This window comes from Pinus tabuliformis, chromosome 4_1 (assembly GCF_031772625.1).
Source record: "Pinus tabuliformis cultivar Carrire ecotype Pingquan chromosome 4_1, CPIR1, whole genome shotgun sequence".
In the NCBI taxonomy this organism is placed as follows: Eukaryota; Viridiplantae; Streptophyta; class Pinopsida; order Pinales; family Pinaceae; genus Pinus; species Pinus tabuliformis.
Genome location: NC_142303.1, coordinates 824,364,008 through 824,508,186, shown reverse-complemented (window position 1 = coordinate 824,508,186; position 144,179 = coordinate 824,364,008). Strand labels below are relative to the sequence as shown.

The 144,179-nt window shown below is 38.7% G+C and overlaps 1 protein-coding gene across 1 annotated transcript; it reads right to left on the bottom strand.

The window, feature by feature from the left end:
* Nucleotides 1-28,826: 28,826 nt before the first annotated feature.
* LOC149178773 (small ribosomal subunit protein bS20c-like) lies at nt 28,827-143,342 on the bottom strand. The gene is made up of 3 exons (XM_089420428.1): nt 143,130-143,342; nt 142,756-142,919; nt 28,827-29,204 (listed from the first exon to the last, which is right to left on the bottom strand). Exons 1-3 carry the CDS (start codon nt 143,275-143,277, stop codon nt 28,980-28,982), a joined length of 537 nt encoding a protein of 178 aa, XP_089276554.1. The 5' UTR covers nt 143,278-143,342; the 3' UTR covers nt 28,827-28,979.
* Nucleotides 143,343-144,179: the final 837 nt, after the last annotated feature.

Below are 144,179 nucleotides of genomic sequence, written 5' to 3'. Positions count from 1 at the left end.
TTGTAGGAACCAACCTACTTCACAGAGTCTACTTGTTATTTCTAACTTCAAAAGTTCTACTAGTTGCTTCACCAGGTCTACTTGCTAATTTTGTCTTCACTGAGTGTGCTTCTCACAAAGCTCCTTATTTGTGGTGTCTTCCCAAGAATGAACTTGTACAACATGCCATGTATCCAATTTTGCAAATATGATTCTAAAATTTCTACATGAATCACTTATAAATGTCTCCTCAAATATTTAAAAATTTCACATTTTGAAAAGTATCTAAAAATAAGTTAAAACAAAAATTCCAAGCTAACCTAGTTGAAATTGATTTTAGGATCGTTCAGAAACCCTAACTCCCACAAGGAATTATTTCTACGAAAGTATAGAGAACCAAATTCTGCAAATTTTACCACATGTACGTAGATATATTGTCTTTATATCCTCAAGATTTCATAGTCCAAAACATCTCAAAAAATAAGTTATAGCAAAATTTTCAAACTAACTTGTTTGAAGCTAATTTCATGACTATTGATAAATCTTAACTTCCATAGTGGATATCTCTAAAATTATAGAGAACGAATGCCTTAAATTTTTACCACATGTACATAAATATATTTCATCTATGCTCTTATAATTTGATGATCTGAAATGTCCCAAAACAAAATTTATAGTGAAGCTACCAAGATGACTCGTTCACTCCATAAATCACATTTTTTATCCATCTTTAAACCCCAAGAGTATTCCCCAAATTCTCTTGTGCAGTCAGATCTCTTATTGCTTGGATGTTATTAAAATTCACTTATCTATCCTTTGTTTATAGTTTTTTTGCATTCACTTATGGGGCCAACTTATAAAATTGATGGGGATGACTTATAATTTTTGGTTGGACCTACCTAACAAAATGTTTCATATCTCTTCATTACTATGGAGTTAGAGGGAGTTTCATACCCTATTGGAAAGGTAACAAAATAAAATTTTCAACCATATATAATACGCTCCCATTTGAGCTAGGTATTTAAATCTAAAAGGTATCATAAAGATAGGGTATCCAAACTAGGTATCCAAACAATATTTCCAACATTTTTCATTTTGCAATATTTATCTTGGGCATATGTAGTATCCCCCTCTCTTTTAAATCAATGAAAACAATATTGCCAACAAAAATAACCACATATCACATCAATCAACAACTACTAGTGAAGATGCATTCTCTCATCTCCACCATAGGCATGGTGTTGGTTGGTAAGGAAAACTACAGATAATGGTCTAAAAAGATCAAGCACACTCTCATTTTTAATTATTTGTAGAATGGCATCTACAAAGGAGAAGCTTCCACTAGAAAAGGAGAGGGGGGTGGTGCACCAACCAAGCCTACATTAGATAAAGAGTTATCCATATGGAATAATAAAGACAATAAAAGTTATTATAGTTTCCGATGCTACTTTAAATAAGTAAAAATATATGTATAGCTCACACTCATAAAAGGAACTTGTATAGTTAATGTTCAAACTCTTCAACCTTGAGTTGAAAGATGATGATCCCATGGCTCTAGTTTCTTATATCATATCCTTCATGCATGACATATATGCCACTAAAGTGAATAAATGTGGAGGGGTGTACAGTCTTCCTAGGGTATACATCCAGCTGAATCAAATACTTCTGAATCGGGAAGATGATCAAGCTCCACACCCAACAATCTCCCACTTGGAGACTGATTATAGCAACTCCACCGTTGCTTCACTTGTTGGATAATTATTTCACTTTGGACTTGGTTGTTTCTCACATTCATCATCATACTTGAAGACCAATTGAAACTGAGCAGAATCTATAATACATAGCAGTAATACAATTCCCTCATATAAATTGAGGGTTGCCTTCTAATGAACAACCCATATTGACTACGAAATTACAATATTTTAGAAGGCAATTTTTCATTTATTTTTAGCGTTGGGGGCGCTGCATCCAACTGAAACAAATACCTATGAATCAGGAAGATAATCGAGCTCCACATCCAACAAGGCATTCCTCTCACAACCTTCATCAAGACCCTCTACCTTGCATATTCACCAATATAGAATTCAACATCAAACCACAACTCTATACAATCCTCAATAAAATTATGCAACTAATAGAGTGACAATGACTATCTTAAATATGGTTTGTTCTATGAAGTTTTTCAAAAATGTAAAGTTGATGTTTTGGCCTGATGCAATTTTGTTTGCAATGCATGTGAAAATTTGATGTCCATCTCATGCTCTCATAAATAAGACTCATGAAATGTGGTATGGCTGCATTTATTTGTTAAGGCATCTCAAGGTCTTTGGTTCCACCTACTATATCTTGATTCCCCAGAAGAAAAGAAACAAGCTTGATGCAAGGAGTCAAAAGTGTATCTTCTTGGAGTATTTAGAAACCACTAAGGCATATCATCTTTACCATGAGGTAAGTAAGAAGTTTATTCTTTCTAGAGATGTATTTTTTCTTAAATCTTCTAAGGCTCACAATATTATTAAGCAACAACTTGATTATTTGGAGAGATTCACTCATGTAAATACATATCATGGATTTGATAAAGAGATTACACATATCAAAGGGGGGTCTTTATCTCTTGGAATCTCATTCTGAAGCCATCTCCCCTCCTCCCTGATCTGAAATGGGGCACTAAAGGCTTCTTGTCAATCCTACAAGAACCTCTCCCACTCCAACGCTTATATATTTCCAAGACCTTATGATTAACCAATTTGCAGAATTAAAAAGTGCTTGAAAATAGGTGTATTCTTGTGTTCATTTTTAAATTGTTTATGTGCTTTAAGTTGATTTGCTTACACTGATATAAAAACATATAATAGTGAAACAATGCAGCAAATAAGCATCACACATAACAGCAATATAATATGGAGTTCACCCAAACCTCTTGGGCTATGTCTCCTTGAGCTCTAGTCAACTCAACTAGGCTCTCTGGGATTATGGCTTCAGTTCTTTTACAAGCTCCACACTCAACTCCATTGGTTTACAACTGAACCAATGGGCTTAGAATGCCATCTTACCCCTCGCTGTCCTCACTCTACAGACAGATCTAGGCTTCTCTGGACTTGACTCCTTCAGTCAATGCTCTGAGCTTCTTGAGCTTCTAGCTTCCATGACTCCCTCAGAATTCTCTTAACTGTCTCTGGAACTCCTTCTTCTGTCTCTAGCACACTCTAGGCACCAGCAATAGCTTGATCATTTGATCTCTTTGCTATTCTGCAGCTTCATTACAACTCCATGGCTCTTAGAAGTCTATTGCGAGCTCTCTGGCTCTGGCTCTCAGCTCTAGCCCTAGCTCCTGCTCTCACAAGCTTCTGGGTTCACCCAACCTCCAAGCGACCCTCTGTCAGTTCTGCTCTCTGTGTTATCTCTCAGTCTCTGCGTGCATTCTCAGCAACCTTCAGCCCCTTTGTCAATTGAGCTCCCTGTGCTCTTGTAATACATCAGTTACAGTCATTCATCGAAGAACCTAACTGTTTCATCACAAGAATCCATTTACAAATGGAAAAGAACAGGCGGGCAGGAAACTCGGTCATTTTACCTTCCTCTGGTCGAAATAGCCAAATAACGAAATACACAGGAAAACGCAAGCAAAACACATCATGGGCCTTTAGCCTGAACTTCAAATAATATAGAATCACATCTATAAACCCATCGGGTCCGCCATTCTATCGCAAATCGGAATCGCATGGAGTATTGGCCAAAACCCAAATACATGGGAAATACAAAGAAAATATGAATAAACCGGATTTCAAATATTATGCAGCCGCATTTATAAACCCTTTCGGGTCCGCCTTTTATCGGCATATCGCAATCGCATAGGCGAGAGGTCAAAACCTCAATACACTGGAATACATTGAAAATCCCAAATTCCCGAATTTCAAAACTTATGAAATCAGGTCTATAATTCCATCGGGTCTGCCCCTTATCGGCATATCGCAATCACAAATCGCAATCACATGTAACGGCCCTTTGTATCGGGGATCCGCTGATCACCCCGATCAAATCCTGACCATTGATCATGCTCATCGATCCGACGGTTGTCGTGCGACTGCACATCGGTGCTATCGCATATCGACGAGTCACATGGTCACGGGTCTTGGTCCTTCAGCCTTCTCGATTAGCGATCATCGATTCACTCACAACCATTGATCTATCTTTTAATCCGATGGTTCGCACTGAACCCGAAATGGAAAACAGTCTGCTTAATCTTCGTCGTTGATCCTGTGATCTTCAATCCAATGATTGGCAGCATTTTCGGGTGGCCTACTTGCGCGGAGATTACCCGCCCGAAAAAGTGGTTTTCTCTCTCCTGTGTCGTGCCACATGTCAGCCAATGTATGGAATCGGGCATAGCCCATCCAATACCGCTTACTGCTTAAAGCTTGCCCAAAATACCATTTACTGCCCTCCTTCCAGAACTCAAAAGGTTTAATCCATTTTCTATAAATTCTTTTGGTCCGCCTGGCCGCTACTGCCCACGTGCTTTATCCGAATTTCAATGTAAAATGCGCTTTTATGAAGGTTTAGGGCTTAACAAGGTTTTTAGCGCATAATGCTAATATTAACCCTTTAGGCCAAATTTAATAAGAAATGCCTCATTTTCTAAGAATAAGGGGCAATCTTCTTTCTGCGATAACTTCTGCATCCGAAGTCCATTTCAGCCCATTCAAGTTGCAGTAGATTCAGAATAAAAAGATCTATGCAATGGGACTATTTCCAAGAACAGCCCTTGACTTTCATGTTCCTCTGTGAGGAACACTTTAGACTTAGAAGTCTATTCTAGATCCATTTTGGATCACACCTTCCCACTAAAAGAACTTTTGGTATCCAAAATATTGAAATACTGATCTGAATAGTAAATGAGAGTAATAGCGCCCTCTTCTTTCAGCCTCCATACAATTTCCTTGCATAGTGCCTTTGAACCAAATCCTTTGACCACTTTCCTTCCTGGATGTGCTGGTCCTCCTGGGAAGAACTGTTTTCCTCCTTGACTTCATGCATAACTCCTGTTGAGATGGTCACAGAAGGTAGTTTGAACTTCTCTTCCTTGATCATTGATCCAAGGTGGCCCAAACCAATGTGAAGTTACATCTGCTTCACAAAAACTTTCATTTGTACCTGTTTGACATGCTGTCAACAACAACAGAAATACAGACAACAACTGGATGGCCTAAACTCCTACTTCAACAAAAGAAACAGATTTCACTTCTTGTGAACACCTCCATGTCTTTACATCTACATACAAATGATTTACTAGATAACAAGCCAACAAAACATGCCTTTAAAACAATTGACCCTTCAAGTCAAGCATGTAGAAAAGATCTCAAGGATTCTTTTCAAAAGATGAAACACTTCATCATTATCTCCATCTTGGAGACCAAATCAACTTTTCTCAAGTCAATATTACATGCATGTTTAAAACAAAGCAATCAACCCTTCAAGTTAATTACACACACATGTTCAAATACAAGGAATTCATCAACATCCCTGTGTTCATGCACATCATTATCATGAATGCATTTCATCCTTCAACTTTCACTTAAGCACATTGTACTTTCGAAGCTGAAATGAATATAATGTTGCAGCAATAAAGTGAGTCTTCTACTCAACTTTTCCATTCACCTTCTTGGTAAAATCCTGCAACTTGCATTGCATTAACAAAGAAATGCAAATAGATGCATCAAATCAAAAGACATGCAATCTTTAATTGGATAAGAACTCTAACCATTTCTTACCAATCCATTTCAAAGGTGTTACCTTTGTCTGCACATCAGCATCAACATGTGAATCATCTTGAAACACATCATTTATGGAAACTTCCTTTCCATTCCCCCCATTTTCTCTTTCCACCTTCTTCAACTTTTGTGGAAGCATTGTTGGATTCAAAGTCCAACATTTTGCAGCAACATGTTCTTGCTTATGGCAGTAAGTGCAACACATGTGCATCCTCTTGACAGCATGATTTGCCTTATTCAATGGACCTTTGGCTTCTTGCTTCCTTTCCTTCAAAAGTTTCCTGTATGTGGTCATTCTCTTCCAACATCTAGAAACATGATGGTTATCCAAACCACAAAAGGAACTTGCAATGCTTTTCCAATACTTATATGGAAATTTACCATGCTGAACATAATCAAAAGGAATGTGATTAGAACCAGATTTATACCTTTCTCTTTCACCTCTTTTACCTTCATGAGGAGGTGAACTGAATGAAGAAGTAGCTCCCTTTGGAACACCATCAACCTCTTCAATGGTTTCAGAGTTTCCACAACTCTATGGTTCAAGTGTATGCTGATATACACCTTCTTTCTGCAAAGTATGCTTCACGCTATTTCCCCAAGAATACAATCTTCACACTCTTGAGGTAGAAGACCTAAAATGAAACTCCTTCTTGGAACTCTTTCAATGGCCTTCATGGAAGCTTGGAACTTTCTCCATAAGACTATCCATAGCCAAGACCCAAATACTTAGGCCTTTCCTCAATCATTATTGGCTCAACAACACCCTATGCATGTTTGCCCAAGCCTTTTCCTTCATAGCCCATCTTGGACATTAACTTGGAACCTATGCCTCTAGTATGTTTTTCAAAAGAACCAATATAAGCATTCTTAGAAGAATTTGAAGACAAACGGGAATTGTTTACCTCTTCTTCAAGCTGATACTTGACTAAGGCTTCTTTGGCAACAAAGAGCTGTGTCTCCAACTCATGCATCCTTTTCAGGTTCATATTTGCAATATGAAGTTGTCTCTCCATTTCCTGCAATTTGTCAGAAAGCAACTGCTTCTATTCCTCCATGGAATTCAACTGCTCTCTAAGTATGCTACTCTTCCTTCCATCCTCATACATTTCTCTCACCTTGTCCATCATGATGAACAATTCTTGCTTCATATCTCCATCAAAGAATCTTGTGAAGAAAGGAGAATTTGAGGACTCACTTGTAGAAGTAGTCATTATCAAACTGAACAAAAGAACTTCAAACAAGATTAATAAGGAGCTTATTCAAGCAACCTTTTGCAACAAACCTCTTGTGCTTCAAGGACTGCCTTGAGGTCCTTTGGGATAAGAAGAATGCCTTCAGCCCTTCTTCCTTTTTGTCCTCTCCTGGACTGAGCTACCAATAGCTTTCCCTTCACCTCTACAAACTCAAACAATAGTAACTCTGCAAACAAGCATACAATCAATCTTTAACTGTTTAAACACCTTTCAGACAAGCAATCTTTGCTCTGTCAATCAAGCATTCTGATCTGATACCACTTGCTCTGGTATAACCAGCTTTGATATCACCTTCTTTGAAGGTGGGGTTAATCAATCTTAAGCTATGATACCACCTGATCTGAAATGGGGCACTCTCAATCCTACAAGAACCTCTCCCACTCCAAAGCTTATATATTTCCAAGACCTTATGATTAACCAATTGCGGAATTAAAAAGTGCTTGAAAATAGGTGTATGCTTGTGTTTGTTTTTAAATTGTTTATGTGCTTTAAGTTGATTTGCTTAAACTGATATAAAAACATATAACAGTGAAACAGTGCAGCAAATAAGCATCACACATAACATAGATATAATATGGAGTTCACCCAAACCTCTTGGGCTACATCTCCTTGAGCTCTAGTCAACTCAACTAGGCTCTCTGGGATTATGGCTTCAATTCTTTTACAAGCTCCACAACCAACTCCATTGGTTTACAACTAAACCAATGGGCTTAGAACGCCATCTTACCCCTGGTTGTCCTCACTATGCAGACAAATCTAGGCTTCTCTGGACTTGACTCCTTCGGTTAGTGCTCTGAGCTTCTGGAGCTTCTGGCTTCTCTGACTCCCTCAGAATTCTCTTAATTGTCTCTGGAACTCCTTCTTCTGTCTCCAGCACACTCTAGGCACCAGCAATATCTTGATCATTTGATCTCTTTGTTGTTCTGCAGCTTCATTACAACTCCATGGCTCTTAGAAGTTTGTTGTGAGCTCTCTGGCTCTGGCTCTCGGCTCTGGCCCTGGCTCTCGCTCTCACGAGCTTCTAGGTTCGCCTGACCTCCAAGCGACCCTCTGTCAGTTATGCTTGGCCTCTGCGCGCATTCTCAGCAACCTTTAGCCCCTTTGTCAATTGAGCTCTATGTGCTCTTGTAATACATCAGTTACAGTCCTTCATCATTGAATAACCCCATTGTTTCATCACAAGAATCTGTTTACAAATGGAAAAGAACAGGTGAGCAGGAAACCCGATCGTTTTGCCTTCCTCTAGCTGAAATAGCCAAATAACAGAATACACAGGAAAATGCACGCAAAACACATCATGGGTCTTTAGCCCAGACTTCAAATAATATAGAATCGCATCTATAAACCCATCAGGTCCACCATTCTATCGCAAATCGCAATCGCATGGCGTATTGGCCAAAACCCAAATACACGGAAAATACAAAGAAAATCTGAATAAACAGAATTTCAAATATTATGCAGCTGCATTTATAAACCCTTTCGGATCCACCTTTTATTGGCATATCGCAATCGCATAGGCGAGAGCTCAAAACCTCAATACACGGGAATACATTGAAAATCCCAAATTCCCGGATTTCAAAACTTATGAAATTGGGTCTATAATGCCATCGGGTCCACCCCTTATCGGCAAATCGCAATCGCATGTAACGGCCCTTTGTATCGGGGATCCGTCGATCGCCTGATCTCCGATCACCCAGATCAAATCCTGACCATTGATCCTGCTCATCGATTCAACGGTTGTCGTGCAACCGCACATCAACGCTCTCGCATATCGGCGAGTCACATGGTCACGAGTCTTGGTCCTTCAGCCTTCCCGATTAGCAGTTGCCGATTCACTCACAACCGTTGATCTGTCTTTTAATCCGACGGTTCGCACTGAACCCGAAATGGAAAACAGTCCGCTTAATCTCTGTCGTTGATCCTGCGATCTTCAATCCAACGGTTGGCAACATTTTCGGGTGGCCTACTTGCGCGAAGATTACCCGCCTGAAAAAGAAGTTTTCTCTCTCCTGCGTCATGCCACGTGTCAGTGAATGTATGGAATCGGGCAGAGCCCGTCCAATACCGCTTACTGCTTGAAGCCTGCCTGAAATACTATTTACTGCCCTCCTTCCGGAACTCAAGAGGTTTAGTCCATTTTCTAAAAATTCTTCGGGTCCGCCTTGCTGCTATTGCCCACGTGCTTTATCTGAATTTCAATGTAAAACACGCTTTTATGACGGTTTAGCGCTTAGCAAGGTTTTTAGCGCATAATGCTAATATTAACCCTTTAGGCCACATTGAATAAGAAAGGCCTCCTTTTCTAAGGATAAGGGGTAATCTTCTTTCTGTGATAACTTCTGCATCCGAAGTCCATTTCAGCCCATTCAATTTGCAGTAGATTCAGAATGAAAAGATCTATGCAATGAGCCTATTTCCAAGAGCAGCCCTTGACTTTCATTTTCCTCTGTGAGGAACACTTTAGACTTAGAAGTATATTCTAGATCCATTTTGGATCATCCCCCCATGAAGTTCTAACCACTTCATCAAATAAACAAGACGCTTTTAATGACGTGATCGAAAATTTTGGAAGGATAAATCTTGATGCAACCCCATCTCAATTAGTAGACAACCTAGACAATCTCAAAAAGGTCCCCCAAAATGGCTCATCAAAACACTTGAAAGTTTTCATCCTAATGAAGTTGAAAAGATAAGAACTAGAGGTTCCACCAGACAAAATGGAGGTGATGTAGATAATTTTGATTCAATGAATATAGATGATATGGATGTTTCATATAATTATGAATTTAATTTTTCTACTAATTTTGAACCAAATTCCCTTAAAGAAGTTGCTTTTCATGATGAGTGGAAAGAAGTAATGCAAAAGGAGCATGATTATTTCATAAAGAATGGAACACGAAAGTTAGTGGACCCTCAATTCAAAACTAAACCAATTGGTAGCAAGTGGGTCTACAATAACAAGTACACATCATATGGCTCACTTTACAAGCACAAAGCAAGACTTGTAGCAAAAGGATTTACATAGAAATTGATAATGAGAAGACTTCCCCCGACTCTCGACCCCCCCCCCGACTCCCGACCCCACCCAACAAAATGAGACACCATGCAAAGTCTATTTGCCTTAGTGGCTCAAAGTGGATGGAAAATTCATCAAATGGATGTAAAGATTGTTTTCTTGAATAAAGACTTGACATAGAATGTCTTCATGTCTCAACTATAAGATTTTTTTGTTAAGGGGAAATAATTTAAAGTATGTCAACTCATCAAATCCTTATATGCCCTAAAACAAGCACAACAAACTTGGTATGAAAAGTTAATTAAGTATCTTCTAAAATTGAATTTCAAACACTTTAATATTGATGATGCATTACTATGTTTGTCAAGAAAGTTAGCAAAATTGTTGTATATCTTGCAGTGTATGTAGACCAATATATATCCATCTTAACCATGGGTTTAGCAAGAGTCGAGAGGGATCAAATCCCTTAAGGTGAAAACCTCTTTTAAAGTGAAAATTTTGACCAAAAGAATTACAGACAAAAGATTTGATCCTTGTGGAAGCCTAATAGATTTATTATTAGAATTGATCAATTCTAACGCCATTATAGATCAATTCTAATTATAAATCTATTAGGCTTCCACAAGGATCAAATCTTTTGTCTGCAATTCTTTTGGTCAAAATTTTCACTTTAAAAGAGGTTTGCACCTTATATATATATATATATATATATATATATATATATATATATACCACGTCTAATTTTTCATTATTTAAACTACATTTTTGAATGTATAAAATGGATTCAATGTCTTCAAAATTTACTTGGGAACTTGAATTGTGTACACTAAAAAACTTAAAATTGCAATTCAAACACATCTTTGCTTGATTTCAAACAAAATTTGTTGAAAATAGCAACAAGAAACGATAAAAATAGAATCCAGAATATTCCAATTTTAGTTTGTCCTTGAATTAAAATTGTGAATTAAAATCGAATTTAGTCTCACTGGCTGCTTGGAAATAATTAATTAATTCATTATGGATTAATTAGTTGGATAAATTCAAGTTAGAAGTCTTTCTGAAGTCATGCAACAGTTATCCCTTAAATTAAGGAGATTATCCCTTAATTAAGGAGATATGATTGAGTTATATTTGAGTATAGATCAATTCTAATTATAAATCTATTAGGCTTCCACAAGGATCAAATCTTTTGTCTGCAATTCTTTTGGTCAAAATTTTCACTTTAAAAGAGGTTTGCACCTTATATATATATATATATATATATATATATATATATATATATATATATATATATATACCACGTCTAATTTTTCATTATTTAAACTACATTTTTGAATGTATAAAATGGATTCAATGTCTTCAAAATTTACTTGGGAACTTGAATTGTGTACACTAAAAAACTTAAAATTGCAATTCAAACACATCTTTGCTTGATTTCAAACAAAATTTGTTGAAAATAGCAACAAGAAACGATAAAAATAGAATCCAGAATATTCCAATTTTAGTTTGTCCTTGAAATAAAATTGTGAATTAAAATCGAATTTAGTCTCACTGGCTACTTGGAAATAATTAATTAATTCATTATGGATTAATTAGTTGGATAAATTCAAGTTAGAAGTCTTTCTGAAGTCATGCAACAGTTATCCCTTAAATTAAGGAGATTATCCCTTAATTAAGGAGATATGATTGAGTTATATTTGAGTTGTAATTAGTTAGCTCAGTTTGCTGAGTTAAGTCCAGTAAAATTAGTTCCAAACTGTTTGAGGAACTAATTTTGAGTTATCAGTCAGTTTATGCATACATGCACTCAACCAGTGTACTGAAGATTCCCTCATCAGGAACTCATGCATGTCTATTTTGAGAAAAACCCAGTAGAGCTAAATGTCAAGGACAATGTACTATCAGTTGCATGTTTTTTCCTATAAAGGAAACTCATCCATGCAGTCAAGGTAAGGTTCCTTGAGGATTGTGCAGTTCTGACAGTGTGTTAGAGCAGTGTGTGAGAGCAGTGTTACACTGGGCGAAGGAGATCATCCCAGAGGTAACTGCATAAGGAAATAGGAGCTTGGAGGGCAGAGGAGAAGGTTTGTGAGAAGCCTTGTTTGCCTGTGAGCATCCAGGAGGATTGTACTGAGAGCTGGCTAGCTATGAGAGCTAAGGCTTTGTGTAATTCTGATATATTTCCACCTTGTATGATAATACATATAGTGGGGTTTTTAGCTGAGGCTTTACCCTGAGTATTTTTTGTGTTTCATGTGCATTGATTCTTCTTTTTCTGGTTACATGTGTTCAGTTCGATCTTGCTCAATCTTTAAGCTTCCGCAAATTGATAGTAGAAGTATATTATAGTATTTTGCTTTGGTATATTACATTATTGGGTTAATCTACAGTCAGATTTTCTACATAGGTCTCAGAGCGAGATTTGTAAAAGATTTGCAGAATTTCTACATGGTATCAGAGCTGAGGTTATCGGCGTTGTGAACAGTGTACAGAGAAGATAATTCGAAGTTTGAAGTTCGGGGTTGCAGGTGCAAATCAAATTCATATCATACAATTAAAAAAAAACGAGATGGGACATTATGCGACTAATTTCCCATCAAAGAAGTCCAAGAAGAGATCCTCGGAAGGATCAGAAGGTGGGGCATTAGCCTCTTAGTTCGAAATGGACTTTAATCTCATTGCATGCATGGTGTCATCGATGATGGGTTGTGGTTGGTATCTTGACAGTGGAGCCTCATTCCACATGACCTGCGATAAAATTTTGTTCAGTACTTTGGAGGAGAAAGACCTCAAGATGTGCATAGAGATGGATGACGATGAAAGGTTTAGTGTTTCAGGAGTGGGCACGGTTGCTTTTCAGAGGGAGCATGGAGCTCCTATCACCCTGACCAATGTGAAGTATGTGCCTAAACTGAAGAAGAACTTGGTATCGGTCGCGATGTTGGAGGAAAAAGGCTACGATGTTGTCTTTAGTAAGGGAAAGGTTTTCCTTAGACACATCACCACGAGACAAGTGAAACAGATCAGTTCACGAGTCAAGAACATGTATGCTCTTGAGGTTCAAGATGCATGCAAAGCATTGAAGAGCAAGGAAAATGTTAGGGACTTGGTGGTTGAGAGGGAGAGTAAATTACCTCTCAACATGCAGCCCCAGAAGAAGCCTCAGACAATTGTGGAGGAGCCGCAATTGGAGAAGTGGGCAGAAGGATCACATGCAACCATACCTCCAGGTGTGAGGTGGGGCGATGTGAAGTGATAGTCCCAAGAAGGCTGAAATTGGGCAGAGTCCATTGAGAGGTTTTATCTCATGGATCGTACCTTGTTACAGGAGCCCAAAGTACATAGTAGCAGGAGGAATCAGTGTGATTGATGCAGTCAGAGATCAAAGTGACAGAGGCTAGAGCAGTCAGATACTAAAGAGCGTAGAGAAGGATTGACAACAATGCAGAAAGGTTGAGTCAGCAAAAGCGCAAAGTTTTCAGTTGACAAAGGCAATAGCAGTCAGAGACTTTGATGACAGGTGCATCATACTGATTTAGGTTGGATGTTTTTTTTGTTTCTGGAGTTACTGGAGCAACAACACTAGAGAGAAGTGTTGCATGCATAACATTCCAAAGGTTCAGGATCAGGATCGAGTTGAATTCCTTTCTTGTTGAGAGGGAGTGTTGAAAATAGCAATAAAAAATGATAAAAATAGAATCCAGAATATTCCAATTTTAATTTGTCTTTGAATTAAAATTGAATTTAGTCTCACCAGTTGCTTGGAAATAATTAATTAATTCATTATGGATTAATTAGTTGGAGAAATTCAAGTTAGAAGTCTTTCTGAAGTCATGCAAAATGTTATCCCTTAAATTAAGGAGATTATCCCTTAATTAAGGAAATAAGATTGAGTTATATTTGAGTTGTAATTAGTTAACTCAGTTTACTGAGTTAATTCCAGTTAAATTAGTTCCAAACTGTTTGAAGAACTAATTGTGAGTTATCAGTGAGTTGATGCATGCATGCACTCAACCAGTGTACTCCAGATAACTGAAGATTCCCTCATCAGGAACTCATGCATGTCTATTTTGAGAAAGACCCAGTTGAGCTAATTTTCAAGGACAGTGTACTATCAATTGCATGTTTTTTCCTATAAAGAAAACTCATCCATGCGGTCAAGGTAAGGTTCCTTGAGGATTGCATAGCCCTGACAGTGTGTTAGAGCAGTGTGTGAGAGTATTGTTACACTAGGTGAAGGAGATCATCCCAGAGGTAACTGCGCAAGGAAATAGGAGCTTGGAGGGCAAAGGAGAAGGTTTGTGAGGAGCCTTGTTTGCCTGTGGGCATCCAGGAGGATTGTACTAAGAGCTGGCTCGCTGTGAGAGCTAAGGCTTTGTGTAATTCTGATATATTTCCACCTTGTATGATAATACAGATAGTGGGGTTTTTAGCTGAGGCTTTCCCCTGAGTATTTTTTGTGTTTCATGTGCATTGATTCTTCTTCTTCTAGTTATATGTGTTCAGCACGATCTTGTTCAATCTTTAATCTTCCGCAAATTGATAGTAGAAATAGATTATAGTATTTTGCTTTGGTATATTGAATTATCGGGTTAATCTACAGTGAGATTTTCTACATAGGTCTCAGAGCGAGATTGGTAGAAGATTTGCAGAATTTCTACAAAATTGACCAAAAAATATACCTTTAAAAAGGGTCATAACGAGACTACTTAAAATGTTTTAGCCATAAAAAAATATTTTTTTCAATTGTTTTATATATTGTATATATAGTTTTTTTATTATATATAATATATACACTTTTAAATATTTTTCTTGAAATATTTGATTTACGAGTCACATTGATTTTCTTATGATTAATAATATTTTTAAATGCTACATATTAATTTGATATTAAGAATTAAATGAATTACATATCTCCTTGAATGTTTTTACTTGTAATTACTCCTCTTTAAGAAATGAAATATTTTATTATGATCAACACTAAAATAGTTTTTCATTTACTTTCTCTCCATATACATATGCATGAAGTTGAGATTGAAATAAATTAGTCAATATGCATATTATTGAAGTAAAACTTCTTTTACTTCTAATTATTTATTTCTCGATAACATTGTATAAGATTATGATATTTCGTATGGACATCCAAATATTGTATTTATGGTTGATAATGAGAGTAAAACATGTATATTCTTTTTTTGTTTTTTTTGTTGTAGCTGACAATGTTTTTATTTAAAGAATATACATATACTTTTTAAAAATACACATGTCAACTTGAAGTTGAGCACAGACAAAATTAAACCTCTCCCTCATACTGAGTTGTAGAATGAGCCTATCGGCTCAATGATTTGTTGATAACAAGTAATAATGAGAACTATATTTGCATCCATAAATAAAGAATTGAAAAAGGGCTTTGAGATGACAAATTTGGGACATCTTCATAACTACCTAGGCATTGAAGTGACTCAACATCCAAAATACATATCATTTCCCAAAGTACATTGGAGAATTGTTGAACAGGTTTAGTGTGGTTGAATGCAATCCTCTGTGTACTCCAATGGGATAGAAATTTGAAGCTCACATTAAAAAAAGGGAATGAATTTGAAGATGTGACCATACAGACATGTGATAAGTCTTATCTACCTCACTACTCCCAAAGCAAATATTTCATATTTGTTGTTGGGATTCTTTTCATATTTATGAAAAATCCTTGTGAAGGACATTGGTCTATTACAAAAGGAGTTTTGAAATACTTGAAAGGAACTCAAAAACTTAGGACTCAAATATTCACATGTGGATGACTTTAACTTGATTGGATATTCTAATTCAAACTTTGACAAGACAGAGAAAATGGTGTTGACTTAAGGCTATCTCATGAGTCTTGAATCAACAATTGTCACTTGGTCATACGAATAGCCAATTCCGGTAGATTCCACAACAAAGGTAGAATATGTGGTAGTTGCAGAAGCAACAAAGGAGATTGTGTGGTTCAAGAAAATACTTGAATATTTGTAGAAGAAACAAGTGAATTCCACTTTTCTAGTTGATAATAATTTTGCAACCAATTGGCCAAGAATTCTAGATTCCATGATCGAACCAAACACATCAACATAAAGTATCAATGGATTCAATACCATGTAGAGGCCAAGATTATTCATTCAAGACATTGTTCCTCAAATGAACAAATCACGAACATCTTCACCAAAGCGCTTGGATGAGAATAGTTTGAAAAATTGAAAATGTTGATTAGGCTCACAAACACCCCTTCAACATAAAGGGAGAATGTGGGGCATAATCCTTATTTTTGTCCTTGTAAATAAATAAGAGAATTTGAAGATGAATGGACTCTCAGATAATGCAACAAATGGTCACTTAATTGTACAAATTCAATTACATATTAATAGAATATCATCCAATTTAGAAGTTCCCTCACACATAAATTAGTATATTGTATGTTCTCATATTTTTAGAAAATTAAGGCATTTAGTGTTTACTAAATTGTCTTTTGAAATTTTATTATTGCTAATAAACCTATATTTTAGAAACTAGATCTTAGGATCTTTGCACATACTAGAAATGTTATTTGTGTTGAGTGTGTAAAGATCTATGTTCAACTTTCATTTCCAACGTGTGTGTTTGGGGGAGTACAAATATAGTTTTGAAACAACAACTTTATTAAAAGTCAATCTCCTTTTTTTTTCCATGTTCTTATCAAATTTTGTGTTGTGAGCATTATCCACAAACCCATGGAAGTCTGCATATATACTACCCTAAACCTAGTGGGAATGCACAAAACTCATACATAACTCAGTCTACAAGGTTTGTTGTATGTTTGGTGGTATATAAATTAACTTTCGTACTTTTTAATATATCTAAACTTATTTCACAAGGTTTAGTGTATTTTGGGTGATGTATAAATTAATTTTTTTTTTTACAATTGTTTTCTTACTTTCATATATCCAATTACACAATTGTTTATATGGCGTGGATATGTACACAATTGTAATTACATAATTGATTCAAAGTAATAAATAAAATGTAGTCCAATATCCTATCTGATGCAAAAGAAAACAATGTTATGCCTCAAATAATAATCAACAAAACAATATCTTTTCAGAGAGTGCATTAAGTAGTTTTCCATGACAATTTCACCATTGTGACATTCATATAGCGTATGTTCATCCTAAGTAGGAACCTATCAAGGATCGAGAGGTTTCAAATCTCATATGTAATTTTTTTAATCATTCAAGATAGATTTAGGTTGAGATAATAAGAACTTTAGGTTGAGATAATAAGAAAGTAGTAATGTTTTTATGTAAATATCACATTTAGAGTATTTATATTTTTATATAAATATTAATATTTCCTTTTATCTTTGCATTGAGAGGCGATCTACAACCCAATATAAGGGAGATGTGTGTAATGTAAGTAAGTAATGCAACATAAGTAAGCTTATCAACAATTTTTAAATGTCAGGAAAAAAATATGTATGTATAGGGGAAATGTATGTAATGTAAGTATGTCAATATTTTTTAAATGTCGAGAAAATTATATATAAGGGAGATGTGTAGGCGTAATGTAAGTAAGTAAAATGTAAAATGTAAAATATAAGGGGGAGATAGTGACAGAATTTGAGTATGGAGAGAGTGTGTGTGTGATGGGGGGAGAGACAGAGGAAGGTGGGAGAGAAATGGAGAGAGAGGAGAGAGGAAGGGAGAGAGAGATGGAGTTGAAAGGGGGAGAGGGAGGGAAGAAAAAAACAGAGATAAAGGTGGAGAGAGAGAGGGGGGGAGTGACAAGGGAGAGATGGATAGAGAATGAAGGAGAGAAGAGAGCGAGAGGGAAGAAAAAGAGAAAAAAAGAGAGTGAGAGAAGGGAAAGAGAGAGAGAGAGAGAAAGGGGAAGAGAAAGACAGGGGAGAGAGATAGATGTGGAGAGAAAGGGTGTATGTTTAGGGGGTTGAGATAGAGAAGCAATGAAGGAGAGATGGAGGGAGATGAGATATATGTTGAAGAATCTAGGGCATCTAGGTATGATGAGATTCCTCTAACGATGATATCTATTTGTGAGGTACTTTTTAGTTTTTCTTATTAGCACAATCTTATCTTATTGTTATTAGAGTGTGTTCTCTTACTTCATCAAACAATTACCAAAAACAAAAGAGACAAGAACACAAGATGTTGTCTCTCAGGCAGGGCAAAACCTCTCTCTCCTAGAGAGGAAAACCCTTCTACAAATTTCTCTTATTGAAGCTTCAATTGACAAATGCCAAACCCTAGACCCTTGACTAGTAGATCCTCCAAGCACAAGACATAGTCTCTCTTTTGTACCTTCAATTATGTTCTTCAATCAAAGCCTTCTTCTGCACTGCACCTTGATCTCTTCCTTCGCACTACTTCCGACAACTGATGGCACTTTCCTTCGCTCTTTTTTCGGCAACTGCAAAAACCCTAGGTCTCCTTAGAGACCTCTTCTTTGGTGCCTTACTCTTCTTTTCTTGGTAATCTTCCTTCTCCTTGATACTTAGACTAGAGAATTTAGGCTCTTCTTCTGGTATATCTCTGAGTTAGAGGTTGATCCTCTTGACTCTACCGCAGACTTTATTTCTTCGCACGTGTGGATGATCTAGGGCTTGAGATAAACTTTTTTACTTGCTCCCTTCCTTCGCTAGATGTGGGACCTACTTTGCTTGAGATAGAGGCATATTTGGAGTCTCTTCTTAACCTAATCGAACTCTATTTTGTTGCTACACTTGTGGATCTAATGTGACTACATAATTGCCCTCCTTTCTTCACATGTGTGACAGAATTGGGCCCTAAAATACTCCTCTCAAACTCAGTTTCTACTTGTCCTTCTTCGCTGCCCTAGAATCACCTTTCTTCTCCTTTTTCGCACCTCTTTCTTGACTCTCTTCTTTTTTTATTTCAGAGATCACTTGATGGTCTAATTGTGAGGTCGAATGGCCCTATATATAAGATTTTGTCCCTCCTGTTGGGCCGACTTGAGCTAGTGAGGCCGACTTGACTTTAAGTGCACCAAATATTCATTCTTTGAGCCGACATGAAGAGGAGACTTGTCTTGCGCTTTGGAGGATCTCTTTTGACATCTTTCTTTGACTCTAATACATAGATTTACATAGTATAACATGCCCACATGAGTCTTCAACAATTACATTGACTCTTTGATTTTCCTAAAAGCACTTAAACATGTGCTTGACCTATCAAATTGGCAAGAAACCCATTCTTGATAATGAAAAAAATAATAATATTTCTTTTACAAGTGCAAAGATCAAAATTACTTTTATGAAGACCGAACCTAGTTACACTTTCTTCAATACTCCCTCTTAACTATGGAGGTATTCATAAATTATTACAAGGTGTTTGGACACTTTCAATCTGAAGAATTCACATAAGAGAAATCGAATTGGCAATCCATCTGTTCTAGCATCATAGTAACCAACATTGTCTTCACAGCAAGGCCTTGACTGACAGCTCTATCCCTCATTAGATTAGAGCACAATGTTGGCGAGACCAATGACTATAGACACCTTCATCATTGTCTCTCAAGGTACATACCCACCTGGGTGTTCAATTAGAATGATCTTCTAGGACTCTTCTTGTCTTGGGTTCCCAGCCCTCAAAGAATATCAGTCCTCTTGCCTACTCTTATCTTGGATGCCCTACACATCCTCAAAGAGCATCGAATGCCAGATGATTACCCAATCCTCCATTCTTTCTTCCCAAGTGAAGACAAGGATGTTTTGTCTATCTCTCCCTCTCAACTAGGGAAGATAGTCCAATTCCTATAAAGGAATGTACCCAAGCTCTCTCTCACTAGGGACTTGCCCAAGCTCCCTCTCACTAGGGACTTGCCCAAGCTCCCTCTTAATTAGGGACTTGTCAGAGCTCCCTTTCAACTAGGGACTCTTCTTTTCATCAGTAACTTCTTTTTGTGGGTCCTTCAACTGCCTGATCAATTTCTTTCCTTGATGTCATGATATTCAGTCGAGCTTCTCCCTTGTAGGGCATTAGCCATCCATCACTTTCCTTCTTGGTTCGTCATGTCATTCTTCTCTTCATGGAAAGTGCCTTACTTGATACATATCTGGAACCTTCTTCATATGAATACTTCTTTCTCATCATGCTCCTTTCCGGAATTTCCATCCTCCACATGAATGCTAGTTGTACTTGCAATTACAACTCTTGTTCCAATAGCCCTACATGAACCCATCCAGATATTATTCAAGAAAGCAAAACATAACATTAAATCAAACAATACCTTACGAGATGGCTTTTCATCATAACATCTTGTTGGCATGAGTCATCAGGGTCTTGCATGTTCACATCTCCAAGGCCTTTCCAGGTGTCAAGGGTCCTTGGATCTTTTTCTTTCTTTGTCAAAGTTCTCGTGCCTTCTTCCGAGAGATGTCTTAACAAACCTGTCGGATGTTGATTCCCAGTGTCCATGGTTTCCTTTTATCCCTGACCTTTTTTCCCATATGCTTCTTTATAGGTTTCCTAGTCAATCACCTCATACTCCATATGAGGTCATTTCTCATGTTAACTTGTATCAGTGTTTGGACCATGCCTTCATGCATATCTTTAATGAAAGAGATCTTCTACAAATATGTTGGGTTATGATTTTGAAATCATCTACAAAAACGGGAAGCCAAATGTTGTTGTAGATGCACTCTCAAAAAAGGATGAGGATGTGGAAGCATTGTTTTGTGTTATTTCTATTATCCAACCAGATTGGATAAACGAAGCAAGGGATGAATGGAAGAAGGACAAAGAAGTGTGGCCACTCATTCAAAATTTGCAGAATATCCCAATTCAAACAATATTGCCAGAACTTGAAGAAGAAGGAAAAATAATATTGGAACCTGGAGCAGTCACAGAAACAAGAACCCAGCAGCTACGAAATCGATCAATTTCAGAGTATCTCATCAAGTGGAAAAACTTACCCGCTAGAGATTCCACATGGGAGGACAATAATTTTATACAGAAGCATCAAGAATTGCTCAAGCGTTGAGGACAACACTTTTTAAAGGAGAGGGGCATGTTAGGCCCCTATACTATTAGTGCAACCCCTTATTGTTATTAGTACAACCCCCTTATTTTATTGTTGTACCCATATAGTCCCCATATTGTTATTATTGTGGCCCATAGAAGCCCACTATTGTTATTATTGTGCCCTTACATTATTATTGTTATGTCGGCTCTAATTATATTATGACCCCTTAGACTCCTATATATAGAAAGGAGGTCTTGTCATTTGTATCATCCAAGAATTGTTCATTTGTGTAATGTAAAGGAGGTTTCCCCCTCGAAGAGGCTTATTTCTAAGGCATTGATCTATCTTTTCTATCTTTTTGTGAGCTGGTTTCATAACATTTGGTATCAGAACTTTGGATTTTAGGGTTTCGCTGCTCCAAATAGGTCATCCTGGCATTGTCGCTATAACTTTTTTTCTGCGACGTTTCAAAAGCGAAAAAAAAAACCCATTTGAGACGAACTCGCGCTAAACCTCGGGTCAAATTTCAGACCTTGTCTCGCAATATTTTCGGAGATATGATCTGAGGAATTTAGGGTTTTTGCAAGCTCCAGAATTTCAACTAAAACAGGACATCGTGGGATTTTTGCTATAACTCTTTCGCTACGAAATTTCAGAAGCTAAAATAAAAAAAACATTTGAGAAAAAATCGGTCTGAACCTCGGCTCCAAATTTCAGATCTTATCTCGCTATAGTTTCGGAGATATAGTCTGAGGAAGTTAGGGTTTTCGCAGACCCCGAATTACATTCCAAACAGGTCACCTAGGGAAAATCGTCATAACTGTCTCTCTAAGCATCAGATTGAAATTTCGTAAGAATTTATAGAAAGAGGATGGACTGTAGTTTCTTGTGTATATTTTGCAGATCCAAAGGTCAAAATAGTGACACGGGGCACTTCATACAAGTTCGCTCTTCTGAAAAGGTATATAATCAGGGCATTTTGGGAGATTGTGCATAACTTTTTCTTGGAGAATTCAATTTTGATCAGACTTGTGGCATTGGAAAGAGGACACAGAGGGCTATTGTAGGTCACAATTTCAGAATTGGAAGAGCCGAAATTATAGAGTTATAGTCATTTCAATATCAAGCTCCTAAAATCAAGAAAAGGTAATATAAGGAAGTTTGATGGCAAGGATCCAGTAAATTGGATACTACAGATGAGCAATATTTTGATTTACATGAGGTGCAATTGTTACAAAAGGTACGTATTGCATCTTCATATTTAGAACCGGATCAATTTTTATGGTATAAAGGGCTTTGTTCTCGTAAACCACTTGTTACGTGGTCAATTTTCACGAAGGAAATGATAGCACATTATGAGGATACAAAGAGAAACACCTTCTTTAGCCAATTGATAAACCGCGAACGAAAGTGTTCAATGGCAGAACACATTGAGGACTTTCAAAATTTGAATATAAGGGTAAATGATATTCCAGAGAAACAAAGGATTGATGTCTTCATGGGTACTTTAACGGATAACATTCAACATGAAGTTCGTCTTTGGGAACCTGATTCATTGGAGAAAGCATTCAGGTGGGCAAGAAAAATTGAAAGAGAAATTATGGAAACAAGGAATCCCACCACTCACAACTATAATTATGGAAGTGTTTCTTCTCCTAACCTTCCACAACCTACAAGGTTTACACCACAACAATTGGAAGAAAAAAGAGAAAAAGGGCTTTGTTACAATTTTGATAGCAAATGCACTAAAGGTCATAAGTGTGCTGAGAAGAAATTATTTTACATAGAGTATGAAGAGGAGGAAGAAAATGATCAAGAAACATCAAAAGAAGAGGATATAAGCCAGGACTCAACCCGAGAGAAAGAAGAAATGAATCCGACCACATCTTGTAAAGCATTGGCAAGAATTACCACTCCTCAAACTCTCAAGATAGAAGGACATATCAAAAAGAAAAAGGTTCAAGAAGTGAAAGATCACATCGAGAAAGAAGAAATGAATCCAATCATATCTTGTAATGCATTGGCCGAAATTACCACTCCTCAAACTATCAAGATAGAAGGACATATCAAGAAGAAAAATGTTCAAGAAATGAAAAATCACATTGAGCATCAAGAAATGAGTCCAATCATATCTTGTAAAGCATTGGAAGAAATTACCACTCCTCAAACTCTCAAGATAGAAGGACATATCAAGAAGAAAAAGGTTCAAGCAGTGAAAGATCACATCGAGCATCAACAACAAGTTCTCCAACTTTTAAAGGATAACGCCACTTTGGTGCAGAATCAAATGAAACAACAGGTAGATCAACATCGCAGTGAAAAAAGTTTTGATGTAGGTGATTGGGTATTTTTACGACTACATCTCAAGCAAGCTATTTATGAGAAGGAAATGTTGGCAATACTACATGCACTTAAGAAATGGCGACCTTACCCAATGGGAAGACACTTCAAGGTAAAAATGGATCATGATAGTCTTAAATACTTTTTAGAACAAATATTATCTTTAGAAGAACAGAAAAAATGGGTCACAAATATGTTGGGTTATGACTTTGACATCATCTACAGAAAAGAGAAGAAATTTTTTGTTGCAAATGCACTCTCAAGAAAGGATGAGGATGTGGAAGCATTGTTTTGTGTTATTTCTATTATCCAACCAGATTTGATAAACGAAGCAAGGGATGAATGGAAGAAGGACAAAGAAGTGTGGCCACTCATTCAAAAGTTGCAGAATATCCCAATTCAAACGATATTGCCAGAACTTGAAGAGGAATGACAAATCATATTGGAACCTAGAGCAGTCACAGAAACAAGAACCCGACAGCTACAAATCGATCCATTTCAAAGTATCTCATCAAGTGGAAGAACTTACCCGCTAAAGATTCCACATGGGAGGACAAGAATTTTATATAGAAGCATCAAGAATTGCTCAAGCGTTGAGGACAACACTCTTTGAAAGAGAGGGGCATGTTAGGCCCCTATACTACTAGTGTAACCCCTTATTGTTATTAGTACAACCCCCTTATTATATTGTTGTACCCATGCAGTCCCCATATTGTTATTATTGTGCCCCATAGAAGCCCACTATTGTTATTATTGTGCCCTTACATTATTATTGTTATGTTGACTCTCATTATATTATGACCCCTTAGACTCTTATATATAGAAAGGAGGTCTTGTTATTTGTATCATCCAAGAATTGTTCATTTGTGTAATGTAAAGGAGGTTTCCCCCTCGAAGAGGCTTATTTCTAAGGCGTTGATCTATCTTTTCTATCTTTTTGTGAGCTAGTTTCATAACAGTGCCTTACTTAATACATATCTGGAACCTTCTTCATATGAATACTTCTTTCTCATCATGCTCCATTTCGGAATTTCCATCCTCCACATGAATGCTCATTGTACTTGCAATTACAACTCTTGTTCCAATAGCCCTACATGAACCCATCCAGATATTATTCAAGAAGACAAAACATAACATTCAATCAAACAGTACCTTACGAGATGGCTCTTCATCATGACATCTTGTTGGCACGAGTCATCAGCGTCTTGCATGTTCACATCTCCAAGGCCTTTCTAGGTGTCAAGGGTCCTTTGATCTTTTTCTTTCTTTGTCAAAGTTCTCGTGCCTTCTTCCGGGAGATGTCTTAACAAACCTGTCAGATGTTGATTCCCAGTGTCCATGGTTTCCTTTTATCTCTGATCTCTTTTCCCATATGCTTCTTTATAGGTTTCCTAATCAATCACCTCATACTCCATATAATGTCATTTCTCATGTTAACTTGTATCAGTGTTTGGACCATGCCTTCATGCATATCTTTAATGAAAGAGATCTTCCTTGACCATGCTACCAAAGAAATTGCCCATGCTCATTGATACAAATGATGACATGACTTTAACTGAAAAACATAGATGTGTACATACCTCATCTTCATTCTTTCCTTGATGATCTCAGCTTCCTTTGACAACTTCCTAGATTGAGATTAACTCAATCTCCTTTGCTTTGTTGTATCTTCCTTGCCTACATATCATCCTTTCTTGAATCCCCATAAGTGGAATTCCCATCAAGACATCTACCTTTTCTGAAGATCATGAACCTTCTATTGAAGATTTCATCGGAGGATCCTTGTAGTCCTCATCCTGCAAATGTTCCTCCTTGTTGATGATAGTGGCCTTCTAAGATGATTCTTCTTGATCGTGATCATTCCTTTATGCATTGATGAGGTCATTCAATGGCTACATCCTTCCTACATGAATATATTTATCTAAGTTATCTCTGCATAATGCTCCTATATCCTAAAGATGCCATTCTCATAAATCAGGCATTCTATCCTACTTCTACATGTTCCTATGATACCAAAACTTTAAAGAAGACTTACGTGAAGAAGTTGTTCTTAGTCATAGTAAAGATATGGAGGGTCCTCCTTCTTCTACTTCTTCTCTTATTCTTTCATTTCTTGGGTAATGTGGTCTTCTTCTCGTTTCCTCTTGTTGTTGTCCTTCTTGAACTTAGGGCAATCCCTCTTATAGTTTCCATACTCTCGGCAACCAAAGCATTGGACTTTGGACATATCCCTTTACCCTTTCTCTGTGGACCAAACTTGCCAAATTTCCCTTTTCTCTTGGTCGTAGCAGCAAATGCCTACTCCTTTGATCCCACATTATCTTTGGTTTTGAGTCTAGTCTCCTCAATTTTGCATAGAGACCAAAGTTCATTCAATGGGGTAGCATCCTTCTTGGCATATACACTTGATGTGAAGTTGCCCCATTCCTCAAGTAATGCATTGAGCACCATAGTTGTCATCTCTCTGTCTGACATAACTTCTCCCAGTTCTTGCAGCTGGTCTCTCATCTCAGAGACCTTCATGAAGTAGGGAGTTATTCCTTCTTCCTTGGAGATCTTCATTTTATATAGTTCATTACGCAATGATATCACTTCTCCAATTATACTAACTGAGAATAGCTCCACCAGCGTATCATAAATTTCTTTAGATGTTTCAAGTTTGGAAACATAAGGAATGAGAGGGTCCTTGATGGATTCTATCAAAATCCTTTGAGCCCTTGTTTCATCCTTATTATACTTTGATAAGGCTTGACTTTGTTCCTTAGCAGGAACAGTGACACTCCCTTTGATGTAGTCCAAAAGTTCATTTTCTTTGAGAAGTATATCAGTCCTCTTTTTCCATGCAAGGAAAATAGCAATCCCAACCAATTTGTTGCTTTCCTTGCAAAAATACTTTTTGATATGTTCAGAAGAGAACATAAAAATACTTACTTGAGAGAGTTGTTGTGAAGGGATCTTGTTGCTTCCTTAATGATTGAAGTTTTGGCTTCTTGGATCTTAGAGTTCTTCAAAATGCTTCCTTCAAGGTGCCTTGTGAGAGATTTTCTTATTGATGAAAACTTCTTAATGTGTAGATCTAGAGATCTTCAATGATGGGCCTAGATCTGAGTACCTTTATTGGAAGATGAGTCTTTGATGTGAACCTTTCTCAGATGTACCTTCTTGTAGAAGCCTTTAGATTGATGGATCTAGGAGAGGAGATGGTAATCCTCCTTGTCTTTGATGGATCTGTAGCCCTTGCTTGTAGATCTAATGCTTCAACCTTCATGTTCTTGAGATGCCCTTCCTTGATATGTCACCTTAGCTCCGATACCATGTTGAAGAATCTAGAGCATCTAGGTATGATGAGATTCTTCTGACGATGATAACTATTTGTTAGGTACTTTTTACTTTTCATACTAGCACAATCTTCTCTTATTGTTATTAGAGTGTGTTCTCTTACTTCATCAAACAGTTACCAAAAACAAAAGAGACAAGAACACAAGATGTTGGCTCTCAGCCAGGGCAAAAACTCTCTCTCCCAGAGAGGAAAAGCCTTCTGCAAATTTCTCTTATTGAAGCTTCAATTGACAAATGCCAAACCTTAGACCCTTGACTAATAGATCCTCCAAGCACAAGACACAGTCTCTCTTTTGTACCTTCCCTTATGTTCTTCAATCAAAGCCTTGTTCTGCACTGCACCTTAATGTCTTCCTTCGCACTTCTTCCGGCAACTGATGGCACTTTCCTTAGCTCTTTTTTCGGCAATTGCAAAAACCCTAGGTCTCCTTAAAGACCTCTTCTTTGGTGCCTTACTTTCCTTCGCTCTTTTTTCAGCAATTGCAAAAACCCTAGGTCTCCTTAAAGACCTCTTCTTTGGTGCCTTACTTTCCTTCGCTTGGCAATCTTCCTTCTCCTTGATACTTAGACTAGATAATTTAGACTCTTCTTCCAGTATATCTCTGAGTTAGAGGTTGATCCTCTTGACTATACTGCAGACCTGATTACTTTACACGTGTGGTTGATCTAGGGCTTGAGATAGACTTTTTTACTTGCTCCCTTCCTTCGCTAGATGTGGGACCTCCTTTGCTTGAGATAGAGGCCTATTTGGAGTCTCTTCTTAGCCCAATCAAACTCTATCATGTTGTTGCACTTGTGGGTCTAATGTGATTGTAAAACTGCCCTCCTTTCTTCGCACGTGTGATAGAATTAGGCCCTAAAACAATCCTCCCAAACTTTTTTTCTACTTGTCCTTCGCAGCCCTAGAATCACCTTTCTGCTCCTTTTTCGCACCTCTTCCTTAACTCTCTTCTTCATTAATTTTAGAGATCACTTGATGGTCTAATTGTGAATGGCCCTATATATAGGAGTTTTCCCCTCCTATTGGGCCGACTTGAGCTAGTGAGGCCAACTTGACTTTAAGTGCACCAAAAATTCATTCTTTGAGCCGACATGAAGAGGAGACTTGTCTTGTGCTTTGGAGGATCTCTTTTGACATATTTCTTTGACTCTAATACATAGATTTACGTAGTGTAACATGCCCACATGGTTTTTCAACAATTACATTGACTCTTTGACTTTCCTAGAAGCACTTAAACATGTGCTTGACTTATCAAATGGGCAAGAAAACCATTCTTGGTAATGACAAAAATAATAATTATTTTCTTTTACAAGTGCAAAGATCAAAATTACATTTATGAAGACCAAACTTAGTTACACTTTCTTCAACAATATAGATGGGGGGAGAGAGGGAAGAGGGGGGGCGATTGATATGCAAAGAGAGAGTGTGTGTGTTTGGGGGGGTGAGATAGAGACAAAGGAGAGATGGAGGGAGATATAGATGGAGAGAGGTGAAGAGAGGGAGGGGGAGATACAATGTTATTCACTGAAATAGATGCATTGATTCAGTGTAGGTGTTGATTCCTAATCCTATTTGATTGACTATACTTGATGCATTGATTTCAGTGTAGTTGATATTTTTTAATCTCATTTGATTACTTGCACTAGATGGATTTGTTTCAGTGTAGCTATTGATTTCTGATTTGATGTAGCTAAATGTATGATGTACACTAATTTCAAAGTAATTTACATTAAAAGTGTGCATTGATTTTAGAGTAAGTACAAAAAGTTATTAATGACGTACATTTATTTTTGTGTCATAATAATTCAACCATAAATAAAATACTTGAGTTTTCATCTTAAATAAATTGTTCACTTGAAATGTTTTCTTTTTGAAACTGTAAGCTATTTGTAATTGAACACACTCTTATTAAACTCTAATAATTAAACTTAAATGCAATTCAAAACTTTTTATATTGGCTTTTATAACAGGAATACATCAAGGCCATCTTTCTGATGTAAGCACATCCGAAACCCATGGTTAAGATAAATGTGCTTCTAATAAATTACGATGATAAGAGAAAACACCCTATAGAAAGCACATACTACACTAATGAATCCCGACCTCCAATCGTATGATAAAACCATGCGTGAATTAATTTAATGGCAGCAATATTTGCAATGTAAATACAAAATGCGAACAAAAAGCCTCTTGGGGTCCAATATAAAATACCTCACGTTAGGTAAAAGTTCATATTCATATCCTCTACCTCTACTTATCTACATTTCTTATGCAACCATAGCCGGCTTGTACCAGCCATGATGAATTTCTACAGCTTTCTTTCTTCTTGAAAGTCGAGACTTTCTATGCCCTCCGGTGTTTCTATGTAAGGTGCCAACTTTTACTGCTTTATCGATAGACGAATATGCTTCTGCTATCAGCTTCTCAATTGGTATGAGGTCCTCGGGACTGGGTGAAGTAGCTTTTTTGAGCTTCCCAAGAGCTTCAAAGACCTGAAAATTAAACATGATACCCTGAATTGAATAGCTTTTTTATATCTTCGCACGTCCAGGGCAAACTGAAAGGTTCAACAGATTCATCTAAGCAAAAATAGATAATTTGTATCTGGCATGATTACACAACTGGATTTGACATATATTTGTGTTGGGCTTTGGCTAAAACTTTTTAGAAATGGAAGAAAGTGCATTAAAGAAAAGAACCATACAGGAAAAGCAGAATATCGAAGGTTTCTATCAAAATCTGGTAAAAGTTATGAAATATTGCACTTCCCACTCAGCAATATGTAGTTAGTTATCAATACATTGAAAAGTTAATTATAATGCTAAATCGATGATTCCATTCCCATGTAATTTATGCATCCACTCTACCATATCTAATAGATCTTAACATGTCATTAACTGTCATTAAAATCCAGACAAAACACACTTACATTTCAGATCAGACACACTCATATTAAGCATTCCAAATTTCAAAGTGAAGATGCTGGTACCTTGTCAGTACCCCATGGATTCCCACCCTCTTCCTCATTTTCTCTTGATGAAGGAGAGTAATGATCACCAGCCAAATATCAATCAGTAAACTCAAGTGTCTAAGGGGTTTGATTGCCAGACCTATGTGAACTTTCACAGAAGAGCACCAATTGAGCTAGCTAGATATAAAGCCAACAGGTATTTTTATTAATTAAGATCAGCCACCATTCTCTTGGGGATTTCTTAAAACTTTCAATATTAATGTAAAAAGGAGAGTTGGAAGCTTTAAGGAATAGCATCTATTTTGTTGTAATGGTAGTTAAACGTACCTTTATGATCATCAAAATCACTTATAGCCCAGTTAGTGGTTACTGTGTTGACTTAGTGGCTCCTTAGTGGCCATTAATGTCATTGATTGTATAGCATTAGTGGGCTATTAATTTGCCCATTAGGGTTAGTTAAGTCTGTCCTGACACCTATAAAATGTGGTTCTCACCACAATTGTAGGCATATCTGTGGAATTTGTGGAATCACGTAATAAAAACAATTGTTCAACATGGAGTTGTCACTCAACAGATTTCTCCACTACAAGGGTGAATTTGTGGACCACCAATTTCCATGACCTCATCTCAACACATATCTCACTAGAATTTCTTGCACTGCAGTGATATGGGCATCTTTCTTTATCTCTTATATGCAATGACCATGTGCAAGTTTGGCATGCGTGTTTTTCCACACTCAAATCAGCGGGAGAATCTTTTTGTGATCAACATGCCCTCCACATGGACTTTTATTTGAGCAATTGACTTCGAAGCTCCCATAGATTCTTTATTTGTTGCATTTGCTTTGTAGCCTTAATCTTTGGCACACCGTTTTCTACATGCATGCACAACCACTCTCCAACAATGAAATTGACTCGTAAACAACAATACATGGTGATCTAGATTCTAGATTATAAATCATGAACTTTTGCTGGGATCTGATGGAGATCATAGTGATGTATTGACACTTCCTTCAGATGTCATTGATGATCGTGTAGCTGGTATTTTCTGTTCACCAGCCCATTTAGTGCTTCAAAGATCCTCACTTTTGTAACTCAAGCTATACTCACACAATGTATCTAAGAACTTATTGTAATTCTCAATGTCTACAATGCAGCATACATTCTTTACTGCTTTTTACCAATCAGCTCTTAGTATTGGAAGGTGCTCTTCCACCCCTAGTGAGATTGCTCAAATCCTGATGGAAAAATAAAAGGCCATGTTGTCTCTTCAACATTTGATGCCGAACATGAAGATGGCTTGATTTGTGGTTGTCCACAATAGGATTCTATAGGGAAGTCAAATCATAAAGTTCTTGGTGGGATCAAATTGTTGAAAATTGGCAATTTAGGGATAAAATTTCATTTCTAACAATTCTTGAGTGACTTTCTAAAAATAGAAAGTCATGTCTAGCATCTCAAGTATGACGTTCCAAAAAGAGTAAATCACCTTGTATCAATTGGTAATCAAGTATAGTAGATGGAAAATCACTCAACTTATCATTAATCAATCCTAATAGTTCAATGTTGACTTAATTATCAATATTATCATTCCTATTATCATTATCCTTGGGATACTATGATATTATTATCAAAAAGAAATTCAAGTCACCTTACCTTAATACTTCGCACCCCTTTCTCCTTAATGTCTCACATGACTCTACGTTACACTCTCTCTTACTCTCTATTGAACAATGCACAAATAGTTGAACAATTGATATCTAATAGAAGAAGAATCTGGTTGGGTTTTCCCCTTGTGGCTTCTGCCCTGGTCATTGGACCTAAATTCTTTGTGTCTCATCTTGTTCTTGGTTGTCTTTCATTGTGCATTTGGTTTATGTTCTATCTACAATTGCTTAAATAATATTGCAACATAAAGAAGTTTTGTAATAAGTGATTGTTACAGCATAGAACATCAGATTTTTACACAAATGGATATCATAGTTATGTATTGCCATTTCCACTAACTTCTAAATGTTATCAAATTTGTTGAGGATTTTGTAGCTAGGTTTTTTTTTGGTTAATCACGAGCCCAAGTAGCACTTCAAAGGACCTCTCTTTTGACAATTTAGTGACCCTCACACAATGCATCCAAGCATTGATCATAATTTAGAGTTGATCATAATTATCAACTTCTAAAAGGAAACATATGTAGTGGCCACTTTTTACCAATCAACTCTTGGTAATGGACGTTGTTCTTCCACCCTGGATGAGATTGCTCAAATTTGGAAGCATGTTGGTAAAATTAAAGGCCAAGTCTCTTCAATGTTTGATGTCAAACGTGGAGATGGCTTGATCGATGGTCATCCACAATAGGATTCCACCTTGATTGAAATATGCCAAACAACAAAGCCATTGAGAAATCTATCAACCATTCGAGAGGTTAGACAAAACTTGGAAAAAGAAGGCATTATCTCCATCTTCGTAGTTTGCTTGATTTATGTTGGACTATCATGCTCAAAAAAATGTTGCCAAATGTTTACAACTTATGAACAATAAAAACTTGGATTGGATGGTGGTGTATGTGGACCAAAATTGAAGTACTTAGTTTATTGCCTACAAAGTTTGTTGTCAAAACTCTATGGCATTGTTCTAGGTGCACGATTTTTTGAACAAGGGAGTAGCACATTTTTCTTAAATGGTTTAAATGTGTTAATTTTCTATATGCATGTTTTTTCTGAACTTGAGTAGTATTTGTGTTCAAGGATGACCTCTCATTGCTCGTTGTTTAGCAACTCACCCATGTTGAGAAATCTAGGGCAATAAGATGAGATGATTTCTCTTGCTTGATAGTTGTTTGTGATATATTTTTAATTTTACTTCATTCGCTTCGTCTTTTACTTGTTTATTATTATGTCTTCTCTTCATCAAACGGCTACCAAAACATAAAGAACAATGAGACAAAGGACACAAGATATAGGTGATCAGCGACGGCCAAAATCTCTCCAATCTTGAGAGGAAAACCCACATAAATCTTCTTCTTATATAATCTTCAATTGACGAATTCCAAGACCTAGACCCTTGACCAAAACTCCTCCAAGACCAAGTCAAACCTTGCTTCTTTTGCCAAGTCAAACGAACAACTTCTTCTTTGTCTTCAACCTCGACCTAGCACATATTGACTACAACTTCGATCTCTTTTACTGCAACTTTGGCTTACCTGAGACTTCTGCAATCTTCAGCCCTTGTCACAGAAACCCTAGCCCATATGAGTATGATGCAAATGGTGAGATTTGCCTTCTTTCATCCTCACTTGACCTTCTTCTCCTTCCTAGTGAATTTGGTCCTTGAAAACAGTCCTTATTGACACAAGAACTTGACTCTTTTGATAGCACTGTAACTCGGGTTTTTGGTAGTAGATAAGAACCCTGATTTTCTTCGCACGTGTGAGAGTAGGAGGCCCAAAACAGTCCTAAACTTTGGTTTTTCCTTCACTCCTTTCTTCACTGACCTGTAGGCTTCTTATCTTCCTTTTTTGCTCTTCTTACTTGCCCTTTCTTGCTTTACCGAATTGTCTCTCTAAGTGAGGTCGAGTCCTCCCTTTTATAGGCTTCTCACCCATGCATTTAGGCCGACATGTCCTCTTGTGTAGGCCGACAGCTCCATTTGAAGGTTGACTTGCTACTAGCACTTGGACTTGGTCTTGGAGAGTCTACTGACTCAAAATATTTTTTCTTTCAATATGTAACATGCCCACATGTGTCTCTCATATATGACAATGACTTTAAATGACTTGATGACTCCATGAAAAATCCTAAGAGCAACCTAAAAATAAATCTTCTTGAGCATGAAACCCATGCCTCAAGATCAACAATAATAAATTTATTTTTCTCATTACATCAAATACATAAAATCATGATTGCATAAGTCATTATGAAGACCGAACCTGGTTACATATTCCAACACCCCCCTCTTAACTAGGGAGGTATTCATAATCCACACAAGGTACTTGGAGTCTTGGACATTCTCAATCTGAAGAATTCTCATAAGAAGAGTCGGATCGGTAACCCATCTGTTTAGCATCATATCATCCAACATTGTCACATAGCAAGGCCTTGAATAACAACTCCATCTCTCCACAAAATCAGAGCACAATGTTGGCGAGACTAATGATTTATAGACACTTTCATCATTGTCTCTCAAGGAACATACCCTACCCAGGTTCTCTCAGGGTATGTCCTTCTAGGACTATTCTTATCTTGGATTCCCAATCCTCAAAGAATATCGATCCTCTATGACTACTCGTATCTTGGATGCCCTACCACATCCTCAAAGAGTATCGAATGTCAGATGCTTACTCAATCCTTCATTATTTCTTCCCAAGTGAAGACAAGAATGATATGTCTATCTCTCCCTCTCATTCAAAGAGGATATACCCATTCCTATGAAAGGAATGTACCCAAGCTCCCTCTTAATCAGGGACTTGCTTCCAGCAGCTCTCTAGGTGGATATCATGGGACAATCAACTGCTTGTAGGGATCCTCTATTTTTGTCTTTAAAATTATGGAGCCTTCATCTTGTAGGGCATTGGCCATCCATCACTTTCCTCAAGTCAGTCATGTCATTCTTCCCATTATCAGAAAGTGATTTTCTAGTCCACATCTGGCTTTCCTTCATACAGCTACCTCTTTCACATCATGTTTTCTTTAGGATATTCCATCCCACCACATGAGTGCTAATTGTAGGTGACATCCACAACTCTTTTTCTAGTAGCCCTGCATTAACCCTTCCAGATGTTGTTCAAAAATAAAAATGAACATCAAATCAAAGTTACCTTTTGTGATGGCCCTTCATCATGACATATGCTTGTAGAAATATCAACATCCTACACACATATTGACACATCTCCAAGATATTCGATGTCAAGGGTCTCCTTTCTTTCCAGACTTCATTGGAGTTTTTATTCCTTTTCCATGGTCAATTCTCCTAGTCATCGGATGTTGATTTCCTTTTCTACGTGCTCATAATTGCATCTTCTACGATCTCTTCTCTCTTTCTTCACATATTTCTCCCTAGGAACTTTCATCTATAGTTCCTTCATCTTTGTCAACCACCTCATATTCCATATGAGGACATATTCTGTTGATTTTATCTAGTCAATATTTGAACCATGCCTTCAATGAATCTTTAGAAGAGAACCCTTTCTTTTGATCATACTCATGAGGTAGAGTATCAATCCCAGTTATCTGCAACTATATGATGACATGACCTAACTTATCAAACATGTGCATACATAACTCTTTTCTTCTTTTGGTCATCTAGACTTCCTTCAGCAACTTCCTTTCCTTGATTGAGAGTATTTCAACCATCTCGACATGTTGCATTCATTTGTCATCATACCATCCTTCTTCCAAATAGTGAATTCCATCCTATTAGAAAATGTAACTATGTTCGATGTTCAATAATGTACTTGAGTCATTATGTAATGTACTTGTCAAAAGAATAAAGAAAAGAATTTTTTTTTATTATTATTGCGACTTATTAAAGTATGGGTTTCATGCTTGAGTCACCATGTTTTAGGTCGAAGTCTCCATTGAGAACTTCTAGGATTTATTCTGAGTCTATAGAGTTATTGTACATTTAAAGAGACCCTTCTTGGGCTTTTGAATCATGTAAAAAGGTTAAGTATTGAATCAAATATGAATTATGTAACCTCCACACCATGTTGGCCTAAGAGAAGAACAAGTCGGCCTAAGGACCCTATTCGACCCCACAAGAAGCCTATAAAAGGAAGCTCATCAAATTCATTTGGAGCATTATTCTATCACAAGTTCAAATTCTCTTGTAGCTGGGAAGAAGTGCGAAAATCTCTTGTTGTTGGGCAGAAATGCGAAGTTCTCTTGTAGCTGGGAAAAGGTGTGAACTCTGTTGTCGAAAAGCGAAGTGAATGCGCGTTTGGGGAAGTCTAAGGAGACAAGGAAAATCGAAATTTTGGTGTCTCTCTCTCTCTGTTTCGTTTCCTGAATTGGGAGATCGAAGTCTTCCATGTTTCACTGTGGCCGGAAGCTGCCAGTTGACGTAAGTTGCTGCATAGTCGAAGTTGCTGGGAAGAGTTCAAAATTGTGGGACGTTGACTTGGTGTGGAGGGAAGGTTTAGTCTTGGTCTAGGGTAAAGAGTCTCAAAGGATACTATTGAAAGGAAGAATTATCTTACTAGGTTTTCCCCTCGAGGGGGGTTTTGCCCTGGAATATGCCTACATCTGGTGTCTATTATTTTATGTGTTGTTGCTTTTGGTAATTGCTTGATGAACTAAAGAAAGAAGATATAAAGAATCGTAATAATAAGAAACATCACAAGAAATTATCAAGAACAAGAAAATATTTAGTGCCTTTCTGATTTTCTAACATGGTATCAGAGTTTTGGTGAAGAAGGAAGAAAAAGGTGGTCTCAAGCACTTGATCTATTCATAGGTACTATCTCAGGGAAGGAGTTATTATACTCAAGGAAGATGTCTAACTCAATCAAGGGTGAGAACAAACTTAAAGGAGCCTCTAACTTCAGGTCCTGGAAGAAGAGGACTGACCTAATCCTTGAAAAGAACAAGGTGTTGGACTTGGCAAGAGGAAATGTAAAGAAGCCTACAAAAGAAGCCAGTGATGTCGACAAAGCGAAATTCAGGGATTTAGAATTGGTGGCTATGACTCTGATGGTAGAAGGGATAAAAGAAATTCTTGTCCCATTCATAGCTAACATCAATCATGCTCAGGAGATGTATGAAGCCTCGTCTAAGTTGTTCACTATTAAGAACATTGGTCAAGTAGCAAATTTGAAGAATGAGTTGAGGACTACGAAGATGACTAAAGAAGACACTATGGCAACCTTCTTTGTGAAGATAGTTAGACTCAGAGATGATCTTCTGGCCATCGATGAGATTGTTCTGAACAAAGAACTGGTGATCACTGCACTATTAGGATTGCCACCCTCTTGGGGTGAATTTGCTGCAGGTCTCAACAGTTGGAAGGCAGCTCCCACCTTTGAAGAATTGTGGACCACCGATAGTCAAGAAGAATTAAGGATCTCAATGGTTGCCAATCCTGAAGGAGTATCAAATGCTTATGTTGTTCATCATAAAGGAAAGAGATCGAAGGGACCGAGGAAGAAAGTTGACATGTCCAAGATAGAGTGTTATCAATGTCATAAGAAGGGTCACTACAAAAGTGATTGTCCCGAGAATCCAAAGAATAAGAGGAGAGGAAGAGATCAATCCAACCTTGCTATAGAAGGAGACTCAAAGAAAGTCAAGCCCGAAGAACCTAACGTTAGGGATTTGCACTATTAAGTCTTTTGCTTGTAGCTTTACATATCTTGTATTATATGTTTTAGAATTTATAGGTTTTTAACATATTTTGGAAAAGACATTTTTGTATTGTTTTAAGTTTGTAGGTTTCCCTCAAGCTTATGAGGGAGCCCCCAACAACTCCCAAAGATAAGTATCTCATGTCTTTTCAGTTTTGGGTTTATGTACTCATCCAGTTTTGATTATAATAAATACTAATCACCTTTCTCCCTCTATTGTCTTGATTAGGAAAACATTTGAAAGGAGAAGGATCTCTCAAGACAAGGTTAGTCAAGAAACAAAGGTATGCTTTGAATACATTGATTGAAAGGATTATTCATTTGATGATCTATTACTAACATTGTTATGACTAGCTGTATTGAATCTTAGTGATTTTTGTTTGGGTGATTCATCTCTGGATAAGTCTACCCACCCCCATTCATATTCTTGATTGACTATGTAGAACCCTGGACAGGTTCTGGAAAACCCTAACCGAAGGGTATACCATTGTGAACGTCTGAAAAACCTTAAACTGTTTAGGGTGATTGTGAAATGCGAGTTGAAGTTTTATTGATGATGACATGTTTGGGATTTTGATATGATCAAGAATACCTAACTTGTTAAGATGAAATGATAAGGTCTAAAATCTCGAGTCTTTAAAGTTTTGATTATGTTGGGTTTGTTATGTTTCTACATTGGAACCCTAGCTCATTAGGGTTTCGTGGAATGTGTGAGCTAGACCCTTATATTGTCTTAGAAATGTTTTCCTTGGTATGGGTGTATTTGTCTGATCAAACCCAAGTGTAATCAAGATGGTTGTGTGTCTAACTCTTATTGATATTTGTGAAGTTGGGGTTTGACTAACACATAATATGAAATGTCTTTGCATGATGATGAAATATAGGCATGTATAGATATGTCCTTTTTGGTTGGAAACCCTAGTTTGGTCTAGGTCAGATGTATTAATATTGTTGGACATATGAGCTTATGAATGATTATGAATTTCTAGATATATGTGTTGACCTAGTTATTCATGGTCATAAGTTCTAAGATGAAATGGAATTCCTTGTCTACGATTCTAGGAGATGATATTTGAAAATCTAGGTTTTATAGCTAAACCCTAGTGAAGTTGAATTGTCTAGTATCTGAAATCTATTTATATGATTGTTGAAAAATAAAAATCTAGGTTTTAGCAGTTAAATCCTAGTAGTGACGTTGTATAATGTGTGTAATATAAGAATCTGAGATCTATGTATTTATTGATTGTTGAGATTGTGAAAATAAAGTTTTAAGGTTTTGAAGTTGAACCTTAGTCAAAGTAAAATCTCTGAGATATGATGATTTGAGATTTGTGCTAAGATTGTAAAATTGGAATTCTAGGGTTTTGGAGTTAAACCTTAGTGGAAGTAGAAATCTCTAATATATGATGACTACATGATAATTTGAGATTTGTGAAAGATTTGTTTAAATTTGAATTTTTGGTTGAGATTGATGATTGATCGAAAATCTAGGGTTTACAGCTAACCCTAGTGGAATTTGGTCAGGTTAATGACTAAGCTATGATTGACTTTGATTGATTCTTTTGTATGAATCCCTAGTGAGAAGTCTAACATATGTATTTTGAAAGGTTGTTAGATGCTTTATAAACCTATATGTGTTTTGAATTGTTTCTAGGGTTTGTTATATGTTGTAATAAGGCATGTCATACCTTTGGAAGACACATTGAAACCCTAGATCGAATGAATGTTGTTATGAAGCAGTTTAGGGTGTATAACAAAGTCCCTAGCAAGATGTCGAAGAGTGTGTGTCTCTTGTTTGTAATTAAGTTTGGGTATCTTATATGCATAAATATAAAATGCTTCCGTGATTCTGAAATGGCTAACAGCATGCTTCTATAGTTTTGGTTGTACTTGCTATTTAAGTTGTGCAAGTACACAATCTACAACTTGGTGAAGATGCTCGTTGATGTGATAAGCATGATGAGTTTGATGATAACTCTGATGAAATGGTTGGAAGCCACGAAGGATTCTTCAATGTCGACAAGAAGAAGTTGATCTCCCGGAGGAAGCCTACATAGATGAGATTTCCCTAAGATTAAGAGGGAGTCTGGATGAAGAGGTGCTTCCTGGTTGAGAGGGAGGGCATAGCTTGGTCTTGATTGAAGGAATGTAATTCGGAGGATATGTTGTTGCATGGGAAGTAGGAAGGAAAACATATGATTGAAGAACCTTTTGTCAAAGATTTGGATGATAGTCGTACTATGGAAAGTTAAGAAGCAACATCAAGTTGTCTAAAAGACCCCGGAGATTTGTATTTGATTATGTACATGTGAAAGTATATTATTGATTGGGGTTGTGTTTGTACAGGTGAATCTCTCGAAGGATTTGATAACGTGTTGGTTACCAATCAAGTTTTATTGTGAGAGATTGGTCATTCTTGATCTGTTGGATCAAGGGGTATTGAGGCTTTGTGAGTGAAGCATTCCCTGGGAAGACATCTGGCTAACACTTTGTGTTGATGTCTTAGTCCCGAAGTTGGAAAGTTGGTTATTGAGCTCTATTTTGGTTACACACCTGGATTTTTGAGTTGGTGGTTAGCAAGTACGTCTGATGGTACCTAGAGAGGTTGAAAGCTTGAGTCCATCTTAGTCCCACCTGGATAGATTGCCCTAGCCAGGAATCTAGTCCACGGCATTGCGGTGCCTAAACTATTGAGTGACAGTTTGGATAGATTGCCTTGGTCAGGAATCTAGTCCATGGCATTGCAATGCCTAAAGTTGTTCATAGTTCATATAGTTTGAGATCTTCCATTATGAATACCTCCCTAGTTAAGAAGGAGGGTTAGGAAATGTAACTATGTTCAGTCTTCAATAATGTACTTGAGTCATTATGTAATGTACTTGTCAAAAGAATAAAGAAAAGAATTTATTATTATTATTATTGTGACTTATTAAAGCATGGGTTTCATACTTGGGTCACCATGTTTTAGGTCAAAGTCCCCATTCAGGACTTCTAGGATTTATTCTAAGTCTATAGAGTTATTGTACATTTAAAGAGACCCTTCCTGGGCTTTTGAATCATGTAAAAAGGTTAAGTATTGAGTTAAATATGAATTATGTAACCTCCACGCCATGTCAACCTAAGAGAAGAACAAGTCGGCCTAAGGACCCTATTCGAGAAGCCTATAAAAGGAAGCTCATCGAATTCATTTAGAGCATCATTCTCTCACAAGTTCGAATTCTCTTGTAGCTCTGTGATGCTCAGTCTCTAGCACTCCTAGCTACTACAACTGTCACTCTGATACTCCTCTGCATCAATTGATCTGATCCATCCTGCTACTTTTGATTTAGGCTCCTGTACCAAGGTATTGATCCGAGAGGTGGACTCCTAAAGGATCTTGCCCATCTGCAGTTCTTTCGAACTACAGTTCTATATCACCCCACCTCTGGGCGATCATGGCAAACTCCTCGATCTGTGCGGATGCAGCCTCCGAATCATGCTTCTCGTCCTTGTCCTTCTTCTTGAGAGGACACTATGTAGCGTAATGACCAAGTTCGCCACACCGGAAGCACTTGATCTTCAAAATATCTTTCTTCTTCTTTTGTTGCTCCTGCTGCCCCTTAGATGTGAGGGATGCATTCTCATCCTCCTCCTTGGGCTTCGACCCACTGCTGCCACTGTTACTATCAAGCTTGCACTTGACTAAATCTCTCCTCATCTCTTCCTGCTGAATAGCGGCCCACATTCCTTCCCAGTCTGGAAATTTCTCCCTACCCAAGATGCTCTGGACAAATACTTGCCACTCTTTTGAAACTGAGTTTAGGGCCAGCCTCACCATCTCGGTAAGCTGAGGTGTTGACCTCACAGCTGCTAACTCGTCTCGGGTCTCCTGAAGCTTTGCAAGGAACGGATCAATGCATTCCCCCTTCTTCATCTACGTGGATCTCATCTTCTGCTCTAAGTACATCTTCTGCTACTCGGAAGATCCCTGATATAGCATGGACAAGGCATCCCACATCTCCTTGGCAGTCCCTTTGCCTGAGATGTGACATACTACATGATCCTTCACTCCGTCGAGGATCATCCGCTTGGCCTTCGCCATCTCTCCCTTGTACTTCTTGAGCGGATTTGGATCCGTAGGCTCAGCTACCACACTGTCAACGTATATCTTGAGAAAATGTTCATCCAGAAGGCATGACATCCTCGCCTTCTAGATCACATAGTTGGATGCACCATCCAACTGATCCTAATCTCTCAACCCACTGGCTGCCATCTCTGCGAAAAAAGTCTAATGACCTCTCTCCTCTACGCTACTACTGGGCTAGCCTACGCACTCCCTACTGAAGTCAGTAGATTTGTTGCCCCTTGCTGCTACTCAGCAAATGAGAATTTGAATTCCCTGGCTAGGAATTCTTTGAGAAAGAAATTCCCTCAGGGGTCTGTATTCTTCCTTATGACGTCTTTCTGCCCAGCAACTGCTTGCAGAAACTGCGTCACACCATAAACCCCTCTTCGTTGAAGTTGGTGCTCTGCTCCTGTCGCTGACAAATTTCAATCTGGAAATCCTACCTCTTTGTCAACTCACTCGAGAGAGATTTTCCACGAAGACCTTGCCTTCCTGGCCTAGACTGCGCAAACCCTCTGGGGATTCGATTTGCCTATGTAGCACTTCGACTTCCCTTCTTCCTTCAGCGCTGGGTTCTTCCGGCTCTGTTCTCTTGTTTCATTTGCAACTCTGATACCATGTGAAAATTTGGAAGGCCAAATTTCTACTACAGCAACTAATTACGTTTCTTCTATTTGTTAATTATTGAACAAAATTATTTATTGTTTCCTACAGTAAACACCAAAACTAATACACTGCAGTCTTCACCATTTAAATAAAATGTGGAAACCAGAAACTGAACAAGAAAGAACTACACAAGACATCTACAGTTATTTTTGGACAAATGTCCCCGGAAAAACCCAATGCTGGAAAACCGGTGCAGTAGCTGAGGGTTTTATTATTATGCAGTAGTAATTCTGAATATAATCTTTGGATGCCATGTTGGCTATCCAGTACAGAGAATATTACTGACAGAGAGATGAGTGAGATTACCTCACACTATCATTGGAAATCCTGACTGATCTAGCCACTGAATTGACTGCCCCCGGTTGCCTCTAAGCAGTCACTATGTCAACCCAGCGTTGTAGCCTCTAGGGACAATGTCACCCCTTCTGCTAATCAATTTGTTGCCTAGGAACTTCAATTTTCACCTCCCAGTCTCACACCCTGACTTCCGGCTTCTGATATCGATTCCCCCAGCAAATTTTCGGACCTCCTCAAGGCTCTGTGCTACCTCTACGTCAGCGTACGCTGGCCAGCTTAGCCACAGCGCTGCCTCTCCCGGATCTCTCTCTGTCTTCTCTGCTGAGTATTCCTAGATCAAGAGAAATCTCCAACTGGAACCATCCCTGCCCCTCACTGCAAAAGATCACTTTGAATTTCTCTTCGGCAGCTGCTCTGCTTCAGAAATTCAATCTTCTGATCTCTACTCGATGTGTTCTCCAAGTGCCCATTGATGTCTTTCTTATAATCCTCCAGTTTAGATTCTAATCAATGGCTCTGTTGACCACTACTGGTCAACTACCCATGCAGTACACCCCCTTTTTTTGGCAGAAAGGGGTAGCACCTGATCAGCGTGTCTGTGCCATCCTGCAGTCATCAGTAGCTTAATCATTTTGATTGTAAACCCAGTCTGCATATATGAATTGTAAATAATCTTAGCAGACATGAGTCATGTATGTAAATTGCCTAGGTGGACCTAACTTTCTAATGGTAATCTACGTCCCGGAAGATTTTTTGTCTCACCGATCCATGATCGGCAGAGTTTTCCTTCAAACCTGACCCCAAAGCCGGGATGGATTTTGCCATTAGAATTTTAGGAGAATCCTAGTGTGTTGATCTGCTAGATTATATGTGTGTCGCAGAAACTGGGTGATTTGTGAGGGTCTGTATTAAGTGGGTTTGTCCCCTTGAGATGTAAATTGTAAAAAGTCATCATGAAATGTGTCTTGAGGGTTGAAAATGTTTTAAAACCCCTCATGAGTCCCGAGTCCTAGGTCCTAGGTCATGTTTCCGAAGGCTTAGTTCAATGATCCATTTTAAAATGAATTAAAATAAATAAATAAATAAATTATATAAAATAATTAAAAAATTAAAATAATAAAAAATTAAAAAATAGAGCAAAAACCCTAAAATAATAAAATAATAATATTTTAAGTGAATGCATGCAAAATATTATTTTAATAATAAGTTAACAATTTCGACGGATGAGATTAAGAAATGTCTTGATCCTCATCGACGGTCGAGATCATTTCGACATGGATCACTCGAACTAGCCGTTGGGATCATTTCCTTTATATAGGGTGCTAGGGGTCATTTCAGATGATGGGAATAAGATCTGTGAGTCTGGTACTGAGGAAGCTCTCTTGTAAATCTGTTTCTGGTTAATAAAAAAAGACTTTGGGGTCCATATCTTGCTGGTGTTACTCTCTTGAAATGCTGTGAGATTGTTTAATTTTCTGCATATTTTCTTTTCAGCCATTAATAATAGCTTTTTTGTAGAGTATTGTGAGCACAGGTATCTTGTTCACTTGCTAGGGTCTGAGTGTTGTTAGGGTTTCTGAAGTAATGGCAGGTATCTCCATTACTTTTTGAGATCTAGCAGCATTTTTGCCCTCTTTACTGATGGTTGTTTTGAGTTGTGCAGAAAACCCTTTCTGAAGGAAATTTGTGGGCGTTCGGGGAAGTTCTCGGCTGAACCAGCCAACTCCCACAAGCATTTTTTGCTGAGCCCAGTTGGATTTGATCCTGGGTCTATCATTCGGTTTATTTTTCTAATTTGCATGAGAGATTTTCTGAAGTTCTTCACAGTGAAAACCTTAAAATTTTATTCTTTAAAATATCTCTGCTCTTATTGCTGAATCTGGCTGTTAAGGGGCCAAATCTGTACATTAATCAGTTGTTCTAGGGTTTCAATTTTTTTTGCAGTTTTCATTAGGGTGTTTTCTGAAGGTTTCAAAGGGATCTACTTTAAAAAAAAATTTGCGTCTTGCAGATTACAGAGAAGATCCTAGGTTTTCAATCTTTTGCATGGGAGGTGACCGCATATGAGAGACAGTGTTTTGATTTCTTGAAGGGGAAATGCTGTAGTTTCAAGCCACGACAAAGACAACCATATTCTCTTGACCTATAACATATATGCCAAATTCCACACCTTCAATAAGGTATCCCGCCACCTGACAGTGCGCTGATTTTCTACGCCGGAGGAGATCAGAAGCACGACTCCGCAGGCAGTGTTGGCCTCATTGCGCAGGGTGTGGGAGGATCGGGCTGTAAGGAGATATCAGTTGTCGGCTGGAAGAATCGAATCAATTTCAGGCTACCGACAGACAAATCTGCGCATCGATTCAGCGTTTAAGCGTAAACGTATTATCAAAAAAGCGTTGATCTCTTCCCCGTCTGCGTAGCAGACAGTCCACGCCCAGTGCAGCATCGTGTTTCCAATTTTTCGTGCGAATGATTGTATGAGGTATCATTTCGGGCCAGGATCAGTGGCGTTTTGTGCATAAAACATCAAAATTGTAGCGGAAATCTTCAGGTAAGTCTCGCACCGTTTTATATTTACCATTGCCGCCGTCTTCAGGTATGTTTGCAGGCTTAAATCGATTTATATTTTCCCTGTCGCTGTCTTATTCTATCGCATCACACATTCAGGGTTACGATTCTGCACCATTCGACTGTTAAAAATTTTGTTTAAGTTTTTGAGTCCGGGTCACGCTCCTTCCTCCGGCGGCTGAGACATCATAGTTTCAGCGTATTTTTTTGGTTTTACGATATGTCATATTTGCTTAGGTTAGGACCTTTTTTATTTTAAGTTTCATTTTTAAGTTTAGTTTTAAACTATCGTAGCTTTGATTTATATTAGATCGTAGATTTTTCTCAAAATTTTTAGGCTTAGGTTTATATTTTTTTTGTATAGTTAATCTTTTAGATTTTGAATTTTTATTTTAGATTTTTTTTTATTTTTATAAAAAAAAAAATATATATATATATATATAAAATTTTCAAATAAACACAAAAGAAATGCAATTTGGTTCTTAGGTTATATGTATATATTTTAACTTTTAGACTTAAATTTTAAATTTTGAATTTTGTTTTAGACATAGGTTATTTTATTTATTAGGTTTTGATATAGTTTAAGTTTCTTTTAAATTTATTTAAAAAAAAAAAATTGAAAAATAAAAATTTTGTGAAAAATTATTTTTGCCAGATTCAGTTGTTTTCATGTTATACCTTTCATGCTGGGATCTAAATTTTCAAGTCGAGATACGAAATATGATATCTGGTTAATGATTCATGACTCTCGTGGTGGTTTAAAGCATTCATCTTTTTCGAAATTTTCAGTGGCTGGATATCGTTTTAGTCATTTTAAGAGCATTGTGATTTAGCTGATATCCTTGGATGACAAATGATTGTTGTTCACGGTTTATGTTTCTATATCATCTAACAAGTAATCGTTTTAAAAACAATCTCTTAAGGCATTGGTCTGCCAAATCAATTAAATCCTTTTAGTGCTTATCTCATCGTGTCTCGTGTCTCCCAACCAACTGGTCGACAGTTGGTCTCATCATCTCACAGGGTCTACCCCCCTTAGCCGCGGGAGACAGGCTTAAACGGAGGGATCGGGGATCAGAGTGACAGCCCCCGGTCTGAGCGTTGTCGTGTCAATCTGCGCGACAACATTTTTTGGCGCCGTTGCCGGGGAGTACCTTTTTCTCGGCGTTTCAACGACAATCATTTTCTCATATTTCTCATCTCTCATTCGGGCTGGCATATTCAACTTTTGGGTTATCATTTGGGTCTTTTATTGCTTTATTTTTCGTCATATCAGCAGTATCTCTTTGGTTTGTTTCTTGTTTGGGTGGCGACTCCATTTTCTCATTTTTCCCAGACAAGAAGCCTTCCTCATATCTGCTTGCTGGTACCTTTTTGGATCTTAGAATCAGATTTATTGTTCAAGTGGCGACTCCACTGTTTTCATCTATTGATTTTCTTGAGCAGATATCTAGTTCTATCATCCTTTTAATCCTTTATCATTCATCATGGATTATTCATTTAAGCCATGTCGTTTTACTGAACGTCTCCATGATTTTCCAGAAGATGCCATTCCTAAGTTCCCTATTTTCTCGGGTGGTGATCCAATCGCTGTTAGAAGGCATCTAGGCTTGTTTACTCGCATCATGATCTTATACTGTAGATCCCCTCAGTTTAATCATGAAGATATCAAAATGCGTCTATTTGTCCTTTCTTTAGAAGATGATGCTTTGAATTGGTTTAACAATTTTCCAAAGGAATCTTTCACTTCTTTAGAAGACATTGTCGATGCTTTTAAAAATAGATATGGTTATCCAAACAGCTTGCCTTCTGCCCCTAAAAATGTGCAACAGAATGAAAGCAATTTGATAAAAGGTCCAGCTGACAGTGAAAGATCCCAAGACGATTCTTCACATCGAAATGTGTCATCCACCTGTACTATTTCAAATCAAGTCCACAGGAAATCAGGGACAAATGACAACGAAAAAGAAGAGCAAAAGCAAATTTTACAAGATCTAATGATGTTGATAAAAAATATGGAAAGCAATCAAACTAATTATGTCAATGATGTGAAAACTTTATGCACCCACCTGGAAAAACGTAATAGGGAGATTGAAGTCACGCAAAATCAGCATGCTAAGGAAATTGAGGCCATGAAAACTAAATATGCAACAGAAATTGGAAACATGCAAAGTAAGATCTCAGGATTAGAGGAAAATATGGTTACCATGAAAGCTGATCATGATAGGGAAATTGACTCTATGCAAAACAAGTTATTAACTATGGATGAGGAAATGACTATCATGACGTTCAATCATAATAATCAGTTGGTTGACATGCAAGCGAATCATAAAGAAGAAATAAATTTCATGCAGCATTGCTTGATGGACATAAAGGAAAAGAACGATAAAGTAATAAAAGATATGCAAGAACATCATGCCAGACAAATCAATGCTATAAAGGTTGAACACTCTAGTCAGATGGATGCCATTAGAATACAGGTTCAAAGGTTTCAGCAATTGGAAGATGAAAGAAACCAGGTGACATCAATAGATCAGGAGCCTTCTCATTTGCTACAACAAGTTCCATCTTATTATGAGGAGGTTATTGATTCGATTGAAAGATGGTTAATTGAAGGTGATCCGGATAGACTTAAGAATGATAAAGATCAGATGCGGGCTAAAGAAAGACATATCACGCATACTTCATCTGATAGTTTTGAAACAGAAAGTTCCAGGTCATCAGTAATTCAACCTGCCAGAAGGAAAAAACGTAAGAGAAAGAAAATGAGACGAAGATTTGATATATCAGACGGCCGCGAGCAGCTTGATTTTCGGATAGGAAAAAGTCCTACCATATGCAAAATTGGACATGGCACATCCGACAAGCAGCCGACAAATTTGCCTGAAAGCAGGCAAATGCTCAGTATGCACTATATTGAACACATCTGATGCCATGGGGCATCCTTTGTATCATATTTCTAACCCTACTCCTTGTTTTTTCCGTATTTTTTAGGATTAGATTTGCTTTTCTAGATAGTTAATAAATAAAGAGCTTTTATCTTTTCCTGTGCTTAATGTATATGATGATTTTGGAATGGACGCTACTTATTTTTATTTGTGTGTTGTATGGATGCAGATTCTGGATTCTCACATTCCTACAGTGCAGCAACGTGTCCCCAAGTAGAGCCAGATGTTGACCACTACTGGTCAACTACCCATGCAGTACACCCCCTTTTTTTGGCAGAAAGGGGTAGCACTTGATCAGCGTGTCCGTGCCATCCTGCAGTCATCAGCAGCTTAATCATTTTGATTGTAAACCCAGTCTGCATATATGAATTGTAAATAATCTTAGCAGACATGAGTCATGTATGTAAATTGCCTAGGTGGACCTAACTTTCTGATGGTAATCTACGTCCCGGAAGGTTTTTCGTCTCACCGATCCATGATCGGCAGAGTTTTCCTTCAAACCTGACCCCAAAGCCGGGATGGATTTTGCCATTAGAATTTTAGGAGAATCCTAGTGTGTTGATCTGCTAGATTATATGTGTGTCGCAGAAACTGGGTGATTTGTGAGGGTCTGTATTAAATGGGTTTGTCCCCTTGAGATGTAAATTGTAAAAAGTCATCATGAAATGTGTCTTGAGGGTTGAAAATGTTTTAAAACCCCTCATGAGTCCCGAGTCCTAGGTCCTAGGTGATGTTTCCGAAGGCTTAGTTCGATGATCCATTTTAAAATGAATTAAAATAAATTATATAAAATAATTAAAAAATTAAAATAATAAAAAATTAAAAAATAGAGCAAAAACCCTAAAATAATAAAATAATAATATTTTAAGTGAATGCATGCAAAATATTATTTTAATAATAAGTTAACAATTTCGACGGATGAGATTAAGAGATGTCTTGATCCTAATCGACGGTCGAGATCATTTCGACATGGATCACTCGAACTAGCCGTTGGGATCATTTCCTTTATATAGGGTGCTAGGGGTCATTTCAGATGATGGGAATAAAATCTGTGAGTCTGGTACTGAGGAAGCTCTCTTGTAAATCTGTTTCTGGTTAATAAAAGAAGACTTTGGGGTCCATATCTTGCTGGTGTTACTCTCTTGAAATGCTGTGAGATTGTTTAATTTTCTGCATATTTTCTTTTTAGCCATTAATAATAGCTTTATTGTAGAGTATTGTGAGCACAGGTTTCTTGTTCACTTGCTAGGGTCTGAATGTTGTTAGGGTTTCTAAAGTAATGGCAGGTATCTCCATTACTTTTTGAGATCTAGCAGCATTTTTGCCCTCTTTATTGATGGTTGTTTTGAGCTGTGCAGAAAACCCTTTCTGAAGGAAATTTGTGGGCGTTCGGGGAAGTTCTCGGCTGAACCAGCCAACTCCCACAAGCATTTTTTGCTGAGCCCAGTTGGATTTGATCCTGGGTCTATCATTCGGTTTATTTTTCTAATTTGCATGAGAGATTTTCTGAAGTTCTTCACAGTGAAAACCTTAAAATTTTATTCTTTAAAATATCTCTGCTCTTATTGCTGAATCTGGCTGTTAAGGGGCCAAATCTGTACATTAATCAGCTGTTCTAGGGTTTCAATTTTTTTTGCAGTTTTCATTAGGGTGTTTTCTGAAGGTTTCAAAGGGATCTACTTTAAAAAAAAAATTGCGTCTTGCAGATTACAGAGAAGATCCTAGGTTTTCAATCTTTTGCATGGGAGGTGACCGCATATGAGAGACAGCGTTTTGATTTCTTGAAGGGGAAATGCTGTAGTTTCAAGCCACGGCAAAGACAACCATATTCTCTTGACCTATAACCCACATATATGCCAAATTCCACACCTTCAATAAGGTATCCCGCCACCTGACAGTGCGCTGATTTTCTACGCCGGAGGAGATCAGAGGCACGACTCCGCAGGCAGTGTTGACCTCATTACGCAGGGTGTGGGAGGATCGGGCTGTAAGGAGATATCAGTTGTCGGCTGGAAGAATCGAATCAATTTCAGGCTACCGACAGACAGATCTGCGCATCGATTCAGCGTTTAAGCGTAAACGTATTATCAAAAAAGCGTTGATCTCTTCTCCGTCTGCGTGGCAGACAGTCCACGCCCAGTGCAGCATCGTGTTTCCAATATTTCGTGCGAATGATTGTATGAGGTATCATTTCGGGCCAGGATCAGTGGCGTTTTGTGCATAAAACATCAAAATTGTAGCGGAAATCTTCAAGTAAGTCTCGCACCGTTTTATATTTACCATTGCCGCCGTCTTCAGGTATGTTTGCAGGCTTAAATCGATTTATATTTTCCTTGTCGCTGTCTTATTCTATCGCATCACACATTCAGGGTTACGATTCTGCGCCATTCGACTGTTAAAAATTTTGTTTAAGTTTTTGAGTCCGGGTCACGCTCCTTCCTCCGGCGGCTGAGACATCATAGTTTCAGCGTATTTTTTTGGTTTTACGATATGTCATATTTGCTTAGGTTAGGACCTTTTTTATTTTAAGTTTCATTTTTAAGTTTAGTTTTAAACTATCGTAGCTTTGATTTATATTAGATCGTAGATTTTTCTCAAAATTTTTAGGCTTAGGTTTATATTTTTTTTTGTATAGTTAATCTTTTAGATTTTGAATTTTTATTTTAGATTTTTTTTTATTTTTATAAAATATATATATATATATATATATATATATAAAATTTTCAAATAAAAACAAAAGAAATGCAATTTGGTTCTTAGGTTATATGTATATATTTTAACTTTTAGACTTAAATTTTAAATTTTGAATTTTGTTTTAGACATAGGTTATTTTATTTATTAGGTTTTGATATAGTTTAAGTTTCTTTTAAATTTATTTAATAAAATAAAAATAAAAAATAAAAAATAAAAAATAAAAAATAAAAAATAAAAAAAAAATTGAAAAATAAAAATTTTTTGAAAAATTATTTTTGCCAGATTCAGTTGTTTTCATGTTATACCTTTCATGCTGAGATCTAAATTTTCAAGTCGAGATACGAAATATGATATCTGGTTAATGATTCATGACTCTCGTGGTGGTTTAAAGCATTCATCTTTTTCGAAATTTTCAGTAGCTGGATATCGTTTTGGTCATTTTAAGAGCATTGTGATTTAGCTGATATCCTTGGATGACAAATGATTGTTGTTCACGGTTTATGTTTCTATATCATCTAACAAGTAATCGTTTTAAAAACAATCTCTTAAGGCACTGGTCTGCCAAATCAATTAAATCCTTTTAGTGCTTATCTCATCATGTCTCGTGTCTCCCAACCAACTGGTCGACAGTTGGTCTCATCATCTCACAGGGTCTACCCCCCTTAGCCGCGGGAGACAGGCTTAAACGGAGGGATCGGGGATCAGAGTGACAGCCCCCGGTCTGAGCGTTGTCGTGTCAATCTGCGCGACAACAGGCTCAAATCATTTGAACTCGACCTTCGTCTTCTTCTAGAAGTTTCACCCATAGTTAGATTAATACCCTTTAATTATTTTAATTCCCTAAGTTTAGACATAGGCCTCCATTAAAAATAATTAATAATTTTAATAAAACTGATTCTGGATGGAATTTCCCAAAACGATTTATGGGTATTAGAGAATGCATGTGTCCTAGCCTCCATGCAAATTTTGAGGCTTAGAGCACATCCGATGCGACCAGAAATCAACACTTGATTCTTTTTATATCATTGTAACTCGGCTTTTGTATGTGTTCGTTTGTGGTGGCATCGGATGTGCTCTAGCCATAAAAATTGGTGGAGAGGCTAAAGCACATGAGATCTCCAAGACCCAGAAATGGTTTGGGTAGATTCTAACTGGTTTGGGAGATATTAAAATAATTAATATTTTTAATGGAGTTCCTAAGTCTAAACTTAAGAAAAATAAAATATTAATAGGTATTAATATAACACTGGGTTAGAAAGTTCCAAAAGTCATGGATCAAGCCAAACCTAATCTTAGACATTGATTAGGGGCTCCATTCTAGATAGACATTGCCTTAAGGGCTTCGTCACGAGAGTGATAGCTGTCCCAGTTGACCAGGTAGCTAATGAAAGGTACGAGGAGGCAATGGCTAAGGCGAAGTGCATCATCCTTGATGGGGTCAAAGATCATGTGGTACCACATATTGCCGAGAAGGAAACAGCGAAGGAGATGTGGGATGCCTTGAAGACATTGTACCAGCATACTTCCGTGCAGAGGAAGATGCTCCTAGAGAATCAACTAAGGGCATACCAGATGCAGAAGGGAGAGCAGATAGATGTCTTCCTCGGTCGCTTGAAAGAGATCTGTTACCAGCTAACTTCCAAGGGGCCACGCCGAATGAGGAATTGATGGTCAGGACCGCACTGAACGCAGTTTCCGAGGATTGGGAGGTATTTGTCCAGGGCATACTGGGCAGGACGAGTCTTCCAGATTGGGAAGAACTGTGGGCAGCTCTTCGTCAAGAAGAGATCAGACAGTTGACCAAGGTGAGGAGTAGCGTCAAAGGGGTCAAAATCAAGGAGGAAGAAGAGGATGCGTCTCTAGCATCTGCGAGAAAGCAGGAGAAGAGGAAGAAGAAGGACCTCTCCAAGGTCAAGTGTTTCCATTGTGGGGAACTGGGTCATTTTGCGAACCAGTGTCCTAGGAAGAAGAGTAAGGGAGAGGCTTTGAACTCAAAGGCAGCGCCAACAAAAGCAGAGAAAAAAGTCGAGGAGGATAATGATCGTGCCACGAGTGCTCATGTGCCACTTGAGAGGAAGTGGGGAGACATCGAGCCGTAGTCAAACGGACTACAGGCGATGAGGGGCAGAATCCTTGAGGTACCCAACCTCTTGGATTATACCTTGCTACGGGAGCCCCGAAGAGGAGTAGCAGGACTGGTGGATGCAAGTAGAGATGGATGTGGATGAAGCGGCAGAGAGTGCTACAGTGTAGGAGTCCCCAGATAGCGCGAGGCTAGTAGGCTACAACAATGCGAGAGGCACGGGAGAGTTGCACCAATGCAGGATGGCACAGAGAAGTGCGCAACGGTGCAAGATGCAGGGAGTTGTTGCAGCAACGTAGAGGTCAGTAGAGGGAGCACATGTTAGCGGCAGAGGGAGCTTCAGCATCGGAAGTGTTTCTAGCCTGACAAGGATGTCAGAAGTTGGGTGGATCAGTTACTTACTTCTCAGTAACTGAGTTGCATTGCAATAGCAATATGCAGTAGCACAATACAGCGTGATGAGAGGGGATGCAGTGCAGATGCAGTGTTGGGAGGATGGACCAACAGCAGCACAGAGTTGTCGTACGGATGTAGCAGTGGCAGTGGCAGGGCCATGTGCAGCAGTTCAGGATGCAACAGTGCAGAGGATGTTGGGCAGGGAGGTCTAGCATCAACACAAGGACCAATGCCGGATAATGAGGGTGATGCTCAATGTGGAGTATCACTAGAGCACAGTCCTCGCTAAGAGGGAGTGTTGATTTGGGGTAGCATCGAATGTGCTCTACCCATGAAAATTGGTGGAGAGGCTAAAGCAAATGAGATCTCCAAGACCTAGAAATGGTTTGGGCAGACTCTAACCGGTTTGGGAGATATTAAAATAATTAATATTTTTAATGGAGTTCCTAAGTCTAAACTTAGGAAAAATAAAATATTAATGGGTATTAATACAAAACTGAGTTAGAAGGTTCCAAAAGTCATAGATCAAGCAAAATCTAATCTTAGCCGTTGATTAGAGATTTAATCTCGGTCATTGATGGACCAATAGGAAAAGTATAAGAGGAGGCTTGAGGGTCGGAGAATACACCAAAGTGATCAATCATTCATTTTGCTAGAGCGGGGTTGCTAAGCAAATTTGAATCAGTGATCAACAGCGAGGGGCAGTGAGCACGAGGCAGAGAGGCAAGGACAATACTGGGAGACCAGCACAGAAGCAGAGAGAGCGAGAGCAGCAATCAGTCCAGGCTACGCAGAGCCCAGCAGAGGCAACGCAGAGCCCAAAGACACTGCGTCATTCACGCAGAGGCTCCTAGAGGCTGTGTAGTGCCTCAGAAGGCTAACGCATAGGATCCTAGGGGTGACGCAGGTCAGCAAGAGGCTGACGTAGTGGCCAGAAGGGCTAGCACTGAGCTCCAGTTGTGCCCGAGAGGGTTTTGTGGGACAGGTTTTTTAAATCCCTGTTTCCGAATAAAGAGGTATTGCTGCCGTATATTTTTCTCTGTCAAGTGAGCCAATTTAGGCATGCAGTTGTACTCAGATAAACTCCATAATAATATAACCCTCTGAATAGCTGCACCAGTTTTCCCGCATTGGGTTTTTCCGGGGACATTGGTCCAAAAATAATGGTGTCACTTGTGTGCTTGTTTTCTTTGAGTTGATGCTCTGTAGATGTTGATACTGTACTTGTGTTTATTTTCAGTATTTACATGGTAAATAACTTGTTAAGTAATTAAACAAGTAAGAAGAAATAAACCAGATAGTACAGGAAGAATTTCTAACAGGTTAAACTTAGAAATTCCAACACTATAGTAGATAAGAACCCTGATTTTCTTCGCACGTAGGAGAGTAGGAGGCCCAAAACAGTCCTAAACTTTGGTTTTCCCTTCACTCCTTTCTTTGCTAACCTGTAGACTTCTTATCTTCCTTTTTTGCTCTTCTTACTTGCCCTTTCTTGCTTTACCGAATTGTCTCTCTAAGTGAGCTCAAGTCCTCCCTTTTATAGGCTTCTCACCCATGCATTTAGGCCAACATGTCCTCTTGTGTAGGCCGACAGCTCCATTTGAAGGTCGACTTGCTACTAGCACTTGGACTTGGTCTTGGAGGGTCTATTGACTCAAAATAATTTTTCTTTCAATATGTAACATGCCCACATGGGTCTCTCATACATGACAATGACTTTAAATGACTCAATGACAAATCCTAAGAGCTCCTAATGAGAGCTTGACCTAAAAATAAATCTTCTTGAGCATGAAACCCATGCCTCAAGATCAACAATAATAAATCTATTTTTCTCATTACATCAAATCATGATTGCATATGTCATTATGAAGAGCGAACCTAGTTACATATTCCAACAACCCATGCATTTTAACTTCCTATGTTTCAAGTTTTAAAGGTGGCTATTTTTGGGTGTTTCCTTCAGGGAGAATAATTTTTTTAAGCCCTAAGTATTATAGCACATCTTTCACAGGGACCCTCACACTTTGTGCACCCTACCCAAACCTCATGCAATCTTTTGACCACCATATCATTACTACCTCAAAAACATCATGAGGAAGAATTACCCTACACAATCTGAGAAAAGAAGGTTGTCTCTGCAGGACACCATTGCCAAACTTTGAGTAGGTTTCTCTATTGCAAGATTCAAATTCTCAACTTTGAAATAAAGTTGTTTCTTTGTTAGATAATTAAGTAAGTTAAAAGAACTATATGGATCAACTTCATGATCCATTGGAAGAGAGGGACAAATCCATCTAGAATTTTCATGACCTCAAAACAAGTCTTGTCAATTCTAGTAAGACTAAATTTGGTTAAAAACATGTCTCATTGTTTTGATAAAGAGACTTTTATTGTTGATCTTTTTAAGGAGTGTGATTGAACAAGTTGATTATCGAAGATGAATTAGAACTTCTATATCAAAAATTCATGAATGAATTAGCAGAGAAGAGGTACTTGTCACCTTGCAAAGGATACTCAGTCTTATCTTGATGCGTCTTCTTATGCCCTATTGGCTACCTATGGTCGTTTTCCTAGACTTGTGCAACATACTATGGGTGTTGGGTCCAAATTACTTTGTTCAATGGGATATACAAGTGGTGGATTTGACCCTTGGATAAACATGAGCATAACATTGTTACTCCTACTTGAGATGAGATAGTAAGAGAAAACCTTGGACATTTTGAGATTTCATTGATAGATGCAAGTCATCCCTAACCCTATGTAGTAAAATTTTTGCAAGACCCAAATCATGCATCTATCGTTTCATCTACTACTATTTTGCAAGAATTAGATCCATAGCTTGTGTCTATTACTTCATATGATTTTTGTACTATTGAGTTGCAAGACCACACACCTTGCACCTTTTGTTTAATGAGCACCAAATTCTTTGCCCTTCACATCTTAGCAATATTGGCACCATGCGCATTGTGATCAAAAGCATTCTTGCCCTGCATCTAGATATCAAAATTTCTATTGGTATGCTAGTAGTTATTCTTGCACATCTTTAGAGAACAAGTGCAAAAGGCTATTATTGTGGTTAAATTGACAATTAGTCACAATGACATTTGAACACTTGCTTTAAGACTTCATATTGATTCATGTCATCGGTAGCATAGTGGTATAGTCCTCATTGTTCTCTTTAATTGATTGACTATAGCAACAATGTCTTTTGTACAATGTTTTTGATGGTTATAACAGAAAGACCATCTTGTTGCGTGCAGTTGTTGTAGCACTTATTGAGCTTATTGACCATTGTAAGCACATGGTCACAAGTGCCTTTTCCACCTAGTACGTCATTCTGGAGATTGTTCTATGCCAATAATGTCCTATCAAATTGATGTGAAGACGACCTTAATGGGATTAGTGAGGAAGAAGTGTACATAGAGAAACCTTGGGGCTTTTAGGTAAAAGGGAAAAAGCATGCTCAAGGCTTTGAGGTAAATTGGAAAGAATCCCACACGTGCAGGCTTAAAAAATCCTTTTAGGGACTCGAGCAGGCACTTAGAGCATGATATTCCATGATTGATGGATTTTTGCAACATATGGACTTCACCAAAAACATAACAAATTCTAACTTATATTATATATTTATTTGGACTAAGCTACTTATTTTTGTGTTGTATGTAGATGACTTGTTTTGACAAGTGCAGTGAAATTCATTGCAAGGTGCAAAGTAGACATGACAGCTAAATTTGAGATGAAGGGCATCAACATGATGCATTACTTCGTAGGGTTGGAGATTTCACAAACACTGAGGGGATTTTCCTTGGGCAAGGTAAGTATGTTGTTTAGATCCTATAGAGATTTTAGATGGAGAACTAGAAACTGTTGATTTTGTAGCATTGAAAGGTCTTCCACATAGGCTTGGTGTCTTAGCATGTGGAAGAGATGTTCTCTTTAGGTGGTTTTTCATGAGGAGCAACTAATATTCTTTCCTTCCTAAGTTTTACTTAGGAAAAATATATTGACTAATTTAAGTGATTAATGTAGACTTGGGCTAATGTTTTATCTAAATATAAATAATAATTATTTAAGTGACTTAAAGATTTAGCCTTGGAAAATTATAATGGAGCCTAAGGAGAGGATGAAGACAAACCCATGGTACTAAACCCTTTTGAAAAGTATAAGGGTTGGTGATACATTCTAGTGTTGAGTGATTGGGTGAGAGAGTTTCTCAAGAGCAGCTCGACCTAACTGAAGAGGCAATAATTTTTCTAAGTGGAAGTTGAAAGGAGCAAAGTCGAGGAGAGAGAGAGGGTTGAGTACAACCAGAAAGAAAGTTGAGTTATTTATTGAAGATAGGTCAATTTAGCAACCAGCAGAGCCCACGCATGTGCAAGTCGTACAGGCTTGAGGAGGTCGAGTTAGGGGGCGGAAAAAGGTGTCGTACACTGCTGGAAAAGGGTCGTAGGATAGGGGTAAAGAAGCTGAATTCATTGTGGATAGGAGTCAAATTTTTTAGGCATTTTAGAGGTTGATTTCTTCCTACAGCAAGCTAATCAATTTCCTACAAAGGGCCAAGTTACAGGTTTTTCTACAACTAATAAAAACATTTGTAAAACTCTCTATTGTAGTGGCTGCAACACCCTCCAAAATTTTGGCTTGTGGATCCTGTGATCGATCATTCCTTTGTCACTTATTGATAAGTTGATGATCTCAAGCTCCCCTCCTTGATCGTAAGAGTCGTTCACGCTTTCATCTTATATAGCATGTGTCATCTTTGGGCATGGGGATTAATAGTTTGTCATGCAAAGGGAAGTTTGTTCTACTTCAAGGGGAAATCTTTGTGCATGAGTTGTTTTCATCACATAGACATGTCTTGCACTCACTTCACGCACTCTTGTCACGAAGGTTGTTGCATTATGCGAAGTATGTTTTCGTATGTTCTGGATGGTCTATGTTGTATCACTAAGTGTTCAAGTGTGTGATCGTAGTCAAGTTCTATCACTGTTCACATCAATTCCACTAATCCCACACTTAGCCAAATTATGGAGTTTCCCTAGCAACTTAGCCTCATCCAGCTTTCATGAACTGCTCACTTCGCATCTACAACCCTCGAGCTTTCCCCCTTGCCTATTGGAACTGCGCAATGCACAGAGACGCCAGCCTCCCTTGGCATCCAAAATTGCGCAATGGTTTCCTCTAGTGTCCTTCCCTCAGCTGGAACCCACTGTCTCCAGAAACTACGCAGTGTTGTCCCTCAGCTGCCCAGTCTGCCTTGCATCCAGAAACTGCGCAGAGGTGTCCTCCCAAGACCTCATCCCGCAGCAATGTCTTGCATCCCAAAACTATGCAATGTTGTCCCTCAGCTGCCCACTCTGCCTTGCATCCAGAAACTGCACAGATGTGTCCTCCCAGGGTCTCATCCCAACAGCAGTCATTGCCCGATGAAACTGCGTAGATGTGTCTCTCAGTGATCACAAAGAAGGATGACATGTTAGATGACTCTCAAGGAGCCAAGGAGAAAGATAAGCAGACCAAGGAACTCAAGTTATGATAGAAGATTGGGACCGCATGAAGACTTTGTCAGATGCATAACCCTTTGGAGGGTAGGTATGGAAAACAAAGCACATCTTTTGAATTACATCTCTTAGTGTAGCTTGAACGACTGCTTATCATGGTCATATAATTTTGTCTACAATGACATGCATAGTTGCAAGCACTAAAAGTCATTTCTTACGAACATAAATTGGATGAAATAAAATAAACATAAATAAATGTAAATACTAAATAATCCAGTAATGATTATGTTAAGTAGTCGTTAGTTAAGTGAAAAGGCATGTCTAAAAGACATGCCCAATCACGAAAGGACACCTACTTAGGTATATATGTGAGTCCTCATTGTAACATTCTACATCACTTGTACATTTTTATATATAATAAATTATTATTACAAATACCTCTCGTATATTTTTACATTCAAGCCAACAAGCTATAAGATTTGTTGCTTCAGTGGTATCAGAGCCATGATGCACAATATAATCATGTGAGTCTTGAACGTTGTTCGCCGCACAATATGCCATTACATTTACATCCTGAATGCGTTGAGAAGTTTAGTAAAATTCAAGAAGCATTTCAGCGTTTAGAAAAATCATTTGCAGAAGTTAAAGCATGTCGAAAGGAAATCAATAATAAGGAAGATAATAGTGACAATGAAGAAACGAAAAAAGATCAAGATGATGATCCAGATGAAGTTGATGTTGAAAGTGAAGGAGAAGGGGAGCACTCTAACTCTAATCAATCTTAAATGACCACACTGCAATCATCTGAAAATTCCAATTTGCCTGCAAGTAGCTGCAACACTCACACTTCCTATGATGGCTGCAACAAACACACTTCCACAGAGAATAGAAATGAAAGAGAAAACCCAGTACCTGACTATGACTCTGAGATGGAGGAAGATCCCTCACCAAATGAACATGAAGATGAAGCCAACAATGAAGAGTTTATCAAACCAGAAGACATGCACTGGTTAGACATGCTAGCAAAACTTGAGAAAAGGCTTATAGCTAGAAAAACAAACTATCAGCCTATTGTTGGAACTGCTCAAAATCCTTGGAAGCAAAAACAAAGTATGTCAATCACTCGAATCTTCTACGCCCAGTGCAAGGAGAGATTTGACATTTGGAACAAGTCATTGATTAAAAAGAATAAATTAATAAAGGAAGTGTTGGAGGAAGTGTCACCTCCGACCATCCTTGAAGCTTCATGTGAGAGTGGGCAAGGGCTACGTAAGACATGTAGAACTCATATGACGAATGAGACAACAACAATTGTTGTAGGGAAACCTTTTGTTGGAGGAAGTGAGCACAGTCAATTGGTTGGGCAAGGGGTCTTTTCTATCTGCAGAAAGCTTTGGCATATCTCTGTTCTCCTGGCACCCGTGGCATTGTTACCATGGTTATTCCCTTCCAAAGAGGATCTGCATGGGGGCAACCGCCTCCAGATCTAGCATCATACTTGTTTAAAAGTGAAATTGTCTATTTGAGAATGTCACTTGTTCCAGCCGTAACATAATTGATTATGGCAGAATTAATCTATCTGCAGTATGATGGCCCTAAGATACCTATCTATATGTATATCAATTTGACAGGTACTGTAAAGGATGGGGAGAAGCTAGGGTACGAGACTAAATCTTTTGCAGTTTATGATACAAAGTTGAATATAGTTTTGCCCACCCACTGCCTGTCGAATGAGAATTGCAACTGGAGATGTGGATGACATGAAGGACCTGTCAGTGCTTGGAAGAGATTTGAGAAACATTATAATTGTCGTCGGGCCGCAGTCTAAAGATGTTGCTCTTATTGCTGGACTTAACATCAAGAGAATCATTAATGAACCGATAGCGGGAGCCATAGCCTATGGGTTTGACACTGATCTTTATTTGTCCAATGATAAAAAGGCAATTTTGGTTTTTGATTTGGGTGGAGGTACATTTGATGTTTCTGTTCTCACTGTTCAAAATAGCCAATTTGAAGTAAAGGTTGTTGGAGGGGACATGCACTTGGGCGGTGAAGATTTTGACAATAGGATGCTCAATTATTGTGTTCAACAATTCCGGAGGAAAAGCAAAATGGACTTGAATACAAGTGCAAAAGCTCTTCAGAGACTCCGCTTAGAATGCGAGAGGGCAAAGAAAATTTTGTCTTCTGTCGTGGAAATTGTGATAGATATTGACTCTCTCCACGAAGGACTAGTCTTTCACATGAAGATTGCAAGGGCCAAGTTCGAAGCACTCAACGTTGACTTGTTCGAAAAGTGCACGGAAATGGTCGAGAAGTGTCTGGAAGACGCTACGATGACCAAAGAACAGATTGACCGTGTAGTCTTAGTTGGAGGTTCCACGCGCATTCCAAAGGTACAGGAATTACTGCAGCAATTCTTTCAAGGAAAGCAAGTCTGCAAAAGTATAAATCCTGATGAAGTTGCATACGGTGTTGCACTTTAGGCGGCGGCCATGAACAATGAAAGCGTCCACTTAGTCCTTATGGACGTCACCCCTTTGAGTCTGGGAACTGAGGATGACGTTGGTGCCATGGTTGTAATCGTTCCCAGAAATACCCCCATTCCCACTCGAAGGGAGGGAAATTTTACCACGGTGTTTGACAATCAAAGAAACATGGCTTTTGATGTGTATGAAGGTGAGAGAGTTATGACCGCATACAACAATTTGTTGGGTCAATTTTCCTTGGATGGGATATCAGCAGCGAGAGGTGGAGAGCCAAATGTTAAATTGGAATTTGAAGTAGACGTCGATGGAATTCTGAAAGTGTCAGCCGGGGACGACAGCAACAAGGTAAGTAATCACATTGTTAGCACCAACGATTGTGGTCGGCTGAGCAAAGGGGAGATAGAGAGGATGCTACGAGACACAGAGCGGTTCTGAAAGGAAAATGAAGAAGCCAAAAGGGATCGCACTGCCAAATCCAAGTAGAAAAGTCAAACGAGTAAGGGAGACGTCAGTTCATAAGCGGCTCAGTGTTATAAGAGGTATTACACTATGGATTTTCCCGATACACCGTGGACTTACGTTATTAGAAACGTCGTCGCCGTAATAACATAATTAACATAACGTTATTACAAATTAACATAACTCAATTAATTAAATCTATTTAATTAATTAAGTTATATTAAGTTAATTTAATTATTATTTTAAAAAAAATATTTTATATATATATTAAAAAAAAACTCTAGTTCCAAAATAATATCACCAGAGAATTATTTGAAGTTATAAAAAATGACGTGAGCCAAGCGAAGACAATTGTTCAAGGTGAAAGTGAAGGAAACTGCCAACAATAAGCTTTGAGGACAAAGCTTTTGAAAGAAGGGGCAAAGTTACGAACATAAATTGGATGAAATAAAATAAACATAAATAAATATAAATAAATGTAAATACTAAATAATCAAGTAATGATTATGTTAAGTAGTTGTTAGTTAAGTGAAAAGGCATGTCTAAAAGGCATGCCCAGTCATGAAAGGACACCTGCTTAGGTATATACGTGGGTCCTCATTGTAACATTCTACATCACTTGTACATTTTTTATATATAATAAATTATTATTATGAATACCTCCCGTGTATTTTTACATTCAAGCCAACAAGCTATAAGTTTTGTTGCTTCATCATTCCATGTGTTTCCTCTACATGTCTTGCTCCCTTTTGCTTGCTTAACCAATTGTTGTCTTTTGGCATGTTTATTGCTTTGCCATGCTTCCGATCTTGTTCTGGTTACCTCGAAGGTTTGTCTTTGTGTCTAGGTTGTCTTAGCTATGTGAACACCTGTCGCACTCACACACAAAGTTGTAAGCACTGTCGCGGTCATCCAAAGGTCTATCCCAAGTGTCGCACTTCTCGCTTTCACCTCTAGACAGTGCCAGAGAGGGTCATGCTTTGCTATGTTGTCCTGGTGGTTAGTGTCATCATGTTGTCGAAGTATGCCAAGTGTGTGACCACAATGTCGAGTCTTCATGTCAGTTGAAAAGTCATAGGAAGTTGAACGGTCATGAGGGTAGTCCAAGAGTCACAAGGATCAAGCATCACCCTTGGTTATATATAACCCCCTCATTGTATTAGCAAAGGACTTTTCACCTTGCCTCCTCCCCAATAGCCTTGAGAGTAGACAGTTAGTTCTTTGAGGAGCAAGGAGTGGCTCCAATGTCCCACTACTGGGACTAGTGATGTATGGTGTACAGATGTGTCTTGGGACTTTTGCTTAATTCAGAAGCCTGTTAAGGCCAGCACGTTTTCACGCATGTTTTGTAGATGTTTGTAAGACTACTCTTTAAACATTTGTAATGCATGTTTGCTTAACCTGTACTAAGATAGTTGAACTACTTTGGTTGTTTTAGTACTTACATTGTTGAAGATGTGTTGTATTGCTTATCACCGTTGTCTCATCCCTGTGGACTACTCTACGGGATACTAGACAGACCACCTTTGTGTATTGGTTATCACGCTGTCACATCCTTGCGGACTAATCCGCGGGATACTCTACAGACCATATTTGTTTTCTGGTTATAACGACCGTCACATCCGTGTGGACTACTCTGCTAGGTGGTGTACGTGTTGTCCCCTTCACCTCGATTTTAACGATTTCCACATCCGCTATGGGCTATTCCGTTGGGTGTTGAACAGATCTTTTTGGTTTGCGTGTGTCTCTTCCTAGGTGGTACTAATACCTCTCATTTAGAGGCTCACTTTACTCTCCCCCTTTGTAGTAAGAGAACTTTGACACAGTTACATTACGCACTCACCAGGCACACGTACCGTCTTGTTTAAAGATACCAGCATAACACTCTCATGTGCTGATAGCTAGAGCCAAGGCAGATCTCTAGGTATATGGCAATCGGACCTTCATATCAGATGGGACTCCTACACTAAACGGTGTGAGGTCTAGTTGGGACTTCACATCGGGGAAATCCCCTTGGTTGACGAATTTCCAGCACCATCAACAATCTCTTAGGGTCTAACCCTAATTTCCCTGATTAATATAAAAATGAAAGAGGATTGTTCTAGGTCATTTCTCTAGTGTTTTATGTCTAATTTCTCTTGTTATTTCCGCCGCAAATTAATTTTCAAAAGTTAAAATACCAAGGTATTTATTTTACAACATTTCAAAAAATTAATTTCAGTAAAATATTATTTTGGGTTTGTTGTAAATTGTTGATATAAAATAAATTTGATCTAGTATTAAAAGATTAACATGGTATCAGAGCTATAGAAGCTCTATGGGAGAGATCAGTGACATAAGGGTTTCACCAACAGAAATATAATTTTTTAGTTTAAGGGTTTTGTGGCCAAGGTCAATCTAGTGACATGGAATCAATAAGCTTGAGTTATGAAGATAGGTTGGAAGGGGCTAGTAATTTCTGTCCATGGAAGGAGCGCATAACCATTGTCTTGAAGACTAATGGTCTGTGGGAGTTTGTAGATCATGAGGTTCCAATCCCTTCAAATGTGTCCCTAACAGCTGAGCATGAGTTAAAAGATGTGAAAGCAAGTGTATCATCTTGGATGGTGTGAGGGATCATGTGATCTGTCACATAATAAGGCAGACTACAACACACATGGTGTGGATGGCCTTAATAAGTCTGTACTAGAGTACAAATGAGAACAGGGAAATGGTGTTGAGAGAGAAGTTGAACAACATTCATATGAACAAATCAGAAGAGACCCTGACCTCATCTCTCACCAGGATCTAGCAAGCTCGTGATGAACTATCAACTGTGGGGGAAGTTGAGTAATTTGGAGCTATCGAAGTGATATGAATTTAAGGGAACGAAATGAAGTACGTATTTAAAATCAGACATAGAGATGCAATGAATTGAACTTCAATTAATAAATAGAAATGTTGAAACTATTTACATGTAAAATGAAAGCAAACTAGCTCGAATGGTGGTAACATATCTCTGCGAACAGATCTGATGGCTACATGCCTTCCTGGATTGTGTTACAATGAGGCTCAAGGCCTTTTTTGTCATGAAGAAACAATGAGAAACCTAAAACATCCAAAACCCTAACCCTAGGAGATGAAGCGCCAAAGGCTTATGGGCCCTAATGGGATAAGTTGGAACGTCAACTTTGTGGGGTCGTAACTTTGGCATATGATCTCCATTTGACACACATGATAGCTTGTTAGAAAGGTCTATTCGAGGAGAATAACTTCTGACTACTCACTGTAGTCTACGATGGTTGTTGCCATGTTTCCCCAAAAAATGTCGTTTAGGGACTCAAAACAGCTCCAGAAGTTCAGGACCTAGAAACTTCCAAACTAGAAATCTACCAAAATAGGAAAATTGTGTTGTGAGCCAGTGGAATAGGTGGGTGGCCACCAATATCCACTTGGATCATGAAGGTAGCTTTGAAAGGTTGCACTAAGAAATGGACCACCTTTGTGGAGGAGATACTTTCTAGACAAAAATTTCTTGATTGGAGTCGATTATGGGATGACTTCATCCAGAAAGAATTCTGAGAAAGTTCAATAACTAGTGGACAACGTAGAAGGGGAGATGGGCATGAGGAACTTGCCCTTGTTACACAAGCTAAGAAGCGCAAGGGGAAGGCCAAGCAAAACCAAGGTGGAGGAGAATCTTCACAAGGAAAGAAGGAGAAGGGCATAAGCAAATTCGAGTGCTTTTCCTGTCACAAATTCGGTTGTTATGTTGGACAATGTCCAAACAGGAAGAAGGGCAAAGGAAAGACATCTATGGCGGACACAACATAGATGGACGAGTTGGTTGAGAAGTTCAAAAAGAACTTTGCCTTGGTGTCATGCCTTTCTGGCACTGTTACAAGTGGGTTGTGGATAGTGGATAGTGGAGCACCTCATCACACGAAAGGATCTCAAGATATCTTCGCGAGTATGGCCAAGGAGCCTAGAGATCTACATGTGGAGCTTGGTGACAACAACTATGTAGTAGAGGGCATTGGCAACATACAGTTTTAGATGGACTCGGGGAGTATCAGGGAGGTGAAGGAGGTCATGTTTGTACAAGGGTTGGAGAAGAATTTCCTTTCAGTTTAGGCCATGGAGGACAGAGGACTATAGGTCAACTTCATGGGAGGTGAAGCAACTGTTAGGCCGAAAGGGGTTGATCCTACCATGAGGTGGGTCATAGGGGGCAAGGAGAACATATACCAGTTGAGAGGTTAGCCAATGAAGGCAAGTACATGACAATGATAGCCAAAGTGAGCTTTGGCACAAGAGGATGGGGCACCTACACTACAAGGCTCTCCTTATGTATAGAGGATGGTCATAGGCTTTCTATAGATCAAGGTGGAGCAGGAGAGAGTGTGCAAAGGGTGTGCATTTGGCAAGCATGCCAAGGCAATGTTTCCTCACAGCGAGACCAAGTCCAAGGGAGTGTTGGACTTGGTGCATTGTTGGACTTGGCGCATTCAGATATATGTGCTCCTATGGCAATGGAATCAATCACAAGGTCTATCTACTTTGTGACATTCATAGATAACTATTCCGGGAAGACTTGGATCAACTTCTTGAAAACCAGGGGTGAGGTCTTCAGATGATTTTAAGAGTTCAAAGCTCTTGTGGAGAACCAGAATGGGAAGAAGATTAAGGTACTGAGATCTGATAATGGAGCCCGATAGAGGAATAAGTTGGAGCCCTCACCAGAGAAGGGCATTTTTGTGGGCTACAGTGAGATATTAGTTAGAAGTTTGGGTAGCCAAGAAGGTATTTCTGAGAAGGATATTCACCAAAAGTGGTTTCGTTGGGCAATCTACCCAAAGCTGGGGTTTTGGACCCAAAGCAGTGGGTTTAGGACCGAAAGAAAAATATTATTTATTTTAATGGATTGAGAGGCTAAAACCCTAAGTCTAGAGGTTTCCTAAATGACCCAAGGAAAAGGATAAATAGAGGAGAGGCTCATTGTGTGCAAGAGAGATGTGACCTCTCTTGTGCAACGAGTGCCCTAGGAGGGTCGAGTTTTGTCCATGAAAGAGACCGAGGATTTCTGTTGAAGTGATCATGTGCCTTCTATGCAAGGAAAGGAGTATTTGTGGTTAAGAACAAAGGCAGGTTGCAATAGAGATTAGGATCTTAGCCACAACCTGTAAAGGGTTTGTCTTGTAGCAAAAAGGGCCTACATAAGATGTGAAAAGAAATTATCTGAGGTAGTTCTGGAAGGGCTGAGACCTAGAAGACCTAGATCTGTAGGTTGAAGCTTAGATCAAGGTGTTGAGGGTAGGGGGAAGGGTCTGTGGGCTAGCCCAAGGGCTTAAAAGGATATAGGAAGGACATGAATAGGAGGGTTGCTAAGGGTTGGAACAAATGGGCTAAGGGACAGATCAAGGTGGTTGTGGGTTACTTATAGCAAGGCCCAATTAGGATTTGAAGTAAAAGACTATCTATTTGTGTGTGAATAGAGTATGCCAAAATGTGAAGCCACAGACTTTCAAGAGGTCGAGCTAGAGTAGCTTTGAGGACACAAACATCTCTAGAAGAGGCCGTGTGATTTTTCAGTGGGTTGCTAAGCAAACCAAGTCAGAGGTAGAGTGGCCATGAGTTTGATTTGTCTAAGAAGAAGGGTCACAGCCCTAAAGAAGAGGCCAAGACCGTTTCTATGGGTTGTTGAGCAGACTGAGTCAAAGGTAGAGTGGCCATAAGTTTTATTTGTCTAAGAGGAAGGGTCACAACCCTGAAGAAGAGGCCAAGACCTCTGATGTCTCAGAACACACCTAAAAGGGCCTCAAATCTGGTAAAGGACGAGGCCGAGAGTACCTTAAGCTGAAGATAGTAGGGCCAAATGGCTTTAGAATGGATAAGATCACTTAGTAAGTAGGTTGAATCATTGTGAAGGTTTAGAACAACTAACAGAAGGTGAAGAAGCCTGTGGGAGTATTTGAAAGGCTACCATTATGTGTTAGGAAGAGGGTTGAGCATTGTTCATGAAGTCTGTTCATAAATGGAATTGTTAACAGAGTGTTTGATGGCTAGTTATTGTTGTTTTTCCACGATCTTGGTGTTTGGGATAGAATCTTAAATTACTGACGCTACCGAACCAAAAATCACAACAAAACTACTTTGCACAACGGAATATAAACAACAATAAATCTACTAGTGCACAAAATATGGACAGCGTTTTACAATTTTCAACCCAACTTCGTTATATTAATCAAAATATAATACCACAGTCTAGGGCTCCCATACCAGGGATAATGGCCCTCAAATATCCACTAGTACAAGAATACAAAATTGGGGCTTGGTGTCAATCCATTGACAACCAATCTACCCTCAACAAGATACTCTGACCATCTGGATGTCGCATGCTCTCCCAGATCCTCTGGGTCATACCTTGTACCTGCCCAGTCCTTCATCTCCCAATCTGCAGCTCATGCCTCTATCAATGCTCCAAGTCCATCTAGCCACTGAACCTCGATTGTCAATATGCTCTTATGTTGTGCCTTAGTCCATCAAGGGCACAACACTTCAAGACTCGTGTTGAGTTGTTCACAAGTTCGTTTGTGAACAACTCTCAATCTGCCCACTGTTGCTCCTCAACTACTCAGGGACTTCATCCCACTATAGTCTTCCTGCGTTGCTCCAATGAAGACCAACATAGGGCACGGAGGGTTGCCACCTATCACTGCAAGATATCCATCTCCTACAATGAACACAGGCTAAGAGGACTGCCCATCATCTATTGTAGAAGTCCTTCTCCACACAAAATTCTAGGGCTGCTCAACTACTCCTTTGGTTCGTCAACCCTTGAGCTCAACAACTGCCACTCTAGCAACCATCTAGGTCCATGAAGATGGTGCACACTGGGCTCCAACTTGGACACTATCACACTGTCCTCCAGCAGACCATAAATGCCCAATCACGTCCACACTTGGTCCACTCTCACGCTGCCCTCCAATAGTCCACGAGTGACCAATACTTGTTGCAACATCTTCTCCTAGTTAGGGCATCCAACACCTAGGAGAACCTTCTCTTGGCTGCTAACAGACTCCTCAAACAGTCCAACCCTTGGACACACATCCTCTAGCATTCAACCATCATCAAGGAGTCATCTACAACCACAACCTATTGATGCCTCCTTGCCTTGGGATCTGTGCTTTCTTGAGCTCTGGTTAGGGCACACCAGCCCCCTAACCCTGGTTCAACTCACCATGGTTCCTTGTCCAACTATGTTGCCACCTTAGTTGTCCTATTAGGCATCAAACATACTACTTGTAGAGCTTAATGTTCCTCCTCACGCTTCCTACAATCCACATCTTTGCTACAACAAGGTCTGGGCCTTTATAAGCATGGAAATACACCTGTTCTGACAGCGTTGTTCCTTGGGATGACTATGGCCTAGGTAGAGGACCTAAACTAGGTCTCTATACTCTCAAAAAAGACCTCCCAAACTGCTGTAACAACTATTGAGAAATCTAGGGCATCAAGGTTAAGTGATTTTTCTTCTATTAATAACTGCTTGTGAATGCTTTTTACTTCTTAGATTAGGAAGTTCTTTTACTTATATTTTTATAGTGTTATTCTTCATCAAACAGCTACCAATGCATAAACCATAAAGAGACAAGAGATGCAGAATATAGGCTATCAACCAGGGCCAAAACCTCTCCCACTTGAGAGGAAAACCCGAACAATTTTTTCTTCTTACGGAGACTTCAATTGATGAATACCAAGACCCTTGACCTATTTGCTACTCCAAGACCAAGACACAAAGCTTCCTTGATGAGATCCTTAGTCAACAATAATCAACCTTCTACTCCTTCCTCCTTCTTGATTATTCTTCAACTTTGATTTCCTTCTGCTTCGGACTTTCGCTTTATTTCGGCCTCCTTGAATTAGCTCTACAATCTTCGACCCTAATTCTAGAAACCCTAGTTTCTCTTTCTAGAAAAAATGTCCTTGATACCTTTACTTAGGATAGGGTCTCCTTCTAGCTTGTCTCAGCTTCTCCTTTGACTTGCTCCTCTTCCAATTCGGCTACCGAAGAGGACTGCAATTCCTCTCGGCTTCTTCTACAACAAATGACCTCTTTCTTCTTCCCACGTGTGACCCAAAACAGCCCCAAAAACACTCCTAAAGACATCTCTCTTCCTTTGCTTTCCTTCGCTGGCTATAGGGCTATCTTCCTTGACCTTTTCACACTTCTTGTTTCAGACTTGATGATGATCAAAATTCTAGCTCTGAAATGAGGTCGAGCTGCCCTATTTATAGTTGTTTCCTAGTCAATTAGGGCGACTTGAGTGAGGGTGAGCAGACATGTCATTGGGAGGAGATCATTTATTCCATCTTGTAGCCGCCTTGAAGGAGGTGTCTTGGAGGGCCTTCATATACATTTAATGACTCATACAAAAATGTAGCATGCCCAAGAAGGGTCCTTCATACATGACATTGACTCAATTTGACTTGTATGACTAGATGACAAAACCTAAAGGTTCAAAATGGGAACCTTCACTAAAATAAAAATTCCTTGATAATGAAACCCATGAATCAAGTACTACAAAAATAATTTTATTTCTTCTTTTCATCAGTTACATAAAATCACAATTACATATGTCATTATGAAGACCGAACCTAGTTACACTTTTCAACAACAACAACCCTTCTCTGTGGCCCAAAACAAAATGATAATCTTCTTATTAGGACAAGAAACCACCTTTGTTTACCTGCGCTATTGCTTGAGATGAATGCAGCTAGGGCAAGAGGTCCTTCTAGGCCTCCTGGCCCTCTCAAATACTCCTCCACATGCTGTTGTAACTGCACCTCCCTACGGCCTTGTAAACAGAGACAAACCCTCCACGAAATAGCACAGAAAACACTCCTACATACCTATGTTTTGTTGCAGCCTGATCTGGCTAAGGAGATAAACCCATGCTGCCCATAATCTGCCCTTATGTCACCTTCATGGCTGCTTCAAGGCTACGGCCTATTCCACAGAGAAAAACTGTATCAAACTGCAGAGCTACCCTCCAAACTCGACAGCCCTTTTACTCCTTTTTCTAGCCTGAAACTCGCACTCCAAATCGCAGAGGCATCTTGATGTGAATGCTCCCTTTGATATGTCTATAAGCCTTCCATTCGACCTCTTTTTATACTAATCTCATGTGGCAACGTCTAGCCCAAAAGGGCATCTCTACAAGCCAAGGCCAACTTGTCCTTTGTGCCACAAGCCCATATCATAACTTCAAAAATTCATAACTCTTCAACGACAACTCGGAATCGGATGATTTTTTATGCTTCGGGTTCGTCTCGACAAGTACTATCATCCTCATCCATCACATGTTGAAATCTCTCCATAGTTTTGTCCCCATCATCAAAGGGTGCAAAACCCCAAGCTCGGGTTTCAAGCCCACAAGGCCACTTGTGGAGCGCCTTCCTCTGAACCCTCGATCCTCAAGGCTTGGAGTACCTCCCAAGCTATAAAAATCAACAATTATGTAGTAGGTCTGAAGGATAGAACTTACTATGAGTAGCTTTGGAGCTAATACATACAAGAAGTCTGAAGGATCTAACTTGTTATGAGCAACAATGTATGAAAGAGATCTGAAAGGAGTCAGATCACTATGTGATTGATGGCAAAGAACTGCTACAACAGTGGATAATGAGGACTAAAAGGGTTGAAGGAGAAGGGCTTCTCCAGCAAGTCAAATTGTTTATCTTTGTATTTTGTGGGCAGACTGAAGATCTGAAGAAGTAGATCTCAAGCCCTAATCTTGTATACTATGTATACTAGTTGTACTAGTGATTGGGGGCCATGATCCCTGGTATGAGAGCCCCATGATTTTTTTATTGATCAACTAATAAAATAATCGAGCTTTGGGCTCAATATCTCTGTGTACTTTATTGATTTCACTATTGTAGATTTTTGTTGCACAATGTGCCTAAAAGTTGTGGGTTCCTAATGTGTTTATGTGCTTGGTTAACCATAGACCAGATCTAGGGCCTAAGGAAAATTAAACAGTATCAAAGGCCTACAATGTCTACATTCCAGGACAAAGGAGAGTCATTGTCAATCGGGATGTCAGATTCAAGGAGGGTAGGACATCTAGGAGGTCTCATGACATAAAGCCAATAGGGGTAGAGGCTCGGGAGCGAGAGTCTCCTAAGGTTGAGTAGGGACCAACAACACCAGCAGTAAGGACACAACCTGTAGATCAAGAGGAGTGCAACGCTCCTTTGAGCTCTACTAGGAGAAGGCCAACATGCGTCGAGCAGACCTTGAGGGATGCTAAGGAACATGTGGAGGCTCCTAGCAACACTTTCAGGGAGAGTAGACCACCTATTATATTTTCCAACTATTTGGCCTTGATGAGCAGCATCAGTGAAACCAAACCTTCTACTTTCAATCAGCAAGTCTAGAGGGATGCCATGGAGTATAGCTCCTTCATGACGAATGATATGTGGGACATAGTGTTGAGGCCTCAAGGGAAGTCAGTGGTCACTTCTCGATGGATCTACAAGATCAAGCATGTAGCAGATGGCAGCATCGAGAAGCACAAAGTGATGTTTGTGGTGAGAAGGTTCTCCCAGAAGGAGGGAGTAGACTATGAAGAGACTTTGCTCCTGTCACCAAATATCCATTTATTAGGGCGATCATATCTATTGCTTCAAAGATGGAGTGGAGGATAGATCAAATGGATGTGAATACTGCCTTCCTCAATGGGATGATTGAGAAAGAGGAGTATATGGAGCAGCATCAAAGCTTTGAGGTGCATGAGAGAGAGTCTAATGTATGTAGGTTAAAGAAGGCCCTCTATGGGCTAAAGCAAGTTCCACGTGCATGGTATGCCAGGCTCGATGGATATCTTCATGGTTTGGGCTTCACCAAGAGTGAGGTGGACTCAAATTTGTAATATGTACTTGTTGACGATTAGCCACTTATCTTGGTATTATATGTTGATGATCTCTTCTTGACAGGATCAGAGAGGCTCATAGAGATGTGCAAGGAGGACCTTACTTCTAAGTTTGAGATGAAGGACATTGGCTTGATGCAATACTTTTTGGGACTGGAGGTGTGGCAGTTGCCAGAAGAGAGATTTTTCTTAGGTAAGGCAAGTATGCAGTGGAGATTTTGAGGAGATTCACGATGGAGGATTACAGGCTTATGTCTACACCTATGATCACAAACTTAAAGAAGTTGAGTGCTTCTGAGGATGAGTTGGTAAATCCCACATTGTATGGACAATAGATAGGTTCTTTGATGCATTTGGTCAATGTTACCACTCAATCTAGCAGGGGTCCTATGAGGAGTTCCCAAGGGGCAACTACTAGGCCAAGTGGCTACAATGGGACAAAGGCCCATTGTCACCTCGGTCAATGTCCCCTGCGCTTTACGAACTTTCACTGATGGGAGGAGTCTCGGTATAGGGGAAATCACTAAGAATGATATATCAATGATGGAGAGGTAGTGACTTCAAGAGCCCATTCATAGGAGAGACTCAGATGATAGAACTTACTCGTTGAAGAAGCAAGGTGTATGGCTCTCCAAGAAAGGCTTGAAAGGAAGCCTAGACCTAGGGATTAGGGTTGCTACTTGGTGAGGGATGCCCTACACAAAAAAAAAAATCCTAGGAAAAGAGGGTTTCTAAGATGTTCTTTGTGAAATTAGAGTGAAAAGGGTGTGGGACCACAAAGAAGCCCAAGTGGACCCAAGCGAGGCCTAGCGTTTCGGGTGAAACTTCAAACAAAAGATGTATACCAAGCAATGGGAGAGAAAGGATCAATGGGATTGGAATTAGCTTGATTTGTGATACAATGACCATTAAGGAAGCCACCAACCAAGGAACCCCAGGGACAACAGCAAACTAGAGCTAGGGCTTGGGATAACTCCAAATCTAGCCACGGAAAGTTCTTCAAAATTTGCAATGGCCTAGAGAACACCCCAGCGCAGTTGTAGCCCAACTCACTATTCAAATGGATGGCTATAATGGATTTCACTTGATGCCCTAGGACACCTCTAGGGTTAGGGCTTAGAAAGGAGAAAAAGAGGGGAAAGAGATATTCATTAAGGTGATCACCAAGGCTAAGATCAGTGCCTAACCTATTGGGAGAATGGAGTCAATGTGTTTTCAATTTTTTGAATGCTTTTACCCAATCAAGGAGTCCTATGGCAACTTGGCATGGCCCTAGAGGCAGCTACTAGGTTACCAAAGGAATTTATACTTCTTGTTGCGGCAATTGGATGACTTTTCAAGGCAATTATGGATATAATGTACCCCTAGGAACATTCATTCACTATACCCAGACATGTAACATATGCAATAACCTCACAAGATCTAAATTTGACAAATTCACATTAAATTATGGCAGAATTTCATATTGCATAAGCGAAAATCACATATATTATACATGTATACAAGAAACAGAAAGATAGACCATGAAAAAGCACTTACAAGTATAGCGAGTATATCCAATCATCAAAGAGAGACAAAATTGAAGCTCCAAGACCAAGAAAGATATCCAAACATCGAAATGCATCAATATTCATCCAATTCATCCATCAATAGCTATAGCGAAATTCTCAAGAAGAGAGAGATACAAATCCAAGTGATGATGAGGAATAAAATGATCCTCTCATCAATATATGTCATCCTCTAAGGGTTCATTAATTAATTTATGAATAGATCTGGCCCTTTCTCTTCTCACAAGAATAGATCTGGCCCTTATTTTAGATTTGGTTCATTAATTAATTTAATCATTTAATTTATTATTAGTATTATTATTTTAATATTATGTATTAATTAATGTTTTTAATGAATTTTTTATTCATAAAATTGCCACCCCCTTTAGAGATGCTTTATCCTCAAAGCATAACAAGAAGGTTTTCTCTAGTTGAACATGTTGCTATGGAATGACATATTTACTTTGACTTTGTTTGTGCCCGGTGAAGTCTTCATGTGTATTTGTACCTTCCTTGAACCTGGAAGCATTAACACCATATAATTTATAATGTCGTCCTTGCCAGTTAAACTCCATGAACCGTTCTTCAAGGTTAGTAGTATAGCTTCCTAGTTGTATTAACTATTCTGCACCTAGAACTATATCCATTTCTTTGAGTGGTAGGGCAAATAGATCTGTTTGCAGCTCTAGTTCTTGTATCTGGATTGAAACCTTATGGCATTCTCCTATCTCTTCGAACTTTTGCCCAGTAGTGATAGTCATGCTCAGGTCCCTGATTGGGCATACACAAAGATCAAGTTGTATAGCAAGATCAATGTTTATACAATTGTGAGTACTACCAGAATCAACAAGTATATTGACATTTATGCCTCTTATGATCCCTTTAAACTTCCAAGGTTTTAGGGCATAATCTCCTTGTCATGTTTGTTAGTGGAGTAGTAAGCTTAATGTTCTTTCGTCTTGGAGACTGGTCTCTCTGCTTCCAAAGGTGTGGTGGAACATATTTTGCAGTGACTTGTTGTTTCTGGCATTTTTGAAGAATTTCTTTCTCCATCCTAATTTTGTTGGACACCTGAGATTGCAGCTAATGATGGTTCCTCTGGATCTGAATCTTCATTGTGAGTGAGAACGATTTCTTCATCGGGTTCTTGTACTTCAACTTGCCTTCCATCTACTATTTTATAGTAGCGTAAGGACGTGTCTTCACATCTATGTCCTAGCGTCCAGTTTTCTCTGCATTTGTAACAAATATTTTTCTTTTTTATCCTTTTCTCTGACTCATTACTTGAAGTGTCTGACTCTTTCTCAACTTCATAAGCATACAATTTCTTATTAAGGCATCTGTGTCCTGACGTCCATTTGTCTCCACAATACCTACATTTGTTTGATTCCTTTTTACCTAAGTATTGTTGTGGGTCTTCGTCTTCCTTGAATGATGACATTTTGAACTTATGTTTTTGTTCAATAAGTTTTGTTGCATGTCTAGCTTCTTCGATAATTTGAGGTTTGTATAATTTCAATTATGCACGAATATATAATTTGAGGTTTGTATAATTTCAATTATGCACGGATATACTCTTTAAGTCCACTTCTATACATCTTAAGCAGTTGTTCATCAGTAAATATTCTTTGTCTTGTAGCTAATGCTTCCCATTCATGGGTATATTCACTTACAGACCCTTTTTGCTTGAGATAAACAAATTTTTCATAGACATCATCTTCTTCTTCATCAAAAAACCTTTTTAGCAAGGCATCCACAAAAGTCTTCCAATGAAAGGAACGGGCGTCACATTTGCCAGACCACCATAGGAACCAATCATAGACCTCTGCTTCCAAATTGTTTTCCTATTGGCAGGTTTGATTCAAAAATGGCTTCCATTTTATTAACCCAAACAATAGCGCCTTTATGGTCTTTACCATCGTATTTTGGGAGCTCCTTTTTAATCCATTGATAGTCTTTTTCTGGAAATTTTGTATAGTATTGGCTACCTAAGAAGTGTATTTGTGGCATTTGCGGAATTTCATGATTTGGGGGATCTTCGCTATCTGGAGTTTTGCGGCTTTGTGTTGGTCCTTGAGCGATTAAAGAATTAACAAAAAATGCATTAACCCTTTCTGATAACTGATCCATCCTTTCTTCTTGTTCTTCAACCTTACGGGTTGATTCACACTTGTCTTCATCCTTCAATTTTAAGAAGGCTTGCCAACAATAATCAAAATCCCTTTTTTCTTGGTTCTGTATTCTTTGCAACATTTTCTCAATGTTATCTATCTTTTTAATTGCTTGCTAATTCCTCTTGAGTTTTGATTATCTTATTTTGTCCTTCTCCTAATTCTGACTGCTTCTTTTCAACATTGTCAAGGCGACATCGTACCTTATTGAGCTCTTCTTGATATTTTTTTGAGTCGACTTTCTCATTATTATTATTATTCTTTAATTCAAAAAAAAATGGTTCCACCAAGAAAAAAAGAAACAAAATGGGGAAATTTTTATTCATAACAATCACCAAACACATGTTATTTTCACATTAAAATATTATTAGGGGCTCATTAGGCTAATTCGAACTTGTAGAGGCTCATATAAATAAAGTAGAGCCTCATTTATATTGGATCATCATCACTTGGATTGGATTTCTCTTGTAAAAGAACTCAAACCTGCAATTTTGGACGAATTTCGGATGTTGGGATGCATTTAGACATTTGGAAAATTTCGCTCTTTTCTTGGAGCTCCTCTTTACAATATTGATGGATGGACATATTCTCATTGTCTTGTAAGTACATTTTGATGCTATATTTTACAATGATTAATGTCTAATGTACAGAATGTTTTTTCATGATCTTTAATGTGCCCTAATTAGTGTGAAATTGTGAGAACATTAAAATTATTGGAAGTATTGCATGCATTACTCATGGACAATGATGAACGTTCCTAGGGGTTATTCTTGCATATTGCAACCTTGAAACTCCATCAAATATTGGCAACGAAGTATAAAATTCTTTTGTAGCTGTGAGGATGCCTCCTCTAGGGTTAGCAAAGTTGCACTAGGTTTCCTTGAAGAGCGAAATCATCAAATCTAAATAAATTTTGACTCCATTTTTCCTAATAGGCAAGCACTAGCCTAGAAATCCTTGGCGATCACCTTCTCATTGATAAATCTCTTTTTCTTCACCAACTTCTCTCTCTTTTTCTCATCCCTCGAGGCTAAGGGAGCCTCTCTAGGGCTTCGTGTGAAATTTTAGGGAGGAGGAATTTTTGGATTTCCTCTGGACAGGACTCTTAGTTAGTGTCTCCTCTAGGCACCACAAGTTTTGAATGAATTACAACGGTTGAATCTCATTTTATTTGATGACCTAGTTATCACACCAAGTGGGGAACCCGTAATCTGCCCTTCAACTTAGAGATTTCTTGAGGTTTATGCTCGAGTAGCTAGTCATTTGAAACCTTTTCTCTTGATTGTATTGACCTTGGATGAACTCTTATCCCATCAAATACCACAACCCTAGGTTTAGTATAGTCTTTCTCTCAAGGGGTTTTTCATGGAGCCATCCTAGCTTCTCCCAAAGCTTACACCTCACTTGAGCCTTTCTGTTGAATGAGCCATCCTTGCCTCACTTTGAACCCTAGTATAAACATATTAATCACGAGTGAAGGATACTAGGACTCCTCCTGTCGAAGAAACTCTGAGAAGAGAATGGGACATAGGTTGTGGTGACAGTGGGCCTTTGTCCCAAATTGTTGTTGTGCCCTCTAGCTTTAGCCTACTAACTAGGCCTGCTAGTTTGTGCAACAACAGGCCCTTGAGGAAATTAAATACAGATCAATTACCTTGTATATAATCCAGCAAATCAAGCCCTAGAACCATCCTCCCTCTGGTTGATTTGGATCTCCTATGCTATATGTGCTCTTTCTTCTGAGCCGGCACAATTGAGTATCTCACTCGCAGCAAACCTGCAATATTACTCATGCGGATCTCTTGCTTACTTGAGAGAATCTCTCTCTCAATGTCTCGTGCTCTTGTGCGTCTATGTGCCCTACTCAACCAACTTAGCCCTCTCAACTCCCCATAGGTCCTCTTGGCTAGCTTGCCAAGCCACTGTTATGGATAAAATATTCATATATTAATAATATTAAAATAATAAATCATTAATTAATTAATTAACGTAATTATTAAAACATTATTTATGAAAAGGTAAATAGTCAAAAGACATGATTATTCATCCTTCATGGCCAATCACTGCCTATATAGGAAAACCGCCACAAAGGTATTGTACACCATTCAATTTTTAATAAAAATACAAATTACTTATTACACTTACACTCAAAATCTACACACAATAATTACTTATTGGCGTCCTCACTCCTAACAGTGGTATCAAAGCATCGATTCTTTGCCAATAATCACATTGTCCCACTACTGTTCGCTTATCACCATTGGCCTCTCATACACTCGCTCTTCCTTTCGTCCGAGTTTCTCTGTCGTGCTAACTATTGTTTCCTTGTTCTGTTGCATACCTATCTTCCTATGCATATACCTGTCACCATTGACCAGCGCTATTGTTGATTTGTTGTCTTGTCCCTGCATCTAGTCGTTGCTTTGCTCCACGTCATGTTCTATTCTTGTCCATAGTCTTTTCCGCCAGCTCAACTGTCACACCATCCCATCCTATCTTCGTCCGTCATTTTTCTTTTCTGCTAACTCGACCATCACACGTCTCGTCTTGTCCCTCTTAACGTTTCAACTGATAATTAATAAATTTTAGTTGCAGTGGTCTAACATTACATATAGATTCAATTGAATTATATATATTAATCAATTATATAATTAATTATATGATCTTTTAATTATATAATTAATTTTTTTTTTTAAATATTAAATTATATTGCTTATAATTTTAATTTTAATTTTAATTTATAAATAATAAATTAAAATATATATGTTTATATATATATAAACAAACAAACAAAACAAAACAAAATTGGTTCCGCCAAGAAAAAAAGGAACAAAATGGGCAATAATAATGATGATGCAAAAAATATCAAGAACAACTCGATAAAGTACAACGTCACCTTGACGATGTTGAAAAGAAGTACGAAGAATTAGAAGAGGGTCAAAATAGGCTACTTACGACTCCAGAGGGAATGGCAAACGATGTTAAAAAAGTAAATAAAATTGAGAGAATGTTGCTAGGCATACAGATAAAATTAATGGGAGGATTTAATCCAATTTTTAATCCTTTAATTACTCAAGAACCAACACAAAGTCCCAAGACTCCAAAAGGTGAAGATTTTCCAAATCATGAAATTCCGCAAATGCATGAAATTCCACAAATGCCGCAAATACACTTCTCAGGAAGTCAGTGCTATACAAAATCTCTAGAAAAAGACTACCAACGAATTAAGAGAGAATTACCTAAGTACGATGGTAAAGATCATAGAAGCGTTATTGTGTGGGTTAATAAAATGGAGGCCATTTTGGAGTCAAACCCGCTAATAGGTGAGGAGAGAAGATTGTGACCCCATCCAACAACTTGGAAGCTAAAGCATATGATTGGTTCCTATGGTGGTCCAACAAATGTGAAGTTCATTCATTTATTTGGAAGAATTTTGTGGATGCCTTTCTAAAAAGTTTTCATGACGAAGAAGAAGACGATATCTATGAAAAATTCATTCATCTCAAGCAAAAAGGATCTGTAAGCGAATACACCCATGAATGGGAAGTATTAATTGTAAAACAAAGAGGATTTTGTGATGAAGAACTGCTAAAAATGTATAAATGTGGACTTAAAGAGTATATCTGTGCATAATTGAAATTATACAAACCTAAAACTATCGAAGAAGCTGGACATGTTGCAAATATTATTGGGCAAAAACATAAGTTCAGAATGTCATCATCTAAGGAAGATGAAGACCAACAACAATACTCAAAAAAAGAAACAAAAAATGTAGGTATTGAGGAGACAAATGGACTTCAGAACACAGATGCCTTAACAAAAAGTTATATACTTATGAAGTCAAGAAGGAATTAGACACTTCAAGTAATGAGTCAAAAATATATATATATATATATATATACGAATCAGACACTTCAAGTAATGAGTCAAAAATATATATATATATATATATATATATATATATTTAAAAATTAAAAAAATAAAAAAATAAAATAAAATTTGTCACAAATATGGAAAAAACTGGACAACGAGACATAAATGTGAAGACACATCCTTACGCTACTATAAAATAGTAGATGAGTAGCAAGTTGAAGTACAAGAAAGTGATGAAGAAATCTTTGTTACACACAATGAAGATTCAGATCATGAGGAACCGTCATTAGCTGCAATCTCATGTGTCCAACAAAATCAGGATGAAGATAGCAATTCTTCAAAATATCAAGAACAAGCAACTGCAAAATACGTTCCACCACATCTTCAAAAGAAGAGAAACAAGTCTCCAAGAAGGAGAATTAAGCTTACTACACCACCAACAAACATGATGAGGAGATTACACCCTAAAACCCTAAAGCTTAAAGGACTCATAAGAGGCAAAAATGTCAATATACTTGTAGATTCTGGCAGTACTCACAATTGTATAAACATTGATCTTGCTAAACAACTTGATCTTTGTATATGCCCAATCAAGGACCTAACCATGTCTGTCGCTACTGGGAAAAAGTTCAAAGAAATAGGAGAATGCCATAAGGTTTCAATCCAGATACAAGAACTAGAGCTACAAACAGATTTATTTGCCCTACCACTCAAAGAAATGGATGTAGTTCTAGGTGCAGAATGGTTAATACAACTAGGAAGTTATACTACAAACCTTGAAGAACAATTCATGGAGTTTAACTGGCAAGGACGACATTATAAATTATATGGTGTTAACACTCCCAGCATCAAGGAAGATACAAATACTCATGGGGACTTCACCACTCAACATAAAGATGCCACTCCATAGCAACATGTTCAACGGAAACCCTTTTGGTTATTCTTTGAGGACAAAGCATCTCTAAAGGGGCTGGCAATGTTATGAATAAAATATTCATAGAATATTAATAATATTTAAATAATTAATAATTAATTAAAGTACTTATTAAAACATTATTTATGAAAAGGTAAATAGTCAAAAAACATGACTATTCATCCTTCATGGCCAGTCACTGCCTATATAGGAAAACCACCACGAAGGTATTGTACACCATTCAGTTTTTAATAAAAAAACAAATTACCTATTACACTTACACACAGAATCTACACATAATAATTACTTGCTGGCATCTTCACTCCTAACAGCCACAAGAATGCATCCCTCGCCCTTGTGCTTATACTTTTCCAAAGGTTGCAATACCATGGGTCATCAAAATACCATGGGTCGACGGATGCAAAGCCCCATCACTTAGCCCACTTGCCCCACACATGAGAATACTCTCGATGCTACCCAAAACATCAACACTCCCTCTAAGCGAGGAATGTATTCTCACAAAAAAGTTAAAAACACCTAGAAGTGGCTCTGCCTTTGAGCCTAGAACATATCACCACCATTTATCCGCTACCACACCTGCTCCATATGGCAATGGCAGTTCCTCAAAGACACCTTGCCCTTGAAGCCTCTCGCTCCTGACCATCCTACATGCCCATCATGCACCATGCCTTCTTGAACTTGAAGGTTGTCTTCCTCTAAGCATGTTAACTCCCTCTTAAGACTAACTCCCTCCTGAGCCTGCTCACTCCCTCTAAAGCCTGACTCCCTCTAACAACAGATCACATGCCTTCTCAACCCTCAAGGTCTGTACTTGTCCTTCACTACAAGTTTCTCACTTGGGTCTCCAATGTCTATCTCAACCCTATAATTGTCTCGATCCTGCCTTCTCGACCCTCTCTTCTCACAATAATAGATCTGGCCCTTCTCGACACCTAGATCATACTGAATCTCTCATTCTCTTTTGTTGATCTCCTCTCAAGATCCCGGCACATCTAATGAATGAATCTCTCATCCATTTCTCTTTGTCTACGCACCAAGTTGTAATTGTTCACAACTCCTCGTGTGAAGAATCTGCTCCATGTCTCACTAGACCTATTGATCCTAGCCTGCACAACCCATACAAGCAGTCTACCATCTTAGCCAACTCTCTTGGCATGGGTATTCATAACACTACTACTACTTACAACAATTCCTACAACTCCATCTCAGAGTTGTCACCTATGCAAATCTCAGACCCAACTACCCTTCTTAGAGACCATGCTTTGATACATGTTAGATTCCAGGCACTAGACTTAGGGCATGCACACACACCAGATTTGGCAACAAAATCCGGTTAACTTTACACGACTAATGAACTAAAACACTTTATGTGTCTAACAAGAAACAAATTTAGCACAGTAGCACTTATAAAACCAACAATTAGATCATGCGTAGTAACATATTACACTCAGGTTTTTCCCAATCAATAGTTCTTCATTAAATTCTTCTTAGTGTTAGGATATTCCGACACATAGGATATAGTTAAGTTCAACTTGGTCTAGTATAGAGTTAGGTTAGAGTTAGGTAAAGTGTGTTTCTTTACCGTTGTACATTTTGTAACTTACAATCCGACGGTCACGATATGTAGTGATCCGACGGTTCACTCTCACCTCGGTATTACCGACACTTGATCCGTGGCTTGACACCCGATTGGTCCATGAGTTCTATTTAAAGCGCATGGAGGGTCATTGTTCGGGTAATCCGTGCATGAGAGAAGCTTATGTAAATTTTCATTCTTTGATTAATAAATTGCCTGTAGTACCCACGTTGGGACAGGCCGTGGACTGTTTCCCTCCTTGCACTCTGAGGGTTTTAACCACGTCAAAAATACTGGTGTATTGATTTGAGATCTGGTTGTGAGCGGTGTCCTTTTGGTATTCTTTCTGTGGAACTTACCCTGTAAATTCCTACATGGTATCGGAGCTATTTGAGGGCCGCGTCCGTTGGTGATCCAAATTTGAAGCCGGTAGAACTGCATGCGGCTGTCGTTTCCTAGATCTGCTGTTTCTGACTGCTTTCGGGCCGAGAGGACTGCTCTGTTGCGTTCGGAGCATCTGTTCCAGTGAGGAACCCCTTTCGTTTCACGCGAAAAGGTTTCCGGTAGCCCTAGTTGCGTCATTTTTCAGATCGGGAGGTATACAGTTTTTTTTTTTTTGCAGTTTACTGTTATTTTCTCTCTGCTTATTTCGGTCTCAGTTTATTTAGCCTTTTTTTTTACCGGATCTATACCTTTCATTTCTGCGTATGCTCTTTGCCCTGCGACTCTGTGCGATCTGGGCAAATCAGAAACAAAAGGAAGGATTTTTCTCATGCGTATGCTCTTTTCCCTGCACCTTAGTGTGATCTCGGAAAATCAGAAACATTGAGAAAAATATTTAGTTTTTCGGCTAAAGCTAACTTTGAGATTTTTTTTTAAAATTTCTAGTTTTTTGGCTAAAGCTAACTTCGAGCCGCAAGGTTCGTTTTTCTTTGCATGTTCGTGTTGGGTTTTGTGTTTTGTGTTTTGTAGGGAAAAAGAGCTTTCTCAAGGCAAGCACGCAAACCAAGGCCCCCCCCCCTCTCTCTCTCTCTCTCTCTCTCTCTCTCACAAATTTTTTGTATAGATCAATTGGTTCAAAGCTATTTTAAGAGAGTAGAGGTCTTGGGTTCAAGTCTCCATTTTGTGGGGGCGGATTTTTTCATTCCCGCACATTCGCGCACTTTGCCGGCAACGTCAACAATTTTTTTTCAAAAAGCCATAATTTCTTCATCCGGAAGCCTTTTTCAGAGCCGTTTTTTTTAAAACCGCCTATTTTTTCGAGATCTATCCGTTGGAACACTTACTTTCAGCATCTTCAGCTTCAGTTTTTTTTAAAAAAATGGAAAGTCCATGCCAAGTCATTCTTGACAGCACTAACTACTTCCAATGGGTAGACTACATGGAAGATTTACTTAGAAGTAAAGGTCTCTTCAGAATAGCCACAGACCAAGAGAAGAAACCAAAAGATGAAGACAAGGCGGCAAAATGGGAAAATAGACAAGATCAAGCACGAGGTTTGATAGGGATGTCTATTTCTCCTGATCTTAGATTCCACATTGCAGGACTTGAGACTCCTCATGAAGCATTAGAAAAACTTGCTAAAGTTTTTGGGATTAAAAATGTAATTAGAGCCCATCAACTTGAAAATGAGCTGCTTACTTTGGATCCTAATAATTTTTCTTGCATTGAAGATTTCTTGTCCAAATTCAAGACCCTCAGATATCTCTTGGAAGGTGTTAAAGTTAAGAAAGAAGATGGTAACCTTATTTATTCCATCCTTACTAAGTTGGGACCAGCCTACTCTGTATTTGTTTCCACTTTCCATTCTACAAGGGAAGCTTTCATTTGTCAAGGACAAGACTACAAGGCCCCTTCCTTTGACTCCTTTTGTGATTCCTTAATAAGAGAACAAGAAAAACTGTTACACCTTGGTCTTCTTAATCTTGGAAACTCTTCCACGAAAGCGTTAGCCGCCCAACAGCAACCAAATTCAAAGAATCCTAAGAAGTCATATCCTCAAAAGAATGGTCCTAAACCATCTCAGCCTCAAAATGAAAGATCATTTCAGCAAAATGATAAGACCAATAAAAACAAATGGAAGAAGACTGATTGACACTGTAACTTTTGTAATCGAGATGGCCACTTAGAATCTAAATGCTTTAAGAAGATGGAAGCCTTGGAAGCCGCAATGAAGAAACATAACATCCATGTGGAGCCTACTTCAGCTTCAACTTCCGGAATGGCACTTTCTGCATGTCATTGTCAATCATCTCAGTCTGGTTATGCATTAAATGTATCTTCTTCTTCTTCTCATTCTCATGAGTGGCTCATTGATTCTGGAGCCTCTTGTCACATGGCCAAAAACCAAGCCATGTTTTCTTCTTTAAATGATTGTAACACCAAAAATATATATATTGGTGATGATAGATCTCTTAATGTTGTAGGGACTGGAACTGTTCATCTAGACAATGGTCAGTTTAATGATGTATTATGTGTTCCAACCTTATCCTGCAACCTTCTATCTGTCTATCAGATAACTCATTCAGGTGAAGGTAAAATTGTTGAATTTTCACCTCATGATGTTGTAATCAAGGATCTAAAAGATCCTAAACAGATTCTAGCTACTGGTCTTGCTGATGACTCCAAAAGGTTGTATAAGTTTCACAACTTTGGGTCATCCACTCTTCCCTCAGTATTTGTTGCTCATAATGATGAAGTGAGCAAACTTTGGCATGAGCGATTTGGTCACTTAAACTATCGCTCCCTTCAGCATCTATGTAAAGAAAATATGGTGACAGGTCTTCCTATGGTATCTTGCAGAGATGGTGTTTGTTCCGGATGTGTACTCGGAAAACATCATCGGGACAGTTTTGACAAACGTGCCTCTTGGCACGCCTCAGCCCCTTTACAGCTTGTGCACAGTGATTTATGTGGTCCTCTTCCTGTTGCTTCATTCAGTGGCTGCAAGTACTTCTTAACTTTCATTGATGATTTCTCCAGACGCACTTGGGTATACTTCTTAAAACTCAAGAGCGAAGTATTTAACACTTTTTTGGCCTTCAAAGCCTTTGTTGAAAAACAATCTGGACATCAAATCCTTAAGCTAAGAACTGATAATGGTGGAGAATATGTTAAAAACACATTCATCAACTTTTGCACCGAAAATGGAATTCAAATGCAACATACTGTTCCATACACTCCACAACAAAATGGTGTAGCTGAAAGGAAAAATCGCACCTTAAAGGAAATGGCTAATTGTATGCTGCAATCTAAAGGACTCAGTCTTAGTTTTTGGGCCGAAGCAATTAATTGTGCAAATTATATAATCAATCGCACTCCTACTAAGGTTCTAGAGAATATCACTCCAGAAGAAGCCTGGAGTTCCATTAAACCAGATGTAAGTCACTTTCGTGTGTTTGGAAGTGAAGCATGGGCCCATATTCCAGATGAAAAGCATAAAGCTTTAGAACCTAAGAGTGAGAAATGTACTTTTGTTGGATATTCTGAAGATGTAAAAGGTTATAGACTTATTCCATTTAAGTCCAAAAATGTTATCATTAGAAGAGATGTAAAATTTGATGAAAATAAATCGGCCTGCGAGCCTAGTCCGGCGGATGTGCCACCTCTTCCTATCTCTTCTATTTTTGAAAACATTTCTTCTTCAGATGATGAAAGCGAGGATGATAATCCTCCCCCACCTTCTCAGGATCCTCAACTTCCAAGATGGGTCCGTGCTACTCGGGATGCAGCAGGTGATCTTGCCGGTGATCCTACAGATCAGCGACGTACACGTTCTCAGTTTGAAAGAGCCTCTTCTTTACTGGCTCAAGCTCCAGTAAATCATGATCCTGACACTTTTGCAGAAGCTTCAGGCCATCCACATTGGGAAGCAGCTATGAATGAAGAATATCATTCATTAATGACAAATGATACATGGGATCTTGTTCCTCTACCAAAGGGACGCAAACTTGTTAGATGTAAATGGGTTTACAGAACCAAGTATGGACCAGATGGGAAAGTTGATAAACATAAAGCTCGTCTCATTGCTAAGGGCTTTTCACAGGTCGAAGGCATTGACTACACTGAAACCTTCTCCCCCGTTGCCAAAATGAACTCTATCCGCCTTGTTCTTTCCCTTGCTGCCTCTTTAAAATGGGAAGTCCATCAGATGGATGTTAAATCTACCTTCTTGCATGGGGACTTGCAGGAAGAAATCTATATGGAACAACCCATTGGCTTCATACAAACAGACTCCAGCCTTGTTTGTCGACTTAAGAAATCCCTTTATGGCCTCAAGCAAGCTCCTCGGGCTTGGTATGCCAAAATGGATAGCTTTCTTTTAGAATCTGGCTTTTCTAGGTGTCATTCTGACAATACTGTCTACACCAAGAAAGTGGGCAACTCTCTTATCATCCTTGTTCTTTATGTTGATGATCTTATTCTTACTGGTAGTGATCCCAACCTTATAAACCATGTGAAGTCCAGCCTTAAAAGGAAATTTGAAATGACAGACTTAGGACACTTACACTATTTTCTCGGTCTTCAAGTCTTGCAATCCCAAGAGGGTATTTTCCTTTCCCAGTCCAAGTATGCTTGTGATATTCTTCGTCATTTTCACATGGAAGACTGTAAGCCAGCCCCTTCTCCCTTTCAGTCTGGAGTCAAACTTTCAGTCTCTTGTACTTCTCCTGAAGTTGATGCTACCTTATACCGTCAACTTGTCGGAAAACTCTTGTATTTAACCCATACTCGTCCTGATCTTTCCTTTGCTGTTGGCCTTGTTGCTCGTTTTATGCAAAACCCCCGTGAAAGTCATTGGAAAGCAGCTAAAAGAATACTTCGTTATGTTCGAGGTACAGTACAGTTTGGGATTCATTACAGTGCCAAAGCAGCTCCTCTGTTAGTTGGTTTCACTGATTCTGATTGGGCTGGTGACCCTGATGATCGGAAGTCTACTGCCGGTTATGTCTTCACTCTTGGTTCAGGACCTATTACATGGGCTTGTAAGAAACAGGCCGCCATCTCTCTTTCGTCAGCAGAAGCAGAGTATCGTGGTGCCGTGGAAGCTAGTAAGGAAGCCTTGTGGCTTCGTCAGATCCTATCAGAGTTTGGCTTTGAGCAGCAGCATCCAACCACACTTTGGTGTGATAATCAAAGTGCCATTCAGCTATGCAAAGATCCAGTCCAGCATCAGCGCAGCAAACACATTGAACTACACATGCACTTCATCAGAAAGCTCATTCATGACCATGTTCTTGAAGTGCAATATTGTCCAACAGATGATCAGGTTGCAGACATCTTCACAAAGGCTCTCACAGAGGCGAAGTTCACTAAACTTCGATATATGCTTGGAGTTCAGGAAGTTGTCACTAAGGGGGGATAGGCTCTAGTGCCTCCTTCCTTCTCCTATTGTGTCATATTTGTAAATCCTTCAATCCTATCCCAAGTTGTTCTTAAGGGGGGATGTTAGGATATTCCGACACATAGGATATAATTAAGTTCAACTTGGTCTAGTATAGAGTTAGGTTAGAGTTAGGTAAAGTGTGTTTCTTTACCGTTGTACATTTTGTAACTTACAATCCGACGGTCACGATATGTAGTGATCCGACGGTTCACTCTCACCTCGGTATTACCGACACTTGATCCGTGGCTTGACACCCGATTGGTCCATGAGTTCTATTTAAAGCGCATGGAGGGTCATTGTTCGGGTAATCCGTGCATGAGAGAAGCTTATGTAAATTTTCATTCTTTGATTAATAAATTGCCTGTAGTACCCACGTTGGGACAGGCCGTGGACTGTTTCCCTCCTTGCACTCTGAGGGTTTTAACCACGTCAAAAATACTGGTGTATTGATTTGAGATCTGGTTGTGAGCGGTGTCCTTTTGGTATTCTTTCTGTGGAACTTACCCTGTAAATTCCTACACTTAGAACCTACTCGAGCTCCCTTACTGGGATAATAGCCCTCGAGGAAATTACGTATAGAACAATTACCTTGGATTTGATCCAGCAAATCAAGACCTAGATCCGTCCTCAATCTCGTTGACCTGGACCTCCTTTGTTGCTCCATGCTCTTTCTATTGAGAAATCCATTATGGCAGCATTAGGACAACTTATTCTTGATTTCTCTTACTTGACATTTACCTGTGATATTATATTTTTCTTTTGTTGATTATGTTAGTGTTCTTATCATCAAATAAATGCCAAAACATGAATATCACAACCATGAACACAAGAGGTAGGCACTCAGCGAGGGCAAAACCCCTCTCTAGGGGAAAACCCAAAAAAAAAACTTCTCTTCTTTAGAATCATAGCAAATGAGACAACCTAGACCTTTTGACCAAGACACAGACTTCCTTCATTCCATCAAGTCAGCCTCCCTTGTAAACTAGTCCAACTTCAATCAAAGACATGAGTCATAGGATCTCGGTCTTCTCTTTAGCATTAGAAATTTTGGCCTACACCTTCGGCCTCCTACTTCAGATCTCCTTGCACGTGTGAGCCAAAAATATAAAGGAAGAAGCCTCTTCAACTTTGCTAGGATGCTTTCTCTTTTGTTTAGAGTTTGCTTGCTTAAACAAACCTTTCCACACTTCTTTCTTTTCCTTCGCACCCCCTTATGAATTGCAAATCGAATACTTGATGCTCAATCCTCTAATAGGTCGAGTACCCTTGCTAATATATATAGTCTTTAAGTGGGACAACATTCCTTCATTGAGACCGACTTGGAAGGAGGCTAGGCCGACCTGATGGAGGAGGAAAAAGACACAATTTTACATAAAAATACTTTTCTTTCTTGACATAAATAGCCCAATAAGGGTCTAAAATATATTGACTTAGACTTTGACTCAAGACACAAACCGTAGAGTACTCAATGTGTGCTTTTGACCTAGAAAAAAAAATGAAGCATGAAAGCCATGCTTATAAATAATTTTTCTTTTTACAAAAAATTTATTTTCTTTCCTTTTGACAAATACAATACATCATGACTCAAATACAATTATGAAGATCACTACTAGTTACATTTCTCATCACTCCCTCTTAACTAGGGAGGTATTCATAATTGTTCAACCGGTACAAGGTTGACCTCAATTTGAAATATTCTTAAGAATAGTAGAACAACATACGCAATGCTTGGGATACCTTCACTGCCAAGGTATCCTCCTAACAAGGACTAGGGTGTCATCTAGGCATTTTCCACTATAGGTACCATCAGGCTACAGCCTTGGTATCAATCCAACAAGATATAAATACCACCTAGGCCTCCATGCCTTGACACCAACCCTTATAGGGATCTAGGTATCAACACTAAATTGGAGCTCCAACCAATACCCTCATTGCCAAGGTATCCTCCCAACAGGGACTAGGGTGTCATCTAGGCATTTGCCACTATAGGTACCATCAAGCTACAGCCCTGGTATCAATCCAACATGATATAGATACCACCTAGGCCTCCATGCCTTGACACCAACCCTTACAGCGATCTAGGTATCAACACTAAACCGGAGCTCTAACCAATACCCTCCCTCTGGGATCTAGACATCAACTGAGATCTCAATACTGACAAGACCACGATGTCCTCCCAAGTACCAACATACTAGCAGTTTTATAGTACTTCATCTCTCCCTCTCAACCAAATCAAAGACATTTATCAATACACCAACTTTTCAGGAAGATATTAACACATCCACCAATCCGAGCATGCTCCTAAAACTAACTTGGGAAGAGTTTTCGTCAACACATCAGCTACTTGTTCATCTATTGCCACGTACTGTAGCTTCACAACCCCAATCAGTGTCCAAACTTTCAGTGTACATGTTGTTGAAAGCTAGCATAATCTTCAGGGTATTTCAACTATTCTAATGTTTCTTAGGTCATCACAATATCCAAACACATTTCGACAGAAGCTTCCTTCTTCAATTTCTCCAGCAGCACCAAACTCAGCCTCAGCACTTTCCAAAACATCCAATTCTTGTTCACAACTTCATCAATCACAACTTTATTAATCACAAATACAACTCACAAATAACCATTTGTAGTGCTTCAACTATTCTTCGATCTCAAACATCCTCACGATCTTCACATCATGTTTTCAACTATGGAGGAGTTTTACTATTCTTCAACCAAGCTCCCTCTCAACTAGGGAGATGTACACTTTCTTTATCCAAGCTTCTTCTCTATTATGGGGCAAATTCATCAACTTCAGCCACACAGGTTCTTTCTTCATAATCATCAGAGAACTTCAACGTTTTGGAACATCATTCCTTCTATCCTCAGTTGGCAACAAGCTCATCAACAATGTATACTTCAATGTTACCAAGATTCTTACAGCTCCCTCTTTCCATCATGCTCAACATCATCATCAAGTAATTATCAAATATGAGGTAGGTAAGCATCTTCAACATCTTGAAGACTATGTATCTGTAAACCTTCAACAACAAGTACAACCAAACACAAATATATATGTACAAGAGCATGAAGTGGACTTTATCAATATAGGGTTAGCATGTCATGATAATGGGAACATAATAAATCAGACTTTAGATATCAAAACCTAAACTTAGTTAGCAATCACCTAGAGTTTCACTTTCAAGCCCTATATTCTTACAACAATATTTGTTAGGTTTTTGTCACTATTGTCGCCCAAAGTGTACAACTAAGGCGCAATGCTCAAAGTAGGGGTTGTCACCCTGATCCCTACTCACTCTGTTCTAGCTCTCTCCTAGACAAGCTAAGAGGGGTAGTCCCTAAAGATAGATGAAAGAGGGAAAACTTGTTGAAGCAACAAGTCCTAGGAGATCAAAGGCAATGCAATTTGTTATTAATGTAACTTGGCTATTAATTAAGACAAGTATTGTTGATATGAGCAATGTTAAGATAGATTCAATTAAGCTTGATTAGGCAAATCACGAGACAGAAATGATAGACTAGTGCCTTTGGACAACAATACTCAATGATAAATCAAAGTACTTGCTAAGAAATTATGTCAAGCTACAAAATAACAGTGCTGCAAAGAGATGTTAGTAAAATAACAAGGTCAGAGATAAGGGCAATTGTAAGGAAAGTAAGCTTGTCCTCTCAAGATAGGAACAATAATGTAACGCGTGCAATTCACACTTTCCAATTACCAATGATCAAGTATGACAATGGGATGACCACGTTTAGGACTTACTCCAATATGAAAAAGTGTTCCAATATAAAATCAAGATACCACTTGTTAACCAAGAGTATAATATCCAATCTTTATTGTGCTTTATCCTTTACTTATTTGATTAGACAAATCAGAACAAGAGAAATCTTTAGAATTATATGAGCACAACTAACTAAAGATTGATGAGATTGCTAACCGGTGATTTTACTATGCAATGAAATTCTAATGGGAGCAGAAAACCGCAAAGGAAAAGGTTAGTATCCAAACCAGAGAAGAAATAAGAAAGGAGGCTCATTCCAATACTAATGCAAATATCGATCTGCTGTCTATCAAATGGCACAACGATGCATGAGAAAACCAATGAGGGACTAATGAATGCACCGAAGATATACCAACGTTAGTCTGCTATCAAGAAATCCGACTGTTGTAGCTTATTGCCAAGAATATATCAGTCCTTAGATACCAAAATTCAATAACCAATTATAGTAAAAGTGCAATGTGATGTGAGTTACTAGATGGTCCAATCAGTCCACCAAATCACTTCTCAATTGATCACTGAATGCAGGAGAAGGAGAACTAATAATCTAGATTCAAGCTTAGTGCCAAATGTAAAGGTAATATATCACTGTAATGTCAAGATCAGACCTATATCAGACCTCTGAAAAAGTAAATCAGACTTCTAACAGAGAAATCAAGTCACCCGCATATGCATGCAATGATAGCCAAACACTTACAGTTGATCCTCCAATGAGTATAAGCTAGAATGGAGTGCTTTAGGGCTTATTAGAATTATGTTCCACTTATATCATGCGGTCCAAAATACAAGGAATAATAGTCAATACCCAACATACAAATCTTGATGCAAATGAGAAGAAATTCCTTGATCCAAAGATATACAAGTGTGATGAATTTCTGCTTCAAGGAGGATTGACCTTTAATGATGATTACCCCTGCAAAATATGTCAGACCTTGAAAAATATACACTTGTACCAACAGTAAATGAAATCTGGTTACAAGGTAAAGAGATGCAAGTTCCTCTTTAAATATGATGAATGTCATTGAATGATGAATATCTCTGCAAAACCGATATCAATCTCTATAGTATCTTTACACCAGTGATCAAGCCTTTGACTTATTGCCTATACAGAAGTTAGTTGTTAAATAATGGAAAGATTTCTGGCCTTAAAGGATGATTGTGACCACTGAAATTTTCTGAATTTCAGGCCCCAGAAGATGTGAAAATAAGGACCTGAAGCTTCAGAGAATATGATTCTCACAAATTTAGCATCTTTAAAAAATTTCAAACCAGAGATGCAGATGTATTCACTCAGAAAATTAGTTCTCTCCCACAGTTCAGATCTAAATGGCAAATCCAAACTTGGGAAAACTTTCGAAATTTTCACCACAGTGGGGAAGAAATTGTGACAGCAATTAGGGTGAGGAAATATGTGTGGATTCAAGCCTTAAATGTCATGCCAAAGGAAAGGAACAGTTGTTGTAAGGTGATAGTGTTAAAATTGGCAACTAGGGCCAAACTCCATGTGGGTCATCTTATTCATGGCAGCTGATATTTTTCTTGGATTCCTCTCGTCGAGAGGTGTAGGATTGATCTAAAGATCATCCAATTCCAATATGTATTCATGAAGATATAAATTTATTTGTGTTATGTGACAATTCGTCAAGGTCGGCCAACAACCAAATTAACCCCATCTATCCTCAACATTGTACTATAAATAGAGGTGGCTTGCAAGTCATTTTACACACACCTCTTGGGATCTCTTCCTCTCCACTTGTCTTTGGGTTTTTGTGGGAGGAGAGATCTAAAGAAGATATGCTGCCCTAGAGGAGATGCCCTAGACCGTAATGCTGTCATGGAGGAGACTTTAACACAGTGAAGGAGGCCTACATAACGCAGCAAGGAGAGATCTTATTGCTGGTCTAGAAGAGACCCTATCTGCTGTCCTAAAAGACACCTATATGCAGTCCTAAGGAGAGACCTACACGCTGTTCAAAAGAGCCCTAGCCGCAGTTCTGTTTGTGCCCTAGTCACAGTCCAGATGTGCCCTAACTGCTGGCCTTATTCCGCAGCAAAAGAAGAACTAGATGCTTCCCTCCATCCGCAATTGAAGAAGGCTACTATACGCTGGAAAGAGGAGGCCTTAACTAGCCCTAACCGCAGTCTTCAAAGGTGATATAATCCACACACAATAAGGGTTCCTTGCAGCAAGAGGAGGATCCCTATACGCTGGGAAGAGGAGGCCTTAACTAGCCCTAGACGCAGTCAAAAGGAAGTCTATTCAAGCATGCCCTAGCCGCAGTCATACCACAGCTATATGATGCCTAATCTGACCTCTGTTTTGGACAGGGACAGCGTCAAGCTTCAGGCAGATAAGGAAGGTCTGAAAGTGGCTTGTATGACGTGGAGAAGAGTGCTGAAAGGTATGTGTTAAAGTCTGTCCAGCAAGTGCTTGGACAGCATATGTTAGAGCTGTGTTGACAATAAATGCAAGAGCATTATTGTTACATGTTGCAGCCCTTGATTTAGAAGCTGTGTACAGTCACTTGAATGGAGCAAGGAGAGTGAGATCCTGAAGCGGACGAAGGCTATGAACAGTGAATTCTGATCACTGTGTTGAAGACCTTGGTACAGTGGCTTTTGGAACAGCAAAGGGACTGTTAGAGGACAGTTAATATCAGTGTATATAATATCGCCGAAATATCGCAATATTTTCGGGGAGACGAAATATCACTGAGAAAATATCGCGTTATTTTCTCCCCGAAAATATCACGATATGTCCGAAATATCGGCAATATCTCGGGGAAATATCGCGCTACGACCTAAAATATCGCCAGGAGACAGCAAAAATTGCCGCCGTGGCTATAAAAGTCCAATTTTGTTTTTTTTAAATCATTTTCATTTCTGATTGCTGGAGAAGGAAGGGGAGAGCTATGTGTTTGCTGCCAAGGAGGGTTTGAGTGTTGAATAGCTATTATCGCCACCAACAATGAAGATTTTGTTGATCTAAGCTTGAAAAACAGTGAGACAATTTCATTTCTTCTATTAACAAGGATGTTCAAATAAACCCCTATGTTGATGAATTTTTTGATAGTTTTAGGATTATTCTTACTTGCCTATTTGCCTACAATCATTTTTCTTGTTTTTTTTTTTTTCATTTGCTATGATTTTCATGCCCATGAGCAAATGCAAGGGTTTTCTCCAAATTTGGAGAGCAAACTCCATTTTCTTTTTAAACTTTCAAATACACCCTCTTATTGTCATTTATGGTTTTTCATTGAATTCACATTGCAAATAATGTAGCAAAAAAATTATTTTGTAAAATGATGTGGTTTTTACTTATTAATTCCAATTTATTTTTTTTGGTGCCCTAGGTTTGAGTTAGCTCACTACAAAATTCAAATATGCCAAAAGCCTTGGACCCATTTAGGGAGTATGGGAACCCTGATGGTGGGACAAATCGGGCATATCTTACGTGCAAATTGTGTGGGATCAGGATGACAGGAGGGGTTACACGACTGAAATACCATCTGGTTAGACTCACTGGACATGATGTTGGGATTTGTACAGTTTCTAGTCTAGAGCTTATACAAAAAGCTCTTGAGGCAATTGATGAAAAAGACAGAAAGAAGGAAGAGACAGAAAGAAACAAGGTTGAACGTGCAGGTAGATCTTTCGGGATATCTTCTCCTGATTTTGATGTTGAGGGTAGTGGGAGGGGCTCCACAGCTGGCACATCATCACCTGCTATTGCTAGTGTGAGGTCATCATTTTTTGTTCCATGAACAGGACATGGATCACAACCTGGCATAAAATCGCTTGTTAAAAAAAGGGAGAAGCAAGAAGCAGATAGAGTCATGGGGAGGTGTCTTTTCTGGAGCGAATTACCTCTCAGCATCACCAAAACCAATCCATTTTGGCAGCCAATGTGTGATGCTATTGTTGTTGTGGGCCCAGGGTACAAAAGTGCTACATATGAGGAGTTGCAGAGGCCAATTCTCCAAGCAGAAAAGCAGGACATCAACTCTAGATTGGCGGAGTTGAAAAAAAACATGGGAAGTTACTGGATGCACAGTGATGTCTGATGGTTGGACAGATACGAAGGGTAGGACCCTTCTAAATTTCTTGGTACATTGTCCTAAAGGTACCATGTTTATTAAATCGGTGGATGCATCAGAACATATCAAAGATGCAGCGACGATATGTGAGTTGTTAGATGGGTTCATTCGGGAGATTGGTGTGCAGAATGTGGTGCAAGTCATAACAGACAATGCAGCTAATTATGTGTCTGTCGGCAAGATGCTTATGGAGAGGCATCGCACATTGTTCTAGACTCCGTGTGCAGCACATTGCCTCGATTTGTTGCTTGAGGATATGGGGAAACTCTCCTTCATCAAGGAGGCGGTTGATATGGCTAGGAGCGTCCCCAAGTTTATTTATAACCATGCTTTTGTTCTTAGCCTCATGAAGAAATTCACTAGAAACAAGGAGTTGCGGCATCCTGAGATCACACGTTTTGCCACAAACTTTATTACTCTTCAGTTTTTGCTTCGATGTCAGTTCGAGTTGAAGCAAATGTTTGTGTCTGATGATTGGCATAATTGTAGATACAGCAGGAGACAGGACGGGAAAGCCATTTCAAAAATGGTGTACTCTGAGACGTTTTGGCGTGGAGTAGAAGAAGCATGCTCAGTTAGTGAACCTATAGTAAAGGTTCTCAGATTAGTAGATGGGGAGAAGCTTGCAATGGCTTATTTGTATGAGGCCATGGATAGGGCCAAGGAGGCCATTCGTTCTTATTATGCAGACAAGGTATCTGTTGGCCTTGATAGGCACATGATGTTATGGGATGTGATTGATAGTTGGTGGACAGGGATGCTTCATCGACCCATTCATGCAGCAGAACTCTTCCTCAACCCCGCATTTTCATACAAATGCAGCTTTGATTTTGATGGCGAGGTGATGGAAGGGCTCCATTCCTATATTCATAGGATGGTACCTGATCCTGAGCTTCGTAGCAAAATCAATCGCGAGATACAGTATTATCGGGATTGTGTTGGCCTATTTGGCTTTGATGATGCTATTAGGGAAAGGACCCTCTTCATGCCACGTAAGTGACAAGTCATCACTCATTAGAAATTAGAATTTTCAATTTAGAATTTCCTTATAATTCTATTTTTTTTTTAATTCAATTATGTAACTTTTATTTGAAAGTTTAATTATGTTTAAGTTTTTGAACTTTTATTTCTTTATTTTGTTGTAGATATTTGGTGGTGAAGCTATGGTGCAAGGGCACCAAATTTGCAGAAATTGGCCATAAGAATCTTGAGTCAAACATGTAGCTCTTCAGGGTGTGAGCGCAATTGGAGTGTATTTGAGAAAATACACGCAAAAAAGCGCAACAGGTATAACTTTGAGCTCCAGCCTTCAGTTGAGCAATTACACTTATTGTAATTTTTAATTTTTAATTTATGACCTTCAAGTGTCAAGAGTCAAGAGTCAAGACTCATTAGTTTTTTTGACACTCTTACAGGTTGGAGTTCGCACGCCTCAATGATTTAGTGTATGTGCATTACAACATCCGACTTCGAGTGAGGTAAATAGAAGCACCAATGGATCCAGATGCCATTTCCTTAGACAATATTGATGTATTGTCTCAGTGGAGGGTGGAGTCTGAGGAGCCCATCTTGGAGGAGTCACCTTCATGGTTAGAGCCAGATGATCCATTAGAACAGGGGCAGCAAGAGGAGGAGGACTCGGAGGAGGAGCAGCACTCGGAGGAGGAGGAGGACATTGTGGGAGCATCAGCATCAACACCATCTGCTATAGATATAGGAGAGCACAGCTCCATACCTAGCACTCATTATTTGACATTAGGCGCAGAGGCAGGGTCAGGACCTTCTACTACTAAGGGCAGACCTAGCAAACAACCCATCATGTTTTCCCGTAAAAGGGGGAGAGGGCAGTGATTTCAGATAGATAGCTACTAGTTTTATTTTTTATGCTACATATAACTCATGATGATGAGATACTTTTATATATGTGATGTTATTTTGTATTGGTTCTCCACATTTGAGTCCTTGAATGGACAATTATCAGGGATCAGCAGGATTTGGTATCGCCTTTGATGTATCATTTCTATTTGACATCATATATATCAGTGCTTTCTTCATATTTATGTGCCAATGTGTTTATTTCATGTTGTTATTGCTTTATATGTTTAAAAATCTGGAAAAAAAAATGAATATATTATGCATTTTTTATGCTTGCCGATATTTGCCAATATTTTCGCCGATATTGCCGATAAGATATTTTCTGGACCCTCGCCGATATTTTGCCGATACCGATATTTTCAACACTGGTTAATATAGGCCTTTGTTCAAGTGACCTTGGTGGAGCTTTGTCATTAATATAAGGCAGATTGATGCGTTGATCGTATGAAGGTGCAGACTTCCTTGTCGTTTATGATGTTATCTGAAGACTGTGTGTTAGGCCGCAGGCCATAACACCACAGTCAATATTTCGTATGGGTATTTGAGGGCCCAGATCATTAGCATAATACATGGAGCTGTCATACTGCTGAAGCCATTAGAGGGTTGTATGATGTTGCTGCAATATGAGATGGGCAGTGCCATTGTCATGGGTTGGTATTATTGCATTGAGGATCAGACTGCTAGCTAGGTGCAGCATGGTGATGGAATCACCTTGGAGAATCAGTTGAAGAATGTTTGCCTTCACCTGAGTTTAGAACCACAGTCCTTGTCATCTTCATGGTGAAGATCTCTGATCTTGACAAGTCAAAGTGTTGAGTTCTGATGTATGTGTACTATCTCTCTCTCTGCTGAACTATTGAAGAATATAGGAAGAATTGATCAAGGGTTTCCCCACATTGAGGTTTGTCCCTGGCTGGCACCACATCTTGTGTCCTCTTTTCTTGGCTTGTTTTCTGCGATTTATGTTTATGTTCTATCTGCACTTTACTATCATGCTAATGTGATTGTTAATCTGAATATTGTCATTGGGCTAATATGGAAAAATTGAAGTAAATTGCGCTAAGCATAGAACATACCTAAAATTAACAGATAGCGAGAGAGGCAGGGCAGCAATAGGTATTTGAAAGTTGCTACAAGCAGCAACAATGACTGCATTAATGAATCTAGGATGCTGCTACAGGTAGCCTCAGAGAGAACAAGGACATCGACAAGGAGAAGAGGTTGTTGTGAGCAGGGTTAAGGATTGAAGGAAGAAGGGATAGCGAAAAAAGAGGGATAGGAGGGGACAGCGTGAGGGAAGAGAAGAAGGGAAAGCAGAGGAATAAGGGAGGACCTAAGCCATAGAAAAGAAGAGAGTTTGAGGGTTGTTGAAGCTCTGTGTTAAGGCCTCTAGGGCCTTTAAAAAAATTAAACACAAACCCTCACCCAATATTTAAATTTCACTTCCAGATTTGTGTATTTCGCCGAAAAAATCGATTTCAGAAATTTATGAAATCTCAGATCCGAAACTTTCACTGAATGATCTTGTCCAATGTTGCACGAAGTGGGGACATTTTTTGGAAGCGGGGACGTGGAAGCGTCATTTTCCAAAAATCTAGGAAGCGAAGCATCTGCAGAAGCGTCTGCTATATACATATATATATATTTGCATTTATACTCAAAACAAACATCCCAAATACCAAATTAGTTGTAGAAGACATGAAAACATGCATATTTTTGCAAAAATCAAGATAGATATGGCATCCATGATTCCATTGTAGTTACTAGTATGTACATCAAAGATTAATTATTCGAACATCAACCATCTATATTCTAGCAATTACAAACATACATCAAATTTTTAAGCATATTATAAAACATAAAACATTTAAGCATATTATAAAACATAAAACATAGAGCATATTATGATTTATCTAGCAAGTGAGCAACTATCAACATTTGTCATGTCCAAAATTCAAATAATAATGTTTACAAAATATGTCACTTGGTCACCGCCAAGACAAAAAAGGTTCAAATTCACAAGCCTACAAGTCTAATGATTAATCTATGACAAAAGTAGTAAATTGTGAATATATCTACTAATCTCTCCTCATTCCACCACGAAGAGAACATGGCGGCGGGCCTCCACGTGGTGGCAATGAAGAAGATGGTGCTTGTGGAAGTTGTGGCAATGGCACTGAAACTGATGAAGACAAACCCCCTGCTGTTGGTGTTGAACCATGGAACCTAGGAACCAAGGGACCAGATGGAGGTGGCATCTCAATATGATCATCATCATCCTAGAATCGCTCAAAAAATTCATACAAAAAAAACACTAGTTAACAAAAAAAATTAAAAACATGAATTAGAGAAATGCTTTATAAGGAAAATTCATACCACAATGGACATACTTGGATAAGAGCATCCTCTAATTTCTCTAATCGCAACACTCCATCCTCCAAATTGGGCTCCTCTGGATTCTTGTCCCAAATCTTAAGGTCTTTATTAGTCTTTGCATCATCACAGTAATGGGACAACAATCGCAAGTTGTAATGAACATAAACCAAGCTCTCTGCCCGGTCTAAACTCAACCTGTTCCTTTTAACACTGTGGATGAAAGAATAAGAGCTCCAACACCTCTCTGCAGAAGAAGTGTTTACCACCTGTGATAGCACCCGCAATTCCAAAGTCTGTAGAAGTGGAGTAGCCCCTCCATGCATGTTCCACCACTCAAGAGAAGAAAAAGTCTCTCAATCTCTAATTGCATGCATGCTCCCAAATGGACCAGTGTTAAGCGTATAGTTGCTCAACTATCTCCATACCATGGCAGCCTCCTCCTCATCAGGGACTAATTTACTCAATGCAATCATATATTTTTTGTGAACCTCTTGATCTTGGTGTGGTTTTCTCCTGCTTCCCCCCAGGTGCTGGTGTTGAAAGCCATGATGGATGATAGTATTTAGGTGTCAAAACATATGCTAATGCATGCAATGGAACATTTAGCATTTCCCATCGGTTTTCCACCTCTGCACGAATATAATTGTACAAGGTGATATCTCTAGGCTCAACAATGTCTTTAATCTGCCCCAACATGCTATCCATTTGCTCATACACCTCCCCAATTATTGGTCAATCTAAATCTCCAAACTTGATCATGTAATAAATTGGTTTGGTGAATTGCAAAACAAATTTAACCTGTGACCAAAAGTACATGTCAAGAATAGTGTCCTTCGTTGCATTAGCACCATCTCTATCAGTGTTAATTTCATCCCATGTTTCAGCACACATCATATTATTTAAAGCTTGTCTCACCTTCACTAGCCGCCTAAAGGTGAGGTAATAACTGGCAAATCTTGTCTTTGCAAATTTAAGCAACTGCAACTTGAAGTGCCATAGAAGTAGTTTACCCTTGTATGCCCTGTGATGAATTTAATGAGTTGCTTCCCTCTCCGGTAAAGCTCATTAATCCACCAACATTCTTTATGCTTCACAATATCATGCATCAAAAGGTTCAATGTGTGAACCAGGCACCCAGACCAAAAGATGTGTGGACGAGTACGCTCAATAATTTTTCCTATTGCCTTACAATTTGCTGCATTATCTGTGATCACTTGAACCACATTATTCGGACCAACATCTTTGATTGATTGCAATAGGAGATCTGCAATGTTTTGTGAAGATGCACTGATGGAGAAGGAGTCATGACATGTAATAAATACTGCGCCACTAGCAGAAACACCAAGAACATTTATCAAATGTTGGTTTCTAATATTTGTCCACCCATCTGATACAAAGGATACCCCACACTCTACCCACTCATTTGTAAAACATGTCAAAGCTCTTTGAACCTTTTCTTTTTCTCTTTCTAATAACATTGCTCTAGCTTTCCCATAGTTGGGGGACTTGTATCCTTTTGGGGTTTCATTAATGGCCTTTACCATTTCATGCCAATAGGGAGAGCAAAGCACATTGAATGGTACACTGCAAACACAAAGAAATCGGACTATCTTTCCATCCACATCATCCCTCCCAGCAACATTAAGGAAATCCCCTATTGTTCTTTTACCTCCAGAGCTTCCAGAAGTACCATGAGGAGATGAGCGACCAAATCTAGAGGTTGCACTTGATTCGAAATGAGTTTTTGTTTCTTGCTTTTTTGTTGTGCAACCTCCTCTATTTGGATGTATTTTTTTCTTTGTTCAGATGAAATGTTTGGGCAAATTTGTATCCCCGCAGCACCCTTTTTATCATCACTGTCCATCACCCCACAAAGATGCCTCCTCACACGGGTATATGAACCACTAAATGGTTTTCCTCCATGACAACCATGAGGGCACAAAAATTTGTAACTTCCACCACCCTTTCCCCCTTCAAGTTTGGTCACATAGTTCCACAAGGGTGTTAATGCAGCATTCCCCTCTAGTGCTTCAGTTTCCCCTTCAAGTTCAACTTCATCCCCGTCCTCCTCATCATACATTGGGTCACTCATATTGGGACCACTGTCCTCTTGTGCTTCTTCCCTTCTATTCCTACTCCCCCTTGCCATCATTAAAACCAAAAGTGGATTGGTACATAGAAGCCAAAAGAACTCCATCTTGGAATATGGATATAGGTGGTGGACAACCTGCAAGTAAATGAGCAAGTAGAAACAATGGGAAAGAGTAGGAGAGGGAGGAGAAAAATACAAAAAAAATGTCAAAAAAATAAGGGATTTTGGGGTTTGCACTTACCTCTTTAGCTCTTGTAGATGAAGTCCTCCAAGCTCCTACTCCTCCTAGCTCCTCCTCCAAGCTCTCCTCTCTTCTCCTCTCCAACTCTCATAAATTCAAAGTGAGAAAATGAGAGATGAATGGGAGTTTTAATCCCTTCATTCCTCACCCTAACCCAAGGTGGACCCACCCCCAACACGTCAACAACAAAAAAAAAACAGCAAATTTTTTGCCGCGCGGCGGAAAAGAAGGAAGCACATACGGAATCATATTCGATCCGTACAATTCGCCCTCCGAAGCGTCGTACAAAACGCGCGTCGAGCACACACTTCCAGAATTTCCAGGAAGCATGTTTATCAGTCCAAAACGCGTTTCAGTTTTTTCGGAGGGCGCTTCCCCCACGCATCCGTACGGATGCATTTCAAGGTTTATATCTGGGGGGGACGTTTCCTGCAACACTGATCTTGTCGTTTTATCCCTGCAAACAATATTTGAGACAAGATCTTCCTCTCCAAGGCCTAGATCTGTCTCAAAACTCCAAATTTTCCTTGAATAATTTCAGATCTACACCTACACAAAATAAAAATAAAACCCCAGATCCCGAATATGTACAAAAATAAAATAAAACCCCAGAACCTAAATGTTAGAAATTAAAAATTATTTCAGATGTATACAATTAAAATACAAATCTATCAGATCTGAGCTAAGGCTTTTATAGTGAACCTAAAGGTTAAGGTTTTATCAAAATCAAGGGTTGATTTAATCAAACACCCTAATACAAGAATCTTCAAGAACCTTAAATCAAATTTCAAAATGATCGTACTTTCTTATCTGAAGAAGACCTGCAACAAATCTCATAGTCTTAAACATACCTTGAATTGCTCCTTTTACAAACATAGTAGGGCTTCCTCTTGAAGAGCTTCTTCTACAACAAAACTTCTTACAAGTCTCCTTTTGAAAACTCCCTTTGAATCCAATCTTTATTCTCTAGAATATACCTACAAGCTTTCCTTCAAAGAAAAATACAAGAGAACAGATAATATTTGAGCAACAGTGATCAAAGTAGAATACTTATCCTTTTATGAGAAGGGATTCCTTTTGCATTGTACTTGCAATATTTTTCTTGACAAGTACCATCAGAAGTATACAAGTACAAGACTATGATCTAAGGTTTTTCATTAAATGAATTCTTAGGTTCCTAGGTTTTTTAGTACAAAAACTAGGCATCATTCAATCTCATTCTTGCCAAGAATTGCCATTTATCTTGGACAACTTACAGACCCTAGACATTATGGGATAGGGTTTCTAAGAGGGAACAGAAAGAACAACTTTCAATATTACAAACCCAAGAAACAAAGAGATTTCAAAACCTTAATCTAATAAGGATTGGACAATTATATGGACAAATATACTTACCTCAAGGATTGCTTACCTTAGTTTTTTGTGATTGAAAGAATAATGTTCCATTGAGCTTATTACTCTCCTGGCAAACTGAAGACATTTTCTTAGATGATTAAGACATAAAGAACAAAAATAATACTTACCTGACTTTGATAAGATCTTCAAGGATTCTTCCACACGCTGGTGCAAGACAAATTCTTCTCACTGTTGTAGACCGCTTCCTTTCCTAAGACAAAGATGGTAATCTTGCTCAATGAGTTCTATCGAATTCTTTCTACACTACCTTTTTCAAAATAGTCAGGCAAGGATGCTTTCCAAAAGACAATTCTATTTGATCCTTCTCAACTGCTAGATAGGGTAGGATGTAGAAGCTACTGCAGGTCCTCAAATAGACTTTTACTTTTGGCTACATTAATTACTAGAATATACCCTTCAAATATAGACAAATACTAAGATTCTCTTTGATCCTCTACGGTCTGCTTTAATGATATAGTGGAGGCTTGGCCTTCCGTTATATATACATACAGGTCTTCGTCCTTCTCCGCAATGATCTCGACTTCTTCAAATATTATAGTGATTGGGTTTTATAATGTGTCTAAAATGCCTTTAAATAACTTGGTTCTATACCTTTTAACACTAGAGTTTTTCGATGGAAAGTTGCAGACCTAGTTTTATGCGCGCGGAAGAGCTCTGCGAAACGAGCTAGGTCAGACTGCGATCAGGGTTGCCGGAGAGGCGCTCAGGCCCGGGCCTGAGGTTGTCTGCGCTGCAGGTGCTCAGCTGCTCTGGTCGGTGTTGTTGGAGTTCTTCCTGATCTGATCGGGGGAGGCCCTTTGCCCCCACTTCTCTGCGTCTCTGCCATCTACAGCGATGAGAAAGGATGCTCGTACCAGTGTAACGCAGCTCTGTTTGCTCTGATACGGGTGGATCATGGATCCCCTGCCACCGGAGGTCCTGGCCTTCAAGTCGTTAGTGGCTTCTGGCCCCAAGCGTCCTCCTTCTGCGACCATGCAGAAGTTTGTCAAAAAGATGGACACTATCCCATCAATGGCTCTGCCGGAAGAAGATACTTGCAAAGCTGCCTTGAATCTGGCTGAAAAAGGCCTCATAGGCCAGTTCACAGGTCTCTGGCCATCGCCAAAAACGGTAGAGGAGTGGACTCAAAGGAATTGGAAGCCTCTCATTAAAGAGGGTGTCAAAAGCTACTTCGTGGGTAAGGGATTCTTTGTTTTTGTATTCGAAAGCCCTGATGATAAAGGATTAATCTTCAGAAATGGACCTTACTTCATGGGCCCTCAGGGCCTTTACCTAAACAAATGGTCGCCTGACTTTGATCCTACTCAAGACGTTCCTTCAGCTGTCCCGGTTTGGGTCAGGCTTCCCCATCTGCCCCTCCACTGTTGGAATCACCTCCAGATCATAGGGAATGCCTTGGGAAAATACATAGATCAAGCAGCAAGGAAGGACCAATATTCCTGTGCACGCATCTGTGTCGAAGTGGACCTGGAAGAAGGGCTCCCAGAAGCCATCAAACTTACAGTAGCTAGGTGGACGTATGTACAGGAGCTAGACTATGAGCAGTTGCCGTTTAAATGCAGACATTGCCATGGTCATGGTCATTTCGCAAAGCACTGCAAGAAAAAGACTGAGGATCAAATGGGCAAACAAAACGGGGATCAGTGGACCCTAGTGCAGAAAAATGCAAATGCAAAAAAAGGCACAGGAAAAGGCAATAGGAATGGAGAAACCAGCAGATCCAAAATAAATCAAAAGGAGGAAGAAAATCCAAATGAGACACAAAGTGAACAGCATAGGAATGGAGAAACTAGCAGACCCAAAATAAACCAAGAAACAGAAGCAATATCAAAAGGGATAGAAGGCGAACAGCAGAGCCACCAAGTGAACCCAACAAAGGAGCACGAGGAGCAGGAAAATAATACTCCATTGCACAAAGAGGGAGAGGAAGCAGAACTGAGCGAACCCAATCAGGGCAGTCCCACCAACCTATCATATGCTGATATGGCAAAGAAAAAACCAAGGGAGAGCTCGGATTCTTCGGAAGATGAAATCTACGAGCGCCCATCAAAAAAAGCAGGAAGGAAATCCCGAAAGGAAAAAAGGGAGGAGGAGGCAGAAAGACACAAAACACAAGGAAGTCAGCCCACAATAGAAATGTCTATAGGGCGAAACACCAGGCCAAAGCCCTCCAAGGGAGGACTCATCAATCAAAATAATAAATAATGAAATTAGTCTCTTGGAATTGTAGAGGACTGGGGAATCCCTCCAAAATCGAGGCCGTCAAAGACCTATTGAAAGATGAACCCTCAGAAATTCTCATGCTCCAAGAGACAAAACTAGAAGGGCAAGCCCTTTTAGAGATCAGTAAATCAAAGTGGAATAAAAAAGCAGGTAAAGCAGTCAGTGCAAGAGGCACCTCCGGGGGCTTGCAACCCTTTGGTCTGAAGAGCTCTTCCAACTAAATAACTTCCAAGCAACCCAGCACTGGATCTTCACGGAATTGAAACACAAAGCAAGTAAGTTAACTATATCTCTATTTAATCTTTATGTGCCAGTTTCTTATACTGAAAAAAGAGAATGCTGGAACAGTCTCTCTGCCTTTTTAGAATTATCATCTCCCAACAATATCATTATAGCAGGCGATCTAAATATTATTATGAAAGCAAAAGAGAAGAGAGGAGGAATAGACAGCAGGGACCCCTTGCTACCCATGGTTGAGGAACTCACCCAAACCTGGGACCTATTGGATTTCAATCCAGTACGGGGTATATATACCTGGTCCAATAACCGGACTGGCTCGGATCACATATCTGCAAGACTTGACCGCTTTCTAGTGCAAAGCTCCATAATGATGGCAAAAAAAATCATCATCACAAAAATTTTACCTAAACTTACATCAGATCATAAGCGAGTTCAGCTCCTCCTAGAAGAAGAAGAAGATCTGGGACCAATCCCATTTCGTTTCAGTCCCCAGTGGATTGAGAGAGAGGGTTTCTTAGACACGGTAAAAGAAGCTTGGTCCAAACCCATCAATGGATCAACTAGTTATGTTTGGGAACAAAAGTTAAAAGCTACCAAACAAACCTTGAAAGACTGGATTAAGAAACCAATCCATACGCCAACAGAACAAAGAAAAGAAGCAGTTCAATCATTACAAGCACTGCAAACTGACATGGAAATTAAAGAGATCACAACAGAAGTGTTGGAAACAGAAACTCAAGCACAACGATCAGTACATCAGTCATTCCGAAAGGAGGAAGAATACTGGAGAATAAAATCTAGAAGCCTGTGGTTAAAGGCGGGAGATCGGAACACTGCTTACTTCCACAGGCAATATAGAGCAAGACTGTCAAGAAATTATATAGCAGAAATTAAAACAGCAGATGGGCAAGTCTGTAAAGGATACAATCAAGTCAAGGCAGCTGCTGAAGCACACTTCCAGAATCTCTACAATTCAGATGCTCAAAATAACGAAGAGGAAACTGCTGCATTTCTTTCAAATATCCCCACACTCATCAACCCTGAAAAAAATGCAACCCTCTGCAGACCCATAACAGAAAAGGAAATCATAAATGTAATTTGGGCCATGGAAGCGGACAAGGCACCGGGGCCCGATGGATTTACAATCCACTTCTATAAAACATGCTGGCATATTATCAAGGAAGACCTGCAGAAAATGATAAGAGGGTTTATGGCAAAAGCCAAGATAGGTGGAGGTACCAACTCTACTTACCTAGCTTTAATCCCCAAAGACTCCAATCCAGAAACTTTTTCCAGATTTCGACCAATATCGTTGTGTAATGCGTCTTACAAAATATTGGCCAAATTGTTAGCAAACAGAATTAAGCCACTGCTAAAAAGGGTGATATCCAGCTCCCAAAGTGGCTTTGTAGAAGGTCGACATATTCTGAATAATGTAATCCAGGTTCAAGAGACAATCCACTCCAGCAAACAGAGGAAAGAGAAAGGAATGGTGATAAAATTAGACATGGCAAATGCGTTTGATAGAGTAAACCGCAATTTCCTTAGCAAAGTGCTTCTCACTTTTGGCTTCTCGCCTACTTTTGTTCAACTCATCAAAGCCTGCATTGACAATCCATGGATCGCGCCCCTTGTTAATGGTCGACCAACAAACTTTTTTAAAGCTAAGAGAGGCATACGACAGGGATGCCCACTCTCCCCGTATCTGTACATTCTTATGGCAGACTCTCTAAGCAGAAAGCTCAATGCAGAAAGAGATACAGGTATCTTACCAGGCCTCAAAACAACAATAGGAACTGAGCCTTCGAACCATGCACTTTTTGCAGATGATTCACTCCTCCTAGGTGGAGCATCCACAAGAATAGCCCGAGCATTTGACTCGGTCCTTAGAAGCTATTGCAGAGTCACTGGAGCGGCAATTAACAACAACAAGAGCGAAGTTTTTAGTTGGAATATAAATCAGCATGAACTAGCTGGTATAACATCCATTCTTGGGTTCAAAGGACACACAGAATGGGATAGATTCACCTACCTTGGCCTGCCTATTATCTCTGGAATCAATAAAAGAGCCTTATGGAGTGGAATAATCTCAAAAATGAAAAACAAGATCGCAGCATGGGGGGGTTACTGGTTGACTAAGGGTGGCAAAGTTGTCTTGATCAAATCGGTGTTGTCAGCGCACCCAATCTTCCAGGCAGCTTTCCTCTTGGCCCCTCGCAATGTTATGGAGCAGATCTCCAAACTACTCAGAGAATTTTTGTGGCAAGGAGGGAAAGGCAGTGAAAAAAGATTTCATCTGGTGAATTGGGATGTTGTAAAGAGAACGAAGGAAGAGGGGGGATTACAGATAAGAGACCCTCATCTTGTGAACCTGGCCCTGGGAGGAAAAATCCTGTGGAAATTGATCCACGATCCCACCCATCCTGTCAGTAGCACTCTGCGGTCAAAGTATGGAATAAGCAAAGACCTCAGCAACGTAACTCATATATCCACAGCTAAAAGCACGCAACTCTGGAACCTGTGCTGTAAAAGCAGTCAACACTTCAAAAATCACCTGTATCGTATTCCTGGAAGTGGCAAGCATATCAATATATGGACGGATAGTATAATGAGGAACGCCCCCTTAGCAGATAAAGTGGATATAACAGAGCTGAGAACCTGGTTAGAGCGCGCGGGAGTCAATCGCCTCTACGATCTATCGAAGTGGAATCAGCGAGGCGAGTGGGAGGGCTGGGACCTCTTTGGAGTCCCGAACAGGTTGAAAAATCAACAAACACTGCTGGAAGAATACCTGGAGGACGCCGCCCCTGTTCATAGAGCCGCAAAAGACTGCTGGGGGTGGGGTCAAACTGGAGTTTACTCCACAACAGATGGCTACCGCGTTCTGCAGGGGATAAGAAATAGCAATCATTCTTCAACTTTCTGGAAAAGCGTATGGGATTCGTTTGCCACTCCAAAGGTAAATTTCTTTTGCTGGACACTGATCCATAACAAAATTCTCACGGGAGATAACCTGGAGAAGCGGAAAATAGCAGGGCCTCATAAGTGTGCTATGTGCAAAAACAACTCAGAAACAGCCCAACATCTATTTATGGAATGCAGCATAGCTCAAGAAGTTTGGGGACTCATATTAATGGATTTGCAGACAACTGTTCCTTCTTTTAACTCCGCAGCTGACCTGTTTGCCTCATGGAAGCATCATTACCCACATCAAATTCCCCAAAAATCCTTCTGGAACAGAATCTGGACAGCGATTCCCAAATACGTTTGCTGGCAGATCTGGTTGGCACGCAATCAACAGATTTTCAATGAGGTGAGACACACATCGCTGCAAATAGCTGCAAAAGCTAAGGCCTTTTTGATGGAAGCAGCGCAACAACAGTATATAAAAGAAGATTCCTTGCTTCTGCCAAAAGAAAAGAGGTGGTTAGGCTCTCTAGTGCCTTATCCGAGCAGAAACCATCCTAAACCACAAAGTAACAATCAGGAATGGCGATTAAGAGATAAAGAGGACTACTTTCAGAATTGGTGGAGATCACAAAAAATACACACAGCCTTCTTTGATGGGGCGTCAAAAGGGAATCCAGGGACAGCTGGAGCAGGGGGAGTCATCTACTCTCCGGACGGTGACTCAAAAGACATCTTTTACTAGGGATTAGGACAGAAGTCCAATAACCAGGCTGAGCTGTTAGGACTTCTCAAAGCCTGTCAAATTGCAAGAGATAAAGGAGTGAAAAAGCTACAAGTCTTCGGAGACTCAGAATTGATAATAAAAAATTTAAATATGGGGGATCGATTCAACAATCCTAGCCTCAACAAAATGCTGGAAAGACTGAAAAGAGTACTCCAATTCTTTGACAGCTGCAAATTCTATCATATTCTCAGAAATTTAAACAGTGAAGCGGACAAAATGGCAAACAAAGGAAGTGCAATCATGAAAGGGCTTATCTTCGTTAACGAAAATAGTTTTATGCAAATGCCCTGAATTTTGTAATAGAGGAAAAAAGGCAGCATCCAGAGAAATGCAATGTAATGGAGGACAGCAAGAAAAGGTCCCATTTGTTTCCAGATAAATAAAATCATATAACCGTTTTAGTTAAAAAAAAAAACACTAGAGTTTTTCGATGGTTATAAGGGTTATCTCTAGTCCTTAAGGTATATGGTTCAGTCACCTCTGCAATTATGCACAGAACCCTTGCAATTTTTAGATATCTGAGGTAAATACAAACCCTTAGAACTTCGCCTTTTCTCTCAAGGATTTCGGCTTTGACTAGGCTTATAGCCTATCTATTCGAATTTCCAAGAAAGTGCTTCTCACTACTTTGGTCTTCAAATTATGATCTGCGGCCTAATCTCCCAGGTTTGTGTTGATTTTTGGAAGCATCGGATGTGCTCTATGCCTCAAAATTTGCAGGGAGGCTTGGACACATGTATTCCACAATACCCAGAAATCGTTTTGGGAAATTCCACCAAGAGACAATTTTATTAAAATAATTAATTATTTTTAATGGGTGTTGTTGATCACTGGAGTAGCACTTGATGATTATATGAAGACGTCATGCCCAAGGATGATCCAAATGACACTTGTCCCATCACATATCATCAGTCAACGGAGTTTTTAAACTCTATTTCTATTTCTCATCATCTTTCTTGTACCTAGATTCCACACCCTGCGGAGAATTGTAATAAGTGATACTAGTAATGATGAATTTTGAGTCTGTAACAGGCCTAGGATGCTGGGACTATATCAGCAAACGAGTACACCTTGGAGTGTTTTTTTATCTAGTTAATTATCTCTTTTTTTAGGGGCGGATAATTTTCTGGATTTTTTCACTCGCTTTTCACCCCAAAGCTGAGGTAACGGTTTGAAGGTTGAGCCTCTAACACATCTTAGCGTCTAGAGTCGATATATATTACCATACTAGATCACACAAAAAAATTCGTGGAATTTGGTTAGGTCTAGGTAGTCATTTTTTAAATTTTTAGATTTTCCGCACTGCAAAAATTGCTAATAAAATTGTATTTGTAATGTAATAAGTGATGTTTAGAGAAGTTGTATGGGGTATGAGTAATGAAATTTGCACCTCTCACCCTCAACTTTCTACTATAACGTTTTGAGGAGTTAAAAATGTGTTTTGAACCCTCAAACCCCACTTTTCCTAAGTTTAGTACGAAATTTGGTAATTAATTAAGCCAGAAATTAAATAAATGGAGAAAAATAAATATCCACACATGCTAAATGTTGTGCAAATGAGGTGGAACATTATGGGGGAGTTAAAGTGAAGTCCCAAGGTGATGTGGACTCCTAAAATCAAGGAAATGACATGTGCTCAAATAAAATCGAATTTCTGGATGTAAATGAGAAAGTCGCTTACTTGGAAATTCGAATCTGTGAAGTTAATGCACATTTGAGAGGATTTGGGAAAATATTTGGTGGAAATTTTTGTGGGAAATTGTCCCCACATGGGTTATCACCCATATACACTTGTCATTCCATCATAAAATTCGAATTTGGCACATAAGGGAAGAAGAAAATGATTTCCACTTGTCAGAATTTGATTTTTACACTTGGCATTGGAGCTCCATTCAACAAATTCGAATTTCTCTTTGAGATTGTCACCTCATGCCACTTGTTTAATCACTTCTACATTGGGATTGGCTCCCATAGTTCTATATAATAGAGCCTTGAGCTCTCATTTGTATCATATTGTTACTAGCTATTGTGCTTGCGGAAGCGCTGGTGCCTTGTACACTTTCAAAAATATCAATAAAGACTTTGGGGTTTCATTCATGAGGTGTTCCTCCTTTGGGAGTGTGATGAATTGTTGATCATTGGTATAATTCTTTTTACTCATGCTTTGATCTAATTTGTTTCCATATGCTTTTGTGAATTTGTTAATGTAGAGCTATCTTGCATTGACATTTGATTTAGAAGTGTACTCTAGGTATAGAATGCTCTAGTTGATTTTAAATAAATCTCTAGAGTTTTTTGTCATTGTTTATTGCTAAATCTATATGAAACTAATTCTTGATTGAAGTTTTGTTGAGAGAACATCTTGTTGGGATCATAGAATCAAGCGTGAGGGGAAGTCTTTGGAGAGACCAACCCACTCTTGATACATTCTTAAAGGAGCTTTCATTTGTTCTTTGAGCCTTCATAGTCTTATCTTACAAAGTGGTTTTGCAGGGGTTTTGGCACATAGCTTGTACACAAGCTGAGCACTTCTAAATTTAAATCTCTTTTAAAAAAATTGTACTTCATTTCTTTCATTTGTTACCTAAGAGCTTGAAGATGGCTAAACAAATACGAGAGTTTACTCTCACTCTCTAGCTTAGCCTTTTGTAAATTACAATTGTACATATACATTTTATCTTGTTGAATTTTTCACTAATACTTGACTTATTTTGCAGTCATTGTTTGGATTGTTTGCTAACTCTTGTGCGGCAGATTTTGAAGAGCAACCTCCGCAACATCTAACAAGTGTTTGCAGGACCTTTGGCAAGTGTTGGGGGTTCAATTTCCAAGGATGCCAGAAGCCCTTTTGAGGCTTATTTTGGCTAAGTCGAGTTCACTAGAGGGCTGCCATTTTCCTCTCTAAGCCGTGGGCATTTGGAGAAAACTCATACCTTGTTTCCTTGCATAAGTTTTGTGAGATTTTGTCTCTACTTTCTCAAGAAAGGAGGTCTAGTGTCCAAGTTTCAAGCAATTATTGTGAGGACTCTCCTTGAAGTTTATTTGAGGACTTTGAAGGGCCCTCTTCTCATTTAATATTAATAAAAGATCTAATTTGCTTATGGGAGCTTGGGATTTCTCCCATGGTATCCTATGTCCCCACTTACAGGGAGGCTTCTCTTGGGCGGATTGACATTTTCATGGTTTAAGCTTTCATACTTCATTCACTTACATGCATGCTTTAGTTGGGAATTAACCCAACCTCACTATCACATTTCATTAAATTAAATTTTGTTACAATTTCATTCGAGCTTTGTATTCTCTATCTCATTGTTGCTTGAAGCTACAAGCTTACACTTTACTTTGGGCAATTCATTATTTACATGCAAGCATTTTATATTCGTAACAAATTTTGATTCGTTTCCATTTACCTTGGTAAATTGTTTCATGAGCGCTTGAATACATGCTTCATTTTTATGCTACATTGTTATCTTGAATATTGGAGCGATTTATTGTCATTGTCTATTTGAAACAAATTTTACTTTCAAGCAAATTACTTGTATCATTTTAATTCATTGCTGAGACACATGCAACACTTGTAAGCTAATTTTATTCCTCCAATTGAAGTTATATTTGCAACTTATGTTGAACACTATTTCATTTTCAAGCATTGCAAATCAATCTCTTTGAAGCATTTGCATGTAGCATTATAAGAGGCTTGAAAGTCATTTGGAAAATACATCAAGTGGGAGATCAGAAGAACGAATTTTTTAAGCACAGCAGTTGCCAAGAGAGAAATTCAAAGTGATCTTTTTGTAGTGAGGGGCAGGGATAGTTTCGGTTGGAGATTTCTCCTGATCCGGAAATACTCAACAGAGAAGGCAAAGAGAGATCTGGGAGAGGCAACGCAGAGACCACGCAAAGCCAACGTAGGCTGACGCAAAGGCAGCGCAAAGCCTTGAGGAGGTCTGTAACTTTGCTAGAAGGATTGATTTCAGAAGCTAGAAGTCGGGGTGTGAGATCGGGAGATGGAAATCGAAGTTCCTAGGAGGCAAATCGATCAGCAGAGGGAGTGACGTTGTCCCTAGACGCTGTGATGTTGGGTTGACGCGGAGGCAGCATAGAGGCAGCAAGGGGCAAGCCATTTTGTGGCTGGATCAGTCAAATCATCTGTGATAGAGTGAGGTACTTCTCACAATTCTTCTATCAGTGATATTCTCTATACTGGATAGCCAACAAGGCATCCAAAGATTGTATTCAGAACTACTTCATAATAATAAAAACCTTAGTTGTTGCACCGGTCTTTTCGCATTGGATTTTTCCAAGGACGTTTGTCCAAAAATATGTAGATGTGTGTGATGTTTATTTCTCTCCTGTGTTGTATTTAGTTTCCGCAGTTTTATTTTGGTATAGGCTGCAGTGTATGTATTTCAGTATTTGTCGTAGAAAACTGCAAGTAACTTTTCAATTAATTTAACAAGTAGGTGAAATATAATCAGTTCGTTGCAGTAGGAATCGGGTAACTGATTTTTCACATGATATCAGAGCATAGATCAGTAGCAAAAGAGCTCAAAAGCAGAAAGGAAGAGGAGTTCGAAATTACTGCAGAGGCAGCAATTCGAAACCCCAAAGGCAGCACAATTCGTGGGCCAAGGTGGTCGAAGTTTTGAGGAGAATTCGGTTTTTCTGAGTGAGTCAACAAAGAAATTCAATCTTCAAATCGAAGCTTTCCAAAGGCCAAAGTGAGCAACGTATTTTTCCTTGCAAAGCAGATCTTCAGCTGGGATGCAGACATTTTTCAGCAATTGCTGGCATAATAGCGTCAGTGGGAGAGAGAGAGACACTTGAGGGAATTTCTTCCTCCAAGAATTCCTAGACAGGGAATTCGAATTCTCAATTGTTGAGCAGCAGCAAGGGGCAACAAATCTACTAACTCCAGCAAGGAGAAAGGTCATTCAACTTTTTCAATTGGCAGAGATGGCAGTGAGTGGATTGTGAGATCATGATCAGTTCGATGGTGCATCCAACTATGTGAACTAGAAAGCGAGGATGCCATGCCTTCTAGATGAACATTTTCTCAAGATTTACATCGACAGTGTGGTAGTTGAGCCCGCAGATCCAGATCTGCTCGAAAAGTACAAGGGAGAGATGGCGAAGGCCAAGCAGATGATCCTTGATGGAGTGGAGGATCATGCAGTATGTCACATCTCAGGCAAAGGGACTGCCAAGGAGATGTGGGATGCCTTGTCCACGCTATATCATGGATCTTCTGAGTAGCGGAAGATGTACTTGGCGCAGAAGATGAAATCCACACAGATGCAGAAGGGGGAATGCATTGATCTATTCCTTGCAAAGCTTCAGGAAACCCGAGACGAGTTAGTAGCTGTGGGGTCAACAACTCAGCCTACCGAGATTGTGAGGCTGGCCCTAAACTCAGTTTCAGAAGAGTGGCAAGTATTTATCCAGAGCATCCTGGGCAGGGAGAAATTGCCAGACTGGGAAGGAATGTGGGTCGTTATTTAGCAGGAAGAGATGAGGAGAGATTTAGTCAAGTGCAAGCTTGACAATAATAGCAGCAGCAGTGGGTCGAAGCCCAAGGAGGAGGATGAGAATGCAAGGCTCGCTTCTAAGGGGCAACAGGAGCAACGGAAGAAGAAGAAAGATATTTTGAAGATCAAGTGCTTCCGATGTGGCGAACTTGGTCATTACGCTATATAGTGTCCTCTCAAGAAGAAGGACAAGGACGAGAAGCATGATCCGAAGGCTGCATTCGCACAGATCGAGGAGGAGGAGTTTGCCATGATCGCTCAGAGGTGGGGTGATATAGAACTGTAGTTCGAAAGAACTGCATATGGGCAGGATCCTTGAGGATTCCACCTCTCGGATCAATACCTTTGCTACGGGAGCCCAAATCAAAAGTAGCAAGATGGACCGGATCAGTTGATGCACAGGAGTATTGGAGTGACAGTTGTAGTAGCTAGGAGTGCCAAAGACTGAGCAACACAGAGCTAAAGTTGGCAGCAGTGTAGTTGGCACAGAGCAGAGGTCAGCAATAGCATAGAGGCTTCAGAGGGTCAGCGTAAGAGACTAGCAGCAGTCAGAACTCTAGCAACAGTCATAACTCCAGCAGCAAGATGCATCATGTTGAGCACCAGTACAGTAATTTTGGATGCTTTTCCGTTGTTGATGCAGTGGCAACAGCAGTTGGAGAAAGTTGCAGTGCAGATGCAGTGTTGGCAGTGGCAGGGCCAGTAGCAGCACGAATGCAGAATTTGAGAGAAAGTTGCAGTACGGATGCAGTGTTGGCAGTGGCAATGTCAGCAGCAGTACAAATGCAACATTTGCGCAATAGTTGATGGGCAGCAGTGTCAGAGATCAGCAGTGCAAAGGGAGATGTTACAGAGAAGGGTGACGCTTCAGCAGGTTGCATCACTAGAGCACATTCCTCGCTAAGAGGAAGTGTTGATTTCTGGTAGCATCAGATTTGCTCTAAGCCTCAAAATTTGCAGGGAGGCTTGCACACATGTATTCCACAATACCCAGAAATCGTTTTGGGAAATTCCACCTGGAAACAGTTTTATTAAAATAATTAATTATTTTTAATGAGTGCCTAAGTCTAGACTTAGGAAATTAAAATAATTAAAGGGTATTAATCTAACTATGGGTGAAACTTCTAGAAGAAAATGAGGATCAAGCCAAAATGATCTAAGCCACTGATTAGGATCTAATCTAGGTCGTTGGTTCTCAACAGAAGGATTATAAGAGGAGACTTGAGGGTCATTTGGAAAATACATCGAGTGGGAGATCAGAAGATTGAATTTCTGAAGCACAGCAATTGTCGGGAGAGAAATTCGAAGTGATCCTTTTGCAGTGAGGAGCAAGGATAGTTCTGGTTGGAGATTTCTCCTGATCCGGGAATACTCAGCAGAGAAGGCAAACAGAGATCCGGGAGAGGCAACGCAGAGTCCACGTAGGCTAACACAGAGGCAGCGCAAAGCCTTGAAGAGGTCCATAATTTTGCTGGAAGGATCAATTTCAGAAGCTGGAAGCCGGGGTGTGAGACCGGAAGGTGGAAATCGAAGTTCCTGGGAGGAAAATCGATCAGAAAAGGGAGTGACGTTGTCTCTAGACGTTGTGACGTTGTGCTGACGCAGTGAATGCACAGAGGCAACATAGACACAACAAGGGGCAAGCCATTCTATGGTTGGATCAGTCAGATCGCCTGTGATAGTGTTAGGTACTTCTCACTATCCTTTTGTCAGTGATATTCTATGTACTGGATAGCCAACAAGGCATCCAGAGATTGTATTCAGAACTACTGCATAATAATAAAAACCTCAGTTGCTACATCGGTTTTCCCGCATTGAGTTTTTCCAGGGACGTTTGTCCAAAAATAACTGTGTAGATGTGTGTGATGTTTATTTCTCTCCTGTGTTGTAATTAGTTTCCGCATTTTTATTTTGGTGTAGGGTGCAGTGTATGTATTTCAATATTTGCCATAGAAAATTGCAAGTAACTTGTTCAATTAATTTAACAAGTAGGTGAAATATAATCAGTTTGCTGCAGTAGGAATCAACTAACCAATTTTTCATAGTTTGCGGCCTAATAGCAAAGATTTAGAATTAAAATCATGCCCAAAAATGTGCTCTATTAGTTCAGTTTGCTTTTAGATGATTAGGTTTTCAAAGGTAGACTTGAAACTCTTTTCCTTTAACTCATAAGTGATCTTCTAGTTGCCTTGTCCCACTGACCTTAGATCTGATACCATGTTGAGAAATCCATTAGGGTAGCATTAGGACAACTAATTCTTGATTTATCTACCTGTGATATTATATTTTTCTTTTGTTCATTATGTTAGTGTTCTTATCATCAAATAGATGTCAAAACATGAAGATCACAACCATGAACACAAGATGTAGGCACTCAGCCAGGGAAAAACCCCTCTAAGGGAAAACCCAAAGAAATTCTTCTCTTATTTAGAATCGGATCAAATGAGACAACCAAGACCTTTTGACCAAGACACAGACTTCCTCCATTCCATCAAGTCAGCCTCCCAAGTAAACTATTCAAACTTCAGTCAAAGACATGAATCATAGGATCTCGGTCTTCTCTTTAGCATTAGAAATTTCGGCCTGCACATTTCCTACACCTTTGTCCTCTTGCTTCAGAGCTCCTCACACATGTGAGCCAAAAACATAAAGGAAGAAGCCTCTTCAACTTCGCTAGGATGCTTTCTCTCTTTGTTTAGAGTTTCCACGCTTAAACAAACCTTTCCACACTTCTTTCTTTTCCTTCGCACCTTATGAATTGCAAATCGAATACTTGATGCTCATCCTCTAATCGGTCAAGTGTCCTTGCTAATATATATAGTCTTTAAGTGGGACAGCATTCCTTCATTGAGGCCGACTTGGAAGGAGGCTAGGCCGAGTTGATGGAGGAGGGACAAGACACAATTTTGACATAAAAATACTTTTCTTTCTTGACATAAATAGCCCAAGAAGGGTTTAAAATATATTGACTTAGACTTTGACTCAAGACACAAACCCTAGAGCACTCAATGGGTGTTTTTGACCTAGAATAAAAAATAAATGAAGCATGAAACCCATGCTTATAAATAATTTTTCTTTTTACAATAAATTTTATTTTCTTCCCTTTTGACAAATACAATACATCATGACTCAAATACAATTATGAAGACCGATACTAGTTACATTTCTTAACACTTTCCTGCCACCCGGCACAATTAAGTATCTCACTCACAACAAACCCGCAATATTACTCATGCAGATCTCTTGCTTACTAGAGAAAGTCTCACTCGCAATGTCTCGTGCTCCTGCACATCTTTGTGCCCTGCTCGGCCCTCTTAGCTCTCCGTAGGCCCTCTCGGCTCTCTTTCCGAGCCACAAGAGTCAATCACTCATCCTTGTACTTATACTTTTCCAAAGGGTACAATATCATGGGTCTATACCATGGGTCATCAAAATACTGTGGGTCTATGGGTGAAAAGCCCCACCACTTGGCCCACTTGCCCCACACGTGAGAATACTCTCAACGCTACCCAAAACATCAACAATGCAAACCTATTTTCGTAAACCCTAGTACACACTTCTCAGATCTATAAATGCAAAACTATTTTTGTAAAACCTAGTACACACTTCTCAAATCTATAACAAAGGACAGAGGTACAAATTCATTCATTGAGGCTTGTATCTAACAGAGAGCACTTTAGGCGCATTTTCCTGTAACAGTTTTTTTCATGTTCAGAATTAATAAACGCAATGACAGATTTTGACACTTGTTGTCGCTCGAAGTGTACACCAAGGGCCACAACACTGGTGGTAGGGGTTGTCACTCTGATCTCTGCCCACTCCGTTCTAGCTATCTCCTAGGCAAGCTAAGGAGGGTAATCCCTAAAAGGTGAAAGGGTGGATGGTGAAAGGAAACTTGTTGGGAACCAACAAGTTCTAGGAGATGCACTTAGAAGTTAGAATTATCTTAATAACTTAACTTAAATTAGATGCAAGTGTGATTATTAAATGAGCACAATGAATCTTAACAGGATGAAGCAGTGCTTAGGATATTCAATTAGATTATACTATTTAGATTTAAAGTTATGAGACCAATGTCTTTTAATAACAATGCTCAAGACAAAATATACTTGCACATTGGATGGACTTATCAAGTTACAAGATATAAGTGTTGCTAAGGACAGTTAGCTTGATAATTAGAATAACAAGTCATGAAGAAATATGGCAATGCAATGAAATTAAAACCCACAACTCTAATTACCAATGAAATGCAATGCAAGTATTACTCTAAAGTGAAATGCAATCTCACTCAATGCTTCAAGGATGAACAATTGCAATCATGTAGTGCACAATGCAAGTTAGCAAACTTGTAACGCACTCAAATGATGATTAACTTTCAACTACATCTTAATGCACAATTAAACCATTTGCAATCCAGGATGTCAATAGCAAGCAATTATAGTGATTCCTCTTGATTTCTATAGGTGCTTCTGCAAATTAAGATAAGAGGAGCTTTCAAGATTATGTGAACACAACTATAAACAATTAGAAGAGACAAATAATAGTGAGTTAATTAATTATGCAATGCTACTACAAAGTGCACAACGATTGGTAAGGCTATCCGCCAGAGCAATCAATGCAAATTTGCCACCCAAATACCAATGATTCAACCTGTCAAATATGCACCAAACCACTGAATTTACTGCCTGTAGCTTATTGTTGATGTATGACAGTCCACAAAATATCAATATCAATTATTAAATGCAGATAGAGAGGAGTCAGTGCATAATAACAATGTTGATGCCAAGCAATACCTATATTAGATCACTGTAATGTCACTGCAACATCAAATCAGACCATCGTTAGCTAGAGATATCAGTCTAGAAGCAAGAGAGCTAGATGTCAAGGAAACATTTCTATCCTCAACAAAGAGATCAATAGTAATGTCAATCGACAATCAATGAATTTAGCGCACAACCATTATATCATACTTCAAGAAGGAACCACTGTCGCAAGAAATTTTTTTGCCAAGATGCTACAACAATGCAAGGAATGAGAACAAATTTTCAATATACCAGACTGTCAATCAAGAAATTTCACAGCCAAGCAAGATTTATGAACTAGAATACTTGTCAAATTTCTTGAGTGTCAAATTTTAATTATTTTAGACTCATTATCCAATATGATTAACCTCAAAGCAGTCAAGGTATGGAGCAAGTGGCTACTGGAAGAGAGGGTTGTTGTGGGCAACTGTGAGAGGGAAGGTTGTCGGATGGGAATATAAGTGCCAGCGTAAAGGATATAGGAGGAGCCGAGGGAGCAAAGGTAGGCAGCGCGAAAGTTGTGGATGGGAGAAGGAAGCAGTGCTAAGGGAAATGGAGGCCTGGACAGGGGTGTGGAGAGGAGAAGGGAAGGCCGCAGGCAGAAAAGGGCAGCAAAGATGAGGAGGAGGGATAAGGGTGAAGGTCGAGAGGGAAAGGAGAATAGTTTGAAGGGCAGACACAAGGAAAAGGATCCACGGGCAGGGAGGAGGCTTTGCAGCCTGGAGAAAGGCTTGTGGCAAAGGAGGAAGAAGGAAACGGAGGAGCCCAGAGGGAAGAGGAGGAGGGATAAGGGGCTACGGCAGAGGATAAGGGAGTCGCGTGAAGAAAAAGGGAGGCAAAGGCAGGATGCCGAGAGAGATAAGATAGCGAAGGAGGGATAGGAGGGTCATTGAAGATCTATGCTAGGCCTTTAGGGCCTTAAAAAATTTGCCCAATTCCTCACAAAAAATTTAATCAAACCCCAATCTTCTTCCTTCAATGGACAAATTTCGATTTTTGGACCTTCAAACAATATTTGAGACAAGATCTTTCCCTCTAGGAACTAGATCTATCTCAAAACTCCAAAATTTCCTTAAAGAATTTCAGATCTCCACCTACAAAAAAAAATACCCAAGACCAAATGTATATACAAAAATTTGAAAATAAAACCCCAATGTTAGAAAATTAAAACAAAAATACAATTAAAATACAAATCTATCAGATCTGAGGAGTAAGAATCCAACTCCACTTCTAGATATGTAGATATAAGCTCTTCCTAGCCAAATCTATCAATTAAAATCAGTATATGAGAGATAAATTATTTTAAATGAGGAACTAGCCAAGAAACCCTGCAAGAGAAACTTCGTTAGATAGATCTTGGGATTTCAATCAAGAAGAGTCTTCAGATCTTATGCCCTGGGAGTTGGCTGGTCCAATTGAGGACTTCCCCTAATGCCCAAGTTTTCGAATACAAATGATTTCTGCACACACTAGATCAAGTTGTCAGATCGATAGAAATATAAAATAACAATATAATCTTAAAGAATTAGAAATATCTGCTAATTCAATTAAATTAAAATGTTATCTTAAATCCAATAACCTATGCAAGATACATGTGCAATAATTTATTTCATGAAAGTTAATAATCAGCAACTCATAAAATATTATTCAGCAGAACATTAAGAACAATATTACCATAAGCAATGGAAAAGAAACACCACCATCAATGAAAACCTCAAAATTTTTGCGTTATTATTATTCAAGAAAAATTACAAGTGAGCTTCAAGAGCTAATACACGATTCAATGATCAGATCCTTTTGTGAGACAAATGACATATAATTTATATATAAATTCCCCAAATGGCTAGTTGGCTTGATCCCTGTCAAATTAATCTCAACCGTTGATAAAGATTTAATTATCTTTTAATCTCCACCATCGAAATATTTATTTTTTAAGGAATTTTCAAAACTCTTTTAATTCTTTTTTAATTAGCTCAAAATTAATTTCTTCAAAAAATTGACTTTGACTTAACTACCAAGGGAACAAAATTTCTTGAAATTTTAAATATTCCCTTGGTGGGGGGACCTCCAAAAATTAAGCTAGAACCCAAGAAATTCTTTATTTTGGAGAATTTATTTTTCCTAAGACTTAAATTTGACTCTAATTAATTAAATTTTTGGCTTAGGATTTTTAATTTATTTTGCCAGAAAAATTAATTAATTGACACACGAGGGGATTAATAATTTTTTTTCAACCTTCTAATATTTTAGCATCATGGCTAAAATATTATTTACATAAGATAGTTACATTTTCAACCCTCAAAGGGGAAACACCCATTCGTTATAGACCCTCAATTATTCTACCCAATTCTGCGACTCAATATGATTTAGTAGACCAAGTGATTTGTAATAAAATAATTTAGCCAATTAGCTAAAATTATTCCCAGCTCACTTTACAAAAGACTCGATTAGAACACTAGGACTTACCTAAGATCTTGAATAGCACTCATTTACTTCAACAGCACTCATTTCTTTCTCATGATTTGCTTCCATGGTGATCAATTGATTCTACATGGTGGCTATCCGACTAGTGTGATTAACTTCCGTGATCTTCATTTGCTCAACATGTTTTTCTTCTATAATCAACAACTTGTTCTGCATAGAACCCATTTCCTTGGCATTCTATGGAACTTATTTCTTTCTCATGATTGGCTATTAATTTTACTTGATTAAGTTCCATGTTCTTGATGAGTTGAGCCTAGTTAACCTCCATACTCTTAATTACATGTGCTTGATTCAGCTGCATATCTTTAACCATTTGAGTTAACTCCTTGATGAAATCATTTTCAACTTCTTTAGTCTCTTTCACTTCATTTTTCGCTTTGACCTTTCTCTTATCTCCATATTTATCTTCAAAGGCATCAATGATTGATTGTAGAGAATCAAAGGTGTTATTGGGAAACTCAATGAACCAATCCAAAGCATCAACGCCTACAGTGAGAATGAAAAGTTACATCTTCATACTCAGTATAGGGGCGATATTCACTTATGCAAAGATTGACATTCTAGATGTGAGTCTCGACAGTAATGGCCTTGTTACCTCGAAAAGGGGGCACCTCATCAATGGCCTCAAATCATGTGGAGCTCCCTGAAATTTATTAAAATCACAAGGAGCAAACAAGTCATCCATGATGACTTGCTTAAAGGGAAAAGGAGGGGCCAAATGGATACTAAAGAAAGAGATCCCTGCTCAATAAAATCAAGAGATCCACAAGAAGTAAACTTCTAGCAGAAATTCTTGTGAGAAATGAAAGAAATGGAGTCACCACTTGAGCATGAATCTAGCTCCAAGATCCAAAAGGAAAAAAATGAAAGGTTAGTCAAGGAGAAGCAGATGGATAGCAGGAAGGGTTTCTTGTCCGAAAAATAATGGATGAATAAGTGGAGTCACCACCCAAACAAGAAACCATCGAAATGTCCAGGTGTTAAAGGTGCAGATAGAGAAGATAAAAGGATTACTAAGAGGAAAAAGATAAGACGATGAAAAGACGGAGTGATATAATAACGTCAAAAAATGTTATGCCGCTTGACGGGCTAATGAATGGCGCAAAAGATTAGATGATTAGAAAAAATGTCATGAGAACCAAGAACAGAATAACTATCCCTGACAGCAGCACCAAAAAATGTTGTCACCTAAAGTGTACACCAAGGACCACAACGCTCGGGGCAGGGGCAGTCACTCTGATCCCCACCCACTCCGTTCTAGCTATCTCCTAGGCAAGCTAAGGTGGGTAGTCCCTAAAAGGTTAAAGGGTGGATGATGAAAGGAAACTTGTTGGGAACCAACAAGTTCTAAGAGATGCACTTAGAATTATCTTAATAGCTTGACTTAAATTAGATGCAAGTGTGATTATTAAATGAGAACAATAAATCTTAACAGGTTGAAGCAATGCTTAGGATATTCAATTAGATTATACTATTTAGATTTAAAGTTATGAGACTAGTGTCTTTTAATAACAATGCTCAAGACAAAATATACTTGCACATTGGATGGACTGGTCAAGTTACAAGATATAAGTGTTGCTAAGGACGGTTAGTTTGATAATTAGAATAACAAGTCATGAAGAAATATGGCAATGCAATGAAATTAAAACCCAAACTCTAATTATCAATGAAATGCAATGCAAGAATTACTCTAAAGTGAAATGCAATCTCACTCAATGCTTCAAGGATGAACAATTGCAATCATGTAGTGCATAATGCAAGTTAGCAAACTTGTAATGCACTCAAATGATGATTAACTTTCAACTACACCTTAATGCACAATTAAACCATTTGCAATCCAAGATGTCAATAGCAAGCAATTATAGTGATTCCTCTTGATTTCTTATAGGTGCTTCTGCAAATTGAGATAAGAAGAACTTTCAAGATTATGTGAACACAACTATAAACAATTAGAAGAGACAACTAACAGTGAGTTAATTAATTATGCAATGCTACTACAGAGTGCACAATGATTGGTAAGGCTATCCCCTAGAGCAATCAGTGCAAATCTGCCACCCAAATACCAATGATTCAACCTGTCAAATATGCACCAGACCACTGAATTTACTATCTATAGCTTATTGTTGATGTATGACAGTCCACAAAATATCAATATCAATTATTAAATGCAGATAGAGAGGAGTCAGTGCATAATAACAATGTTGATGCCAAGAAATACCTATATTAGATCACTATAATGTCACTGCAACATCAAATCAAACCATCGTTAGCTAGAGATATCAGTCTAGAAGCAAGAGAGCTAGATGTCAAGGGAACATTTCTATTCTCAACAAAGAGATCAATAGTAATGTCAATCAACAATCAATGAATTTAGCGCACAACCATTATATCATACTTCAAGAAAGAACTACTGTCACAAGAAATTTTTTTGCCAAGATGCTACAACAATGCAAGGAATGAGAACAAATTTTCAATATACTAGACTGTCAATCAAGAAATTTCACAACCAAGCAAGATTTATGAACTAGAATACTCATCAAATTACTTGAGTGTCAAATTTTAATTATTTTAGGCTCATTATCCGATATGATTAACCTCAGATCAATCAAGGTATGGAGCAAGTGGCTACTGGAAGAGAGGGTTGTTGTGGGCAACAGTGAGAGGGAAGGTTGTCGGATAGGAATATAAGTGGCAACGTAAAGGAGATAAGAGGAGCTGAGGGAACAACAGCAGGCAGAGCGAAAGTTGTGGATGGGAGAAGGAAGCAATGCTAAGGGAAATGGAGGCCTGGAGAGGGGTGCCAAGAGGAGAAGAGAAGGCCGCAGGCAGGAAAAGGCAACGAAGATGAGGAGGAGGGTTAAGGGTGAAGGTCGAGAGGGAAAGGAGAAGGGTTTGAAGGGCAGAAGCAGGGAAAAGGATCCACGAGCAGGGAGGAGGCTTTGCGGCCTGGAGAAAGGCTTGTGGCAAAGGAGGAAGAAGGAAACGGAGGAGCCGAGAGGGAAGAGGAGGAGGGATAAGGGGCTACGGCAGAGGATAAGGGAGTCGCAAGAAGAAAAAGGGAGGCAAAGGCAGGATGCCGAGAGGGATAAGATAGCGAAGGAGGGATAGAAGGGTCATTGAAGATCTATGCTAGGCCTTAGAGCCTTAAAAAATTTGCCCAATGCCTCACAAAAAATTTAATCAAACCCCAATCTTCTTCCTTCAATGGACAAATTTCAATTTGTGGACCAGCAAACAATATTTGGGACAAAATCTTGCCCTCGAGGGCCTAAATCTATCTCAAAACTCCAAAATTTCCTTAAAAAATTTTAGATCTCCACCTACAAAAAATAAAAATACCAGAAACCAAGTGTATATACAAAAATTTGAAAATAAAACCCCAATGTTAGAAAATTAAAACAAAATTATTTCAGATCTATACAATTATTATACAAATCTCTCAGATCTGAGGAATATGAGTCCAACTCTGCTTCCAGATCTGTAAATATAAGTTCTTCCTAGCTAGATCTATTAATTAAAATCAGTATATGAAAGAGAAATTATTTTAAATGGGCACTAGCCAAGAAGCCCTGCAAAAGAAACTTCGTTAGATAGATCCCGAGATTTCCATCAGGAAGGCTCTTTAGATCTTATGCCCTGGGAGTTGGTTGTTCCAATCGAGGACTTCCCCTAAGGCCCAAGTTTTAGAATGCAAATGATTTCTGCACACACTAGATCAAATTGTTAAATCAATAGAGATATAAAATAACAATATAATCTTAAAGAATTAGAGATACCTACTAATTCAATTAAATTAAAATGTTATATTAAATCCAATAACCTATGCAAGATACTTGTGCAATAAGTTATTCCATGAAAACTAATAATCAAAAACTTATAAAATATTATTCAGCAAAACATTAAGAATAGTATTACCATAAGCAGCTGAAGAAGAACACCACCATCCATGAAAACTCCAAAGTCTTTGCATTATTATTACTCAAGAAAAATTACAAAAGAGCTTCAAGAGTTAGTACACAATTCAATGATCGGATCATTTGTGAGACAAATGACCTCTAATTTATAAATAAATTCTCCAAACAGCTAGTTGGTTTGATCACCATCAAATTAATCTCGATCGTGATAAAAATTTAATTATCTTTTAATCTCCATCGTCGAAATATTTATTTTTTGAGGAATTTCTCTTTTAATTCCTTTTTAATTAACTAAAAATTAATTATTTTGAGTTAATTTCCTCAAAAAATTGACTTTGACTTAACCACCAAGGCCCAAGGGTCCAAAATTTCTTGAAATTTTCAATATTCTCTTCATGGGGGTAACCACAAAGACCCAAAGGTCCAAAATTTCTTGAAATTTTCAATATTTCCTTGGTGGGGGACCTCCAAAAATTAGTTTCTCTAGAACTCACGAATCTTTTTTATTTTGGAGAATTTATTTTTCCTAAGACCTAAATTTGACACACGAGGGGATTAATAATTTTTTCCAACCCTCTAATATTTTAACATCATGGCTAAAATATTATTTACATAGGATAATTATATTTTCAACCCTCAAAGGGGGAACACCTGTTCGTTATATACCCTCAATTATTTTACCCAATTTTGTGATTCAATACGATCTAGTAGACCAAGTGATTTGTAATAAAATAATTTAGCCAATTACCTAAAATTATTCCCAAATCACTTTACAGAAGACTCGATTTGAACACTATGACTTACCTAAGATCTTGACAACAAAATCCACCCTAGCTTTGGAGTGAAGCTGGAGAGAAAAACTTTGCCGATCATTTGTGTTTAGAAACACAGATGAATCGGTGAATCAAAAAACCTCCTATGATGAAAATCGTCATCAAAATAATAGTCTTACCTAGGTTGTTACATACATTATGGTCTTACTAAGATCATTTACATTACAAACTGCATAATGGGTTTACAACTCTGACAAACCGTCAACTGATGATGAATCATGGATGATCTAAACATTGGAACATGAAATCCCTTTTGCAAAAAAAAATGGAGTGTACTACTATAGGGTAGTTGACATGGAGTGGTCAACAACACTCACATTTAATTTTGTGCTTTGTTTTCTACAGCATGTGTTTATAGATACCAGCATTTACTAACAGAGCAGTTTTCATAGGTTCTTAATTCTATTGTTTTTAGTTTCCAATAAGAATTGTAGTACAGTGAAGAATCATTTTACCATGAGTTAGAAAAAATTTACACTTACGAGCCATTGTGCACTACAAAACAACATTTTTTGTAGGTGGTATTTGTGCTCAATTTTCTTGAAATTGTAAATAGGGAATTGAGTACACAATATAATTGTAATGACATCATGAGATGCCACAACTAAGCAACATTGCCACTGCTTATTCCTAAACTCCTTTTCTACAGATAAAATTTTGTTGTAATCAAAATTTCAAAATTCACCTTTACCATTGCAAATTGCAAGTGTTAAAACATGTATCCTCATTGAAAATAGAGGAGAAAAGGAGGATATGTTGTATTTATGGTACTTTTACTGAACTCAAAATTTCAACAACTATGTCTACCCAAAACGTCCATCTTAGTTATATTGTTTTCCATGGAAGAATACATTTTCTATTTTATAAGCTAATGTCATCAATCAACTTCTATAAGCAGTCACAAAGTCAATTTCCATGGAATCCTAACACTTCAACATATAACAATATATATGTTAAAATTGGCAACTAGGGCCAAACTCCATGTGGGTCTACTTATTTATGGCAACTGATATTTTTCTTGGATTCCTCTCGTCGAGAGGTGTAGGATTGATCTAAAGATCATCTGATTCTGACATGTATTCATGGAGATATGAATTTATTTGTGTTATGGGACAATTCGTCAAGGTCGGCCAACAACCAAATTGCCCCCATCTATCCTCAACGTTTTACTATAAAAAGAGGTGGCTTGCAAGTCATTTGACACACACCTCTTGTGATCTCTTCCTCTCCACTTGTCTTTGGGTTTTGGTGGGAGGAGAGATCTTAAAATGATACGCTGCCTCAAGTGGAGAAACTTAACACTGTCATGGAAAAGGCTCTACGCTATCATGGAAAAGCCTAACGTTATCTTAGGAGATGACCTTAACGCATTCATAAAGGAGGCTTTCATAGCACAATCCATGTGCCCTAAGACGCTGCCATTATATGTCCTAAACGCAGTCATCTAGACACAGAGTTAGGAGGGTCATATTATGCCCTAGTCGCAGAGAATAGGAGGGATAATCACTGTATAAAGGAGGACTAAAGACGGGCCCTAGCGCTATCATAGAAGTGAACCTAAACGCTATCATGGAGATAGCCATACCACAGTCATAGAAGAAGGCCTAACGCAGGCATGAATAAAGGCACCCATATGCATTTCTAAGGAGAGGTCTACTCACTGTTACAAGAGACTCTCAAACGCAGCAAGAGGAAGACCCAGATCCGCACCACAGGTTAGTCTCATGGTAGAAGGATGCAAGGAGGTATGTGCTTGTATCATTCTCGGCACACCTGTAAATTAGAGACATAGTCAAGATAGTCTTCAAATGGACGAAGCATAAAAGAGGCACTATATAAATATGAATGTCGTAGTCATAATTTCTATGATATCAATCTCAGCATTTCTGTGTCTAGAGCATTATCTCACAGTATATGGATCTGCCTCCTTGCTATATTAATATGTATATCAGTGATATCACAATAGGTCTCCGTATATATACATATGTGTATATGTGCTCCTTCATGGTTTGTGTGCAATGAGAGGAAATAGTATCACATGCATTGGTGATGTTTTGAAGTCACTCTCTTCAGCGTTGCTATGTGTTAGATCGCATGCCATAGCACCATAGCTAAGACTACCTTGGGGTTGTTGTCTTAGGATTGTTTGGAGTTTGTTTAGATCAGCCATTCAACACAGTGTTGGGTGCAGCTTGGTGTTGCAGCTTGGTGTTGGGTGCAGCTTGGATGGATGCAGCATGGACAATGAATGCATTGACTGTTGCATGCAGCATGAATGGTGTAGCATAGTGCAGCATGGTGTAATGAAGTGCAGCACGGTGATGGGTGTAACACAGTGATGGGTACAGCATGGTGATGTAATCACCTGTGTCCAGATCAGCTACCTCATGTGTTATCTTCTTAGTGAAGATCTCTGCTCTTATTTTGTCATGTCAAATGTTGACTCCTGATGTATATCTACTATCTCTCTCTCTGCTGAACTATGGAAGAACATAAGAAGAATTGATCAAGGGTTTCCCCACATTGGGGTTTGTCCCTGGCTGGCGCCACATCTTGTGTCCTCTTGTCTTAGCTTGTCTTCTGCGATTTATGTTTATGTTTTATCTGCATTTTACTATGATGTTAAATGTGATTGCTAATTTGGAATTGATATTGAGCTAATATGGAAAATTGAATTAACTTTGCTCTTAGCATAGAACATACCTAAAATTATCATGGTATCGGAGCTGAGGTGAAGACAAAGCCCAACCAAGAGTGAAAGAGCAATCACCGAAGACAGTTGGACAATGTCAAAAGACTCAATGGGTTCTTCATCCCACTTCAAATTCACCAAGGGTGAAGTCGAAGCAAAGAAGATTATCAAAGTGGCGCAATGGAAGCATCTGATCGCCTACCTACAGGTCACTTCAATGGGAAGTCCGGATTTGAGAATGGAAGGAAAGGCAGATGCCTTGATTGCAATAAGTTTGGCCATTATCCGAGGAAGTGTCCAAATAGAAGGGACACATCACTTGATGATGATAACAATCATTCCATGGGCATCTTCAATTATCGGACGAATGACAGGTAAAATGGCCAAGGAAAAGGGAATGCAGGTCAACAAGGAAATGGTCATCTCTTCAAGAAAGCAACGATCTCCAGGTATGAAGAATCTAATGTTGTTTCAGATAAGCAAGAGGAGATCAGCCCTCTTCACTACCTCTCCTCCTGACACTTTGAAAAAAATGGTATATTGACAATGGTGCTTCAAGGGACTTCATCAGATATAAGGAAGGTCTCTCTAATTTGATAGACAAGGAGACAATCGTGGAGATTATTCTTGGGGACGATGCCACCTATCCCGGAAAGGGTGTGCTACACTTCAATTGAATGGGAGTAGCACGATTCAAGTTCTTTATGTACCTAATCTCAAGAAGAACCCGGTGTCCATTTGGGCAATGGAAGTCAAAGGTTTCAAGGTGGCATTCATCGATGGAAAGGTACGTGTTTGAAAAGGGAATTTTTCAAGATACTTTTACTCTTGAGTTCAAGGTTGGCAATTTGTATCTAGTTGTAGGAAGTCCATTCGGGACCATGTCGGTTGACACATCTCTTCTATAGCACCGGAGGTCTGCCCATCTTCATTGTGGGGCCCTTCCCGATGTGAGTCAGATGGTGACAAGGATGCCTGAATTCAAAGAAGAGCATGAAGGTACATGTCCAAGATGTACCGAAGGAAAACTTACAAGGGGGCCATTCTCCTCTCGTAATAGCAAGACCACAGATGTGGAACAACCCGAGGGGTTTGAGATTCATGATCAGGAATCTCATGTATGCAGGTTGAAGAAAGCTCTTTATAGCTTGAAGCAAGCACCCCAAGCTTGGTATGAGAGGATTGACAGCTATCTGATGACGCTGAGATTCACTAGGAGTGAAGTCGATCCAAACCATTGCTTTAAGGTTGTGGATGATAGACCTCTCATACTAGTACCTTATGTGGACGATCTCTTTCTGGCACGTACAGACCCTCTCATTTACAAAAGTAAGAGGGAGTTGGATTCCGGATTTGGAATGGTTAACTGTAAGCCTGTGACTACCTCGATGGAGCTTAACTTTAAGAAGTTATGCAGTAGTGTTGTCGAACCTGAATTGGGAAATGCCTTGGAGTTTCGTCAACTCATAGTAGCATTGATGTTCTTGGTGAACTCCCGTCCAAATATATGTTTTGCAGTTAGCATGTTGAGCTCATATATGGTTGAGCCTCACTAGATTGGTGCCAAGAATCATTTGAAATATCTTTAGGGCACAATCTCTCATGGATTGAGATACACTGCCAGAAATGTGAAACTACATGACTATTCTGATGCTAATTAGGCAGCCAGTGTGGAGGATCGCAAGAGCACTTCTGGGTGTTGGTTCTCTTTGGGTTCTACTTTGATATCTTGGATAAGCAGGAAGCAGAAGTCGATTGCTTTGAGCACCGCTGAGGCCGAATACATAGTTACGAGTATGACCTCATGTGAAGCTGTCTGGTTGAGGAAGCTCTTCAGTGAGTTGTTTGGACATGTGTTGGATACCATCGTGATCTTTTGTGACAACCAGAGGGGGATTTGATTGTTGAGGAATCCTGTGTTCTATGATCGCTCCAAGCATATAGACATCAGGTACCACTTTATCTGGGATATAGTACATCGAGGAGCAAGAAGGCTCCATTGCATTGGGACTGATGTGCAGGTCGCTGATATTCTGCCGAAGCCCCTGGGAAAGGTCAAATTCTTGACTTTCCGAGATTGATTAGGAGTCGTGGAGAGACTCTCTCCTAAGGGTCCTGTATGATATGGACATTGAGCTCTGGGAGCTCCGAGGGGCTTGGGGGTACATCTTGGAGCGATGAGCAACCATAGGGAGAGTGGTTCAGCCTTCCCCTAGTGGTCTGCTATGTAGGCAGGATGAGTGGTTCATCCTTCCCCTGTTGAGACATCCTACCCATGCAGTCTGGGACTCATGGGAAGTACCTCTCATCTGGCCAATGAGTAGGGAAATGAGGATAGGGCCCTCTTAGAGATTTTTGGCCTTCTTGTATCTTGTGGAGATGTGACTCTATGGTGTATTTTTCTAATTGCAGCTATTTCTTTGGACTTGAAGATGTCATTTTGGAGCAATAAAGGCTTGTTCATGCATTCTATCTTGTAAGTGTACTTTGGATTTGATAAATCTTTACTTTTGTGTCTAATGTATGGAATGGTTAATTATCTAGGGTTTCTATTGTGCTAGTTATTGTTGAAAATCATTCTATGGATTCTAGATGATAGTATTGCATGCATTACTCACATATAGAATGTGAATGGCAATCCCATTGGTGAATCTTTCAACTAGCTCTCCCAATTGACTTTGCTCCCTCACAAAAGTGATAGTTGGGGCTTGAAATCTAGGGTTTTATTATTCCTTTACTCCTTGCCAAGATTTATCAAATCTTTCACTCCCATAGACTCCATCACCCAAGGACTAGGCACTAGCCTTGGTCACTTTGTTGGTCATCCATGTTGAAGAAAAGGGTAACTAGGTTCAATATTTGTCAATGTAATTTTGATCTTTGTACTTGTCAAGAAAAATAATTGTTATTTTTATAAATTATGTGAATGAGTTTCTTGCTCATTCTATAGGTCTAGGAAAGTCAGAGTCAAAATTATATCGAAGAGCTCTTTTGGAGCATTTATGTAATGAACATGAGTCAACCTAGTGTCAAGCAGCCCTCCAAGACAAGCACCATCCTTCAAAGAAGAAGCCTGCAAGAAAAATGATAAAGAGAGCAGTCATGTCAGCCTCAGATTGAATTAAATAAACTAAATAAAGTCATGTTAGCTCAATAAAAGGACACAACACTTCACACTGTCACGTCGGCTCAAATACAGAGACATAACTACTATATATACGCAGTTAGGGTCACCATAGAAAAGCAAGATTTCGGATTCTTCTCTAAACTTCGGATGGGTGCAGGAGGTACAGGAATCTCGGATCAAGGAAACAGAACAGTGTCTTGGATCTCTGAAACTTCAGGTAAGCACAGGACCTCAAATCCTCTCAAATGGGTAAAGGAATCTGAACCTCGCATTACAGGAGGATACATCTTGGATACCCTTACTATTTCGGGTATAATTTCAGTAAGCAGATTACAGTCTTCTCCTCCTTGGTGGTGACAGTCTAGGGTGCAAGGAAAGACCACAGTCACAATCTCGTTATAGATGTAATGACATAGACCTTAGTGTTGATCATTGTCTAGGTATGTTTGTTATGAAGAAGATGAAGATGATACACTGATCACTGTCTCGACATAATAATAATCCCACAACAATTCTCTCTCAACATATTGTACACAGTTATGACCTCGGCATAATGATCTTAGTGAAGATAAGGGCATGATAAAGACCTTAGTGCATCGATGAAGACATGGTGATGACAACAGAGAAGAATGCATAAATGATCTAGGTGAAAGAATAGAAACGGTGCAACAGTAATGACCTCAATGATGCAGTAAGTGATGACCTCAATGGTGCAGCAATGATGATGATCTTAGCAATGACAAAGAAGAGTATTGGTGTATTGGTCTTGGAGTGGCATAGCATGTCAAGGGTCATGGTCTTGGTATTCGTCAATTGGAATCTCTATAAGAAGAATTTTGTGTGGGTTTTCCTCTCCAAGAGGGAGAGGGTTTGGCCATGGTAGAAAGCCAAATATCTTGTGTTCTTGTCTCTTTGCTTTGGTAGCTATTTGATGAACTAATGAAGACACACTCTAATAATAACAAGTGAAGACTATGTTAAGAAGAAAAGTTAAAACACCTCACAAATAATTATCAAGTCTAGAAGAATCCTATTATATCTAATTACATTAGATTCTTCAACATGGTATCGGAGCTAACGTGTTGAAGTCAAATGAAGGGCAGCAAAAGAGATATACAAGGCTCTGTCTTCAAGGACATCAAAGCAGGTTGAAAGGATTAAAAGAGAAAGTATACAACAAGCAGGTCTACATCAGTGATGGAGTATCAACTTCAGTAATTACAGTCATGCACTCAACTCATGCTCAGTTTGATGGAGTATATCAGTGATCCTCATTTCTTGATCACTGAACTTTCTCCATGCCATAAAAGATTGTCTAGGTATATATATATATATATATATATATCTATAGATATATATATATATATCTATAGATATATATATATATATATCTATAGATATATATATATATATATATATATATAGAGAGAGAGAGAGAGAGAGAGAGAGATTGCAGAAGTAATCCAAGGAATACCTCTCACAATCCATGATTACATCACTGTCTCAGTATAGTTATTACATCAAGGCATTTTTGGTGATGAGACAGTCTATCTATACAGTGCCTCCCACAGTTTAGTTATGTCATTCATTGACAGGTTTGGGCTCTCAATACATTGCCTCTCTACACAATGCACAGAGACATCACTGTGCAGTGCCATATCAATATACTTGTCACAGTCTCAAATTTTGTCTATGATTATGATCTCAATAGCATGGTGCTCGGATCAGAACATAGTATCACTAACATGTCAACAATATGTTGAAGTCAAAAGTACCTTAAAAATAGATTGGGAAGGTCGTGAAGCAGTCTCGATGATGTCAAGACCACTGATGTCATGGTGCTAAAAGGCCTCCAAGGAAGTCGTGATGAAAGGATACTAATGATGGACATCTCAAGCAAAAGAAGCATCAAGGTGAAGATCTCCTCTTCACACACCAAGTATCTTTCAAATTTATAATCAGATTTGGTTAAATGATTTCATGATTGCAAGGGGACTTATAAATCGGTTAGATAATTGGAAGTCCTTGCATAGAATAAGGAGGAGTGTCATAATCCTCAGAGAAAAGAGAAATCATTGATATCTATGAAAAGGTCTATGAAGGTCAAGCATTGTTTGAATCCATCAAGAGATTCATAGGATTCATATGATATCACTCAAAAGTCCTCTCATACCTAAACAGCAAAGGAGGAGACATAAAGAGAGATATATGAAATACTAGATATACTCTCGGAAATTAAAGTAAAGAAGGTCATTTAGACCTACACAATAGTAAAGGTATCAAAGAGTGAAGGAATTACTTCATGAAGAACTAGGAAAGATGATAAGAAGGTAGTCATCATTGATGAGCAAGGTAACAAATATCAATGAACAAAGAAGGTTACCTCACCCGGCTATTTGTGGTCTCTATGCTAGATAGAGAAAGACATGTTGCAGTCTATAGTATTAAAGGATAAAAGAAAAAGGCCAAGGAAAGAGAGAGTATCAAATCTCTCCTATGAGTAAGATAGTATCCCTCACAAAAGGATCCCATCATAAGCTTCTATATCTTATGTTATAAGATATCACAATGATAATAACATGCATCATGGCATCATGAAAGCATTAGAAGCAAGAGCTTGTGACATCACCATGGGAATCATGAAGGGCAAAAAGGACAAAATCCATGGCAGTCAAACATGAAGGATATAGCTCTTGGGAATCTAATTGAATATTAAAGGAAAGAAAGATGTCATCCAAGACAAGGCTCATCATACATCAAGAAACATCTGCCAGATGGGGATATCCAAGATCCTCAAGATTCTCTGATAGAATCCTCATCGGAGGATTCACTAATCTAGAGAGGATGCAAGTGTTTCATAAGGAACTCCAACTTATGGAATTCATAGGATAATGGTGTGATGACATGAAGCAGATCAAGGGATTGAAGATCTCTTCAATCAAGGAAGTTGTTGGAAGAAGCCTAGATGACCTAAAGGTAAAATGAGGTATGTATGCTTGTATTTAATATTATAATGTCATGTCATGTGGTTGCAGGTAACAATGGATCATTACTTCTATCTTGAGAAGCATGATCAGAGAAAAAGGATCTTCTCCTCTGAAAGAATGCAAAAAGGCATAAGTCACACTAGATGAAATCAACATAATATGTTCTCATATGAAGTATGAGGTAGTTGACTAAGAAACTCTAATTAAAAGCTCCGGGAAATGGGATGTGTGAGGAAGGAAGAAATCATGAGATATGCAACCATGATGAAGGCAATCAACATCCAAAAGACCAAGAAGATTTGACTAAGAAATCTCCCGGAAAGATATGAAGACTGATGAAATCTGAAAAATATGTAGACCCTTGACAATGGATACCTTTGGGAGATGTATCAATATGTGTGCAGGATGTGATACCTACAAGAAGATGTCATGGTGAAGAGCCATTTCGTAAGGTATGATTTGATTTAATATGATGTTTTGATTTCTTGACTAGATAATGCAGGGCTACTCGAACAAGAGTTGTAAATACAAGTACAACTAGCATTCATGTGGTGGATGGAAGAAGCATGATGAGAAAGAAGTAGTCATATAACGAAGGTTCCAGATATGAAGAAGGCCATTTTCCATGAAGAAAGGAATGACATTATGAACTAAGGAGGAAAGTGATCGATGGATGTTGCCCTACAAGGAAGAAGCTCAACTAAATTTCATGACATCAAGGAGAGAAGTTGATCAAGCAATTGAAGAACCCACGAAGAAGAAGTCGCTGAAGTATAAAAGAGTCCCTAGCTAAGAGGGAGCTCTGACAGGTCCCTGATCAAGAGGGAGTTTGAATTAGATCACTCCTATTAAAAGGGAGTGGCAGTTGTGTTTTTCTATCTCATGTGTGTTGCACTAGAACAGGACTAACAGTCGTAAGTCTAGGTGAAGGCCATGAATAGAAATGTAGACACATGATAGACACAACATTCTTGTCTTCACCTGAGAAGAAAGAATGGGTGATTGGGTAATCATCTAGCATCCGATGCTCTTTGAGGATGTGTAGGGCATCCAAGGTAAGAGTAGGCAAGAGGACAGATATTCTTTGAGGGTTGGGAACCCAAGAAGGTCATACTAGTGAACACCCAAGTGGGTATGTACCTTGAGAGACAATGATGAAGGTGTCTATAAAGCATTGGTCTCGCCAGCATTGTGGCTCATGCTCTCATGGAGAGATGGAGTTATTAGTCAAGGCCTTGCACTATGACAATGATGATTGATATGATGTTATACAGATGGGATTACCAATCCAATTCTTCATATGAGAAATCCTTCAGATTGAGAATAACCAAGTACCATTGTAAATAGCTCCCTAGTTAAGTGGGAGTGTTGAAGAAAAGGGTAACTAGGTTCGATATTTGTCAATGTAATTTTGATCTTTGTACTTGTCAAGAAAAATAATTATTATTTTTATAAATTATGTGAATGGGTTTCTTGCTCATTCTATAGGTCTAGGAAAGTCAAATAGTCAAAATTATATTGAAGAGCTCTTCTGGAGCATTTATGTAATGAACATGAGTCAACCTAGTGTCAAGCAGCCCTCCAAGACAAGCACCATCCTTCAAAGAAGCCTGCAAGCAAAATGATAAATAGAGTAGTCATGTCAGCCTCAAATTGAATTAAATAAACTAAAGAAAGTCATGTCAGCTCAATAAAAGGACACAACACTTCACACTGTCACGTCGGCTCAATAAAAGGACACAACACTTCACACTGTCACGTTGGCTCAAATACAGAGACATAACTACTATATATACGCAGTTAGGGTCACCACAGAAAAGCAATATTTCGGATTCTTCCCTCAGCTTCGGATGGGTGTAGGAGGTACAGGAATCTCGGATCAAGACAACAAAACAATGTCTTGGATCTCTGAAACTTCGGGTAAGCACAAGGCCTCAAGTCCTCTCAGATGGGTACAGGAATCTAAACCTTGTATTACAGGAGGATACATCTCAGATACCCCTGCTATTTCAGATATAATTTCAGTAAGCAGATTACAATCTTCTCCTCCTTGGTGGTGACAGTCTAGGGTGCAATGAAAGACCACAGTCACAATCTCGTTATAGATGTAATGACATAAGACCTTAGTGTTGATCACTGTCTCAGTATGTTTGTTATGAAGAAGATAAAGATGATACACTGATCACTGTCTCGACATAATAGTAATCCCACAACAATGCTCTCTCAGCATACTGTACACAGTTATGACCTTGGCACAATGATCGTAGTGAAGACAAGGGTATGGTGAAGGCCTTAGTGCACCGATGAAGACATGGTGATGATAACAGAGAAGAATGCGGAAATGATCTAGGTGAAAGAATAGAAACGGTGCAACAATAATGACCTCAGTGATCCACTAAGTGATGACCTCAATGGTGCAGTAATGATGATGATCTTAGCAGTAACAAAGAAGAGGATTGGTGTATCAGTCTTGGATTAGCATAGCATGTCAAGGGTCATGGTCTTGGTATTCGTCAATTGGAATCTCTATAAGAAGAATTTTGTGCGAGTTTTCCTCTCCAAGAGGGAGAGGTTTTGGCCCTGGCAGAAAGCCAAATATCTTGTGTTCTTGTCTCTTTGCTTTGGTAGCTATTTGATGAACTAACGAAGACACACTCTAATAATAACAAGTGAGGACTATGTTAAGAAGGAAAGTTAAAACACCTCACAAATAATTATCAAGTCTAAAAGAATCCTATTATATCTAATTACACTATTCTTCAACAATCCATACGACTTCACATAAATTTCATCTCCTCTCCCCAAATCTAATTTTCAGCCCCTCAAGAATAAGCTACTAACTAGGGCTAGGGCTGAAGTCGTTGGCCTTTGGAAGGATTCAACACTTGAAGGAGAGGTGATTGCCTCAAAATCAACTCCTTTTAGGGGCTAATTCATTCATATTAGGGCTAAAGTCTCTTGCCCTAGGTAGATTTTGGCCTAAAAAAACCCTAGTTTTCCCTAAGATTCAACTTGGGGCTTCTTGAAGGCTTATCGTTCCATAGGTTGAAGGTATACTTTCTTTGGAAGCCTTTTCTTAGCCTTGTGATTCTAGGAGTTCCGTTGATTTGTTATTTCTCAAGCGTTAGATCACGTTGTGCCTTAATTAGGCATATTAGAGGATGAAAATTGCCATATTATGCTTGCTGAAACTCGTCCTTAAGAAAAGTTGTCCTCCATAGGCCTATCTTGTCACCTTATCCCTTATACTTGACAAATCCTTCTAGGTGACCTACCAAAGTGAAGCCTTCCTAGTGGTGAGAGTCCACAAAAGAGCGGGAGGTAGTGGCTATGGTTACATTGGGCCACACCTCATTGTTGTCCCTTGGTTTAGCTCGTCTTGTGAGCTACCCTCACAAGACTTGCTAGATTTTGAGGCAACATTATCAAAGTGATCCGTGATTGTCGTGGATATTCCACTGGACAATTTTTCACAAAAGATCTACTAAAATATATTAGAAAATTCGGAATCTACTTTGAGGGTTTATTTCTACTTAGATTTCTAGATCTGTAAATTACATCTTATTGTGTATATTTATGGTAGTTTTACTGGAATCAAAATTTCAACAACTATGTCTACCCAAAACATCCATCTTAGTTATATTGTTTTGCATGGAAGGATACTTTTCTATTTCATAAGCTACATGTCATCAATCAACTTCTATCAGCAGTCACAAAGTCAATTTCCATGGAATCCTAACACTTCAACACAACAATATATCAGACGTGATAATATAGGAAAATGGCTTCAACATAGGCTTCAGTTGTTGTAAGGCCACAAGATTTTCGAGACAAAACATCAAAAACTACATGGGCTCAAGCACAAGGGCATCCAGCTATAGTTGCACAAAATTTTATAAAGCTAAAAAAATAACACAACTTCATAAACACAATTAGGCTGTGATTATCATAAATATCTAAGCAGCTTTTTGGACCTCCCACTATAATACCCTTATCTTGGGTATCATGTTTAACAATGCTATCATGTTTGTTATTGTGTTATTAAAATGATCCGTAAATAGTCATGGATATTCCACTAGACAATTTGTCACAATAGATCTACTAAAATATATTAGAAAATTAGGAATCTACTCTGAGGGTTTATTTTTGCTTAGATTTCTGGATTTGAAAATTACAATTTATTATGTATGCATGCAATTATGCAAAAAATAAAGAACAACGAAATAAAACTCACAAGGAAACCCTTTCGGGAGAAAACCCAACTGGAAGGTGAGGCTACTCTACTCTTTTTCTCTGAATGGAAAATGGATGCAAGCACAAAGAAGTGAATTTTGTGGCCCAAGGCTGCTACAGTGCACAAATCCTCTTTGCATTCTCTCCCTCTCTCCACCCTCAGCTACTCTACTCATCTATGCAACAAAATGCACTCGAATAGAATTGAACCCCTTTTCCTCCTAGTGGCCCGATTATAACACACTTCAATAGCCTACTAGTGGTTAAGTTTGACTCCAACTCTTAACTAGAGTTACAATATGGACTCTTCTAGAGTCTTCTTCTTCATGATCATGTGGCTAGCCCCTTTTCCATGAATAATGGGGTCTGACATGGCATCCTCTCGAATTATGGTGGTCCAAAGAAGAAGATCAACTTCCAAGCGGCATAATTTTTCCATACAAACTCTGATTGATGTGATTCTTGCGTCATCCGAAAGGTATTTGTGTGTATAATAGCACAAAAGAGTATTTCAATTAAGCGGCAAATTTTTATCCCAAAAAAACATCATTTGATACCTCAAACTACTCCCTAAAGGTTTCAAACCCCAATTTTCCAAACTGGGTCCTGCCGGTAAAAATGGTCTTGTGAACTGATTCCTCCACTTTTTTCACTCTGAAAGCTTCGGGATGGATGACAAACAATATAATGATCCAATCCATATCACAAAGTTCCCCTTGTTCTAGTAAGGAGGCATTGTTCTAACAAGTAGGATAAAGCAGCAGTGCCTACACTGCTGAAGTCTCGTGTTGTTATCACTCTCCACCTACTTTATTTGTATGCTAGCAAGGGTTTCAACTACCAACCTAGATCCATCTTAACTCCGAATCTACCAAGCACCAAAAGGGATCAAATCTTTCTGCATCTTACAATATTCGCATCTCAAGAGATTTGATCCCTCTCAGCGCTTGGTAGATCCAGAGTTAAGATGGATCTAGGCTGGTTTAATTCCCCCCTTTAAATAGGCTATATTCCACATGAATACCATGGGCAATATCATAGGTTCTCATAAACCTGGAGCTCAAAATTCACAAGTAACTTGACCAAGTCAAGTTTACCTTAACTACCCAACAAAATTAATTAAAAAAATAATAACATAGTATTTTTATTTTAACATAAGGTTATTTTTATTTTTATTTCAAATTTACTTTAACTACCCTACAAAAATTGATAATTTAAAAAAAAAAAGTAAAATGTTTATTTTAACATAGGGTTATTTTTATTTTATTTTATTTTATGTTGACCGAGTCAAAATGTTTACATAACATAATAGGACAGGACAACATCTCTTACATAATGGGCTGGAGAGCGCCTCTCAGCACAATTATAATCTAAATCTGCCTTTTCCCTTCATCTAGCAAGAAGGCTATCAAGGGTTTCAGCTATTGTAATCTAAATCTACCTTTCCTTTGATCTAGCGTGAAGGCTAGCAAGGGCTTTGTGTCCTTTAATTGGTGAAGATGGTGTGAGAACCAGGCATATGCCCATTGTCTACTTATCATATCATCGCCCTGGTTTTGAGGTGATATTCAAGTAAGAACACCTTTGGCTGGGTGGTGAATCAGTCCTTTAGCAATCAGTTTCAGTTATGCGAATTTCAAAATAAGTACCGTAAATGAGGCTGTGGTTCAGCTGGCATGTCAGGCGACCCACTAAGGTTCAATTCCCCTGAGAAACAAATAAGTAGTTGGGGTCAAGTGCAAGTCTTGCGTAGTTTTCACAGAAAAGTAACCCCTGTCATGGCAACTTAGCTCAACATATGTGCTTGCATTGTCAATAGTTTGCCCCTCAACGGTCATTTCTCCTGTACAAGCAAGCCACTTCTAATGCCCCACTTCTTCAAGCCAGTCAGAATGCTTCCTTTGAGTTTAAAGGAAGCACTTTCAAAAAAAGAGAAGATAAGTATCATTTTGAATCTGTGTTATTCTCTTTTGAAGAAATTAATTATGATGTTCTGGCATGAATTGAACAGTTAAAATTATGTTTGTTTTAGCATGCATTCGGCTACAATCTTCTTCTGAATTGTTTCATATGGCTGCTGAATGAAAATTCTCAAAGCACAATAAGGATAATAGCAGTGCAGCAAAAGTGAATTAAGACTAGCCCCACTGACTGCAGCACTGAGTATGCTAAATAGAGACCTAATAAGCATGGAGTTACAGTTCAGCCCTAACCTTTGACAACTCAAAGAAAGAAAAAAATACATCTGCTCTAAAACCATGTAGATAAAACAGTTCCAGCACATGATATCATATAGGTAGATACATCCAGACTACGGATGTCAATCCTTGTGAACATGCGTTCAATTTCAAATCATGAATCTTTCATGAGCAGCATTATTAAGACTGTATAATGTGTGCTATTTTTGGATGTAAGGATAATTGGACCACCATAAAGTTGTAGGTGTCCTAGAACAAAAACAGACAAATTGCGCAGCAGCTTTAAATTACCTTTCTCATGCGGGTTTTTATCTCTGATTTGTGCGATTTGTTGTAAATACGCCTCTTCTCGGCCTGGCGAGCTCTTTTTGCAGCAGAGTCAGGTTTCTTGCTTACTGCCACCACGGAAACAGCAGTCCTTCTCGAGGGCATCGAGAGGGGTCGAACAGGAATTCCTGAAACGAAAATTTCTCACAAATTCACAATCCCACCCCAGCCGAGAAAATTGAGAAAAAAAAAAAAGCGAAATAGAAACCAACTACAACGAACATCTTATCACATCCTGCGGTATGCAGGAAATTTATTGAAAGACTTAAATTGTTAATATCATCTTGGGTCTGAAACTAAAGATAGAGGAAACAAATTGCAGTGGGAAAGATGCTGACCTGAGAATAATGCTGGTCCTGAAAAACTGTTTGAGAACTTGAGCGAGGAAAACGCATTGTTGGACTTCAAACCCGCTGACGATAGATATCGTCGATTTGATATTGGACGAGAGAGTGCTAAAGAAGAGGTAGAATAGCAGAGAGCCATTTTGCCTGCTTATCCGTTTCGCTCTCTGTAGTTGCCTATCCTGTTTTTCTCAATTATCTATATATATTATCATATTTCTACGTAGGTACTTCTGTATGTGTTTTATCCATTTATTCATGTTATAACCTTCCTAATTTTAAACTTCGATGAGTTTAAATTTTTATAAATATGCTGAGTTCTTTATTTTAAAATTTAGCGTTATATTAGAAAATTAGAAAATAATAATATCCATTTATTCATGTTATAACCTTCCTAATTTTAAACTTCGATGAGTTTAAATTTTTATAAATATGCTGAGTTCTTTATTTTAAAATTTAGCGTTATATTAGAAAATTAGAAAATAATAACACTGTTATATTTGGGATTTTCCTAATTCATATTATACATAAATGTCTTTCGGAATAATCACATTATTGGAATTTGGTAGACGTTTCGAACCAACCAATGTGGTTCATCCTCAAGACAAGGTGAAAAAAATCATACAATCTTGGGGAATAAATAGCAAAGATGCATCATTGCTCCAAGTACGGCTAACTTGGAGCAATGATGCATCCTTGCTATTTATTCCCGAAGATTGTATGATTTCTTTCACCTTGTCCTCAAGAATAAATAGTAAGGATGCATCATTGCTTCAAGTTAGCCATACCTGGAGCAATGATGCATCCTTAGTATTTATTCTTGAAGATTGTATGATTTCTTTCACCTTGTCCTGAGGATTGCAATGATACATCCTTACTATTTATCCCTGAAGATTGTATGATTTCTTTCACCTTGTCCGGAGGATAAACAATTAATATTTTAATATTTTTATTTTTATTTAATTAAATAATATTAATTTAGAATTAATTATTTTATAATAAATTTTTAAAAATAACAATCATGATTATACAATCAATTTTAAT

Excerpts from the sequence above, each read along its gene's own strand:
- LOC149178773 (XM_089420428.1), bottom strand. The coding sequence starts at position 143,277 with ATGGCTCTCTGCTATTCTACCTCTTCTTTAGCACTCTCTCGTCCAATA. Across the intron at positions 142,920-143,129 it reads AGGACCAGCATTATTCTCAG|GAATTCCTGTTCGACCCCTC; the intron begins GTCAGCATCTTT and ends TTTTCGTTTCAG. Across the intron at positions 29,205-142,755 it reads TAAAAACCCGCATGAGAAAG|GTCTTTGAAGCTCTTGGGAA; the intron begins GTAATTTAAAGC and ends TTTAATTTTCAG.